This window comes from Bubalus kerabau, chromosome 21 (genome assembly GCF_029407905.1).
Source record: "Bubalus kerabau isolate K-KA32 ecotype Philippines breed swamp buffalo chromosome 21, PCC_UOA_SB_1v2, whole genome shotgun sequence".
Taxonomy (NCBI): domain Eukaryota; kingdom Metazoa; phylum Chordata; class Mammalia; order Artiodactyla; family Bovidae; genus Bubalus; species Bubalus kerabau.
This window is the reverse complement of record NC_073644.1, coordinates 19,877,717-20,021,895: the sequence shown is the minus strand read 5'-3', so window position 1 is coordinate 20,021,895 and position 144,179 is coordinate 19,877,717. Positions and strand designations below refer to the sequence as shown.

At 37.9% G+C, this 144,179-nt stretch overlaps 1 long non-coding RNA gene across 1 annotated transcript; it reads right to left on the bottom strand.

The window, feature by feature from the left end:
* Positions 1 to 22,960: 22,960 nt before the first annotated feature.
* LOC129636023 (uncharacterized) lies at positions 22,961 to 62,556 on the bottom strand. Its single transcript, XR_008706598.1, has 3 exons — positions 62,475 to 62,556; positions 61,511 to 61,712; positions 22,961 to 23,076 (listed from the first exon to the last, which is right to left on the bottom strand). It is a non-coding gene; the product is annotated as an uncharacterized LOC129636023 (long non-coding RNA).
* Positions 62,557 to 144,179: the final 81,623 nt, after the last annotated feature.

Below are 144,179 nucleotides of genomic sequence, written 5' to 3'. Positions count from 1 at the left end.
GGATTGAACCCAGGTCTCCTGCATTGCAGGCAGATGCTTTACCATCTGAGCCACCAGGGAATCTCCCTGCGTGCATACTAAGGTACTTCTGTTGCTGCTGCTGCTGCTAAGTCGCTTCAGTCCTGTCCAACTCTGTGCGACCCCATAGACAGCAGCCCACCAGGCTCCCCCATCCCTGGGATTCTCCAGGCAAGAACACTGGAGTGGGTTGCCATTTCCTTATCCAGTGCATGAAAGTGAAAAGTGAAAGGGAAGTTGCTCAGTTGTATCCGACTCTTCGCGACCCCATGGACTGCAGCCTACCAGGCTCCTCTGTCCATGGGATTTTCCAGGCAAGAGTACTGGAGTGGGATGCCATTGCTTTCTCATAAGGTGCTTCAATTGTGTCCAACTCTTTGGGACCCTATGGACTGTAGCCCACCTGGCTCCTCTGTCCATGGGTATTCTCCAGGCAAGAATACTGGAGTGGGTTGCCATGCCCTCCTCCAGGAGATCTTCCTGACCCAGGGATTGAACATTTGTCTCTTATGTCTCCTGCATTGGCAAGTGAGTTCTTTACAACCAGTGCTACCTGGGAAGTCCATCCCATTAAGTCAACACTCCAGAATCACCACCTATGTTGGAATCTTACACTCTGGGGTACTGCATATCCAACCTATTCATCCCAGGGCCAACTATTAGACAAACAGGGATAGCACTTATGCCCGGAGCTTACTGAAATCATAAAAAAATTGCCAGTCCCCCTTAGATAGATATGCTTAGCCTGTCTACCCATTCCTTTCCACATAAACCACAATGAAGGTGCTTACGCACAGTTCCCTTTTCCCCCTGCCTATCACCAACTGCAATGCTTCCTCTGAGTGGCCCTGGGTACGCACAGTCTCCCCAGGGAACTCTGAGTAACAAAGTTGTATAGCAATTTTTGTCTCTCTAGGTGTGCATCTAGCTTCACCATCCCTCACTCAAGGCAATATAGTTAAAACAGGTTCTCAGGTACATTCACATTCACAACCAGAGCCCATGTGCATCTGAGGTTGGGAAGTGGGGTCAGTGGCTTTTTTTGTTGGGTCATGGTATGGCTTCCAAATGATGGTATCTTCTCATTAAAAAGCCCTTCTTTTCTGATGCTCTTGCCATTAGAATTGACCACCCTCCATCCTACCTTAGTGTAGACACTGTAGCCAGGTTATGTTCTTGGTTCACTTCTTCACCCCAAGTCTTGCCATTATCCTGGGTGAATTCAAAACCTATTTGTCCATTTATTCCACACTCCAGTATGTTATTTCATTTATGTTGTTTGACTTATTCTTTCAACTGACCTTCATCTTCTTTTATCTTCAACCTCCCGGTCCCACAGTCACACTCTGAAATTGTTTCTGGTCAAAAGCCCAAAATTAATCTCATCAGGCTAAAATCAATGTCACAGGGTTGGTTCATTCTAGGAGTTCTAGAAAAAAAATCTCTGTTTCCTTGCTTTTGCCAGATTTTAGTGACCAACTAATTCCTTGGTCATGAAATCCTTCGTCTTCAAAGCTAACATAGTATTGTCACATTCTGCCACTGACTCTACTTCTGTTACCGCATTGCCTTCTCTCTGATTTACCTTTAAAATCATTTAATTTGAGGGTTTTAATTCTGGGAAAATTGGAGTAAACAAACCCCCACATGCTGTCTCTCTGGGGAAGAAAATGGTAATCTACTCCAGTATTCCAGCCAGGGTAATCCCATGGACAGAAGGGGCCTGGTGGGCTATAGTCCATTATGTCACAGAGTTGGACATGATTGAGAGACTGAGCACACACTGTCTTTCCTAATGAATGCAACCATGAATCCTAAATCAATTTCATGAAGCAGCTCTCTGAGGACTTACAAAGTAAATGATAATAGTACAGATGGGGAAGGAAACTGAAATTCAAATTTCTCCTGAACTGTTAGTGTCTGATATCACTCTACCTGATCTCTAAAACAGCCTGAAACCCAGAAGTGTGCAATAGGTGTGTCCTGAGAGAATTTCAAAATAAGCACTTACTTTTGAGCTGAGGAGTTGGAAAACAGTTCCTAAAGGTAAAGAAAGTGAAAAAGGGTATGGGGGAAGAGGAGAAAAATCACCAGTTTAGCACTATTTCATTGTTTTTATTGTTGTTGCTGCCGTTTTCATTACTAATGACAAGTAGATAGTGAGGCATCTCAACCTCAGAGGAAAGAGAAATGCTCTTTCTAATGAGAGGAATTGTGCTCCTCCAGAGCATAGAGCAAATTTCCCATTTTGCTCTCTCCATCTGCAAAGTTACCAAGTGGAACAGGATTCAGATACACTCTCTAGAAATACATTGCACAATAAGGAAGGTAAGTCCCTGATTTCTGGCTGGAAATCCCTTGCAGTTCAGTCAGTAAAGAATCTGCCTGTAATGCAGGAGACCAAGGTCTGACTTCAGGATGGGAAAGATCCTGTGGAGAAGGAAATGACATTCCACTCCAGTATTCTTGTCTGGAGAATCCCATGGACAGAGGACCCTGGCAGGCTACAGTCCATGGGGTCGCAAGAGTCAGACACAACTTAGTGACTAAACCACCATCAAGCCCCTGATTTCTGCCTGGAAAACAGGTAAGAAAATACAGGAAGCCAGAAAATTTCAGAAAGAGTACAGTGAAGAAGAAAGTTAAAAAAAAAAAAATCACATAAAGTTGCATATGAACTCCTGGATTAACCTCTCAGTTGTTTATGAAAGAATTTGATTGCAAACAGCCTACCACATGTATTAAAAATTGAAGTACACAACAATCTCCGCCCATACGCATAGTTGAGTTTGATTAGACTAACAATGCAAATGCTTAAAAAACTGAAATGACATGTCATTTATGAATGACATAAAAGTTACATCAGAATTTGCATCTTGAGAGTAATATGGCCAAATGCGTGCTACTGCTGCTGCTGCTAAGTTGCTTCAGTCGTGTCCGACTCTGTGTGACCCCATAGACAGAAGCCCATCAGGCTCCCCCGACCCTGGGATTCTCCAGGCTAAAACAAATCAAAAGGCCAGCATTCATCATAAGATTAAGATTAGACATAGGCATTTACAATATAATTGTCAAAATGTTTAGCAAGCAATTATTATTACTTGACATAAAAAGGATGGGGAAAATCTAAACTCAAAAAAATAAAGACAAATGCAGATACCAATCTAGCAATGACTCTGGACTGTCAGTATAGAGATTATTGGAAAAAAAATTTTAAGCAGATTTTATAACCTTACTCCAGTAAATAAGGACAAACATTTTTTAAATAAACACAAGGTAGGCTTAACAAAGAAATAGATGATATAAAGAAGAATCAAACTGAAATTCTAAAGCTGAAAAATAAAACAAAGAAAATTCCATAGATGAGCTCAGTAACACAGTGGGAATGACAGAATAAAGAATCAATTAGCTTTAAGATACAAGATACATCATTAAAAAAAAAAAAAAAATCAAGCAAAAAACAGAAAAAAACAATTGAAAAAGTTACACAGAGCCTTAGTGACCTGTAGGGCAATACCGAAAGATCTAATACTTAGGACACTGAAGTCCCAGAAGAAATGGGAAAAGTGTATAAAGAATAAAACACATTTAAAGACATAATGACAAAGAATTTTCCAAATTTGATGACAGGAATAAACAGACTGAAAATGCTCATCAAAGGCAAGCAGGATAAACTCTAAGAAATCCATTCCTAAACACATCACAATCACATTTCTGAAAGCTAAAGAGAAATAAAAGTCCTAAAGAGAAATAAAAGAAAAATAACATTTTATGTAGAGAAGCGATGATTCAAAGAACTGTGGATTGTTCATCAAAAACCACAGATGCCACAAGAATTGGAATAAAATATATAAAGTACAGAAATAAAAGAATAATCAACTAGTATTATAGATCCAGGAGAAATAAGTATTTTTGAAATGAAAGTAGAATAAAAATACTTTGAGACAAAACTAAGAAAATTAATATCTAGCAGATACACTCTAAAAGATATGCTAAAGGCTTTTTGTACAAAAAGTAAATGATCTAGAGGGAAACTTGGAACATTAGGAATGAAGGAAGCATAGTATTGAATTAGAGCTACTTGGATAAATATATTAAAGTATTCATAACCTCTCAAGTTCTTTAAAATAATGACTGAAAGAAAAATAGATAACATAGTCAAGAAGTTATCAATGCAAATAGATGCAATATAAACATTAATTACAATATGAAAGGTGGGGGTGGGGATAAAGAGGAATAGATAGTGGTAAGTTTTCTACATTTTACTTGAAATGGTTAAATGTTAATCTTAAGTAGATTGCAAACATTAGGTATACATATTTTAATTCTGAGCAATCACTAAATATTATGTAGAAATGTGAGAAGAAATCAGTAAGTTCATTTAAAAACCATATCAAAATATGCAAATTATCTAAATATGCAAGAAAAGGGAAATAAAATAATTAACATGAAAGGGGGTAGAACAGAAAACACATAAGGAAATGATAGTCATGAATTCAAACAAATCAATAATAATTTTAATATAAATTGATCTAGGCCCATAAATTTAAAAATTGGAGTCATCAAAATACACTTTTAAAAGACCCAAGTATCTGCTGTATACATTTAACCACTTCAAATTAAATTATATAAGTAGATTAAAAGTAAAAGGATGGACATTAACATAACATGTAAGCTATCATCAAGAGAAAATTTGTGTAACTCTATTAATAGAGAACATATTAGTCTTCAGAGAAAAGGAAATTACAAAGATAAAGAGGGGTAATGTGTAAAATAAATCTAGCAATAGGTTTCCGCAATCCCAAATAGGCATGAACCACACAAAAGGACTTCAAAATGCATAAAGGAAAAACTGGTGGAACTGAAAGGAGAAATAGAATAATCCACAATTATATTTTGAGATTTCAGTACACTTCTCTCAACAATTATTATAACCACTACAGAAGAAAATCAGCAAGGGCTAGAAGAACTAATCATCAATAAATTGTATCCAATTGACATTTATAGGAAATCTTGCACAACAGCATAATATATGCCCTAAGTACTGCAGAACATTAACCAAAATACACAATATTTAGTGTCATAAAATAAACTGCAACAAAATTAAAATAATTGAAACCATACAGTGTATTTTCTGATTATAATAGAATTAAATTAGACATTAATAATATAAAGATAATTGGAAAATCCTCAAACATTTGGAAACTAAACAACAAACTTCAAAATAAATCCTCCTTTGAAAGAGAAATCTCAAGATAAATTAGAAAATATTTCTAATTGATTGAAAATGAAAATATAGAATAAAAAATGTATAGGGTGGAGTCAATAGTATTTTGAGAAAAAATTTATAGTATTAAATACTTACATTAGCAAAGAAGAAATATTTCCAGTAAACAATTTAAACTTCCAGTTAAAGAAACAAACAAATAAAAAGGCATAATAAACCTAGAAAAGATAGAAGGAATGAAATAATAAAGAGCTGAAGTCAGCAGAATTGAAATAAAATAAACCAAAGATCACTTTTCAGAAGATTAATAAAATTAATAAGCAGTTAGTCACACTAAAAATAGAAAAGAGAAAAGATACAAATCATTACTATCAAAAACTAAACAGAAATATCACTAGAGATTGCACAGACATTAAAACGATAGTATAGGAAAATGGTATATGACTCTGCAAATAAATACAATTGGTATAGTACATCTAAAATTGCCAAAATTCAACCAAGAAGAAATACATAACATGAATGATTCTATCTAACTAAAATAATTGAACTAATTATTAAAAGACTTTGGAAAAAGAAATCTCCAGACCCAGAAATTTTCACTGGTTAATTCTACCAAACTTCTACAGAGTAAATAACAATAAGCTCATGACATTTCTTCTAAGAAATATAAAGGGAAACACTCCTCAAATCATTTTACGAGATTAGAATTACTCTAACACCAAGACCGGATACAAACAGCACAAAAACAGTAATAATAAAAAAATATATAGATCAATTTCTCTCATGAACATAGACACAAAAGTTTTTAATAAAATTCTAGTAACTAAAACCCAGCAATATATAAATGCATTATACATCATAGCCAAATGTCATTTATCCTGAGAATGCAAAGCTCGTTCAAAATTTAAAAATTAATCTATGTAATCTACTATATTATATACTAAAGTTGAAAAAACATAGTCATGACAATTGATGGTAAAAAAAAAAAAATTTGACAAAATTCATCCTACACATGATAAAAAACACTCAGCAAATGAGGAATTGAAGCAACCTTCACATGAGGGACTTCCAGGTGGTTCAGAGGTAAAGAATCCACCTCCTAATGCAGGAGACATGGGTTCGATTCTTAGATCAGGAAGATCCCCTGGAGGGGGAAATGGCAACCCACTCCGGAATTTTTGCCTGCAAAATCCCACGGACAGAGGAGCCTGGTGGGCTACAGTCCATGGGTTTGCAGAGAGTTGGACACGACTGATTATAGCACGGCACAGTATCCTTCACATGATAGAGATCATCTACAGGAAAACTACAGTTCACAATATTTCAAATGATAAAAAGAAAAATAGTTATTCTCCCAAAGTTCAGGAATAAGATAAGGATCTTTGTTACCACTCCCATGCATCACACTGAATTCCCTAGTCAGTGTAGTAAGTCAAGAAAAATTAATCTCTGACAGAAACAGTTTGCAAAGGAAAAATAAAACTATTTATAAATTATCCGGTTGTCTGTATAGAAAATTTCATTAGATCTACTAAAAAGGAAATTGGAAGCCCAAATTAGAAAGCAATACCATTTGCAAAACTTGAAAAGAATGAAATAAAGCAACAGGTACAGGTTTTGTATTTTAAATATTGTAAACATTGAGTAAGACCTTGAAGAAGCCTTAAATAAATGGAGATACATAATATGTTTAATATTTGGAAGATTTCACATTGTTGTTAATGGGGGCTTCCCTGATGAAAGGGAAATGTGGGGCTCCAGGGCACAAAAACTTTTCTGTGTTTCCTGTTTCTCATTTTTTATGAAGTAAGCTTCATTCATGGAGAAAGAAATGGAAACCCACTTCAGTACTCTTGCCTGGAGAATCTCATGGACAGATGAGCTTGGCAGGCTACACAGACCACAGGGTGGCAAAGAGTTGGACACGACTGAGGTGACTTAGCATGCATGCACACAGGCTTCATTCAGCCTGCATGACCTTCCCTTAAAAGGGCAGCTTCAAACAGTTGCTAATCAGGGAAGGAAGGGGATGCAGGGACAAATAGTGCAGCCATGGGGCAGGGTTCTAATTCCTTCTCAAGGGATATCTGCAGCTCTTCTGCAGAAGTAATGCTATGCTAAGTCACTTCAGTGGTGTCCGACTCTGTGCGACCCCATAGATGGCAGCCCACCAGGCTCCTCCGTCCCTGGGATTCTCCAGGCAAGAACACTGGAGTGGGTTGCTATTTCCCTCTTCAATGCATGAAAGTGAAAAGTGAAAGTGAAGTCGCTCAGTCATGTCCGACTCTTAGCGACCCCATGGATTGCAGCCCACCAGGCTCCTCCGTCCATGGGATTTTCCAAGCAAGAGTACTGGAGTGGGGTGCCATTGCCTTCTTCTGCAGAAGTAAAGTCGCCACCAACTGGAAAATGTTAAGTGCTTGAAACATTTTTCATCTTAGAAAGAAAGTCACAGTTCAACAGCCTTAAGAACCACCAGATTCCTGACATCAGAGGATGTTTGGATTGAAGGAATGCAGGCCCTGCAAGCACCATGGTCCATGTCAGCTACCCTACATTTGACTATAAGACCCTCCACAAACCCCTGGGTTAGGACACATAGTTTTGAGAGTAATAGCCTGCTATGACCCCCTTTACCTGGAAAAGCAATAAAATCTATGATTTTCTGCTTTACCCAAACTCTCTCTCTGGGATGCAATGCAGTAACAGTGAACAGAGGCTGAATTTTGGCTAAAAGATATGAAATTATAAAGCCTCTAGAAGAAAATTTTCTAGAAGAAAAGTTGTGTGGATTAGGTTCTCAGATAAGACACTAAAAAAGTCTATAAAATTTAAAAATCATTGCTTTATTTTATCAAAGTTTTTTAAATCTCCCTGTAAAAAACTTCATCAGAAGAATGAAAATACATGTAACAGACAGGGAGAACATATTTATAAAGATGCATTTGACAAACAACATGTATCCAGAATAAATAAAAAAATTTACATATAGCTAAACTTTGTGTAGTAGTATATTGGATAGAAATACAGAAAAATATTAACAATAATGACAAAATGATCAAATTTCAATAGCAAAGAAACAAACAACCTTGTTAAAAATTAACAAAACACTTAAACAGAAGCTTGCAAAGAAGACATACAGAAGACAAACAAGCATGTGAAAAGTTGTGCAGTATTCTTAGGCATTAGGAAAATGCAAATTATAGCCATGGTAAGATAACTGCTACACATCTATGATGACAGTTATGAACAAAACAAAACAAAAAACTGGCAATAGTACTAGTCCTGGCTAGAATGAGAAATCGATAATTCTCATATGCTTATGATGAGATTTAATTATTTAATTATTATAACTATTCTGAAAAGCTGACAGTTAATCATAAAATGAAACATATGCATGTTATATGCCACCGTGATTTCCAAACTAAGTATTTACTCTAGGTAAAAACTTATTTTTGTGCAAAAATCTGTGTGGATAAATGTGTGTACACACATATACATAAATATGTATATCAATTCATAATTGATCCAGACTGAAAACACACCAAGGAGTCTTTGAGAAATGAGTAGAAAAACTAACTAGTGGTGAATCTGTACAATGGAATATTACTAATGCTGGAACCAATGAAGAGAAACAAACTACGGATACAAGCAGCTGTATCGGTGTGTCTCAAAAGAGCTACGCTGAGAAAATAAGCTAGTCTCCTAAGTTTATATAGTGCATACTGCAAGATTCTATTTATATGATACTCTGGAAAAAATAAAATTAGAGTGATGGAGAAGAAGAGAATGGTAGCCATGCTTTATACAGAGTATACGGGAGGTTTTTAGAGATGCTGAAATTGTTTTATATCCTGATTGTGGTGGTGGATAACTGAATCTGTGTGTATGTGTGTGAAAACTTAGAGCTACACACCATAAAAAGCCAATTTTACTGTATATTAATTCAACAAATAAATTTTTGAAAATCTCTAAGTCTACAGAGGAGGAAAAAAATCATTTCATTTTTCTCCCAGCCTTTCACTTATATTCCAGACACATCTGAAATATTTTTAATATTATTTTCTTCATATCCTATATCGTGTGAAAGGAAGAGTGTGTGCAGCAGTTATATTAGGATCAAGGCTCAAGGGCTAGGTCAAGGCTTGTGTATCAATATTTCAAGGGCATTGTGAATAGAGCTACATTGTGGCTCATCTCCAGGGATGCCATTCACATTAAAACCACACAATGTTGCCCCTTGGAGAGGGTCTTAACTATGAAAGCTTTGCCATCACAAAACAATATTTCCTACTTCCACCCTTTTCATACAAATTTCTTGTGATAATTTAAGTTTTACTAGTAATGGAATTTCACTTATGTATCTTAAGCTTTTAGTGCCTATTTGAAATGCCAATTTTGGGAGAGGTCATACACTAAGCTACTGTATTAGTATGTGTATCAAGTACTGATTGTTCCTTAATAAAATTATTTTTTCCATTTTATTTTTTAATGTGAGAGAAAAGACAGTATATATATGGAGAGAGTCAAGTGGATTATTTTCACTATAATTATAGTGTCTTATGAGGTTTCCTAGGTGGTAAGGGTAAAGAAGCTACCTGAGGATGCAGGAGGTTCCATAGACTCGAATTTGGTCCATGGGTTGGGAAGATCTCCTGGAGTAGGAAATGGCAATTTGCATTAGTTCCTGAAAAGTCCCATGGACAAAGGAGCCTGGCAGGCCACAATTCATGGGATTGCAAAGAGTCAGACATGACTGAGCTCATAGTGTCTTCTAGAAATTAGAAACTTATAGTAGTTCAAAATCTAAGATCACAGCCAGACCAAAAAAAAAAAAAAAAATCTATACTACCTTTCATTTTCTTATCAGTAAAATGCTGATGATAACAAAGTCTACCTTATAGGGATGTTAAGAGTTAAATTAGTAGAAAAAAGTGTCTTGTATGCTGTGTTTTCAACAAATGGAAACTAATTTATTGGAAAGGAAGAGGCACAGGAACACTGTAGGAATTGATCATTTTAACTCTACTAACCCAACTGTAAGGAATGATCTATCGTCCATGGCCTCAGGTAATGATTTTCAGACCGACTTCCTGGTCTCTTTAGTGGGCTGGTGGCTATTTGTAAAGCTAGCTAAGTATTATTGGGTCCTAAAGAATTTTTTTTTAAATAAACAAAAACTATCTCTTCCTGTCTTTTAATCCTTCAAGTTGTGAAATTCTATGCAGTCTAATCCTGAAAGGGATTCCCATGGTGTGGTACACACTAGAGCAATTAACTGATTATTGCTGTTCAGAAAATGTAGTCTTTGGCCTGGTAATAGCCGTCTCCTCCCAGCAAGACACAGTCTTGTTTATCATTATTGGTTTGGACTCTTCTGAGAGTCTTTGACGCATATGACAAGGCTCATATCCAAGCCAATTTGAATTAATTTCATCCATAAGATTACATGAAAACTGGCAAATGCTTTCCAAAAATCAGAATCCCTTATATTTTCCTCTATTTCCTTCCTTCTTTTTCATTTACATTACCTAGGATTAAGTAACCTTATTGACCTGAAAACAGCTTCTTTCTTTTATACAGTTATGGATGGTTTACCTACTGAAACATTATTGGGTAAAATAACAGAGTCAGAGTTTTAAAGTTGGAAGTGATAAAGCCAATTATGGTTTTATTCATGGGTTGGAAATAACAATTATTTTCTCAAGTTTATTTTCTAATAAAGATCACATGCACTTTCTTCTACCTTTAGGCAAGACACATTATTTAATTTACTTTACCTTTTTTTCTCCCCAATACAATATTTTAGCAATAATACCTACATCTCTAGTCACTTCTGTGTTTCCTTGAGCAATTACGCATGTGCTTTTGACCACCACCTCCTAACCTTTGAAAAAAGTTAAACTTCTTTGATCCACCCAGATTTAGAGTAGCTTGTCCCACCTGTGGTCTTCTGTCAACATCACCCAGCTGACCCACTTTTTTCATGTATACACCTCTCCACTCTTCAGAGAGATAAGATCTTCAAGGCAGGCAGCATGATGATGTAAAATGACACTTTTATTGGGAGAATATTTATTTTGTAATTGATTCATTGCTCCGCCCCTCTCTTAGAGAATAAATTTAGAGAAGCTGCAAAATCTCTTAGAGCCTTTACTTGCTGCTAAGTCACTTCAGTCGTTTCCGACTCTGTGCGACCCCGTAGATGGCAGCCCAGCAGGCTCCTCCGTCCCTGGGATTCTCCAGGCAAGAACACTGGAGTGGGTTGCCATTTCCTTCTCCAAGAGCCCTTACTTACTCACTTATAAAATGAGAAGAAACTGCAGATTGACAGCAGGAGATGTGTACAGTCATATTTGCTTCTTTCTGCTAACTTAATATCCTCTCAAGCAAGAATTTTACCACCCATTACTATTGGCAGACTCTTTATTAAATACTGTGTTTCAATGCTCTTGAGATATGCCTCTTAAGTTTTTCTCTGTCCCTACCACTCACCACAGTATATACGCAGCTACCAAATAGTTATGCTACCTGCCTACTCCTTGAAGCCATTTGCATTTGATAGAATTCTTAGATCAAGTGTTTTACATCTAAATACAAAGTTCAATACATAAATGAATAATTGGTGAAGAGGAATCCCACTTTCTCCAATGATGCATGTTTCTGCCGGTATGTAGGGGCCACATTCTTTAACTACTGAAACGAGAGCTATTCCAGGACAGTCACTGATTTCATTTGTCACTTTATTGTCAGAGTCAGAAGAGTGAATTAAAGCTAGAGCTGTCATTGTCATTTTTTGAGAACATTTCTTTCCAAGCCCAGTTTACAGTTTGCTGTTTCACAGGATAGAAAAGCATTTCTTAAGAGAAAATGTGGTCTTTGCCTTTCCTCATGACCTTCCCTTTTCCTGAAACATCAAAACAACTTTTTCACAAATGGTTCTCTCCCAGAGTCAGAACTCTAGGGCCAGACCATGTACACTGGGCAAGGTATAAAATTATTTTCTTTCACACATGACACCTAAGCTCAGTTAGAGGAGAGAATGGATCAAATATCAAAGGAGTCTGCTGTGTCACAAAGCTCCCAGGAATGGAGCGCTTCTCTCAACTTTCAGGAATTCCTGATAATAAGGACATATGTGTAGTAAGACCACTATTTATTCAACATGACTTCATATGAATTAGAAAGACATCCTTTGCATACACAGCATGCTTGACAAAAGGTAGTCTGGCTAGATTTTAGTCCATTTTAGTCCTCTTGGACATAAGTGATCAGGTCACAGTGAACAATCCACAGAAATATACATGGTGATACTAGTGATGAAATTTCTTATTTTCAAATTCATTTTTTCTTTATGACATTATATTTTTTCCCCCGAAGAGTTAGCTGTTTTCTGTGTTCAGGGAAGAAGGTACAAAGAACTGTGTAAGGAAGAAAAATTTCCCACCTCAAATTATTTCTCTTTGGCATGAGAGTTGTTTTAAGCTGATTATTTTTAAGAAACATAAGACTCAGGAAGTTTATTCTTTTTATCTTCCTCTACATCTCAAAGAACTTAGAGAACCTGATCCAGAAAGGAAGCCATCACCATAGATAACTACAGTCTAATATAAACTAGGTATGTAGACAGGGAGCAAAGTAGTCAAGTCTGGTAAAACCTTTCTGTGTTCCATCATTTCTGTATTGTCTAGCAACATCTGTTCACCAAGCATTTGCTCTTTCTGTGAATTGCCTTCCTCCTCTTTGAAGTCCCAGAACTTTACCTCTTATCCATAGCTCAGAATACAACAGAAACCTCAATTTTCTGACTCCCCTTTGGGTCTCATATTTCTATAGAACTCCTGCATATACATAATTAAATTTGTTTTTCCTGTTAAACTGTCTTGTGCCAATTTAATTATTAGGCCAGCCAGAAGAACCTCTACTAGAAGGGTAGGAGAAGATACTTTCTTACCAACAGCTACTAAAATAAAAGAAAATGCATTTCCATGCCAATGTCATCAATATAAAGGCTTGAGAAAGGATCTCCCTTTGTGAATGAATTATAAAGAGAAAGATAGATAGTGGACAAGATAGTGGTAAGGGGCCTGAGTGAAGGTGTGATTGGGCTCCAGTGAGAAGGTCTTTGAGATTTCTGGGCATTGCCCTCGGAAGACAAAGATGTATCAAAGAAAGCATAACTGTAAATAGAGCAGAAAATCCACTTATAGCCTTTCATACATGCTGCAACCTTGTTGGTTCAGTGCCAGCAGCTCTTCCTGAACCCCTAAATGAGACCTAGAAACCACAGCTAGTAGTTTTGCAGGCAAAAATAAGTATCTAAGAACCAATACCTGCCCTCAATCAAAATATGTTCTTCAGTACTAGTGAAAGTCACTCAGTTGTGTCCGACTCTTTGCAACCTCATGGAGTATACAGTCCATGGAATTCTCCAGGCCACAGTACTGGAGTGGGTAGCCTTTCCCTTCTCCAGGGAATCTTCCCAACCTAGGGATCGAACCTAGGTCTCCCACATTGCAGGCGGATTCTTTACCAGCTAAGTCACAAGGGATGCCCTCTTCCGTACTAAGACCCACTGAAATCTGGTTCAGCCCTAGAAAGCAATGGTCATGGGAGGTGGAACCCAAAAGACAGTAGCTAATGTTTATACCAGTTCACTGGGATGGTACATAAAATAGAGTAGAACTTGAGTTATTTGAAAAAGCGATGTTCAGGCCCACCTCCATCCTTAGATGACAATTATTACCATCACCGGTGTCCGTTAAGTGAGGACAGCACCTGACATACTTCTCACACAATCATAGCAGGGACTTTCTTAAACTGTAGGCTCTTAGTTCCCAGACAGGATGAATTCTAAAAAAGGTGTAATGATCCCTGTCTTTTGACCTTTTTCATAGTGATATGGGTTCTGAATTACTTATTCAAATCAAATGGAAGATTCCCTAAATATAGGCAGTGGGTCTTCAGCTAGCCTGTGAAAGAGAAATGTTTGTGATAGAGGATGTTTTAGGTACTATTGACACCTCATGTCTTTCTTTCCTTCACTTTTGTCTCTTTACTTAATTGTGGCAAGAACACGTAACTTGAGATCCATCATCAACAAAAGTTTTACACTTGCAATACAGTATGACTAATTATAGGTACAATGTTATACAGCAGATCTCTGGAGCTTCTTCATCTTGCATGATTGAGATTTTATGCCAGTTGACTACCAACTCCCCATTTGTCTGTCCTCAAGCTGTGGTTTCTTAAGACACTTCCTCCTGGTCTGGCTTTAGCTGTAGAGGTAAAAACCTACTTCAGTTGTCCTCGGTCTCATCCTCTGCCACCACGCCTTGGCACAGGAACATTTTCAGGACAGAAAAGATCTAACCTGACTTGACATGGCTGCTAGTCACAATGTTAACATCACAGAACTTGAAATTCTGAGAAAGCAAACCACAACCATAATATATGTTCATATCCAAATATCCTACAGGGAGAGAAAAGTTTTGATCACCTCCCCAAATGACAGTCATTTCAGGGAACCTCAGCAACCAAGCCATGAAGAGTCATGGGCCTAGAGGGGAGAAGGAATATATTAAGTGGTGTATTCTCTGTACAGAACGGCAGAGGACCTTGGGATGACAATTAGAAATACTGGGCTAAATATTTACCTGGAAAATTTCTACCTTTCTCATTGACTTCTTCATTCTACTCCTCTACATACCCTAGTAGCATCAGGAAAAAATATTATAGGGAAAATAAGGTAGAATTTTACCATTTCGGTCTGTATGTAACCAAGCTAGTTTGAGGAATTATATTCACTCACAGTACAAAAGTGTTCTTTCTGGACCAAAGTAATTTAATTTCATCTACATTTCAGTGAGGGTTTTTGTGTGATGAAGCTTCAGCCTCTGTCAAAGAGGGAAGTGACAGCTGGGGGAGGTGATCAGGTACACAGCTGAATCACCACATTTCTACAAGAATGCATGTGGCCTCCTGATTTAAGGAACACCAGAACTTCACCTTAAAGATCCCAGAAATAAATGCACATGTAACAAAAACCTTATAAATGGAGAAAGGAAGACCCCCCCATCCCTGCCACAGCCCTACCTGTGCATGGGGAGAGACCAGTGGCATGCGTGTGGCATGATAGGATAGTCTGCATGCTCAGTTCTGTTTGCCCCACACGAAGAGGCAGACAGGGCCAAGTAGCTGAAGACAACAGGCACATTTTCCTAAGTCTGTGAAACCTATCATTGTTCATAGTGTCACACCATGGACAACTGGAAAAGCAGAACAAATGCAGACTTTGCTAGAGAAATATCTACTGCCTCCAAAAAGCAATTGAATAGCTTAGGGTGTCTTGTTTCAAAGAAATAGAAAAACTCACAGAAAAGCTTAGACCTCTTAGAGAATGTTCAGGAGTTCTCAATATTTGCAGGCAAACTGAATGTCTTTTGATTAATTTAGCACTCTCCTATCTTTCTCCTTCTTCCTTTATCTCTGTCTCTCTGTATCTCTTTTGCTCACTCACTCTCGCTGTCTCTGTTCTTCTTAAAGTCGTATCTTATGATTTGCTGAAATAGTGGTTTATATTCTTCAGAAACACTGTGGGTGGCACTTTCACTTTGAGAAGAATGAGGGGCGAGGGGAAACAAATCTTTTGTTGTCATGGAAGTATGTGTGTTTCAAAGGGCCATTTTAGAGTCACAATGCAGAGCCTAATAAATATTGATCAAAGTCTATTGATATCTCCAACATACTATGAGGCAAAAATGTATTTCCCTTGTGCTCTAAAAGTTGCAAAACCCACAAACGTCTGTGTTAGAAGAATTATGTGTAAAAGATAAAGCCTTTGTGGTCAAACCCTTGTGTCCCACTCCACTATAAACAGATTCTGTTTGTAAAAGCACTGATTTCTGGCAACTCTCATCCTCCTGTCTCTCTGGAGATGTGGGTCAAATATGGAAACCACCAACTGGAAAAATATTTGGTAAAAGTGTTACATGTACTTGGAAGTCTAGACTGTTTTTCATTTGCACAAAATTCTAAGTTGACTCCATAGGAGTCACAGGAATTTGGAAGAAATACTTTAAATGTGTAGAAGGTGGGACATTAGGGTTACCACAGTTATCCTTTCGAGGAAGACATCTATCATTGTGTTTACATGATAAATAATTCCCCTCTAATTATTTAGTTGGGTTCCTTAGTTTCTTGATAATTTTGATGAAGACAGTCATTGTGTGTGTGTATATATATATATATATATATATATATATATTTAAGTTATGAACTATGGACTATGGAGGTGGTAATGGCAACCCACTCCAAAATTCTTGCCTGGAAAATCCCATGGACAGAGGAATCTGGTGGGCTACTGTCCATATGGTCACAAAGAATCAGACACGACTGAGTGACTGAGCACTGAGCACACGTGGACTTCAGAGGCTAAATAATTACATCTTAATTTTTTCACTCTCTTTCTTGTTTTTATTGAAATTATATTTCTTTTAAAAATAAACCATCCTTTGTTCCCAAATAGTAAGTATTTATAATATCTGTGTTGTTCTTAGTCACTTAATCATGTCCAACTCTTTGTGACCCCATGGACTGTAGCCCTCCAGGCTCCACTGTCCATGGGGATTCTCCAGGCAAGAATACTGGAGTGGGTTGCCATGCCTTCCACCAGGGGATCTTCCTAACTCAGGGATCAAATCCATGTCTCCCGTATTGCAGGTGGATTCTTTACCCTCTGAGCCACCAGGGAAGCCCTTGAATACTGGAGTGGGTAGCCTATCCCTTCTCCAGGGGAATTTCCTGACCCAGGAATGGAATCGGGGTCTCTTGCATTGCAGGAACAGTCCTTACAGGCTGAGCTACCAGAGAAAACATATTAAGCTAAAAAAACAAAAAACAACAAATGTAATCGCTTTTGGTAGTGAATTACTGAAGGCTTGAAATTCCTAAAGTATGTAGGGAAAATAGCCCACACAGTCCTATCATCTGGCTTTAAGAACTGTCTAATCCCAGGCAGCAATAGTCATTGTGGTCCAGTGGGAATGGGTCTCCCTGGAGCTATGCTTTGTGGTGACCCTGACCATCATTTCGGGGGGAATGCTGCATGGCATGTGGGATATCAGTTCCCCAACCAGGAACTGAACCTGTACCCGCTGTGGTAGAAGAGCAGAGTCTTAACCACTGAACCTCCAGGTAAGTCCCAACCTTGAGCAATCTTACATATGGGTTAGCAAATTATTGTAGACACCATGACCAAGGCTTCAAGAGTTGTTTAAGTAAGTAGCACAGGGTTACTAAGGATGGAGAACCACCCCACTACCTGCTATCTCTTCCTGCTCATTGATTTTGCTTCAAGGTCAGTATCCTGAACTACCCAGAGGAGTTTAAAGAAAGCCTTTACCTTCAAGCTGTACCTCTGGATCTTCTGGGACCTCTTAGGTTGAAACTCTTAGGAAGAGGAAAATCTTGCTCAGAGAAGAGATGGGTGAGCAACTCAGGGTTAATTTACCCAGGCACGTTTGAATTTCCAGGGAGGGTTCGAGTCCGGACGCTGTCTCTCTTGGGAGATGGATGAGAAAGCATTTAGCATGGGATTCTGCATGTCTGCCAAGTTCTGGTGTAGAGAAAGAGGTCACCACTCAGAGAAGCTTCAAATTACTTAAAGTCATTAACTTCTGGCCTAGTCAGAATTGAGCCTTATTTGAATGTTGCATTCTCATTGTTGCTAAGATATCACGGCTACAAGGGCGCACTGAAGACACGAAAGTCACTGACTCCAGTCAAGTCAGCTAAGCTCTTCCAGAATTAGTCACCTGGACAGGCCCCTTTCAGTATCTGACATCTTATGGCTAAAGGAAGCCCTTTATCCCACAGCGTTCAGGATATCAAAGTCAGAGGGGAGGCCATGACCCACACATTCTTTCTTGGGACTTTCTAAACCTCAGTACAGCTTATTAATTAGGATTTTAGCAACAGCAATGATTTAATGTGGTTGAATAATCTGATAGCAGATAGTTTAACAATTTCTCTATTTTTCTTACCTTTATAATCTTTTATAGTTATTTTTAAGATGTAAAAAGCAGCAATGTGAATGCAATTAGGAGTAACCACCATCTCTTAGATATTAAGCAGCTTTGAAAAGACAAACTTTAAGTGAATGCAACTGCAGTGTTATTTTTACTAGCACATGTGCATGATTTTTATTTATTTATTTATTCATGTACATTATTTTACATTGTGACCCAGAAGGTATGAGCCCAAGAAAGTGGTTGCTTCTGAAGAGCCTCTGGAGATATTGCAATGATTATTTCACTAACCATAATTTTTGCAGGACATTGATCTTTTCATTGCCAGTATAACCCAGAGAAGCAAAGAGTAACTGTCTATGATTTTTTATAAAGTTATAAGAAATTCAATGAATTAAATTCTCTATGTTGCTAAGGTTCATGCTTTTCAATTTCAAAATCTGCTGTTGAAAATCTTATTATGATGTATAAGTTTACTTCCATGTTAACTATGGAGAGTCTTATAAACATCATTGATTTTCTTTTTTCTTCCTTTCTTTCCCTGACTTGTCACGTCTTGCCTTTTCCCTTCTTCCTCTTTTCTTCATTTTCTTTCATCCTTCATTCTTCCTGTTTCATTATTTCTTTTCTTTTTTATTTTTAACTATTTGGCCAATATAAAAGCTGGTAGGACCTCTACATATAACTCTGAATCTGATTTTACAAGGAACTCAGGAAAAATATGAAAAGCCGAGAGCCTAGAGATAATTTTTACTCTTCAGTCTAAATTCATTAATCACCAGACCTCACTTTGCCTCCTTATCCCTCTTACCTTTATTTTTTTTCTTTTTTTTTTAATCAAAATTCAACTCTTAAATAAAAATAAATGTAGTCAATTGTTGGTTTTAACTTTTTCAAATGGTTGAAATTCTATAATAAAACACACTTTAATAAACCAGAGTTCCTCCTTTTTTGTACACATGATTTTAGGCATAGAATAAATCAAGATGTAAGCCAAATTCTCCAATCCTTGCCCATCTGCCTCTGACCATCAGAGGGGTGGCATCTAGAGACAGGGAAGGAGAAGATCTCAGATCAGCATGGCCCCACCTAAAACAGCATCACATTTGTGGGGTGATTTGAGATATGCTTGGAGAAACTCCTCACTTTCAAAGTCCCTCTTGAGAAGATTTCATGATTAGAAACAGACTGGTTTATTATAAAATTTGTGCCTTTTTAATTAAAAATGTGCATAGAAAGGAGCATAGGTTGGGTTATATGTAATTCAATATTAACCACTGTACTAACATTCTTTCCTGACTGTTGGTCTTTAAAGTTGGAAAAGAAATATGAAGACATATGTTTTCAAAGTCTGAACAAGATTGGACAAAAGAGTAGCTTATTGATAAGGAGAAAGTCACATATTTCACATACACATTTATGGAAATTCATAGCATGGCCCTAATCAGAAAAGTGAGGGAAATTTGTGTCCAACACCTTTCTCCTCCCTTGAAGACCTTTTTTCTACCAGGAACTTCCAGATGAAAAAATGGCCCCAGGGAAATCCCACAGCCTCTTTGATGTTCAAGTGTCTCTCCTACTGCAGCTTGATCTTGTCAACCAGCACAGATCCTCCACTTCCATCTTTAACTGGATCATAGGCTAAAAGGCTAAAAGGATCTAATAACAAAATTTCCAACAAGTACAAAACAAAACAAAAATCCCTTCCCAAGTGTATTTTCACTTGCCTTAACAAATGAGGTCATCTCTCCAGTGAGAGGTTGAAGCTGGGCTAGTTTGGGGCAGGTAGAATCCCCTTGTAATTCCTCAAAACACACTCAGTGCTGCAGGGACCATTTCTTTTGACAGCCTTCAAAGTTCATTGTTGCCCATACACCCTAAACCATAAAATAGGGCCACACATTAGCTAATGGAGGCAGAGGCTGGAATGCCAGCACACTCACTGGTGATTTACTCAGCTCAAACTGCCCTTTAAAAGTTTGATCTAGTTTTATTAAAGTAGTCTTCCAGTTTTTAAAAGTTTGTAAATGTTCAATTAAAAAAGCCCGCTGTGAATTTAGGATCCTATTGCATTTTTTTTTTTTTTTTCCTTTTCATTAACAGTGGCCTTGAGCATATCAACCAACTCCTCAGTCAGCAAATTCTATAGGGGGCTTTAGAAGTCTATTTTCCCCACTGCAGTTTCCTTTAAAGTTAAAAATGCCTCTGCTTATTACCATTCCAGGCCCTTCTCATATTCTCTCAGCTAGATCCAAATGAAATGTGCTCTTTCATGGAAAGAGTTCTGCTTTCCATGTTCTGCTTTCTATGGCTGTGAGAGCAATGGCTCATAAGCAGGTACTCTACAGCCACTGCATCCAGATACCAGTCCATTCCAAGCAGTCAACCTCTTAGAAATGATTCTTGCCATTCGCAAGCGCTTCTATTGCTGTTCTGCCTCTCCTGTCCTCTTTCTTGAACCCAACACTCCAGTTAAACAGATAATCTGACATGATGGCACACTTGTCATCCAATATGGCAAGGCCACTTCAAGAGCCTAGTCCCTGATTGCAGACAAGAAACTTGGGTTGTTTAACAAATGGCATAGGAGCTTTGTAGGAGGCAACATCTCTAGACTTATTGCTTAAAATGGGCTTGCAGGAATGAAGATATGATTGTCATTCATTTTCCTAAATTATTATAGTATTTATTTAAATTGTTGGGCTACTTGCCTTATCTTCTTACTAGTCAGTAATATCCTTGGGTAATATTCCAATACTCCGGGCCTCAAACAGAATCTTTCAGATAGACCAGGCCCAATAAACACTGAGGGAACTCAATTTAATAAATTGAGAGAGCCACTCATTTGGGTTTCTAATACAAAATGGCCTTGGCTATTCTGTTTTAAAATATTTAGCAGTTCAGTTAAAAACGCCCCTGTGAATCTTTTATGACATCATTTATCTTTCTATTTCTTTTCAGTTTTAAATTGTGCTGCCAGATTTATTTGCTGTGGTATTAGGTTTCCGTGTCTGCCCAGTTCTAGCCCAGCTCTTCTAATGCAATTCAGTCTTTTTACTGCAAGACTCAGACTCGAATATTAAATCAACATTTGCCATTAAGACTCCACATTTATCTATGGGATGATGATTGGATTCATCTTTTGGAAAGGAATCTATATAAATACATCTTCTCTAGTAATTTCCAAAGATAATCCACCCACTTCATGTTTCTTAAAAACGTGGACTCCAGGACTTTGTGAGTGGCTTTCCTTTTCCACCATAGCATCCGCTGTCATTTCATTACCCCTACCTTGTGATTTTCTGATGTTTGCAGCCAAATAAGTTGCTTCAAGCAATGCTGCATGGTTTGCCATTTTTATAAAAAGCAGAGTCTGATCAATGATGTTCCAATTATAAAGGTAAAAAAAAAAAACGGAAAAGATAATCAGACTTTGAATTAAATCACATCTGGACTGGCCCATAGTTGAAGGCACTAATAATATATTGCATATGTATTTGTGCAGAGTGTGCCAGAAGTGAATTCCACATCATTAACAAAGTTCTCTATCGATCGCTCATGATCTGGCAGCTGTAACCAGCAAGGTGCAGAATCAAGTCCTCTTGCTGCTGAATATGTATCATCATGGCCCATGCCAGTCCCTTCTCTGCCTGCAGGGTCTGCCAGCCTCACAGCTGCTTGGAGAGCAGAACAGGGGGGTTGCATTGAAGCCCTTCAAGTCATTTCTCTCCGAGAAAGGGATCTTGCATTTTAAACACCACTGCACAAAGAACTTGGAATGCCTTCCCTGAGTCAGTTCTCCTGACTCACTCCAGAGAACAGAGAGAAATATGTCAGCCCTGAAAACAGCCACAGACAATCCTCAGGAAGAAATGGGCTGAATGAGGCATGTGCGCTTGCCACCAACGCTCTTTGCTAATGGTGAGGGAAAATCTGGGATTCTCAGCTAGTGGCCAAGTAGGATCAGAGGAAAGAAAGGGAAAGGGAAAGGGTTAGTTGCTCAGTCATGTCCGACTCTTTGTGACGCCATGGACTGTAGCCCTCCAGGCCTCTCCATCTGTGAGATTTTCCAGGGAAGAATACTGGACTGGGTTGCCATTTCCTTCTCTAGGGGATCTTCCTGACTCAGGGATTGAGCCCGGGTCTCCCCTATTACGAGCAGACTCTTTACCCTATAGCCACCAGGGAAGTCCCAGGATCAGAGAAAATGAGTGAAAGTTGTTCAGTAGTGTCCGACTCTTTGTGACCCCATGGACTATACAGTCCATGGAATTCTCTAGGCCAGAATACTGGAGTGGATAGCCTTTCCCTTCTCCAGGGGATCTTCCCAACCCAGGGATTGAACCAGGTCTCCCACATTGCAGGCACATTCTTTACCAGCTAAGCCACAAGGGAAGCCCAAGAATACTGGAGTCGGTAGCCTATCCCTTCTCCAGTGAATCTTCCTGACCCAGGAATCAAACCGGGGTCTCCTGCATTGCAGGTGGATTCTTTACCAACTGAGCTATGAGGGAAGCCCCCAGGATCAGAGAAGTGGGAGTTTAATATGGCCCAGCTTGGTGAGCCCTTTCGTTTTATAAAGTACCCTCAAAATTCAGCAAACCATTTTTAAAAGTAAAATATATTGCAGCAATTCTTCTTTTATTACTTATTTTGATCCTCGAAACAATCAAAAAGAGATGGTACTGTGTATAGATTAACCAGGACTCCAGAGCCTCCTTTCTTCCCTAAATTCCATCTGAATTTTATCAGCTTTGTGATCTGGGCCAAGCTGTGTAACTTCCCATGCTTCATTTGTTGTATCTGTAAAATGGGAAAATAATAGTGTCAATCACATAGGGTTCTTATAAGAAATAAATACATGTAGAGCACTTTGGGATATGCCTGTCATAGAGTAAGCCTCAACAGTAGACATTATTAGATTTCCGGAGAGCTAGGGTTACTCTCATCTGAGCTAAATGGTGATTGAAGTTGGACTCTCATTTTCCCATGATCTCACAGAGGCAGAGAGGGAACAGGATTGACATTTGCAGCTGAAAGGTTGTCCCATGTTCCTCTGAAGTGTTGGGTGGTAAGTAATCTTTGCAGCTGATGCGAAGCCTTTAACAGATTTTTTGGGGGTGTTACGAGGAGTTGAAGCTTATTAGCAAACACACATTTCCATCTTTTTGGATTATCTAATCTGAAAGTCTTTCTTGATAAACAAAATTATTACCAAAGACATATTGAGCACCTGCTATGTTCACAGATTTGATCAAAACTCTGAAATGAGAAACTGAAGTATTATAACCGGTTCCTGTCCATCTATCAACAGTTCTGTATTTGAACTGATGGCACTGACAACAGGTGCTAGAGAGTGTGAAGGTCCATCAGGGATGGGGACGGCCTTCATGTAATCCATGTATTTTCTTGGATGAAGTGGAATCAGAAATGTTGATCTTAAACTCTTAGGGAACTGAACACTGTGAGGCCAGAACAGTGCTAAACACTGCTGTCTTTGATCCCCATGGGAATGACAGTAGGTGGTCACAACTTCCCTAGAGAAAAAAATCAAAGTAATTTGCTCCTTTCTGTATATAATATGTATCTGTTATATGGTCAACAATCCAAATATTGCTGAAGCGTCATGGGATATGGAAGCAATGAAAGACTCATTTTTCTATACTTGACAACCTATTGTCTAACTAGAGAGCTACACAACTTATGAATTTCAAGATTTCAAGGATAATACAGAAAAATGTACCTAAGAAACACCATCAATTAAAACAAACATCAAAAATATATCACTATGTTAGCTAAGAAATAAGAGGAACACATATATCCCAAATCAACAGAAATTCTCCCCCATCTCAGCCCTGTTTTTTCAGAGAGGTAGGAAACATGGGGATAAATGAACACTTGTTTTTCAAGATGCAGGAGTTCCCTTAGATAAAATTAGGAAAAAAATAAAAATAAAAAGAGCCAGACAAGCTTAACACTTCCTTCTGCTGCTTCATTTCTTTTCTGCCCCATTTTCTGTAGAGACCAACTCACTTCTTGTCCCTCTAAGTTCAAGCTCTTCACTATTAACCACCGCACCCCCCAGATGTTTATTTACTCTTAACCTTAGAGAAAAATGAGTTTGGATGTAAAGGACTTGTTGATCAGCAGTTCCCTTTTTGCAGCATATTCTACAGATTACCAACCCTGTACCAACTGCCTGAGAGACTTGAAAAAAGGGGAGGAGGGAGGAAAGGAAAAATAAAGGGGAGGAGAAAAGTGTTTTAAAACTTAATTTAATATACTACACTAAAGATGCTGAAAAATGCATTTAGTTCAGAGCCTCTACCGCTGAACACTGTGAAGTAGCATTTAGCTCTAATAGAGGTTCTGCTTCATCAGCTACAATAATTATTTTCCTTAATTTGCCTTGGCCATTCTGTATAATGATCTCCACGTTTGGGGGGCTCTTTTTGTAAGCACAAACAAAAAGCAAGTGTGTGATTTACTTCACCTCCTATGTCTGGTTTGTCTGCATTTTCCCAGGCCCCAAATGTGTCTTCACCCCTCTCTCTGTCATCGGCATGAATTCCTTGACACCAAGACCATCCATTTCCACCCTCCCATCACCATCACCACCTGCAATCTAATTGGCTATTTGCCACCTTTACCCTTTTCTTTAAAACTAGATCAGCTTCCCTGCAACTTGCAAGAATATTCTGTCCCCTGCAAGAAACCCCAGAGAGGCTGATCTTGAAAATGTGCAAATGTATTATTTAAAAAATGATATTGAAATCAAACTGCGATGTGTGTTTATATCTTTTTGATCTCTATTTTTGTCCTTTATTAACTATCCCCATGCCCTGTTTCTCCAAGTGTTAGCTACAGATTTTCAGTCACACCCACAGGCCAAGCCAACCCGCAGGGAAGCTCTCAGCAGTGCCCTTCCACAACCAACCCAGCAGACGAAAGGCAGATGGAAAATTCCAGGGGTTCCGATCTGAACATTTAAATGATCATTTAGCGTAACACAAATCTGCGAGATATGTATTTTTAGTTTCCTATGCAGAGCAATAGAATTGAGACAATGCAAAGGACCCTGGTGAGTATGTTGCACAGAAAATGCTTTAGAAGAACTACAGCAGAGGATGAATTTGGGGAGACCCTACGAGGGACTCAAGACAACAGAAATGCTATTTATAATAATCCCTTCCCCTGTCTGGCATTCTGTATTTTTTTTTCGCAAATTACATTCACAACTGCTATTTTGTTTTACTGTATTTTTTAAATTCTCATTCAAGTATAGAAGTGATAATAAGGCCACATGGTTTTGCATCTATTTTACAATCTAAATAAATCAGGGCCATCGGAGAAAATTGGTGGCAATGTTGAAGCCAGCTCTCTCACCTGTAAGGAAGGTTCTCTTTGTACTGCTTTGTGTTCCAAAATATGCTAACATATTACCTTGCAAATAAGGCTACTTTTGAGAATAGGTTTATGTTTCTATATACAGATAACATTCAGAAACAAAATTTCAAAAATATGTGCGTATAGCTGTCAGTAATCTTGATGCTAGACAACAAATGACTGCATATATCATAATAGATGATTTCTACTTTTAAAAATTCTTTGAGGTGTACGTTCCACATCCTAAGATGAATAAGATACACTGAAATTCCTTTAGATGACTGTTGGCTAACCAGCAAGTCCAGTCCTGGGGGGCTAATCTCTGCCACACTAAGCAGTCAATGAGAAGTTAAAACAGCTTTTTCTCTAGTCAGGACTCCTGGCTGGGAGTAAGAACAACTTTACAGATGCAGAATACCAGAAGGACATTTAAAACAGAAAACAGAGAAGATGTTACCTATTAAATCTCATCTCCATCTTCACAATGAGAACACTGACCAAAAGAAAGCCAGATCCTACAAACAATGAATAACAGTGGGCATTTGAATCAGTTTGTCAATTATAGAATATTTGAAGGAGTGTTTGCACGCTTAGAGTATGGAATGTGTACTTTCTCCTTGCTGCATACATGTCTTCATGTTTTATGATTTCGCTGGCTGTATTTTTGGCTCCTGGATTCTGAGAGATGACTGAGAAATATGAAGATATCAATGAGTAAAAGTGTTTGCTTAAAGAGAGGGACAAGTCAACCTCCTATCTCTTTTCCTATTTCCAACCTTTCTTTTCTTCCATCCAACTGTGCCTTCAGATATTTTACAGCTACTTTTACTACTATGAAACTATTTCAGAGATAGCATATGAGTAACATATAATGAGCAATCCTATGTGGCAATCATGGGCATTGTTTTTACATGTATGATTTCAATCATGATCCACAATAATCACCTGGGGTGAGTGCTGTGGTCTGTGTTTTCTGATAGCAATAATACCCACTTCCCTCTTGACGTCTCACATGGATAACCAAGAAAGAACACATAGTATCATTTAAAATTATTTTTCCCATCTTCTCTATTTCGGTAAATGACACGCCACCAAAAATCTAGGTATTACCCTTGATATCTCTCTTTTTCTCCTGCCTCACACTCAATCTATCAGCAGTCCAATTGATTCTATCTCCAAAGTGTACACTAAATAATTTCACTTTCTCCAGCTATTTGTTTATCCTGGTTCAGTCCACTGTCATTGCTTGCCTAGACCTGTGCAATAGCTGTTCCCTTCTCCAGGGTATCTTTACAATCCAAGGATCAAACCCAGGTCTCCCATATTGGAGGTGGATTCTTTACCAGCTGAGCCACGAGGGAATCCCAAGAATACTGGAGTGGGTAGCCTATCCCTTCTCCAGCAGATCTTCTTACTGATAGGCCTGCTCTATTTGTGTCTCACTATAATTGCAAAGAGTGATCTTTTAAAATATAAATCAAATTTAACATCCTTACCATAAACCTTATAATGGCTTCCTATCACATTTAGAATAAAATGCAAACCCCTTATCCTGGGCTTAATGATCTGGTCCAGGTTAATCTTTAGACTTAATCATTCTCTACTTTGTGCTTACTTTCTCAAGAACAGTGTTTCTTAAACCATCTAATTTCATTCCTGCCTTATCATCTTAGCACTTGTTGCTTCTACTACCTGAAATGTCCTTCACCATTTCAGATGGCAAGTTTTAGCATTCAAATCTCAGCTTTAAATGTAAGCTCTTAGAGGCTTTCCTTGCCCACCAAAGTTAAATTGTCACCTAGGCATTCACAGGCCTTATTACTGACATTTTCTTCATGTCCTAATTTGCTTGTTTATGTCCTATCTTATCATGACAGCAGGGACTGTATTTATCTTATTCAGTATCAGGACTGGCTACATCATTTTCAGAGTCTTGTACAAGATAAAAATGTGGGCCCCTTGCTCAAAAATGATTAAGAATTTCAAGATGACAGCACAGTATGAAGCCAAGGACAGACTCCTTCCCAGCTCTGGGCTCTGTGTGAAAACACGGGTCCCAGGCTCCTAAAGTCTATACACCAGGGCACTCCCAAAATGTATAGTTGTTTCAATTATGTTTTTGAATAAATTTCAAAAAAGGCATTTGTTGAATAAATGAAAAAGTAAATTAATGGATGAAATTAAGGAAGCTTTGTTAAGCTCAGAGAATAAAATGTAGAGTTGGAATGGAAGCCAGGTGGTCTGGTGCCGCATTTCCCTTCAGCCCCCGTGGCACCCTGCATCCCAAGACAAATAAAACCCAGTCTCTGGGAAAAAAAAAAAAAATCCATCCCCTGCCTTCTGTGAAATTTAATATCATACAAAAATGAAGAATGGCATCGAACAGCTACTGCTCAAAAGAAGTGTGTGCTAAGTATTCTACAAGGGGTATGAAAAAAAGTTATAGAAAGAGAAACATGACTGAAGTGAGGCAGCCAGAAGTTGAATTTGAAGTGAACTTTGAAGGTTGAGAAGAGTTTTCTATGTGGGCAAAGAGAAAATTTCATCCCAGAAAACCTAAGAGGAAGCAGGCAGAAAGTTTGGAAACGTTCTGAGAAATCCAAGGTGACTGAGAAAAGACTATGTGGAGTAAGAAGGAATAAAGCTGACGCATCTGACAGATCTCAAATGTGCTGCAAGGTTATCGTTTAAGGCTTTCGCTTTCGTCAGTAGGAAATCGCAGCCGGAGACGTGCCATTCTGAGAGCAAAATTTGAGGGACGCACTTTCCTGGTGGCCCAGTGGTTAAGAATGTGCCTTCCAATGCAGGAGATACGGTTGGGGAACTATAATCCCACACACTGGGGAGCAACTAACCCTGCACACCCACAACTACTGACCCCAGCTGCTCTCCGGCCCTTGCACCACAACAAGAGTCACCCACGTGCTGCAACAAAGACGAGCGCAGCCAAAATTAACAAAAAGAAACTTGAGGGAGATGAATCTGGCTGTGGTGGGTAGAGTAGGCAATGGAAAGCAACCACAGTTCACTTGCCTGTGCCTAACTAAGGTGCTGACAGCAGAGGTTCCCAGGAGGCAAAAGACAAAGGGAGTCACAATTGTTTCACACGGTTCTATAAAGTCCTTTGGTTTTGAACCTGTGTTTTTCCTTATCCCTTTCCAGAAAATAGCATGAGACTAGTCTTAATAAACATTCTATAAATTTCTTGTAAGTATTATGCAAAGTTGCAACACATAGTTGGGACTGAAAAATACCTGAATTTCAACAGAATGAGATCTAATTAATTTGGTAAAATGAAATCCAGTGTTGAGTAAGAAATGAAAAAAAAAAAAGTCATTTTGGTAGATTTGTGATTGAAAATAAGAGACTTCTCTCTAACCTATTATTTAGTCTATTATCCAAATCCGCTCCCCCACCCCCCGCCCCAGACCTATTATTTAGTCTCAGGGTGGGTATAGATGCTTGATAAAGAAATAGTCAAACAAAAACCATCAATATTTACTGTGGTAACACTCTTTTCAGGGGACATCATAGTCAACAACCTGCCACAAACACACTCTGATCTTTGGAAAGGTTTTAACAACATTGCTCATTAGACCAGTACTTCAGTTCACTTTCTCCCCCATGTCTCATGAGAAACAGTTCCAATTTATTCAAAAGTTACTTGCTTTGGAGTAAGCCATCATCCTATCAGAATCTGAAGTATGTCTTCCCTTGGGGACCATATGACCATTTCATTTAATTTAACTTAGGGAAAAAACTGAATCAAATCTTGTGTTACTCCCCTGGGGGAAAACATGCTTCATAAATGAAGAATTCCCATCCGAAGAAGCTTTAAGTCCTACATCTTGTCTAGAAGTTCATTTACATATATCTTCTTTATTTCTATTGACATGTGAAACTGGGTTTATATTTATTTTCCACCTAAACACTCCTCACGAAATACCAACAGTACAGAGTGAGAAGTAAGAAGCATTTCCTGTTCTTACTTCCTATGAGCCACTTTGGATACTTTCCTTTGAGAAGGAAAAAAGAAGTCACACGCAATGAAGTCACCAGCTGGTGATGCCCAGTTAACCCTTGGGGTAGGATCAGTAAATCAGTAAAACTGTTTTGAGCACCTTCTAAATGTAGGACTATATTCTAGGTGCTGGGGAGGGAAAGAGGGCAACACAGGAATATTCTGACATACGAGATGACTGTTATCTATTTGGGAAGCTGGCACAGCCATTAGAAATAGTCATCGTTCAAAACAAGAGGCACAAATATTGTGTACGCAAAGAAATAACATTTTAATTACTTGTACACCCCAACTACAAAGCTGATTCCACCATGTGTCACTTTGGATGTGAGGAAACAGTGCAGAACGAATGTAAGATTGTATAATACTTCTAGAAGGCAAGTGAGCAATAATTATCATAAATACAAATGTGTTTATTCTTTGGCTCAGAAATTTCTTCTCAAGATACATATTCTACAGACATACAAGCAAATGTGCAAGAACTATGTGTAGGCAAGAAAATTTTATACACTGCTTTTTATATTTGAGAAATCAAAAATAACCTATATACCTATCAGTTGGTGACTACTAATACATTAGCAAGGAGATCCAACCAGTCCATTCTGAAGGAGATCAGCCCTGGGATTTCTTTGGAAGGAATGATGCTAAAGCTGAAACTCCAGTCCTTTGGCCACCTCATGCGAAGAGTTGACTCATTGGAAAAGACTCTGATGCTGGGAGGGATTGGGGGCAGGAGGAGAAGGGGACGACAGAGGATGAGATGGTTGGATGGCATCACCGATTCGATGGACGTGAGTCTGAGTGAACTCCGGGAGTTGGTGATGGACAGGGAGGCCTGGCGTGCTGCGATTCATGGGGTCTCAAAGAGTCGGACATGACTGAGCGACTGAACTGAACTGAACTGAACTGACGGAATACATTAGGGGTATATCACCTGATGGATTTTTGTAGCTATTAGTTGATTAATAAAAAAGACAACACATAGAACAGACAGTGTAGTGTGATATATAGTGTTTTCTTGCAAAATGCATAAAATATATATATATATGGGAACAGAGAGCTAAATATATAATGGTATATATATAATATATGCATAACATTTCTCTCACTCTCTCCTTTCTCTCTCTCTCTCTCAAACACACACACACATGCACATCACATAAATGTGTAAAACATTTAATATGTTCAGCGACTATGTTTGTTTCTGTGTAGCAAGTTCTAGGGGTCAGGAAAGAAAGAGAAACAATTCTAACCATAATGCCTACTTTCCTATATCTACACTTTTGTATTTAGTGTGTATGCATACTACTGTTTTAAAATTAATTAAATACTGTAAACAAGGAACATAAAACAGAAGATGATGAAGTTGACTGGATAAGTATAACGTACTCTGCTATTGGAGTTCGGTGACTGTGCACACCCCTCAAGGAGAACTACTGAGACCTCAGTCAGGGAAGGAGGCTGCCCTCAGGGCTGAAGTTGGAGCAGTGGTTGAGTGTGCTGTGAAACTCATTGACTTTACCCACCTTTTCCAGAAAAAAGGGAACTTTCAGTTCCTATTAAGTCCACTTTCTAGATTGGTTGTCACTGCCCAACATTAACCCTGGAGGACCTATCAGGGGAAGGTGAATGGACACCATATTAGACCTTAGAGTCATCCATTTGGAGAACGTTCTCCCATTCCATGTATCACTGTTTTGTGGTAGCTCAGGGCTCAGGTGAAATTTGATATTGTCATCTGTTTCCATCTCTTGGCAGTTTCTCCACACAATTCTTCTAGTATAACATAATTCAACCCTATCTTTATCTTTTTCACCTTTATTTCTTCAGTTGCTAACCCCAATTCTCCTTTGATTTTTCTCTGTATGGCCTGCTTACACAGATAACATATTCCTTGTCTAATTCTCATCTTTCTTCCTTTCTATTTCATCTAACTGATTATTCTGATTGATTATATCTTCTCTTAATATCCTTAATGACTCTCTTGTCATTAAGGAACCATTTCAATACTTAAGTAACTTGATAATCTTTCACCTAAATGTTCTTTAATAACATACACCATTGAGCCTTGCTTGCCTTCTCACTGTGAAAAAACTTCCTCAGCTCTGGAAAAATACTAGCTGGACTTCTTTGCCACAAGGTCTATCCTGAGTTGGGAAGAACTCTGACAAAAAATTATTAGTTACAAAGGAAAATGGTGAACTTAACTGTCCTCAAGTTTCACCAAAGACAGATCAGGAGATGATCAAGACCGAGCAATAACTAGATAGCTGAGAGGTTATTATTAAGTATTAAGACAATCATTCTCAAGGATGGTTATGAAAAGAAGAAATTTCCTGGCCACAGAAATCTATCACCTCAAGCAAACATAATGTGTACTGATATTTTGTTAATAAAATATATGGAGAGAGGAACATGTTGTTATATAAAATCCCAGGGACGGGGGAGCCTGGTTGGCTGCCGTCTATGGGGTCGCACCGAGTCAGACACGACTGAAGTGACTTAGCAGCAGCAGCAGCAGCAGCAGCAACCATGCCAAAGTAATTTTCTACATCCCTCATTGTAGTGACATGATCACACTTTCCAGTTGTGTCAGCATGTCTCTTGCTTCCATCCCTAGATGCTTAGGAGCAGAAGGCACTGAATTAGGGGCAGTACTCTAGCCATAGGCTTAAGATCTTAGTTCACTCTCTCTCTCTCTCTCTTTTTTAATTCTGTAAAGACATTTAGAGTAGGTCTGAACATTGTTACCTTGTTAAAGAACAGGTTATTTTATTGGATAAATATTTGTTATTATATTGGTGCTATTATTGGGAGGGGCAGCTTTTCTCTATTTATTTATTTTTTTAATGAATTCAGTGCTAACACACAATATTTTTTAAAAAGTGTGCTGATCTCTGAAGGTGCACCTGCGGCCAAAGGTCTTTTATCTGTCTTAAACCTGCATTTCTGAACTTTTGGATCTCTATGCAAACAAAATGCAGCTACAAGGAGGCACACATCTACATACACAGCTAATTACACTCCTAAGGATTCTTCATTGTCTTCAATTTATGCATAATTAAATCTCCCTGCTCTTTATCTGCTCACGTAAGTAAGTTTTAACATAGAAATTCAGAGATGAGAAAAACAATGAATGCCACCCTACTCTACCACACACAAGCCCGACTTGCTGGATTTAAAGGAAAAACCCTTATTTGCTCTGATTGTGTATGCCAAGCATTTTGCAGTGAAACACCCCTACAGTGTGTTCCAATGGGTTTCCATTTGGGGAAAGAGAATGTTACAGAGGGGCAATGGCTCTTCCCATGCCTGTTCCTGAGCCATTTTAAAAGGAGTAAAACATGCAGGAAAATGTTCAATGGGTTTTATAGCAAAACATCATGGTGCTCGTATCAGCTTCCTTGTGGGAAATGGTAATGTGTATTCATATAAACACAATGGGGTTGAACATCACCTCATATTCATTCAGCTGCCTCCCAGTACCCAGGCAACTCACACACAAATGTCTGTTTGCTCCCCTATAGCTCTCAGCAACTGAGGTTCCCAGACCCTTACAGACCCTGCTGCTGCCCAGCAGCTCAAAAGTAATTGAATCTTTCTTTTACAAACACATCCTCACTACTATCATTGACAGAAATTCACTTGGTTTTCATGCTTACCTTTCTAGTTAAGAATCAGCTTAGGGTTATATAATGGTTATATATAAATGTATAATTTTCTTCAATTTTTAACCCCATAAACACATAAGAATAACAGCCATTTTCTTATTGCTTCCACAAACTTTTAGAAAAGAATAGCAAATAGAAAATTAAAGCAAAAAACAAACTAAATCAAAGAATAGTAAGAACTAATGGCATGAGTGCAATAGTCCAGGAGGGAAAACACAGATGTCCAACAGCTACCCTACCTGCATTTTGCAATGTGTGGGTTTTGTGGATATTAATTTTTTTTAAAAAAGACCCTTTAACTGCTAACCATCTTAGCGTGTTTGGATAACTGGAATGAGTATTCAGCTATGGATATATGAAGGCAGCTGGCTATGGTGGCCTGCTTTTCAGATCATGATTCCAGTGGCTGACAGGCTAGTCCTCGGTCTCCTGCCACCAAGTTAGTCTGAACAACAAACAGTAATTGAGTATAGAGACTAATCATGACACACTAACTTTTCCTAAACAAAATGTCATGGTCTGTGGTCTGTAAAATGAGCATAGCTATATATGACCTAATATCCATCAAGACTTTGGAGAAAATCATATGAAGTTAAATCAGCTGCAGTATATATCCCTCTCAGATGGTAAAGAACCCGCCTGCAATGTGGGAGACCTGGGTTCAATCCCTGGGTTGGAAAAATCCCTTGGAGGAGGGCATGGAAACCTCCTCTAGTATTTTTTTTCCTGGAGAATTCCCATGGACAGAGGAGCCTGGTGGGCTACAGTTCATAGGGTCACAAAGAGTCAGACATGACTGAGCGACTAAGTGCACACACACACACATACATATGTTCAACCACACTCTTCCTAGAATCTTGCAAGGAGAAATTAAAAATATTGATATTACAACTCTGACAGCATATGGGGTGATATATGGTCAATTAGGAAAGAAACAGAGTAAAATGGGTTTGAGCTTAAAATAAATACCCAAATTCTCATAATAGCTGATTTCTGAATCACACCTCCGGCCTTAGTTGGTCATTGTTTTATATGTGTTAATTTTGGATCATCATATATACTTAAGTTCATGAAAGCAGGTACGTTAAGTGTCTTCTATGATAATTAATTTATTAATCAATCATTTATTAAATAGTTATAATTTTCTTCAGCATTCAATATACAAAGATGAAAAAGTTACCACTTTCACCTTTAAGAAACTCAGACATCTTTAAGAGAAAGAAGGATACAAGTAAATTGTTTGATCATGGATGAGAGCTATTTCAATAGACCTGCATAAAATTTGCAGTGATAGCCTAAAGGAAGAGATGAACACTTCTCAGGGCAAAGGATACAGAGAGGATTCAGGAAGGATCCACAACCAGATGAGCAACTAAGACAGATGTTGAAGCATAAAATTTTGTCATGTTGAAAGAGAGGACGAATACAGAAAGAGGCAAGAAATATATCATCATGTTCAGATAACTATTAACAATTTTTAAAGGCAAACACATGGGGGTAAAAAGGGGGAAAGAAGATGGGAAATAAAGGTATATAGGTAGAGTATATTGAAGAACATAGAAAGAAAAGTTTAGATTGAATCTTCAATGAGAAGAAAACATTAAATGAAGGTATTCCAATCCTGTTCTCCAAGGAGAAGCTTTCTTAGTGCATATGTTTACCCATCCCATTCCAAGAAAGACATGGAATTCTAAGAGGCAAAGTCATGACCTCAGCAACCCACATCTTTTCATTTTCTTTACAAATGTGAAGTCAAATTAATTTTCACACCAAAAGAAATGCTTCAGGCAAAAACCCACAAACAGAACACTTTGAACATTTTACTAGAAGAAGGGAAAAGCAATTTTCTTGGTGCTGGCATAACGAGGCTAGTGATAAAAGGAAGATGAGTGCCAGTTTGAGGTCTTCAGAACCACTCTGGTTGACCAGTTGATGGTCTATATTATTGTTATCCAAAGACTTCTTTCTAATTGCCCAACTGAGGGAGCACCTTTGCACATAGCTTGTTTCTATTTCTACTCTCAGAAATAGTCATATTTTTGGATATCGGGTTGATTGCCAAATGCAATCCAATATGCCTAACAAATAACCCTGATGATCCTCTTGAATTAAAAAAAATAAAGAACTCAAAAGATCATGTAAAATTCTTAAAACTCTTTTTTCCTCCAAATATAGGGAAGGCTAGAAACCAGGGAGGTAACTGGGCAAAAAATACTGTTTTAATTGTGAGTATTTCAGCCTAAATCACAGAATAAGAGGTGAAGCATAGGTTAATTCAAGGTGGAGAGTCTAAAAAAGGATCACCATATATAAGGTTATGAACCTAAAAGGGCTTCACCTAATGCACAAAAGGAGAATTTAAGAAAACTTGCCTGTGTTGACCTTGGCATTCAGTTCAGTTCAGTCACTCAGTCGTGTCCAACTCTTTGCAACCCCATGAATTGCAGCATGCCAGGCCTCCCTGTCCATCACCAACTCCCGGAGTTCACTCAAACTCATGTTCATCGAGTAGGTTATGCCATCCAACCATCTCATCCTCTGTCGTCCACTTTTCCTCCTGCCCCCAATCCCTCCTAGCATCAGAGTCTTTTCCAATGAGTCAACTCTTCACAAGAGGTGGCCAAAGTACTGGAGCTTCAGCTTTAGCATCATTCCTTCCAAAGAACATCCAGGACCGATCTCCTTCAGAATGGACTGGTTGGATATCCTTGCAGTCCAAGGGACTGTCAAGAGTCTTCTCCAACACCACAGTTCAAAAATATCAATTCTTCGGCACCCAGCATTCTTCACAGTTCAACTCTCACATCCATACATGACCACAGGAAAAACCATAGCCTTGACCAGATGGACCTTTATTGGCAAAGTAATGTCTTTGCTTTTGAATATGCTGTCTAGGTTGGTCATAGCTTTCCTGTCAAGGAGTAAGTGTCTTTTAATTTCATGGCTGCAATCACCATCTGCAGTTATTTTGGAACCCCCAAAAATAAAGTCTGACGCTGTTTCCACTGTTTCCCCATCTATTTCCCATGAAGTGATGGGACCAGATACCATGATCTTGGTTTTCTGAATGTTGAGCTTTAAGTCAACTTTTTCACTCTCCTCTTTCCTTCCATCAAGAGACTTTTTAGTTCCTCTTCACTTTCTGCCATAAGGGTGGTGTCATCTGCATATCTGAGGTAATTGATATTTCTCCCGGAAATCTTGACTGCAGCTTGTGCTTCTTCCAGCCTAGCATTTCTCATGATGTACTCTGCATATAAGTTAAATAAGCAGGGTGAAAATATGCAGCCTTGACATACTCCTTTTTCTATTTGGAGCCAGTCTGTTGTTCCATGTCCAGTTCTAACTGTTGCTTCCTGAACTGCATATAGATTTCTCCAGAGGCAAGTCCGGTGGTCTGGTATTCCCATCTCTTTCAGAATTTTCCACAGTTTATTGTGATCCACACACTCAAAGGCTTTGGCATAGTCAATAAAGCAGAAATAGATATTTTTATGGAACTCTCTTGCTTTTTCCATGACCCAGTGAGTGTTGGCAATTTGATCTCTGGTTCCTCTGCCTTTTCTAAAACCAGCTTGAACATCTGGAATTTCATGGTTCATGTATTGCTGAAGCCTGGCTTGGAGAATTTTGAGCATTACTTTACTAGCATGTGAGATGAGTGCAACTGTCTAACTTGTCTAACAATGAAACTTGTCTAACTCAATGAAACTAAGTCATGCCATGTGGGGCCACCCAAGATGGGTGGGTCATGGTGGAGAGGTTTGACAGAATGTGGTCCACTGGAGAAGGGAATGGTAAACCACTTCAGTATTCTTGCCTTGAGAACCCCATGAACAGTATGAAAGGGCAAAATGATAGGATACTCAAAGAGGAACTCCCCAGGTCGGTTGGTACCCAATATGCTACTGGAGATCAGTGGAGAAATAACTCCAGAAAGAATGAAGGAATGGAGTCAAAGCAAAAACAATACCCAGCTGTGGATGTGACTGGTGATAGAGACAAGGTCAGATGCTGTAAAGAGCAATATTGCATAGGAACCTGGAATGTTAGGTCCATGAATCAAGGCAAATTGCAAGTGGTCAAACAGGAGATGGCAAGAGTGAACGTCTACATTCTAGAAATCAGCAAACTAAAATGGACTGGAATGGGTGAATTTAACTCAGATGACCATTATATCTACTACTGAGGGCAGGAATCCTGTAGAAGAAATGGGGTAGCCATCATGATCAACAAGAATCTGAAATGCAGTACTTGGATGCAGTCTCAAAAACGACAGAATGATCTCTGTTCGTTTCCAAGGCAAACCATTCAATATCACAGTAATCCAAGTTTATGCCCCAATCAGTAACACTGAAGAAGCTGAAATTGAATGGTTCTCTGAAGACCTACAAGACCTTTTAAAACTAACAACCAAAACAGATGTCCTTTTCATTATAGGGGAATGGAATGCAAAAGTAGGAAGTCAAGAAACATCTGGAGTAACAGGCAAATTTGGCCTTGGAATACGGAATGAAGCAGGGCAAAGGCTAATAGAGTTTTGCCAAGAGAACACACTGGCCATAGGAAACACCCTCTTCCAACAACACAAGAGAAGACTCTACACATGGACATCACCAGATGGTCAACACCGAAATCAGATTGATTATCTTCTCTGCAGCCAAAGATGGAGAAGCTCTATACAGTCAGCAAAAACAAGACCGGGAGCTGACTGTGGCTCAGATCATGAACTCCTTATTGCCAAATTCAGACTGAAATTTAAGAAAGTAGGGAAAACCACAAGACCATTCAGGTATGACCTAAATCAAATCCCTTATGATTATACAGTGGAAATGAGAAATAGATTCAAGGGACTAGATCTGATAGAGTGCCTGATGAACTATGGATGGAGGTTCGTGATATCGTACAGGAGACAGGGATCAGGACCATCCCCATGGAAAAGAAATGCAAAAAAACCCAAAATGGCTGTCTGGGGAGGCCTTACAAATAGCTGTGAAAAGAAGAGAAGCAAAAAGCAAAGAAGCAAAAAGCAAGAAGCAAAAAGGAGCAAAGGAAAGATATAAGCATCTGAATGCAGAGTTCCAAAGAAGAGCAAGAAGAGATAAGAAAGCCTTCCTCAGTGATCAATGCAAAGAAATAGAGGAAAACAACAGAATGGGAAAGACTAGAGATTGCTTCAAGAAAATTAGAGATACCAAGGGAACATTTCATGCAAAGATGGGCTCGATAAAGGACAGAAATGGTATGGACCTAACAGAAGCAGAAGATATTAAGAACAGGTGGCAAGAATACACAGAAGAACTGTACAAAAAAAAAAAAAAAAAAAAAAAAGACCTTGGCATTAGGTAGATAGAAAAATAAATAAAATATCCATTAAGAATGTATAATCACAAGCCAGCCTTCATATAGATCTGTGATTTTATTTTATTTTTCTTGTGCGATCTTAAAAATTTCAAGTAGAAAATTGAATTTTAAATCTTCCTGAGCTGGCAGTTGCCTTCTACCCCCACCTAATAAACACTCCATTGACTATAAGCAATTGTAATCCACCTGTGGAAGATACTACTTTCCCTAAAGCCTCAAGAATTCCCTCAGATAATACGTCAATAAGAATGGGAAGCTCAAAGTAAAAAGCAATACAAATATATACTATACATATTATATCTATATATTAAGTATTTTGTGATGTTAAAAACAGAACAACAAATAGTAGGATCAGACTTATAAGTCCTGAGATATAATTATCAGACACAAAATATAAAATAACTGTGTTTAATATACTAACAATGGGCGTTTAACAATAAGAGCAAGGAACAAGAAGTTTTACATTATTAATTAAATTCGGACTAAATCGACCTAGGGTATATGAAATACATAAGATATTTGAAAATATAAGATTGGTTGATGCATTAAGAAAATGTTAGACACTACTAACTGAGATTCATGACATTGTACAGGAGACAGGGATCAAGACCATCCCCATGGAAAAGAAATGCAAAAAAGCAAAATGGCTGTCTGAGGAGGCCTTACAAATAGCTGTGAAAAGAAGAGAAGTGAAAAGCAAAGGAAAAAAGGAAAGATATAAGCATCTCAATGCAGAGTTCCAAAGAATAGCAAGAAGAGATAAGAATACATAGAACTGTACAAAAAAGATCTTCATGACCAAGATAATCACGATGGTGTGATCACTCACCTAGAGCCAGAAATCCTGGAATGTGAAGTCAAGTGGGCCTTAGAAAGCATCACTATGAACAAAGCTAGTGGAGGTGATGAAATTGCAGTTGAGCTATTTCAAAGCCTGAAAGATGATGCTGTGAAAATGCTGCACTCTGTGCCAGCAAATTTGGAAAACTCCACAGGACTGGAAAAGGTCAATCTTCAATTCAATCCCAAATAAAGGCAATGCCAAAGAATGCTCAAAATATGGCACAATTGCACTCATCTCACATGCTAGTAAAGTAATGCTCAAATTCTCCAAGACGAGCTTCAGCAATACGTGAACCATGAACTTCCAGATGTTCAAGCTGGTTTTAGAAAAGGCAGAGGAACCAGAGGTCAAATTGCCAACATCCACTGGATCATGGAAAAAGCAAGAGAGTTCCAGAAAAAACATCTTTTTCTGCTTTATTGACTATGCCAAAGCCTTTGAGTGTGTGGATCACAATAAACTGTGGAAAATTCTGAAAGAGATGGGAATACCAGACCACCTGACCTGCCTCTTGAGAAATCTGTATGCAGGTCAGGAAGCAACAGTTAGAACTGGACATGGAACAACAGATTGTTTCCAAATATGAAAAGGAGTATGTCAAGGCTGTATATTGTCACCCTGCTTATTTAACTTATATGCAGAGTACATCATGAGAAATGCTGGGCTGGAAGAAGCACAAGCTAGAATCAAGATTGCCAGGAGAAATATCAATTACCTCAGATATGCAGATGACACCACCCTTATGGCAGAAAGTGAAGAGGAACTGAAAAGCTTCTTGATGAAAGTTAAAGAGGAGACTGTAGAAGTTGACCTAAAGCTCAACATTCAGAAAACTAAGATCATGGCATCTGGCCCCATCACTTCTTGCAAATAGTTGGGGAAACAGTGGAAACAGTGTCAGATTTATTTTTTGGGGCTCCAAAATCACTACAGATGGTGATTGCAGCCATGAAATTAAAAGATGCTTACTCCTTGGAAGGAAAGTTAGGACCAACCTAGACTGTATATTCAGAACCAGAAACTTTACTTTGCCAACAAAGGTCCTACAAGGCTATGGTTTTTTCAGTGGTCATGTATGGATGTGAGAGTTGGACTGTGAAGAAAGCTGAGCGCCGAAGAATTGATGCTTTTGAACTATGGTGTTGGAGAAGACTCTTGAGAGTCCCATGGACTGCAAAGAGATCCAACCAGTCCATTCTAAAAGAGAGCAGTCCTGGGATTTCTTTGGAAGGAATGATACTAAAGCTGAAACTCCAATACTTTGGCCACCTCATGCAAAGATTTGACTCATTGGAAAAGACTCTGATGCTGGGAGGGATTGGGGGCTGGAAGAAAAGGGGATGACAGAGGATGAGATGGCTGGATGGCATCACTGACTCAATGGACGTGAGTTTGAGTGAACTGCAGGAGTTTGTTATGGACAGGGAGGCCTGGCGTGCTGCAATTCATGGGGTCACAAAGAGTTGGACACAACCGAGAGACTGAACTAACTGCTGCTGTATCACTTCAGTCGTGTCCGACTCTGTGCAACCCCATAGACGGCAGCCCACTGGGCCTCCCCGTCCCTGGGTTTCTCCAGGCAAGAACACTGGAGTGGGTTGCCATTTCCTTCTCCATTGCATGAAAGTGAAAAGTGAAAGTGAAGTCCCTCAGTTGTGTCCGACTCCAGCGACCCCATGGACTGCAGCCCACCAGGCTCCTCCGTCCATGGGATTTTCCAGGCAAGAGTACTGGAGTGGGGTGCCATAAATAAAAATGACTGAAAATATGCATATGATTTGTTGAAAGACAGGAATCCTTGGATCAAGAAAGCCCAGTGAACCTCAACCAAGTAAATGTTCAGATGGCATCTGGGACTTAGAAAAATGTCTTCACAGTCACATAACTTAAATGGCATTCTCATGCACTCAGAATTCTGAAATATCCATTTTCTTTTTCCTAGCTAAAATGTATCCTTCACATTTAACTTGTTTATCCAATGGTAATAGAGTGATCTTTGAAACTATTGTTTCAAAAAAAGAGCTTAAATTTTCAGAGTTCATAAGACCAGAAGTTGGATAACAAAAGTCAGATCCATGCTATTTGTAAAATGTTTTGAAAGAGGAAAATAGAGGTATTTGAACATATTTCCTCTCATCCTTGAGAAGAGCACATTTTCTGTTGCCGGTCTGCTTGTTCTTTCCTTCCTACTTTGCTTTGCTGGCCAAAATGGAAATGACTAGAGGTTGTCCTAAACAGGTTTACAACACTGGTCAGGCAAGACTAATACAGACCTTGATCCCTAATCATTCATCATTATGTACAACTGAAGCAAGAAAAGAAAAAAAAAAAATGATGTACGTGTTTTCTGTGTCCCAAGCAAATGAGGACTTGATAATGGGTGACAGAGGGAACTAATTTTTTGCTGAGGCTGGATCACTCTTCAGAGGCAAAAACCTGATATTGGTGATCTTTTGTTACTCCAGAAAATCTTAATCTTATATCTTAGCCATTCTAAAGTGATTAGATATTTGCTATAGAGAAAAAGTTAACTTTTTTTTTTTTTTTTTAGTTTTGGAGATGAGGAGGAAGGAAGAGATAAAACAATTGACTGGAATTTCTGATGCAGTATTTTTATAAAGTGATTTAAAAATGTATATATTTGGGGATGCCCAAGACAAATAAAGTAAAATCCATATCCTAATGATTCAAGTTCATTCAGGACCTTTGATTATGAAACATGCCTTATTTTTAGCAGAGTGCAGGTTAAATGAAAAAAAAAAAAGTGTTCATATGCATTTGTTTTCCTTTATATTCTATCTTAAACTTTTTGCCAGCAATTCCACAACACTCTTCTTGACTTTTTCAGCCCACATTGATTTATTGTTCTGAACTCCTACCATGCACATTTTTGTCCTAGTCATTCCTACCTTATATCTTATTCTTATGTCCTGTTTATTTTGAGTACATTTCACATGGACATGTTTCAAGTTCTTTAAGATCAGAAACCATGTCCAGCTACTTTAGACACCCAAAGTAACAAGAAAAATTATACTTCAGGAAGTACTCCATGCAACCCTGTCTCAGAAAGCATTGCAATGCTTTATTGAATAAATTTATTTTTAGAATGAATGCATGTTATAAATAACAGATCCAATTTTATAAATGCATCATATTCCCTAAACTTGAAATTACTACTAATTGGCGTCACACATCCAAATATTTTTAAGAGAATTGTGACTTTCTGTGTAAAAAGAATAATCAGTCTCCACCATCAAGTCTTAGACAATTTAATTAAGCAATTTTATTAGTAACATAGCTATGGGCTATTGGGCTTCCCTTGTGGTTCAGCTGGTAAAGAATCTGCCTGCAATGCAGGAGACCTAGGTTCAATCCTTGGGTTGGCAAGATACACTGGAGAAGGGAAAGGCTACCCACTCCAGTATTCTGGCCTGGAGAATTCCATGGACTGTATAGTCCATGGGGTCGCAAAGAGTCAGACATGACTGAGTGACTTTCACTTTTCACTTTATGGAGTATTTGGGCAGTCTACTTTAGCTTTGATAGATAATTCAAAAAGAGTTATTTAAAATTAAAACCACGTTTAAAAGTTTTTTTTTCTTTTATTAATTTCACATTTGACAAATACGAAGTAGTGTCACCCAATGTTGCTCATAATTAAAGTAAATGAGAGAGCAAAAGCAATTATTTGGTTCACCAAATGATTAATGGCACCAGTTTGAAGTCACAAGTACAGGATTAAATATTCTCTGGAATTATCAGAGTTGTATAATGAGGGAGTGGAGAAGTGAAGGATGGATGAACCAAATCCTCTTTAAAGTTTAATAAATGTATTAAAATCCAATTTTCATTAAATATTATTTATTTGATTTGGGATAAGTTGGTTGAATTATTTGAGTTTCAATTTCCTCATCTCTAAAATGGGAACAAAAATGACTTTTTAAAATTGTTTTTGAGATCAAATAACCTAAAAAAAAAAAAACAACACAGTCTCATTACAATCTGAAGCACAGTAGGAAAAAAAGTCATTCCCACATAAGTGAGCCGTCTCTCTTGAAATGGATGACAAAATAAACATGGCCCTTACCTTTCGTATTAGATGTGTCAGTCATTGTGATTTGCATTACCATGGCCTATGCAAAGAAATCAGCCCTGTCCACAGATCTCTTTGAGACAGGAGTCCCAGCCAGGCTTTTTCTGTACCACTCCCTGGATATGCCTTTTTAAAATCTTTATTTTATATTGGACTATAGTTGATTTACTCTGTTGTGTTAGTTTCAAATGTACAACAAAGTGATTCAGTTATGAATATACATATATCTATTCTTTATTCAAACTGTTTTCTCATTTAGATTACCATAGAATATTGAGTAGAGTTCCTGGTGCTATACAGTAAGTCCTTATTGGTTATCTATTTTAAATATAGCAGTGTGTATATGCCAAACTCCCAACTTATCCCCTCCTTGAACATTTGCTAACAATAGCTTTATTTTCTGTTAGTCTGTTTCTCTTTTGCAAATTTTGTATCATTTTTTAAAGATTCTGCATATAAACAATACCATATTTGTCTTTCTCTGTCTTATTTCACTTAACATGATGATCTCCAGCTCCATCCATGTTCCTGCAAATAGCATTATTTCACTGTTATTAATGACTGAATAAAATTCCATTGTATATATGTACCACATCTTCTTTAACCATTTATCTGTTGATGGACTTGCATAGAGACACAAAAGATCCCAAGTAGCCAAAATAACCTTGATTAAAAAAAAAAAAATGGAGTTGGAGGAATCAGTTTTCTTGACATCAGACTATACTACAAAGCTAGTGATCAAAACAGTACAATACTGGCACAAAAACAGAAATATGGATCAATGAAACAGGATAGAAAGCTCAGAAAAAAAAAATTCACACACCTATGGTCAACTGATCTAGGAAAAAGAAGGCAAGTCTGTACCATGGAGAAAGACATTCTCTTCAATAATAGGTACTGAGAAAACTGGACAGCTGCATATAAAGGAGTGAAATCTGAGCATTCTCTAATGTACATAGAAATAAACTCCAAATGGGATAAAGACTTAAATGCAAGACCAGCTACTATAAAACTCCTTGAGGAAAACATAAGCAGAACACTCTTTAACCTAAATCAGAGCAATCTTTTTCAAAATTCCTCTCCTGGAATAATGAAAATGAAAGCAAAAGTAAATAAATGGGAATTAAACTCAAAATCTTTTGCACAGCAAAGAAAAGCATAAACAAAATGAAAGACAACTCATGGAAGCGAGAAAATGTTTGAAAATGAGGCAACTAATAAGGGATTAAGCTCTAAAATTTCCAAGCAGCTCACTTATATATATTTATATATATAAAGCAACCAAAAAATGGGCAAATCTAAATAGACATTTCTCCAGAGTAAACATATAGATGGCAAATAGGCACATGAAAAGTTGCTCAGCTAATTATTAGAGAAATGTAAATCAAAACTATAATGAGATATCACTTCACATTTGTCAGAATGGCCACCATCAAAATGACAACAAACACTAAATTCTGGATAGAGTATGGAGGTAAAGGGAAACTTCCTATACTCTTCTGGTGGCAATGTAAATTGGTACTGCCACTATGGAGAACAGTATAGAGGTTCCTTAAAAAACTAAAAATAGAGTTACCATATGATACAGCAATCTCATTTCTGGACATGCTGCTGCTGCTAAGTCGCTTCAGTCATGGTCCAACTCTGTGCGACCCCATAGACACCAGCCCACCAGGCTCCTCTACCCACAGGATTCTCTAGGCAAGAATATTGGAGTGGGTTGCCATTTCCTTCTCTGCTTCTGGACATATGTCTGGATTAAAACCATGGTTCAAAAGGATACATACACCCCAATGGTCATTGCAGCACTGTTTACAACAGTCAAGACATAGATAAAACTTATATGCAGAGTACACTGTGTATAAATGCTGGTCTGGATGAAACACAAGAATAATCAAGATTGCCAGGAGAAATAGCAACAATTTCAGATATACAGATGATACCACCCAATGGTGGAAAGCAGAGAGGAATGAAAGATCCTCCTGATGAAGGTTTTCACAAGCTGGCTTAAAACTCAACATTCAGAAAACAAGATCATGGTGTCCAGTCCTACCACTTCATGGGAAATATATGGGGAAACAATGGAAACAGTGAGAGACTTTTATTTTCTTGGGCTCCAAAATCACTATGGATGGTGACTGCAGCCAAGAAATTAAAAGATGCTTGCTTTTTGGAAAAAAAGCTATGACAAACCTAGTTAGTATACTGAAAAGCAGAGACATCACTTTGCTGACAAAAGTACATCTAGTCAAAACTATGGTCTTTCTAGTAGTCATGTATGGATGTGAAAGTTGGACCATAAAGAAGGCTGAGCATTGAAGAACTGATGCTTTCAAACTGTGGTGCTAGAGAAGATTCCTGAGAGCCCCTTGGACAGCAAGGAAAGGAAAGGAAAGGAAAGTTAGTCTCATGGTAGTGTCCAACTCTTTGCGATCCCATGGACTATAGCCTGCCAAGTCCTCTGTCCATGGAATCCTCCAGGCAATTCCCTTCTCCAGGGCTTCTCAACTCAGGGCTCAAACCCGGGTCTCCTGAATTGCAGGCAGATTCTTTACCAACTGAGCTACTGAGGAAGCCCTGGACAACAAGGAGATCAATCAATCCTAAAGGAAATTAACCCTGGATATTCATTGGAAAGACTGATGTTGAAGCTGAAGTTCCAATTTTTTTGCCACCTGATGTGAAGAGCTGACTCATTAAAAAAGACTGATGCTGTGAAAGATTGAGGGTAGGAGGAGAAAGGGGCAACAGAAAATGAGATAGTTGAATGGCATCACTGGCTCATTGACATCATTTTGAGCAGACTCTGGGACTTGCTGAAGGACAGGAAAGCCTGTTGTGCTTCAGCCCATGGGGTCGCAAAGAGTCAGACATGACTTAGCAACTGAACAACAACAACAATATATACCTTTATGGATGAGCGTTGCTCCAAACACAAAAGCAGTCATTCTTTAGACAAACAACAATTGGTGAGCAGCTTGATATGAACATTTGTCCTATGGGAAGAGTTGGGGCAACTGGATTTTTGCTTTCAGAAAATTGAATGGATAATTGGTAGTTTAGTTGCTAAGTCTGGTCTGACTCTTTGCAACCCCACGGACTATAGCCCACCAGGCTCCTCTGTCCATGGGATTCTCCAGGCAAGAATTACTGGAGTGGGTTGCCATTTCCTTCTCCAGGGGATCTTCCCCACCCAGGGATTGAACCTGAGTCTCCTGCATTGCAGGCAGGATTCTTTACCAACTGAGCCACCAGGGAAGCCCAGGAAATAGTATGGATAATATAGGAAGTTAAAATCAGTCAGTTATGAGGAGTTTGCCCTTAATACAGTTCATTAGTTAGAGTCGGGCGTGAGGAGCTGTGAACAAGTCTATATGAAGAGAAAGCCAGAGACAGAGTAGAAACCATAAGTTTCTACACACAGACAGATAGAGAATGAAAACTAAGAGGACAAGGTAAATATGCAAGGAATAGAGAGATAAGTCAGAAGACCAAACATAAAAAGAAGCAAAGATTGAGGGAAAAGCCAAATGGAAAACTGGAAAGAAGACTTACTACAAATTTCGGCCATTGCAGCTCAGAAAAACGCTATGACTGGAGTTCCCCCACCTGAGAATTAGGGCTGCAATTTGTTCTTTCTCCTGGAGTTCTAGGAATGATTATGTTAAATTCTTCCATCCCAGCCTCCCAGCTCCCCCAGCCTAGTATTCCCTGAGCTAGCATAAATAAGCTTCCTGTAATAAAGTGATACTTTCAGTCTAACTAAAATGCCTTTGAAACATCTTAGGAGATACAAGAACTATGTAGAAAATAAATGAATTAAACAGACACAGAAACAGTTAATTCCCTTCTACTCCCATGCACCAGTTTAACCACCCCCCTCCCCCCTGCAGTGGCTTTTGTCATCTGTCCATGTGGAAAAGGCCTTTTTCACTTCCTCCTAACTATTTTCATCCTATTTATAAAATGCCCAGTTGAAGTTTCCCACCTTCCTGAACACTCTGCCTATACAAATATCATTTAACCAAATTCCTAGACCTTTTTTTTTATACTTCATAATGCAATGTGTTATCCCTTATGCCTAAATATTGCTTGCTAGTTAATTCATTGAATCGTTTTTTCTTCTTCTTTCTTTTTTATTTGTTTCCTCTGAATCTATGTATATATATCTAATCCATCTTCAAAAAAAAATACGTTTTCTGATTATGGGAACTGAGGCAACTGCATTTTTTGAAATGCCTTTATTTTTATCACATGATATCACTGAATAGCAGTACAGGAAAAATAACAACCAAAAAAAGAGTGAATAAACCAAAAAAAATCAAATGTTAAAAAATAAGAGTGAATAAATTTAGAAGGGTCAAAAATCTCTACATAAGATTGCTTTATAGGAACTCACAGCAACATTTCTTATTTTTTAGTAAGAAAAGAAATAGGTAACATTCTTGCACTTTTTTCTTTTGGGATTGGGTTCCTGTTTAATCCTATAGATGCTGCTACTATTGTCTTTATTGCCATAAAAAAATGCACAAAAATCTATTTTAAGCATTTTATTGTAATAATTGCAGCCCATCAAGCCAATGCAAGATTCTTTAAAAAATTCCAAAGTATCTGATTGTGTTAAAGAGAATATAACAAAGGACTGACTTCCTGGAGCAGGTCAACTGACTAGATGGGGCAGAAGAGGTCTTAAGCACAAACTGAGGTATTCAGTTAGAATTGTTTGTTTTCAGTACTTTCTAATTTCAGGAGGGAAAGAATCTTTTATCTCTTCCTCACACTTGAACGGCAAGGGGGCAGACAATGACATTTTTTAGGAGAGTGAGTGTGTGGTTAAGTCACTTGGAAGAAGTTCAAACGTCATGTATATTACTGATGTTGGCAACTCTAACTGCTTGACAGAGGGGAAGCAATCCTAGCTGGGGCAGAGCTGGCATTTTGAGGGTATTTTTAAAAATATAAATGCTCTGACACTGATGTAAAACCCTAGTTCCTGAGGGCTTTAGTGTGTAACCGTGATGTGTGAGGCCAGGCATATACAAAGGCTGGAATGGAAGATTTTGCTCGAATAAAATTGGAAGCAACTTATATGTTCTGCCACTTCTCAAATCAACTGCAGCTTCTTGAGTTGGAAAACAGTAGATTTGCTATTCATTGTTTTTTCTTTTTCTTTTTTTTTGTTTCCCTGAATGCCTTTGACTTTCCAGGGTCTAGACAAACTGAAACGTGTTTCAGGAACATAACCAGTCGTTTTGAAAGAATTTGAGTTTAATGTTGCCGTCTTAAGTTTCTTGTAGCATGTGCTGCCTACATGTGAGCCTGTATGTTTGGGTGAATCCAACTCATTTGCAGATGGCTGCATTTATTTTTAAATAGACATATCAGCCCAGTCCAAAAGTAATTGTTAAGACCATTCAGTGCAAACATAGGAGTTAAAATTGTAGAAAACAAGCAATGAAGGTCTGAAGCTAACTGAACGTGTTGTAAGGGCTTTGGGACTTACAGATAAGAACACCTGACATTATTTTTGAAGGATGGCTGCCTCTTCTTTTTAAGTTCTTCATACACATTTATTTTAATATCTTAGTTTTCTTACAAATGCCATTTAAATGATTATAGAAGATAATTTATATACTTTTTCTAATACTACTGTGAAGAGAGTAAACAAGTTTTGAAGACTGCTGCTGCTGCTGCTGAGTCACTTCAGTCGTGTCCGACTCTGTGCGACCCTATAGACAGCAGCCCGCCAGGCTCCCCCGTCCCTGGGATTCTCCAGGCAAGAACACTGGAGTGGGTTGCCATTGCCTTCTCCAATGCATGAAAGTGAAAAGTGAAAGTGAAGTCACTCAGTCATATCCGGCCCTCAGCGACCCCATGGACTGCAGCCTTCCAGGCTCCTCCATCCATGGGATTTTCCAGGCAAGAGTACTGGAGTGGGGTGCCATTGCCTTCTCCAAAATATCCCAATAATTCTGACTAAATATGGAACCTGATGGATTCTGCAGACTTAAAACAAATATACCAACTAGGACAAAATTGCAGAATTTCTCACGACCAAAGTCATGGTCATTGTACATTTTTTCTAAAATTTTTTACCTTATTTTTTCCCGAAATTGTGACACTCTGTCTTATGCATTCCATTTCAGCGCTCACCTTTCTTATTTGTGGTTCTGTGTTTATTTATGCCTCAGATTAACTTTATAGGTGTTTCTTATAAAAAGAAGAGCCCAGTATATTTTAATTTTCTCTCAAAATTCTGGCTGTAAGTCTGTGGATACTGATGCTTAGTTCTTCTCTGCTGTAGAGATGTAAGTTGTCCTGAAATGAGTTCTGTGTGGAATACTGAAGAGGTAATGGTGCAAGAAGAAACAAGAAAGGGAGAAAATGAAATGATGTATATTTTAGCCTGGGTTGCAGAGTTCAAGCCCTTGTTAGGAAAAGTTAAAAAAAAAATGTATTATATATTCAACGCCTGACTCCTTACATGATCATACTTGTCATGAAGGAGGTCAATATGATGTATAGAAAAATAATTATGGGGAAAGAAAGGTACACTTGTACCTTTTCTGTCCCCATGAAACTATGACTCTGGTGGAACTGACTTTCCCTACCACCCGCTTTCCCAGATATTCGCCTCCATTTTTTTCTCTCCCTGCTGGTAGTTTCCTTAGAGTCTGCATTCCTCAGTCCAACCATTCTTTTTACGTAAGCAACTCAATAAAGTGAATTCACTGTCCTGCCAAAGGGTAAAAAGAAATTCAGCTTCTGTTGTAGCCCTGATAGGCCAGAGTTACTCATGGCAACTCTGAGGTCAGAGCCCAGACTCCTCCAGATTGCAGCTGTTCTAGAACAAGAAGGCTGCAAGAGGCCCACAGTTCTATTCAATCTCACTTCACTTTCAAAGTGGATTAGCTTTTAGATTGTGAATCCCTTTCAGCCTCCCAAAGGAGCAGAGATGTGCACAGTTTATTTCATGAACTGGAAGTTGTGAAGTTAAGGGAGGAGCTTGGATCCCAGTTCTTCCCTCTTTTAAGAGTGTGACCTCAAGCAAGTATGGGTATTTCATTTATTCATTCAACAAACTATATGAATATCAGGCACTGCTCTTATCCCTGGACATGTTAGAGGTAAGCGACATTGACAATGGAGCTTCTATTTAGTGGAGGAGCACAGCTCATACAAATATATACTGATAGACAAGAGAAAGCCTGGAAACAGTGCTTTAAAGAAAAACATAGGAGAGGGATGCGCTAGGTTACAGCATCTCAGACTTTAATGTGCACACAATCAGCTTGTAACACACAATCTTGTTACCAAGTAGATTCTGATTCAGCTATCCTGGTGCAGAGCTCAATGCTCTTCATTTCCAACAAGCTACCTGGTGATGCCAGGGCCCCTTAGACCATGCTATGAGTAGGGGCTTTCCAAGTGTCTCAGTGGTAAAGAATTTGCCTGTCAATGCAGAAGATGCGGGTTCACCCCCTGAGTGGGGAAGATCCCTTGGAGAAGCAAATGGCAAACCACTCCAGTATTCTTGCTTGGGAAATCCTATGGACAGAAGAGTCTGGTGGACAAGGAATCACAAATGAGTTGGATACAATTTAGCAACTGAACAACAGCAATAACAACAAAACTATATATTATCAGCAGTTTTAGATGGTGCAGTCATGGTAGGCCCTTCCGATGAGACTATGATTAGTTGGAGAAATCAGTCCTTGAAGATCCACTGGGAGGACTTCAAGGCAGAAGAAGGGATTATTTATTTCAAAAGCCTTTAGAGAGAGGAGAAATGGGCAGGTGAAAGAAAAGGAAAGAAGGCTTTTGTGACTTAAGCATAGTGAGCTGAGGGGAATGAGGGAGTCAGAAGTCATGTCATGAAATCCAGGGTAAATAACAGGATTTTATTCTCAACATTAAGTAAAACCATTGAGGAGATTAAGCAATAATCTCCTTTACATTCTTTGAGATCATTCTGTATATCTGGGGTGGGGAAATGGAATATAAAGTAAAAGCAAAGAGGCCAAATTCTATTGCTGCTATCCAGACTAGAAATGATGGTGGGTAAGATCAGAATGATAGCAATGGCCATAGAAGAAATAGATTAAAGAAAGTTTTGCTGTAGTTCCTACTTGTTGATGGATTGGCCTTAATAAGAAAAGAAAGGAAATAAACATTTCTCTCAGTTTGTTTGCTGAAGTTGCTGGGTAGATGGTTGTGCCACCTACTTACCCTCTACGATGCAGATTTTTGAGGGTCCATCAAGAATTTCACTTAAGCCATGATATTGATATAAAAGTCATGATATTGGGCTTCCCTTGTGTCTCAGATAATAAAGAATCTGCCTGCAATGAGGGAGACCTGGGTTCAATTCCTGGGTTGGGAAGAGCCCCTGGAGAAGGACATGGCTACCCACTCCAGTTTTCTTGCTTGCAGAATCTCCATGGACAGAAGAGCCTGGAGGGCTGCAGTCCATGAGATCACAAAGAGCTGGACATGACTGAGAGACTAAGCACCGCACCCATAATATAAAAGACATGTCCAGGGCCACCTTAAGCCCTGAATAGGTGGGAGGTAGAAATATGTGTTTGGAAATTGTCAGTGTATAAGTGGAACTGGAAAGAAATACTTAGGGATAAAGTATAGATAACAAAATGAGGCCCCCTAGGCCTTAACTTTCATACCCTCTACCACTTAATGTTTGAAACTAGAGTGGAAAAATCCAGCTTGTATAGTCATGGAGTTCAGATAAAAGTCAGGAGTTTGTCATGTAGAAACTAAGAAAAAATAAATAGGTTTTAAAACAGAGTGTATACAATGCAGATGGATAGTTCTGTGTGACCATGGGGCTTGGAAATATGAAGATGCATTGCTGATGATTGTACATGTATATTTATATATGCTGTGCAGGTTTGACATGAAAGCTGAAGATAATGGATATTAAAGAGAAGACATACAAAGGCACAGAACTGTTCAGTGTCCTGAGCAAAGTCACAACAAAATAGAAATGGGGGCAAGACTTCTGACCAAGTCTTTCTGACTCTAGACTGTCTGCTCTTGACACTCTGCTGCTTAGCTTCTTGATCACACCAGCAGACTTCCCTAATGGATGAGGGAGTGAGTTTCAGCCAACAAACCCTGCATGCAAATGGGTAGTTTTCTTTTAGCTACATCTTGAAAAGTAAAAGAAAGAGGGAAGGAGAGAAAAAGGAAGAGAGGGAGGGAGGCAGGAAGGGAGGAAAAGCATGATAATGAAGTTCTAGAATCCTAGGTCCAGGTTGCACTAATGTTTTAATTCTACACATTTAATCATTTAATCCTAAATCCATCCCTCTTCAGGTAAAATTTAAGTGCTCCTATTTGTCAAGCAGAGGAGCCTCCTTTAACTCTAATGGATCCAGCTTACCTGAAGAATGACTCCAAATCACCACCACCAGCCCCTACCCCCTTTCCTTTCATTATACATTCCATTGTGTGCTCAGGCTCTCAGTCATGTCCAACTCTTTGTGACCCTTTGGACTGTAGCCCTCAAGGTTCCTCTGTCCATGGGATTCTCCAGGCAAGAATAGTGGAGTGGGTTGCCATACTCTCCTCCAGGGGATCTTGCCGACCCAGGGATTGAACCTATGTCTCCTGCATTTGCAGATGGATTTTTTTTTTTACCAGTGTGCCACCTGGGAAGTTATACACATTTCATTATATGTTCTCAAAAATTTGAACAATTACTCTCTGCATTTAGAGAAAAATCAAGAAAAATTGTCTGGAACGCAGTTATTTTTAGAAATGATGTTTTCTTATCACCAATATACGCTCAACTTTAGACAATTTTCACCTCATTTTCTTTCATATTGTTATGATCAGAATGATTCCCTATCAGAAATCTCCCCAATCCCTATTTAGATATTCCAGTTACACTTTTATAAAATTGCCCACTTGAATTCCCCTTTCACAGGAAGCTTTATCTAACCAAATGTGGCCAAAGTATTGTTTTATTTCCTGTATTTAACATAACACACAATTCCTCTGTCATTTTGCAAGCTAACTGCTGCTGCTGCTGCTGCTAAGTCACTTCAGTCATGTCCGACTCTGTGCGACCCCATAGATGGCAGCCCACCAGGCTCCCCTGTCCCTGGGATTCTCCAGGCAAGAACACTGGAGTGGGTTGCCATTTCCTTCTCCAATGCATGAAAGTGAAGAGTGAAAGTGAAGTCACCCAGTCGTGTCCAACTCTTAGTGACCCCGTGGACTGCAGCCCACCAGGCTCCTCCGTCCATGGGATTTTCCAGGCAAGAGTACTGGAGTGGGTTGCCATTGCCTTCTCCGGATGCAAGCTAACAGCCTTATTTTTTTTTTTTTTTTTTTTTTGGTTAATTCCACCAAAAGGGATAGATATTCAACAAGCATCATTTGGGACCCATTTAAAACCCAGTACCATGTAAGGCCAGAGGGGTCATGAAGACTCATTTGCAACCTCTGAAGTACTATGGAATTTCTGCCTCTGTAGACAGTGAGAGTAATAAAATAATATTCATTCTAAATGTATAAGGGTTGATGTGATCAACTGTGCCTAGGTACAGGATAGAGAGGAAATGCACAGTTCAACTAGGGAGGGTGAAATCAGAAACCTTCTTTCCTAGGGCTTCCCTGGGTATCCAGCATTGTTTGCCTGCTGATTAGTGAGGTGTCTGTAGGTACATTAATGTGGATGGTTGGATGTGTTTGACAATAAGTCAATGATTCTTTTTGACATGACTTTAATAGTACTGAAGAAGTGATTGTAAAATGATGACTTTTAATGGGATATAGATATAAGTGACCTGCTTTTTATGACAAAGGTCAATGGTATTGATGGTAGTGTAGAGAAGATAATTTCCTTGGCGTGGTAGGAGACAACTTGCATGATTCATGAAGGTATCTCTCTGTCTCTCTCTCTCCTTTTTTTTAACCTCTCCCACAAGGAAGAAAGAAGAACTCTCCTGCCAAACCCCTCCAGCTGCCACTTTATTTGAAATAAGCAAAAGGTGATATCCCACAATGAAGTGAGTCACTGCTCAACAATTGATGGTAACTTCTAGCTGGCTGAGGCCTTCAGAATTTGACAATCATATATGAAATGAGTTTTCTTTCATTATGAAGGAAATGAATATGTGCCATACCAATGGGACATACACACAATCAAGGAGCAAAGGCTGAGTGACAGAGACCAGAGGAGGACCGATGGTACAAATGAACATGAGAGGATATCCATACGTGTCTTCATGTGAATTCCAGGTCGAGTGTTAAAAGACCAGGATCAGCTCTGTGGAATTACACTTTGTGGAAAGGTCATGGATAAGCAGGATAAAGGGTGTCCTATGGGCAAAAGGCTCCTTCTGGAAGCACAGTCAGCTGGCCTTGGGCTGAATTGGAACTGCTGGTTAATTGTGGGTTAGGCCGAGAAAACTGTGGATCCTTCAAGATGGTACCCACAGCAGGACAGAGAAAGTGTCAGCAGCGATTCCTCAGCTACAGCTGTAGATCTTGCACTTTATTGAATCTTACCTTTTCAGTTGCTGGGGGGAAAGACAGTAAATAGAGAGAAGAGTGTGGAGACGATAGAACAAAGCCAGAGAAGGGAGGGCAGAGTGATAAGAAATATGAGAGAAGGAGGGGTGTTAGAGGGAAAGAAATTAGATAAAAGGAAGAGAGAAGAGAATTTATACAACTAAGTGTTCTGGAAACTAGATACAGTTATCTTGCAGTCTGCCTGTCCTATCTGAGCAGGGTTTGTCCCAAACCTCAATATGGTATATTCTCAATGACTCACTCTAGAGAGGATGTGTGTCCATCTCTGCTCTTGGCCCTCTCTTCATTCATTGGGACTTTGCAGGGATTGTTTACTTTGAAAAGATTTGACAAGTGGATCTTACCCACCAGTTTCCCAGTCCCAAAGCTAAGTGCCTCCAATCATCTGTACTTTCCTGGATTTTTATTCCGAACTGGGCTATATTTTCTTAGATGATCTAGCATGCCTGCCTCTCCAAACTTTCCTCAGCATGCTGTGGACATCTCACAGTCAATAGTGCAGGGACAAGAACAAAGTGGTAAATGACAGAAGAGTGCTGTTGTGCAGGATGTTCAGATGTTATGAGCCTTCAGACACAGTGGATGTGGTCAGTTGTCTTAAGTTCACTGTGAGGACTTTGGGAAGGATAGAGCTTTGCTACTGTCTTCCAGCTCAGTCATTCTTTGGTACCATAACACTTTCATCTCAGCGAATAACTGCATTCATTTCAGCTACCCACTCCCAAGGCCAAAATTTAGGTTTTCTATAAAATCGAGACCAAACCAACCCATCTAATCTGCTCTACTTCTGAGATATGAAATATCACACCTTAATCTGTTATTTTTCAGCTCTCTTACTTGTTTATCATAAATATAGCTAAACTCCAATCTCTTTGAAACTCCAGTGTGTTCAGCTGTTTATTTTTATTTTTCACCATCTATTATCCTATTCATTCTCCTTGTTCCTTGTCGTCACACAGCCTTGTCTCTTTTGTCAAACATATCAACAGTGTTGTCCAACTACGAGGCCTCCTTCCCTTGTAGCTAGTTGCTTTTTAAATATTGTGAGAAAAATCATTCAATAGCATTTTAGTATAAATTCAGCACAGTCACACACAACTAAGCCCTTTGCACTGCTAGATGATGTTGCTATTTCCAGCACTGTTTCAAAACATCTCTTCTTAAAACATCCTATGCCCTGCACTGCAGCCATGCATCCATGTGCTACACCACAGAGAAAGGAAAGACATCAAATAGGGACATCATCAGATTTTAATTCCTACCAACAGGACAGCCTTTTAATACAATTTTTCTGTTTGAAGAAGTCTCCTTTCCCCAACTAAACTAATACTTCACTGTATTCATTGGACCCTATAATATCAACCCTCATTTGGTCCAACACGCCTTCTCTTGAACTGCTATACGGCATTTGATCCTAATTCTTTCCCATTTGTATTTACAGAGGCTCAGGCACTTGTATCATTAAACATACACACATAAAACCAAAACATAAAACATGAACAGACCTTTCCCTTTTTCTACACTACTATGTCTTTTCTCTATATAACCACACTTTATAAAATATCTGTCACCTGTCTACACCTCAGAGCCACTCTTTAGCTCTTTGCCTTTTGGAATCTATTCCTATCATTTCATGAACTAACCCTTCCAAAAAGACTAATGACATTGTTGTTGAATCCATCATCTGTTTTCTGATCATTTTCTTTTCTAACCTCTCTACAGGCTTCAACTTTGACAACCTTACTGTTGTAGAAATGCTCTGTGACCTTGACTTCCATAAAATCATGCTGCCTGCATCTTCCATCACCCTTCTGGATGTTTTTGTTCAGGCTGCTTGCACTTCACTTCCCCCACCCACATAGCCTGAAAATGTTGATTCTCCTCAGAACCGCAAAATTCCCTCTCTAACTCTACCTTCTTCTATAAACCTACCTTGGAAAACACACCCTCAGGTGTTTGTAGGACTTCTAAGTCCTACAAATTGGATTGTATCCCTTCCAAGGCACCTTTCCAAAGTTTATTTTCAACTGGAATGTATCACAAAATTTGTCATAGCTAATTTAGAGGGTGGCATCCTTATTGTATAATGAACTTCTTAGAAACAAGGTTTGACTTACTTTTGCTTTGGTAACTTCAATGCTTAATTCGATACCTGGACAAATATAATCACATTACAATTATTTGTTGAGAGAAGGAAACTGCTTATTTTAACTGTAACTGAAGAGACTGCTGTTGTAAAAATGTCTAGGCTATCTGGCATAACATTCAAACACTTGAAAATCAGTATACTATGGTTTCAATAGGGTTGGTAAGTCTATATGGCCGTGTAAGTGTATGACTCTCTAAACTACCAAATTTTATTCTCATCTCATCTTTGTGCTTGCATTGTGCTTGCCATGTGATTCTGAATAAACAACTCATATCTAATTTAAATCTTCCTTTTTCATTCAAATCTTCAAATAATTAAGCTACTTGACTCAATTCTTCTTAAGAAATTTTGAAAAAGTTCTTGTGATAAAATGACATATCTAGACATTTTGGGCTTTTACAATAATTGCATATCTAACAACACAAAGTGTGTATCTAGAGGTATGTGTCTATGTCTAATTACGTATATGATGATTGACTTTCTGGTTGTTGGAAGTGTAGCAATTACTAATGATGATGAGGTGTAAACAGCTCCCAGGAAGTTTTAATGTGGAACACAGAAACGAGCAAATTGATAAATTATAAATATTCCCAAAGTTAGATATTATTGGCCCAGTTTTAACATGTATAAAAAACAATAATGACTTATGTCCACTTGAATTTTCAGCATTGTATTTCTACTAAAATATTTTGCCTTCATTTCAGGAAACTATTTATAGATTCACCTATCAACCGTTTCAACACAGGAGACACATGAACATCAGCAGATGGTCAACAGCAAAATCAGATTGATTATATTATTTTTAGCTGAAGATAGAGAAGCTTTATATAGTCAGCAAAAACAAGACCAGGAGCTGACTGTGGCTCAGATCATGAACTCCTAATTGCCAAATTCAGACTCAGATTGAAGAACATAGGGAAATCAAATCCCTTATGATTATGCAGTGGAAGTGACAAATAGATTTAAGGGAATAGATCTGATAGACAGCGTACCTGAAGAACTATGGATGGAGGTGCATAACATTGTACAGGTGGCAGAGATCAAAGCAATCCCAAAGAAGCAAAAATGCCAAAAGACAAAATGGTTGTCTGAGGATGCCTTACAAATAGCTGAGAAAAGAAAAGTGAAAGGGAAAGGAGAAAAGCAAAGATATACCCATCTCAATGCAGAGTTCCAGAGAATAGCAAGGAGAGATAAGAAAGCCTTCCTCAGAGATCAATGCAAAGAAAAAGAGGAAAACAATAGTATGGGAAAGACTAGAGATCTCTTCAAGAAAATTTGAGATACCAAGGAAACATTTTATGCAAAGATAGGTACAGTAAAAGACAGGAACAGTATGGGCCTAACAGAAGTAGAAGATGATAAGAAAAGGTGGCATGGATACCCAGAAGAACTATACAAAAAAGATTTAAAAGACCCAGATAACCACGATGGTGTGATCACTCACCTAGAACCAGACATCCTAGAGTATGAAATCAAGTGGGCCATCAGTACGGACAAAGCAAGTGAAGGTGATGGAATTCCAGCTGAGCATTTTAAATCCTAAAATGGGAAACTGCTGCACTCAATATGCCAGCAAATTTGGAAAACTCAGCAGTGGCCACAAGACTGCAAAAGGTCAGTTTTCATATTATTTCCAAACAAAGGCGATGTCAAAGAATGTTCAAACTGCCACACAATTGTACTCATTTCACGTGCTAGCAAAGTAATGCTCAAAATCCTTCAAGCTAGGCTTCAACAGTACAGAGGAACCGGAGATCAAACATTTGATGGATCATAGAAAAAGCTAGAGAATTCTGGAAAAGCATCTATTTCTTCTTCATTGACTATTCTAAAGCCTTTGACTGTATGGGTCACAAAAGAAAAAGAAAAAAAAAAAAAACAGTAGGAAATTATTCAAGAGATGGGAATACCAGACCACCTTACCTGCCTCCTGAGAAACCTGTATGCAGGTCAAGAAGCAACAGTTAGAACTGCACATGGAACAATGGACTGGTTCAAAATGGGGAAAGGAGTACGTCAAGGCTATATATTGTCACTCTGCTTATTTAACTTACATACAGAATGCATCATGTGAAACACCAGGCTGGATGAAGCACAAGTTGGAATCCAGATTGCCAGACGAAATATCAATAACTTCAGACATGAAGATAACACTACCCTTGTGGCAGAAAGCAAAAAAGTACTAAAGAGCCTCTTGATGAATGTGAAAGAAGAGAGTGAAAATGCTGGTTTTAAACTCAACATTCAGAGAACTAAGTTTATGCCATCTGGTCACATCACTTCTTGGCAAATAGAGGGGAAACAATGGAAACAGTGACAGAGTTCATTTTCTTGGGCTCCAAAATCACTGTGGACAGTGACTGCAGCCATGAAATTAAAAAACTCTTGTTTCTTGGAGAAAAGCAAACCTAGGCAGTACAGTAAAAAGTAGAGATATTACTTTGCCTACAAAGGTCCATATAGTCAAGGCTAAGGTTTTTCCAGTAGTCATGTATGCATGTGAGAGTTGGACAATAAAAAAGACTGAATACCCATGAATCAATGCCTTCAAACTGTGGTGCTTGAGAAGACTCTTGAGAGTCCCTTTGTCAGCCAGATCAAACCAATCAATCTTAAAGGAAATCAACAGTGAATATTCATTGAAAGGACTGATGTTGAGGCTGAAGCTCCTTTGGCCACCTGATGCAAACAGTTAAGTCATTGGAAAAGACCCTGATGCTGGGAAAGATTGAAGGCAGGAGGTGAAGGTGATAACAGAGGATGAGATGGTTGGATGGCATCACTACCTCGATGGACATGAGTTTGAGCAAACTCTGGGAGAAGGTGAAGGACAGGTAAAACTGGTGTTTTTCAGTCCATAGGGTTCCAAGAGCTACACATGACTGAGCGACTGAATAACAACAGATTGATTGTTTCAACTAATAGTTTAGTTTGCTAGGAAACTTTAAGCACAAGTTGAGGGATTTTCACATTTTCTTGAACAATGAAACTGTAAACAACAATAAATATTTGTAATTATTTTTTCTCTTTATGCTAACAATAGATACTATTTTAACAGTTAAAGAATGTGATTGTGCATGACACATGTATAATACCATAGCAATTTTCTAAATATCAATCTTGGATAATGAAATTGTTTTTTTTACTACAGGAGAGAATATTGATTCATGTGTTCATGAATATTTTCATTTTTTTTTGCAAGACACCTAAAATTCATAGAATCACAGAATCTTAAAGATGGAAAGGGATTTGGTGATTGTAGAGTCTGGCTTCCTCATTTTACACATGAGAAAACTTAAAACTGATTTCCCTGTACCCACAAAGAGATCTAAGAAAGTGCTTTCTAGTCTCTTCTGCCACAGATAAATCTATTCCATCCACCAAAGCCAGCATCTTTCACCTTTTCTAATATCCCATTTTCTGCTTCACCCCAATGCAAATGCTGGGCTCCGGGCGATTACAACAAAGTGGAGTTTCCTGGCATGATCTCTCCTTCTTCACTGTGACTTTAAACACATCCTTCCTTCTGTTTACTCCTCTTCTTCACTTACATATTTCCTACTTTAAGATGTGCAACAAAAGGGTTGCTTCCTCCAGGAACATATCCCTGACTGAAAGGCTGAAACAAGTGTTTTTTCATTATGTTTCTGATACACTGTATTCTCATTTTTGCCAAAGTATGTACATTATCACATTGTAATCGTGGATTTTCACCCATTCTCCAGGACCCAGCACATTGCTGTCTCATAAATGGAGCTCGAGGAATATTCACTGTATAGATGATCACATTCATGAACAGAAGCCAGATACTCTTTCTTATCTGTTGAAACCAGAGTTCAAACAGAAAGGGTATTATACAGGGCAAGAAATAAGAACTGGATTCAGTTGTTCATTTCTCCAGATAGAATTGAAAATAAATTCTTTGTTAAACTTTATTTCACCTAACTACATAAAGAAATACACGCATGCACTTGGACACAAACACATACATGAGATCTGGCAGAAAAGAAACAATTTCAACTAAAGATTACGTCTAAGTAACTTCAATTAAAAAGTCTACACAAGTGACTAACCCTCAATCCCTGGGCAATCTTTCCTATTGAGGTCCTCAGGGCAGATGCAATAAAAGAAGGCCTCAACTCACCTTATCCTTTCAATGATCCTGAAGCTGAGTGGACCAAACACCAACTGTCAGGGCAGGGTGTGGTGAGAATCACTGCTTCTCCAGATGGCCTTTTCCAACAGAGATTCATTCTGGAAGAGTCTTAAGCCCTGACCTTGTCTGCGTCTTTAAAAAGCACTCACTGTTCTTGCCAGTTTTCAAACCAATACCTCCACCAATTTCTCTGAGAAAAAAAGCTACATGATTCAGCTGACAAAATGATGTAAATTATGAATAATAAATTTCTCAAGGGCTTCAGTCCACATTATTTACTAGACAACTATAATTTGTAATGTTTACTTAAACACTGGCTCTCAACAAAACACTTAGCGGCACTTAGTGTCTTGTCCCTGAGCAGTCTGCTTCTAAAATTTGGACTGCTTGATTTTATTGGGTAGAAAGAATTTTAATGTCTGCAACACCATCCACCACCAAGACCACCAACATCAGGCAGATCTGTGGTCGTAACTGGACTGCAAGGTCTGGAAAAACATATCTTTTTTTTTTTTTTTTTCCTGACGCATGCAGCAACGTCACTGCTGTTGGAACAAAGCAGTGTTTGCCAAGAACCACTGCCTGGTGGAAGACGAGTCCTCACCATGAATCCAAGAGAAAACACAACACATTTTATATATTAGCAAGGAAGTCCCTGCTGGAATACTTCTTTTAACCTCTAGAGTCTTATTTTTTTCATCATCTGATACACTTTATTGGTTGCTTAAGCATTTAAAATGAATAAGTGCTATTAAACCTCATTTTTTAGGTAGTTTCATCAGTACAGCCTAAGGGGATATAAAGCAAGAAGCTTTCTCTGGCAGAAATCCAAATACTAATGGTGTTAAAATGCCTTCTTATTGCGTTTAAGTCAGTAGTTAGGTCAAGTAGACAAACATATTTTAGAATACGTTTAAATAAACACTTCATTTAGTGTTTCTTTTCAACTTACACTTTTTCTCTTCCTTTTTCTCCTTCCCGGCTAATACAGAAAGTGACATAGTCACAGGCTTCTGTGCGTGAACAAATTGAATTTCTCAGTTAAACTCAGAAGATCTGCGTCTAATGGCAATGACGATGATTATATTATGATGAGGATGTCAAGGGAGCCAGTAGAGCACTGCAGAGGACAAAAGGGATGAGAAGGGCAGCAAATCGTCACCATGTGGACAGGCATCAAGGGAACGTGTCTCCCGACATGTGACTGCATCTTGTTTGCAGAAGTAAGAAAATTGGCCACCAATTGTGCACATAAATTTTGATTTTTGTTTGGTCTGTAAAGAAAATGAGACTCGAATCTCATTTACAGCTATCATGGCTTTGGCAGAGAAAGATATCAGTAAAGCAACTTAACAAGGACAGTGGCATTTTAATTGTAAGCATCTAACTATAAATGGATTGGGGTATATATTTCTCCAGAGAGTGAAAAGAGGCAAACAAAAATTAAAAAAAAAAAAAAAAAAAGCAGAAGCAGGAAGTGAAGGCCTTAAGGAGAGATTTTTGTTGCTTAAATAATGTGTACAGAGTGGTACTTCTAGACAAAAATGAGAGATTAGGCAATCCTAAATTATGATGCAAGTAAGCAAGGTGATAAGTAGATGGAATGAAACTAAGAAAACTTTTAGAGCAATTATACCCAGAAAAATTAATCATCATCATGTGCTTGAAAATAGAATGGAAAAAAAAAAGGAAAATGAGAACTTGATATGAATATTTTAATAAGGTGTATTTTTTAATAATGTGATGAAGTCATTATAAGATGAAGGACATTTTTGAATACTTCTTTAACATGTTTTTATGAACCTAGCATGGTGTTCGGAGAAGGCAATGGCAACCCACTCCAGTACGACTGAAGCGACTTAACAGCAGCAGTAGCAGCATGGTGTTAGGCAAAAAGTGGGTGCTCAGTAAAAGACTGTACAGAATAATGGATGGATGGAGGAATGGATGAAAAGGACATAGTCTAAACAATAGTCAGTGCAAAATCAGGGATGAATTCTAGGATTTGGGAAGGAGCAGAAGTTAACATTCTAAGGTAGGAAGTTCTTGGTCATACTGTGTCTCATACAAATGTTTGATTAACATAGTCTCCATCAACAAGGGGAAATTATCATATGAATGTTGCCCTTTGACAGGTCTTGGACCTGTCTCCCAGTAATGTCTTTGTGGCTCTAGTGGTAAAGAACCTGCCTGCCAATGCAGGAAATGTAAGAGACATGGGTTCTATCCCTGGGTCGGAAAGATCCCCTGAAGGAGGGCACAGCAACCCACTCCAGTATTCTTGCCTAGAGAATCCCATGGACAGAGGAGCCTGGTGGGCTACAGTCCATGGAACACAAAGAGGTGGACAAGACTGAAGCAATTTTGCACACACGCACACATGTAGATACTAATAATTCAGCAATTTTTGATGGAAATGCTTTGAGGGACAAATAAAGGGTGCAGTTCAGAAGGAATTACATCATTTAGAAACAAATGTGTTGGTTGACTTTTGTTTCCTGGGTTATATAACTATCTAAGATGTGAATTTTGGAGGGGTATCTGGAATTTTTCTCTCTCTTTTCTCAAAATATAAAAAATAACCCTCTGACTGTGAATGAACTAAGAAAATTCAATCTTAGATTAAATATTATTCTCTATAATTTGTTCTTCCCCTTTATCAGATTTTCCCTTAAAAACTTTAGTTCTATTATTCTTCTGGACTTATCTCAAGTCCTACCCACTCTCCTCCCAGCCTTCTCACCCTTGTCTCCCTACCATGTGAATTGTGAATACGAAATTTTCCTTTTAATTTAATTTCTGTGGCCTGAACTTTCTGGTACTTTAGTGAATGGTGATCATGTTTAAAGTTTTCTCCTATTTTATGTGCTACCTCAAGATAGATAACCTTCTGTGCTCATAGTTTCTTGTCCAGCATCTGTAAGAGTAGTAAATAATGTGTATATGTTTACTTGATCATGAGATAAACATTCAATAGTTTTTTTTTTCCCCCCACATATTTTCTACATGTGCTTTTTGGACATAAGATATGTCCATAAAATTATAAAACTTAGTATTCACTACACAGAAGGAAAGTTAAGAATTATTTACATAGATTCTCACTGGCTTAATAAGTCAGCATTGCATGGACTTTAGTTGCATGTCAGTAAAATGGAAAATTCTGTAGCATCCTTGGAAACATAAAGCTAAATGAAGAAAACAATGGTATGTATTCTAATATAGTTCATTTGTAAAATTAAACTAGTTCTTCAAAGCTATTCAGATAATACAAACTTTTAAGAACAGGGGAAAAATGGGTAGTTCCAGTTGGGAGAACTATTCTAGAAAGACTTGACCTTCACATTCACACAGCAGGCTAAGGTATATTTGAGATACTTTCAGTAGGGAACATGGGCATTCAGCAGTTTAATTCTCCTGCAGAAGCAGAAATTTCAATGTGCACAGAATTCATTTTCCCCCCATTACTGTAATATTCAATTGGACTAAATTATCCTGTAACAGCATTTGATCGTGCAGCCACTGGATCTGGCTTCATTTACTTTAAGGTTAGTAAAGTCACAGCTTAAATTGTTTAAGAGTTGGCAGCATCAAAGTTCCCTCTTTTTCCTTTATTAACTTCTTTACTTGTAAGGCGTTGAAAACTGGCACAGGAAGTCAGATATCAATATGGAAAAAGTACTAGAAGCCATCACCTCTACTTTGGAAAGGTCAAAAAGAAAAGAATGTAAAAAGAATTTTTAAAAAATGAGATGCTTAAGACATATCTTGTTTTAAGCCAGTTAATCCTCAAAGGAAAAACCTAAATCATATTTAAAAATATGAAACTGGTAAGAATAGTAAAATGAAAACATCCATTTAGATAATTATTTTACTGAATGTAATAGAAAACCAGGCATGGCATTAGTATTTGTTCTTTAGAGAAATACTGTCATGGACCTTTTCATTTTCATTCAAAGTGAATTGAGGTGAATGTTCCAAAGGACATGAAGATAATTATTCTCCTCTCTGTAGGACTTTGACTTTCTGGAGTCAGACATAAAACTGGGTTTACCTTCAGGAGATAGGAGAACCATGAAACTAAGTTAATTCAAAGAATCCAGGTATAGTATGGAAGCTAAAGATGAAGGAAGTGGATGTCACTGAGTTTGAAAAGCTTCAGGGATATTCCAGACCCGAGGAGCCAGGTGATAGCAAAAATGTCCTCAGATAGTAGAAGTCAGTCTCAAAGCAGGTTGAGAATAAAGGCAGGGAAGATAATGGAAAGCATGCAGGTATTAAAAACTAGAACAGGAAGCCAATCTGGAGGGAATTCTGAGGGGGCTGGAAAGTTTCTTCCATTTACTCAGAACCAAATTTATAATCCAGGAAGGTGATTTTAGTAAATCCTGTTAGGGTCAGAATGAAGCTTTGGGGTTGAACAGAAGAAAAGCCAGAAGTAAGACAAGTGTGTGGATTTGTGAAAAGTCAGAAAGGGGAGCTGGCTGAGCGTGGGAGGATGAGGGGCATGAGGGCCACAAATCTGGCTAGAAATTGATACAGCTTGGTTTTCCACTCTCACAGCCTCTCCTGTGCAATCATGGGAATGTTTATTATTTATGCAGTGTTTTAGATAATTAAAAAATTAGCAACCAGTCCCTTTACCAGCAATCATAAACCACATCTGTGATTCAATCACTTTATATATCTCATCACATAAAACAGGCCGGCCACTTCATGAAAGAAGTAGTCCCTTCTTCCTGTAAAGGTGATAAGTGATCGTGAATCCTGACGTATACAGACAGAGAGGAACTGAAAAGATGTTATTCAAGAGCCTCAGGCCAAAAGCCTGCTCATGAAAAGTTCTCTAGGACTTTTATTTCCTACACAGAACACTGAAGATGGTAATTCTGAAGACCCCTTACTGAGCCATACTGCCTTGGTCTATTTTAGGACAATAAAGGTTTGAACTCTCTTTCAGGGGATTTAAAAGTTAGGTTTCACTGAGCGCAGCTATTTCAAACCTGCAGCTGGCAGGCCTTGGAATTGATACAGTATAATAACCCTGTGCTTCGGAACTGGGAGTTAGGATGGAAATGGCTTCATCGTACTCTTCAATGAGAAGCTTAAAGAAGATTTGAGTAATACTGAACTGCAATTGCTGAGTGACAAAGGTACTCCCTAGCTGTACTTTTGACAGCATTTAAACTCATGAGTGTACAGTTCATAGAACATAATGCCTCCTTCTGAGTTTGGAACGATATTATAGCATGCACAATCACAATCTATTATTAGCAAAGGCTGAATGACAGGTGATATCCAAAGATAGAAATGCTATCAAGTTCAAAGCAACAATCAAACAAATTGTATAACAGTGTGTATTCTTATATTCCTTTATTAAACTTACTTATAGCTTATATATTTGGCCTTTGGGGGCATGGTAATTAGGGAAGATTTCAAGGGAAAATAATTGCTTTGCTTTGACTTAACTACTCTAAAAGAGAAAACTTCTGAAATTAAATCTACTAGTTAAATAGAAAGACATATATTTAAAGAAAAATGCTACTCTCAAAATTTTGAAGTCCTTAGGGCTCATTCCTGGGATCTTTATCTCCTCTCCATAGGTAATCTCATCTACTCCCAATGGCCTCAAATTCATCTATATGATAATGACTCCCAAACTGTATCTCTAGCCTTGACCTCTTCCCCCATCACCAGGAGAATCTCTCTAAGGGATTTCTAATATGCATCTCAAATTTACCATCTTCAAAACAGAGCTCAATATCTTCCCCATCCCTGATACTCCTCCTATTTGTCTGTCTCATCTCCACTAGCTAACTATCCCAACACCAAACCAACCCTACTATTACGTTCAATCCCCACAGCACCCCCGCCCCCCAAAACATAATCCTTGTTTCTTCTTCCCTTTCCTTCTCTTTAGGCATAAAATTCACAAGCAGGACTTGTTGACTCTGCTATCAAATTCTATATGAGACCTGCCCAGGTTTCTTCACTCCTGTTTCTGCTGTTCCTACCTACTGATCCACTATCATCCATCCCCTAGATGTCACAGAGCCTCCTGTATTGCCTTCCTGCTCCAGTCTGTCCATTCTCTCACACAATACCCCACATAGTCTGGATATATTGTAAACAGAGTCATGTTTTCTCTACTTTAAAACATTTAAAGTGTCTTGATGCATTGAGAATAAAATGTAAATTAATTTCTGACTCTGGCCTATGAAAACTCAGGTAATCTGGCTTTAGTCCACCTCTAACCTTGTTTAATTGCTGTCTCCTTTAGACCAACACACTCAAGACATAAAACATTCTTTCTGTTCTCGAGACATGCCAATTTGCTCTCACCTAAAGGCTCATTATGCATGAGGTGTTATCTGCCAGGAATGTTTTTTCGCCTAATTTGTATGTGGCATATTTCTTTTATATACTTTCAGATTCCTTCATGTTAATTCCCTGCACTCATCAGTAAACTACAATTTCTAGTTGAGCAGTGCTATTGCCTTTATTATTCACCATTGTAGGGCCAGTGCCTAGAAAAGTGTCTGCCACATGCTTTTCAGAGTTCTCGTGTGATTTTATAATGGCTGGTGTCACTGTGTTCAAGGTATTTATCTTCTCTGAGCATTACCTTCTTAACTTGTAAATTCAGGAGTTTGGACTAAAACTTGATTATTTAGATACATTTCAGATTTAATGCCATAAGATTTATAGCCAATAATAACACTATAACTTGCCTCTGATACAAATAACCAGGTTGGGGAGGAAGTGAAAATAAAAAAAATATGAATTTGCTGAATATATTTTTTCTGTCTTGTACTTTGATTAGCAATTAGATCATTCTGCTACTAGGCTATAAGCTATGCTTTGGTAGTGGTTTTATACTCCAAAGCATTAATTTTTTAATATTCTGTTAATTCAGAAACAAAAATTAGTTGATTACTTTTGTAACAGTTGAAATTTATATTACAACTGTGCATAGTTGTTAAAATATTGAAATAATAGTTTATTTTAATAATATGTGGTAAGAGCATCATGAGCAAGTCTTTGCTTAAATTTTACCTCTGGTCCTCAGTAGTGGCATGACTTTGGGGCAAATTTTAACCTCTCTGAACTTCAATTTCCTCTTATTATAAATGATAAGGTGATACTTAAGTCATAAGGATGTTCTAAAGATAAAGTTCCTAAATGGCTTCTCACACAAAATAGCTCAACTATGATCAATGATCTTCCCCTTTTCTTTCTTCTTGTTTGTTTAATGCATTTTATTCAAATATCAAGTCATTTTTTTTTTTTTTTCCTGTGATCCATGACTTATCTGTGGTTCAGTAACCAGCCTGGAGGAGAATCACAGTGAGAAGACCTGTGGATTAAATCTTTTTGGCACTTTATTAATGTTCTCAGGAATCCTCTAATACAAGAACCTCCCCTCCATGTTCCCGCACAACCACCACCTATGTTCCAGCAAGAAAATTTTAAGCTCATTTAAAACGCTAAGGAAGGAGAGGACTCCCCTGCTCATATTTAGTTTCTACTAGGCAAGAGAATAGATACAAATTACATACAACCACAGAACTCCTTATCTGTAAGAAGTCCTATTGTCTTTTGCCCACTGAGAAAGATATTTTTCTCAAAACTGATTGCTTCCCTTGTTTCATAATTTCTGTTATTAAGGCACTCTACTCCCTCCAAACTAATCTATGTATTTCATTTGCATAAATTTGTCCCCATACCAATCCCCCAGTCCTAGGATTCATTTTCTGGCTCTTTAGATTCACATTTAAAATGACTCTAAAATTTAAAACATTCATTTCTATCAGAGAATCATGCTTTAAGGAGAAAAACAGACTAGCAAACCTAAAATAGGTAACAGAAATAAAATAGACAAAATATTAATAAATAACTCTTATTTTCCAATTATACAAACAATCCATGAGGCTAAGTGTCATAATTACCTAACGACAAACTGTCACTAAAATCAAGTTCCATCCACTCCTGTTTAATTTTTTAATCACCACATCATGGGTCAATTACTATTTGTGAAATACACAATTTCTTCTTGTGCAAGTGTGAGTGACTGGAAAGGGTTTATAGGTCCTTTCTCAGTGCAACTAAACAACAGCAAAAAATGTCAGTTAGCATTGTTGCTGTTCCTTCTCTGCATCCCTTGTTATACATAACAGTGCTTTATAAAACATTTTTTATCAGTCAGTTCTCTCAGCAATTCATAGGATTATCATTACTAGTGTTGCTATTATTACTATTATTATCATTATGTTTATTTTATAAGTGAGAAAACAAAGCAAGGCATAAATCCCACTCTGCCACGCTGAATCAATAAGGGTTAGAAGTCACCTGTTTGTATCTTTCACGCAGTTCAGTTCTTCTGTTTATAACTTTTAGGCAGAAGGTCATATAGTCCCCATAAGAATCCTTAGTTCAAGGATTCCAAAACATAACAGTAGAATACTTTTTTTTGTATTTTACTCACTATAATCTTCGGAGAAATCTTAACATATTGAACCCAATTCTGCCTCCCAGTAATTTCTACCCATTGGCCTTATTTTAAACTCTGTCTGAGGTTTCAAAAAATGATTTTAATCTCTCTCCTATATGGGTAGAATGATAGAGAACTGTGATCACATGTCTCCCTCTTTTTCAGGCTAAGCATTCAGTTACTTCAACAATGTCATGTCTGATATATTTGTGCTCCACTATCTGGTTGCTCTTCTTTCTGTACACTCCTCCTTATCAATGTCCATTTTTGAAAGTGTCAGTCAGAACTCTATAAAATACTTGAACATGGGCTAGATAATACAAAGCATAGTAGGACTATTAGTTTCCTCAATATTTGGTCTATAAAAACCCTACACAACTTTCAAGTTTCAGCTCAATGTTACACTTTGATACAAACATCATCTTTCTTCAGCCAGAGAGTAGATATTATAATTTTTATAAATACATTCATATAGCAAATGTGTCCTCTACAGAGATCTGGCCTCATTATTGGTCATGATGTGAAAAACAAAACAAGCTTATTTTCTGCTTTCTTTGATCGTACAGAAGCCATACATAAAATAAATATATACAAGTACATGTGTTAAAAAATATCAGGTATAATGATAAATTCTATGAAGACAAAGGGCAGGGTATTAGGATAGTAAATAGTAGAAATAAATGACGTGGTATTTTCTGTAAGCTCTAGAAAATGTCTAGAATAGATCTAAAGCATGTATGTGAACATGTGGTCACTTGAGTGTGTTTTGGTAGGGCTGGTATGCACTAAGGGCTTGGATGAGTATAATGAGTACTTTGAGGAAACAAAATATCTGGTCCAAAACTTTTGAGGTGGGAAAATGCTTGGCAATTTTGAAAAAAAAGAGGTGGAATCCAATATCTCTGGGGTGGTAAGAAAGAGAAAATGGCAAATGTGGAGGCAAGAAAAAGGACACTTCACAACCTGGCACGTTTTGCCTCACATACATTTCTTTATCTTCTAAGAAATATATTAGCATCAAGGTTAATGATCATACCTCATCTTCATAGCCAGCAAAATATCTGACAAGGTACCTAACAAACCTGAGAGTCAACACGGATGTGCTTACTTGAAATAAATATATATTTCTTCATAGTTATATACAACTACAGTTTCAATAAGCAATCTTTAGTTAGTTAACATACTCATAAGAATATTGACAGAAAGTGACAACATGTAAAACTCCATATCCCAACAAAATGACATCTCTCCAGATTGATATTGATTAATGGATGGACACTTTTTAGATATGGTTGTTTAACCATCTTCACTCAAGCCCCAATTTCTTCATCTTACACACTAAATAAATCTCAATGACAATTGGGGTTGCAAAGAATTGGACACAACTTAGTGACCAACACAACAAAAACAACAAAATTTATTTTTATTTGCATTGCTAAAAAGTCACTGAGGATTTGTTCAGGTTTATAAAGCACATAATTACAAAATCTACAGCTAATATTATATTAAATGGTGAGGAACTCAAAAATATGCAACTAAGATCAAATTTAGGGCAAGAATTTCCCTCTTACAACTCCTTTTCAACATCATACTGGAAATTTTAGTTAGTGAAATAAGACAAGAAAAAGAAATAAAAATATACAGATTAGAAAGGAAAAAATAAAATTATTTCTGTTCAGGGATGATATCTATAGAAAATTTGAAAGAACTGACAAACAGTATGTTCAAAATAATAATAGATTGTACCAAGTTTGTAGGCCACAAAGTTAATGTACAAGAATCAATCTTTCATATAAACTAGTAATGAACAGATGGAATGTGAAATCAAATACATAATACCAATCATATTAGCATCCGGAAAAGAAATAGTTATACATCCAATAAAACATGTGCAAGATCTATATGAGTAAAACCACAAAATCCTAATAAAATCTTGGTCTATAGATTCAAAGCAGTTCCAATTAAAGTTGAAGCAAGTTATCATATGGATATCAACAAACAAATTCTAAAGTTTACATGAAGAGACAGAAGACTCAGAAGAGCCAATACAATATTAATGGAGAAGAATAAAGTTGAAGGACTGACTCCACCAGACTTAAGAGAGGTATTGTAAAGCTATAGTACTCAAGGCAGTATCGTAAATGAAAAGCTAAATAGACTAATGGCATGGAATAAAGAGCCTACAGAAATCAGCCTATATAAATATATAGAGTCAAATGATCTTTAAAAAAGAAGCAAAAGGTTCGATGCACGATACTGGATGCTTGGGGCTGGTGCACTGGGACGACCCAGAAGGATGGAATGGGGAGGGAGGAGGGAGGAGGGTTCAGGATGGGGAACACATGTATACCTGTGGCAGATTCATTTTGATATTTGGCAAATCTAATACAGTTATGTAAAGTTTAAAAATAAAATAAAATTAAAAAAAAAAATAAAAAAATAAATTGAAACATACACACACACACACACACAAAAAAAAATAAACCTGTTTACACTGCTAAAAAAAAAAATAAAAATAAAAATAAAAATAAAATTAAAAAAAAAAAAAAAAAAAAAAAAAGAAGCAAAAGAACAATGGGGCAAAGTGAGTGTTCTCAACAGCTGGTGCTCTAACAGCTAAACATCTGCAAGAAAAAAGGAGTCAAAACACAGATCTTGCACTCTTCACAAAAATTAATTCAAAATGGATCACAGACCTAAAGGTAGAATATAAAAGTTTAAAATTCCTATAAGATAACATATGAGAAAACCTAGATGATTTGGGGTGTGTCAATGCCTTTGCAGGTATAATACCAAAAGCATGAGCCATGAAAGAGATAATTAGCTGGATTTCATTAAAATTAAAAATTTTAGTACTCTTTGAAAATCAATGTCAACAGAATGAGAGCAGGAAACACAGACTTGGAGAAAACATTTGCAAAACACATACCTGATAAAGAATTATTATTCAAAATATACATAGAACACTTAAAAACTCAGTAAGGAAACAAATGACTTGATTAAAAAGTAGGCTAAAGACTTTAACAGATACCTCACCAAAGAACATATTTAAAAGGAAAATAGGTGAAAAGATGGCCCAAGTCATATACTGTCAGGAAAATGCAAATTAAACAACAGGAAGACACCACTACACATTTATTAGAATAGTCAAAATGTGGAGCATTGACAGTATCAAATGCTGGAGGGGATGTAGAACAAAAAGGACTCTTATTCACTGCTGCTGGAACTACCAAATGGTATAGCACTTTGGAGAACAGTTTGCCAGTTTCTTACAAAACTAAACATCCACTTGCCATATAATCCAGCAATCTCAGTCCTTCATATTGTTCATACAAAAGCCTGCATAGGGATGTTTAGAGTACCAATTCATAATCGCCAGAACTTGGAAGATATCACGATATACTTCATAAATGAATTGTGGTATATTGACACAATGGAATATTATTCACTGCTAAAAGCAAATGAGCTATTGTAAGCCATGAAGAAACATGGGGAAGCTTAAATGCATATTATTAAAGCAAAAGAATCCAATCTGTAAGGTTGCAAACTGTGATTCTAAATACCTGACATTCTGGGAAAAGCAAAACTATGGAGACAATAAAAAAGATCAATGGTTGCCAGGGGCTTATGGGGATGGGGAGGAAGAATAAATAGAGAGCAGAGGATTTTTAGTGAAAGATTCTTAATTTAGTAAAAGTACTCTTTATGGTGGCATAATGATGGATACAAGTCATTATATCTTTATCCAAACTCGTAGAAAATACAAAACCAAGAGTGAACCACAATGCAAAATATGGACTTTGGGTGATAATGATGTGAAAGTTTAGGTTCATTAAATGTAACAAATGTTTCACTCTTGTGGGGGATGTTGATAATGCTGAGGCTGTACATGTGTGCTGACAAAGTATATACAGAAAATCTCTGTACTTCCTCTCTATTTTATTGAATCTAAACTACTCTTAAAGAGAAAAGTCTTTAAATTATAACTGAGTTGTATTGTTGTGTGGCAGAAATCAACACAACATTGTAAAGTAAGTTTTCTCCAATTTTTAAACAAATAAAGAAAAAGCAAAATTTTAATAAAACTAATTTTAAGCCAAAAATTATTTTAAGGTGAGCTTCATTTTCTTTTTTAGTTAGTGGTTATTATTTTTTCTTTGTTTCCAGGGGAAAGGAAGGTTAAATTTTTGAATTCATAAGTACTATTAAGGTAATAACCAATTTTCTAATAGAGCTTGTCAAAATCTTTAAAAAAGCATACCTCTTTACTTTTTTCTTATAGAATGGTCTAAGTTCCCTATAGAATCATAGTGATTTTTTAAACAAAATTTGACAAACACTGCACTAGGTAGACTTTTCAAAGAACTTTACATTGTCTTGAGAATATAAGATTCCCTGTGTATGCAATCAAACCATAGGGTAAGACAAAATATTAAAAAAAAAAAAGGAGTAAGATGAATGAATATTGCAGATAGCAAGTGTTAAAGAAGTAAGAAGAGGAAAATGTTTCAAGACTGATGAAATATTAAATTTGGGGCAAGTTTCATGGAGGAAAAAATAGATTAATTTAAAAATATTTGATTTTAAAATACAAAGCTTACCTAAGGGTTCAGTGGAAGAGTCTGAGTCAGATATAATCAACACCATTTGTAGATAAAGAACCTAAAAACATTTTTCTCAGCCATTGTAAGATGTAACCTTTTCAAATAGAAAAACAAGTATTTTTCAAATGATCATGAGAATAAACACTGATAAATACTCAGTGCTGCTGATTGACCAGTATGTGGTTCAAAGGCAGTAATTAATACAGACACCATTGTTGTATTCAGTCGCTAAGTTGTGTCGGACTCTTTGCGATCCCATAGACTGCAGCCCACCTCTGTCCTTCACTATCTCCTGGAATTTGTTCAAATTCATGTCCAACAGACACCACAGGGCTTTGGAAATGAGCAGTGGACTGATTTTCTCTGTGATGGGATTTGATATCCTCTGTCCACAAGTCCTTTTCCCAACAACTCCTTTTTCTCATCCATTTGGATATAAGGATATTTGAGTCATCAAGAGATCCCCATAATTTCAATACATGATCAAAATCTACACATTCAGAGCAAGTACACTCTTCAATATTTTATTATCTTCACTTACTCAAACAACCCTCCTCAGTCTCCTTAAGGACAAGTATTTTTTGGCAATCACTTGCACTCTGAACTCTGGAATTTCTTAAGGATGTGAGAATTTATCAGACTCAGCATTTCAGCTCTCTTCCAAATGGCCAGGGGGGAACAGATGAGTTGCTTTGTTTGTGGTTTTGTTTTTCTTTGGTTTTTGCTCTCCAGATATTACTCTGTAAAAACAAACATCCTAATTTAGTGAAATGTTTCTCATTGTTCACAGGATGCTCTTGTAGCCAAGGTCTTGCCCACTCTGTGGAAGTTTCTTCCTTTCTCTCTCTCTAACTTCCTTCCTTCTTTCTTTATTTCCCCTTCCTTTCCTCTTACCATATCATTTCATGTTTGGTTATGGAGTCCCAGCAGGAAAATCAGATCTCAAGAATTTTAGTCTCTTGTCCTGGGGTTCAGTCATCCACCTAGGCTTTCTTTCCTCGCAGTAATTTTATTTTGGGAGATCAGTTTGACTTTCTGTGTCACTAGGTGGAGAAAAGGATCAGCCAGCTCTTTATTTCCAGAAACCACTGGCTTATGATTCAAATTAATCCACTCCTTTCCCTCTACCAATAGAAAGTCAAATTTCCTAAGCTTCTCAGCAAAACAAAAACTATTACTCAGCAACATTCTCTTAAAAGATCTGAGTGGTGCCTTATATTTACTGTACTATGAAGGGACATGCCAAGGATTCTTCTCTGACCACTGTATTTAGGCTTTGGGATTCTTTGTCTTGACTCCTTCAAATAGGAAGAGACACTATGATTTTACTTTCTTCTCAAAAAGCCCTTTTTAATTTTGGATTTAAGAGGTAACTGATGCAAAAATATTACTAAAAGAATACCTGTATTGTCTAAGCAAAAAAAAAAAAAAAATTGGACAACTTTGGGAACTTTAAGAAGTAGGAATGACAAAGTACAACTAAAGGAGTCACAGGAAGATTCTAAAGGCAGAATTCCCTATTTCAAGTGATGCTGAAGGTCCACATTATACTGGGAGCTACAGGATTTTTCTGATTTTTTTAAAAATCATGATTATTCTCCTAAGGAACACCTGAAACATTTATGTGGTAATAAAAACAACCTCAATTCAGTTTAGTTCAGTCACTTAGTCATATTCGACTCTTTGCGACTCCATGGACTGCAGCACGCCAGGCCTCCCTGCCCATCATCAACTCCCAGAGTTTACCCAAACACATGTCCATGGAGTTGGTGATGCCATCCAACCATCTCATCCTCTGTCATCCCCTTCTCCCACCTTCAATCTTTCCCAACATCAGGGTCTTTTCCAATGAGTCAGTTCTTCATATCAGGTGGCCAAAGTATTGGAGTTTCAGCTTCAACATCAGTCCTATATGAAGATAATTAACCAGTCACACTGGTTATAGCCTACACACAGTAACAGCCTACTCTTTCGGCAGTGTTCAGCTTGAAAAACAGAGAAATTATACAGTTTGGAGTAAAAGAGCAGTCATGGCTTTGATGTCAGCCAGAACAGGGTCTTATTAGCTGCTGCCATGAAATATTACACAACCAATCCCTTGTGCTCCTCATTTATAAAATTAGGAATTACAAGGCAATGGCACCCCACTCCAGTCTTGTTGCCTGGAAAATCCCATGGATGGAGGAGCCTCATAGGCTGCAGTCCATGGGGTCGCTAAGAGTCTGACACGACTGAGCAACTTCACTTTCACTTTTCACTTTCATGCCTTGGAGGAGGAAATGGCAACCCACTCCAGTGTTCTTGCCTGGAGAATCCCAGGGACGGGGGAGCCTTGTAGGCTGCAGTCCATGGGGTCGCACAGAGTCGGACACGACTGAAGTGACTTTTAGCAGCATCAGCAGCAACAACTTTTTAAAAATTGATGTGAAAATTAAATGACATGATACATGTGCCTATATGTACCTCCAGTGGACTTCTTGGTTATGTGATTTAATCAATTTACATAACCTCTGTAATTCAATCACCTCACAGAATTGTTAGGAAGGTTACAGGTATCTTATACATGTAAAACCCTTTGAATCATGTCTCATAAATGTGCATAGGGATGATAATGATATTGCGATTGTCTGACTTACAATAAATGTCAATCAATTGTGATCATTTACATCCTCAATGAATAACTCTTTAACTTAAAATCAACTTTTGATCATTTGGACCAAAAATGGACTAATAAACCATGAGACTCCTATCTTTGTGTCTTCAGACTACATACAAGGAGGAGCAAAACAGACAAGTTGGACCAGAAAGCACATTTGTCTTAATATAAAGAGAACCATGTTCTAGTCCAAACTTTGATACTTCTTATGATAACTTGAGATAAATTATTATTTTAAATCAGATCAAGTATCTGTTTACTATTTCTGTTTTAAAAACTCAGCTCACTGAGGGACCACTACAGCTATTCTTGTCTCCTACCCTCCAACTGTCTCCTGACTTTAAAGTTTCTGCTTCTGCTACTACTTCTTCCCTCTCTCTATAGTATCTACTTCAAATGTGAAATGACTCATGGAATGTATCATACTTGTTTTGGAATAACTTTCTCTACCGGATGATCTCATAGACCTCTCATAAGCTATACCAACTGTCTTTTGCACTAACATTCAGCACAGTGCAGACAGCTAAAATGAGGAGAGGGGTCAGATGATACAGAATAAAATTTCAAGGGTGCTCTGTTCTGCAGCACTAATGTGAGCAAAAATTTTTCTTAAAACAGATACAGAAGGCAATATGACTGGTATATCTAAAACTAAGTTTCACAATATGTGCCTGCTCTCACGTTTGGCACTAAACAATTAAAGATGGATAAGACACTTGAAGTTGTGCCCTCGAGAAGCTTATATCCCAGCGTGTTAATCAGAAATTTCACAAAAAGTAAGAAAAAAGTTAGTGTGTAACTTCTATGATAAAGATTTATGTTCTCTGGTAGAGCAAAATAAAGAAAAAAGACTTAGCTTGTTTAGATAGTGAACAAAGTTTGCTTCATAAGTTGGGGTCCCAAAGCCTGAATCTAAAAGGATTAGCAAGAGAAAGAGAAAATAAAAGTGAAAGAAAGCTATTCTGTAGCACAGAAAGGTCCAAGAACAAAGGCAAACAGGCTTGGTTGAGCAGAGAACTGGGGAGTGTGTGTGTGTGTGTGTGTGTGTGTGTCCCTACAAACAGTTCATTAAAACCAGGCATGTAAAGAGTATGGCAGTATGATGCATGTATGAGAATGAAACATGAAGAGAAAAGAAAAAGAAAATTTTTGGACTCAGTAGTTGTAGTAAAAGACTGAGAAGGAGGAGGAAGAGAGAAAGACAGAAGAGAAAGAGAGATGGATCTAGGAAATAAGTGAAGATGAGTGTAAGAGAAATTCTGTGTGGGGTCCTTACTTCAGATAAAGGGCCTCTCTCCCTTGAGATCAGAGTTAAAGAGAGATCACAGGTAGATTACCATTTATATTGGGAGCAGGATTTTGAGTTCCATACTGTGAGATTTGGGAGAGGCTCATCTAATATAAGGAAGGGTAGGGTACTTGGTGGTAAAATCCTTGAGTAGAAGGCCAAAGTTTTGACATACTCACTAGAGACACTAGGAAAGCATTAAGTAAAGACAAATAAATAAAACAATCAGTGATTAATAAATAACCAAGTGTACCTATAAGGGAAAAGAATCTGAAAAAATACATGCACACACACACACATATATACATAAACATGCACATTTGTATAACTGAATTACTTTGCTGTAGAGCTGAAACTAGCACAATATTGAAAATAAACTATACCAATTTAAAAAAAAAAAAGGCTAAAAGAATAACCAGGAATAAATGAACTATTAGGCAGCATAAAGGGTTTATCTAAGATTGGGTGCTATGACTTCAGTCAGTTCAGTTCAGTCATTCAGTCGTGTCCAACTCTTTGCCACCCCATGGACTGCAGCATGCCAGGCTTCCCAGTCCCTCACAACACCCAAAGCTTCCTCAAACTCACGTCCATCAAGTCAGTGATGTCATCCAAACATCTCATCCTCTGTCGTCCCTTCTCCTCCCACCTTCAATCTTTCCCAGCATCAGGGTCTTTTCAGATAAGTTAGTTCTTCTCATCAGGTGGCCAAAGTATTGAAGTTTCAGCTTCAGCATCAGTCCTTTCAATGAATATTCAGAACTGATTTTGTCTAGGATGGACTGGTTAGATCTCCTTGCAGTCCAAGGGACTCTCAAAAGTCTTCTCCAACACCACAGTTTAAAAGCATCAACTCTTCGGTGCTCAGCTTTCTTTATAGTCCAACTCTCACATCCATACATGACTACTGGAAAAACCATAACTTTTACTAAATGAACCCTTTGTTGGCAAAATAATGTCTCTGCTTTTTAATATGTTGTCTAGGTCTAGCATAGCTTTTCTTCCAAGCAGCAAGCGTCTTTTAATTTCATGGCTGCAGTCACCATCTGCAGTGATTTTGGAGCCCAAGAAAATAAAGTTTCTCACTGTTTCCATTGTTTCCCCATCTTTTTGCCATGAAGTGATGGGACCAGGTGCCATGGTCTTAGTTTTCTGAATGTTGAGCTTTAAGCCAACTTTTTCACTCTCTTCTTTAAGCTTCATCAAGAGGCTCTTTAATTCTTCTTCGCTTTTTGCCATAAGGTGACAACAATAAGAAAAGCTGAATCCTTTTCATCAACAATGTCTCCTTTTCTCAACAATGTTTTCTCCTTCTCTGGCTGAAAGGAGAGAATACCCATGTAGTATTAATCTTTTTTTCCCATCTGTCCATGAGAAGTCCTCAGTGTTAGGCTTTGTCCAGAAGAGAAGGTGGAGGGTCTGAAAAAGAAAGACTCAGGGATCAATCCTGGGGTTCAATTTGGCAATTTTTACGGAAAAAGCTGGGTGGAAGAATAGACAGTGGGAAGCTGATTTCAAGCTTAGAGAGGGAGATCTCTGAAGGGGAGGACTTTATGAGGCTGAAGAACTGGCCCAACAAGAATGACTCTTAGGAAGCTATAAGGATGAGGTTATGTGACAGATGCATATTGTAGCATGAGATTGTTGGAATTACAGATCTTACAATGTTGCTGCAGCTGTTGCTACAAGAGTCTAGTAATAACACGGAATAGGTTTACTATTCAAACAGAACAGGAGCAAACACAACAGAAATTCTTTGACTCTGCCTCCTGTCCTGTGACCTGGCAGGATCTTTAAAGGAAGGAAAACTGGCAATGGCTAGAATTGTATTCAACATCTTTGTTGTTCCCCACCTTCCTACTTCAACATCATATTGAAACCGCTTTGCTTTGGAGCCCATAAAAGTCCTGGTAAGCAGAGTTGTAGACTGTGAAGCTATTCTCTATTTGGTGTAAATAACCAAGGTTAGTGAAGGTTTTACACATATTACCTAATTCCTGGAAGGGGAGGTTGGGAGAGGTATATTTGTAGAAGTTGTGGATTGGGAGGGGCAGAGGAAACAAGACCCCAGACAAAATAAAGAGAATGTGTCAGAAACCTCTATCTTCCTGCCCTTTTGTTACAAAGGTTGCCATGGTACTAGAAAAAGACAGAACTCATAGCAAACATAAGAATGCATTATACTATGGGAGATTAAAAACAACAACAACAAAAAAAAACTTTGCATATGTTTTTTTCTCTCTGAGTCAGATTTGGTGAGCCTATTTCCTGACTCACATGGTGTGTTGTATGCCGTGTTAACAGTAATATCTTCCAAAACGACACTCAGCAGGGCAGCCTCTACCTTTCTCACTGAATTCTGGGACCCACCAGTGACATAGCTACTGGGCTTCTGCTTGTAGCCAGTGATAAGGATTGCTGACATACAGAATTTCCAGGTGATGACAAAGTCAACAATGGGGCCGGGGTGTAGATAATCGAAGCTTAGAGGTAAAAGTCTCTGGTTTTTAAATTGTACAACCACCTCTGCCCTTCGTTTTCAAATAAGCAATTTCAAGCTGATCACAATAATACTGTAGCACCATTGGGATGTATCCTCTGAAGGAGAATTTCTGTTCTGGGCCGAATGCTGCAGCAAAGAGACCATTCCTGCCAAAGTGAATTTTCCCTTCCTTTGTTCCTTTTGATAATCCTGACAATTTTTTGTATGTACACAGAGCTAAAAGCTCTAATAGCTTCAGTTTTATAGATGAGGTAACAGGCTCAGGGACAGAAAGAGCTTCTCCCAAGCTGCACAGGACTCCAGCCTGGCTGAAGTCTCCGTCTTCACATCCTGCTGCCTTCCTGCCTAGGCAGCTTGGTCCCCAGGATGAAGACAAGTGCTTCCTCATGGCTTGGATGAGTGTGTGTCCTCTGTGTATTCAGGCCTTGAGACTTTTGTCACCGTCCAGAATCACTGGTCTTTAACAAGATACAGTCTCCAAGTGGCTAAACTCCCTTTTTCTTTCTTTTTTTTTTAATTTAACACACTAGCACATCTGTGTGCCGGGAGGATGGGGTGTTCAGAGCTGTAGCATCCGACCTCAGAGGCCCTGCCAGATGCGTCTGTCCGGCTTGCTCCTCTGCTTGACCTGCACTCCAGGGAGGCGCCGAGCTATTTAGCCGCTGTATCCCCTGGCAATCTGTTCAGCAACACAGACCAGAAGGGCTGCCGTGGGCTGCACCAGCTTCAGAATCCTGCTGCCATCTAGGGATGAGATGCAGTCTCGACGCGTGCAAGCGCGGGACCTGATGCGCAGCCTGGCCAGGGCGCACTCCGCGCCTCCAGGGACCCATGCCTCCCGCCCAGTGTGTCGGGGTAGGGGAAGCCGGCGAACCAGAGGGAACGTAGATTAAAAAACATCGAAAGGGAAGAAGGATAGCCAGAGAAAAAGGCTGGGAGAGAAGGGCAGACACCTACAAGGACAGGACCGGAGAGGAGACGGAAGGCAGATGCAAAGGGTCGGTAGGCAAAAACACTGCGCCTTAATAATGATTGGAGTGTGTGTTTCGGCAGCCTGTCCGCTGTCCCCACGCGGCTGTCCAAGGAGGTCACAGCGTCCAGCTACTTTATTCCCATGTGTAATTGTCAAGGTTTCCTCTTCCAAAGGGGAGGGGGGCGAATACCGCCTTCGGAGACGATTGTACAGAAAATCTGGAGAGGAGATTTACGGAGTTAACTTTACGCATCATATCACCATGTAAGAGTCTCTTTCTTCTCCAAACAGAACAATAGGGCTTTCAAAGACGCCAAGGGGAGAGGACTGACTAGAGGGGAAAGGAGGAGGGGCGCACAGATTGGGGAAGGGGTCCTGCTGTTGCCGGGGAGGCCCTGCTGGGAGACTTCAAATCAAATTCTTTCTGAAAGGAAGTGTTATTAAAAGTAACTTTAATCCTTCCAGCCAGACGGCTCATAAAAGCATACAATTAAGTCAAACAAATGACGAGAGCGTTTTCTCCCCTACCTGTTTCCTCCTTCTGAGAGTAATTACCACAGGCTAGTCCTGTCTCATTCTGTGCAAACAGAAGGAGGGCTTCGGAGGTGCCAGGTTCTCTCTCCCTCTCCTGTCTTCTCCGCTGCCCCACCCCAAACCCGTATCAGCTCTTGGTACCAACCAGCCTGTCTGCAGATCCAGCCAAGAACAAAGGGGCGAATTTCAATATTTCCTCTTTGTGCAAGGTTAATTGAAAATCAAAAAGTCACTTTTCAAATGTCATATTAAACCCGCCACTGCATCAATTTCCTTTTGGTTCCCATCTCCATCGGGGAGAGAAAGTGTTTGCGGGGATCGGGAGGAGGCGGGGAAAATAGGGACACAATGAGGAAAAAGAAGAAGAAAGAAGTGAAAGGATTCAAAAAAATCACAGATACACACAGACTTTGATTGCAGATATGCTAACGGTGCAGTGGAAAATTGTTTCCCAGACTGTCCTCAGTCAAAGGCGGTCTTTGCATTCCATACTGTTGCTTGATATTCCAGAGACAGAATTGCATCCTAAACCAGGGGAGATTAGGCCTCCATGTTTTTATGTTTTAGTAGATAGATCACAATATGATTGTCATAAATGCCACGTTTTAAAATCTTAAAGGGTAATGTAATAACCTGACCATCTTCATCCCCCTTCCAACTTTTATTCCCCTCTGGAAGAGGTATGCGGGTGAGTGTGCGCATGTGTACACACACACACACACACACACACACACATGCTTTGTGCACAGAAACACATCTTTAAGGCAGAAACACAGCTCCACAGGCTTCAGTTTTGTGTCACAGGGTATTTTGAAAGCTTTGGGCTTTGTGCTAAAATGTAATGACCCAGCACCATGAGCTTTGCTGCTGATACAGTAACTGTTGTTTCTCTTTTTAGCTTTCTGGAGACACGGTTTCATCATCTGCAAAATGGAGTGCACATCTGCCTCCTACAGTCACCTGCAAAGATTATGTGAGGTGCCACTTGGACAGAACCAGCACATATGGGTTCCTAACTGAGTCTCCGGTTCCCTAGATCTGATCTTGTTCCTACAGGTTCCCCGGGTCTGGAGACTGGCCTCTGATTCCAGCTTCAAGGAATCTAGATTGTGTGTCTGCTTCATGCCCTGCTCTAAGCACTTACCAGTCCTCCCTGAAGACATAATGCCTGTCGCCTTATTTTCTGGAAAATACTCAGTATTTCCTTCTTGTAATGAACAAATAGATTGCTTCCCTAAGGATCATACTAATCATAATAGACTTTTCTAGTGGGCATCATTTGATTTGGCCTAGATTGAACTTTGTAGTATACCTGCAAATAACATTTTAGCTAAACAGGTAGAATTGTGGACTGAATTCCTCCTGTATAAGCCACGGTCATAAGCCATCTTTCCATTTCAATGATATTGTATTATTGTGATTATACTAGATATGTCCCCCAACCCCAAATGAAGGGAAGGTGAGAAGGTATCAGCTGTCTAAATTCAGCAGATTGTATATACAGAGGGAAGCACTCTACAACATCAACCATCTAGCTTGTGTCAAAATTCTAGTAGCGTTTTCTTCATTGGAAAGATTAACTAAACAAACCTTTTTTTTTTTTTACCTTTAATTCATCCCTGGATAAATGTACCCTGTGTCCTGTTGGACCCTTTCTTAATTATGGGTCTTAAATACATTATTTCATCTAATATGTGACTTTTCTTAATATGCCCACAGTGGGCATGTGGACCATTTCCATGGGTAGAACTCATTCTCCTATAAATTTTTATGAGTGTATCTGTAGCAATTTGTTGCATATACTTTTTAAAATATATGTGCCTTCTCCTGACTCTCTAAACTTTTTGAAAACCATGATCATATCCCTCCTCTTTCTAACCCAGGAAATTAGAAGTAGATGCTTAATAAACACTTGTGGGAATTTGAAGAATTAAGGAAAAGAGAATGAATCTTGAGCTTTATCAGCATTGTATTTAGACAATTTCCAAAACTATTTTTGTGACGAAAACCAACTTAATGATTGCATTGGATCAGCAGAAAAGCAATCAGATGATTGGATGAATTTATACCTTTAAGAATTTGTAGATATAGTCTAAGTTGACAAAACATACACGTGCACCCCAAAATGTTCTTTTATCAGGTGAGGTTGTTTATTTAACACAGAATTGCACTGAAAGTTCATTGGCAAGACCTACTGATTTCTTTTTTTATTTTTATTATTTTATTTATTTTAATTGGAGGTGAATTACTTCACAATATTGTAGTGGTTTTGTCATACATTGACATGAATCAGCCATGGGTGTACATGTGTTCTCCATCTTGAACCCCCCTCCCAATTCCCTCCCCATCCCATGTCTCAGAGTCATCCCAGTGCACCAGCCCTGAGCACCTTGTCTGGTTTCTTAATTCATTTGGGTTTCTTAATCTTATGCAGAGCTTCCCTCATGTAACACCAGTCTCCAAAAGAGACAGCAAAAGTGAGAGAGGAGGGAGAGATGAAAGAAAAGAAGGTAAGTAATCAGCTATACTTAACTGATAAATGTGCTCTGGATTTGGAGTGGAATTCTGACACACTTGTAGGACATCTTTTAAATCCCTACCTTTAGAACATAGGTATGCTTAGGATCAGAGAAGGCAATGGCAACCCACTCCAGTACTCCTGCCTGGAAAATCCCATGGATGAGGGAGCCTGGTGGGCTGCAGTCCATGGGGTTGAGGAGTAAGACACAACTGAGTGACTTCCCTTTCACTTTTCACTTTCATGCATTGGAGAAGGAAATGGCAACCCACTCCAGTGTTCTTGCCTGGAGACTCCCAGGGACGGAGGAGCCTGGTGGGCTGCCGTCTATGGGGTCGCACACAGTCGGACACGACTGAAGTGACTTAGCAGCAGCATGCTTAGGATACTATATCATTTTTCCTCATTACTGCTGTGTTACACTTCCAGAAAGAGATTCTTTAGAATCTTTATTAAGGCCTTTAGGAATAAGAATTGAAAACTAAACACATGAAAAAAATTTATTCACTGTAGTAATAGTAGGTAATAGAATCTATGGCTATGCATAGTAAGAGAAAACTCTGAGAACTTGGTTTTAGTAAAACTGGAATCTTGTCCTGACATTTCCTATAATTTTCTATATAACCATGGGCAGGAGCTAAATCTCTCAGATATACTTTTGCTTTTTTTATTTTTCTCCCCTGGACAACTCCATGATAATCCTGATCTAACATGTGGATTATGGTGAGAATCAAATGAGTCAATATCTGTGCAACTGTTGTGAAAGTTATAAGCACAGTAGAACTAGAGGGTGACATTTATCTATACTCTATTTTAGTAACCTGTGTTGAGTATACTGAATGCTTACTGTCTGGTGACTTTTTTTTTTTTTTTTTTGCTATTCTGGGCTGGGAGCTGACTTGCAGTTGGCTTTAATCTCTTAAACAATAAAAGATGCTAGATTACAGTTTGTCATTATTACAAATATTTTTGATTGTGGTCTAGTGGTGTTCCCATAGGTTGAAATCTCACAGAACCATTCTTTTGGGAAAAATGGATGTAAATGTTGCAGCATCTGAAGGAAAAGGAGTCTCAGAGACGGCAGGACAGCTAGGATTTGCAGGGCCCAAGTCTCTGTTCATTTGCATTGCACTCTTTTTATTTCCCTCTTGCACTCTCTTTTTAAAAACCTCTGTATCCTCCTTACTGCTAGTATTTTGTGAGATATTCAAAATGTGTATTTAATCCATCCAAGTTTGTAGTCTCCAGTGTCAAAGCTTCTGCTTAATGCTGAGTTAATGCTCGGTCGTGCCAAAGCTTGAAGCTTTCAACGCAGCTCGAAAACCAGCTGCGACACATCACTAACGCGGAGGCTTCGGCTCCAGAGACTGCTGCCTGCATGGAGTAAATGCATCATTTTTTAAAGCTTTGTCAGTGAAATCTAAGAGCTGTGTAGAGTGTAATTGGGGATCTTTGAAAAAAAATGTATATTTGAAATCATTTTACAAGAATCATCTGGGAGATTTCCTTGAAATTTTGTCTTCTAAACATCTCACTGCCCCAGAAACAGCTCTGGCATTTTGGGCATTTTCTGTTTTTGATCGGATAGTGTTTCTTCCCTTCCCTCAGCCATCTTTTCCCTTTTTGGTGAGCTGAGGAAAATGAATTTGATGAAGCAGACATTTTTCTCTGTCTGTATTTTAGAATTACCGATCTTGAAAGGAAGATGACCCTGGATTACACATTGCTACTCCAAGTGTGGTCCATGGACCAATAACATCTGCATGTACTGGAAGTTTATTAGAAATGGAAATTATATGTTGAATCAGAATTTCTGTGGTTATGGCCAGGAATCTGTGTTCTTACCAGTCCTCTGAGTAATTTTTCTCAGTGCAAAGGTTAGAGAACCATCATTCTAAATTACCTGGATTCAGAACATCTTGATGCTGTACCCTTGGGAGATGGGCATACACTCTCACTCAGAACATTTTAAGGATCGGTGACTCCCTACAGTTAAAACAACCTTTTCAACTAAGAATAACTGTTAAAAGTCCTTTTCAAAATGTATTGAGCAGATGTCTGCTTCTTTAGTATTTTTTTATTCAATACATGGTATATGATAGGCAGTCAATATACTTGCATTAAAAGGAAGAAAATATTGATCTTAGTTTTGCCTTCTAGGTATGCACATGTAATCCAATTAATCCGTCTGATATTTGGTCCCATCACCTGAAGCCCATAACACATGTGAAAACTGTGAAGACATCCTAGTCCTCTCCTCTATAGGTTAACCACGCCTGGAGTTCTCACTTTCTCTGAAGAAGATACTGCCCTGGGCTCATCCATTTCCTGCTGACTCTCCTCTGGATCTGAGTTATTTCATTGTTTAGAACAATGAAAACCTAAGGACCTTTATGTATTATCTGAAAATAAACCAGCTTTCCATGTTTCATCCTGCTGCTGCAGCTGCTAAGTGTCTTCAGTCGTCTGACTCTGTGCGACCCCATAGACAGCAGCCCACCAGGGTCCCCTGTCCCTGGAATTCTCCAGGAAAGAATACTAGAATGAGTTGCCATTTCCTTCTCCAATGCATGAAAGTGAAATACAAGTGCAAACAATTTTAAGAAACTTAGAATTTTAAATTTAAATCTGTTAAAATTAGTATTATTAATTCTGCTATGTTGAGCTTCTGCTGTTTTATCATATCTTTGTTGACAGTATTCCCCTGTAGAGATCTAAAAATAATAAATGCTTATTAAAGAAAATACCATAAGAATGCCTAAAAGAGAATCCTAAATACCCATGTTTATACAATTCAGACAAAACAGCAGACAGTAATTCCCTCTTTCAACCTTACCTACCCTATATATACAAATGTGAGTTGTTAGGTTTATGGGAGCAGATGGAGCAAGAATTAGGTTAATTTAAAATATGTGTCTTAATATATATTTTGATATATGCATGCTTTTATAAATTTAAGATTATTTTCTAAATAATGTATTATTCATTTTTAAAATTAACTCTTTAACATGAAAACTCTCTTAACACCCAAGAATATTAACAAAATATTGTAACTTTAAGTGACTGAAGAGTATAATTACATGTACCATAATAATTTTAATGGCTTTTCTATTATGGGACTGCTATGGGCTGAGTTGCTGCCCCTCTAAATTCATATGTTGAAGTCCTAACCAATATCTCAGACTGTGACTATATTTTGAGATAGGATCTTTAGAGAAGTAGTTTCCCTGATGGCTCAGACAGTAAAGAGTTTACCTGCAATGTAGGAAACCTGGGTTTGATTCCTGGGTCTGGAAGATCCTCTGGAGAAGGAAATGGCAACCCACTCCAGTATTCTTGCCTGGAGAATCCCATGGACAGAGGAGCCTAGTGGGCTACAGCCCATGGGATCACAAAGAGTCAGACACGACTGAGTAAGTAATACTTAAGTCATAATGAGGTCATCAGAGTGGGATCTAAGGCAATATGACTGGCATCCTTGAAAAAGATAAGGACACAGAGGCACACAGAAGGACCATATGAAGACACAGAGAGAAGATAGTCATTTACTAACTTACAAGTTAGTATTAATACTTAGATTATAAAGACTAACTTGCTTGCAAGATAAGTTTAGTTTCAATAAACTTGACCTGATTATTTACATAAATACAACAAGAATGGTGATTGACTATATAGATCTTTTAATCTGCTTTGCTTGGAGAAGTAAATGGCAACCCACTCCAGTACTCTTGCCCGAAAAATCCCATGGACAGAAGAGCCTGGTAGGCTACAGTCCACAGTCTCAAAGAGTTGGACACAACTGAATGACTAAACTTTACTTTACTTTGCTGTAACTTTTCATAAAGAATCTCAAGATTGAACATTTGGCCTCTTTAGGCTAAGAAGTCAAACAAAAGATTTGCCATTGGATAAAATTTTGTAATTTTGGCGAATTCCTCTTTTCTCAAGGTTTCCAAGATATCCTGAGAAATTCTTTGCCTGCCAGGATGTGACCTTCCTAACTACTCACCTAGTAAGGCTTCCAGAAATCCTATAAGCAATATATCAGGCTGTTCCCTCCCTACCCACCCAAGGGGCTTTATGACTCCATAAAGGTAATCTTAGTTCCTATTTGAGTCTACGTAACTAGTATTTTCAACTGTGCTGTTACAAGGAGAACAAATATTTAGTTACCGTAAGTAAACAACTATACTGTCATAAAAATAATAATAGTCACTGAGAGTCCAAATCCTGGAGGGAATAGGTGGAGAGAAAGAGATAAATGTTTTCATTTTGCTTGTGTGTGAGTGTTTGTATGTTAGTCCCTCAGCTGTGTCCAACTCTGTAACCCCATGGACTCCTCTGTTCCTGGGGTTTTTCAGGCAAGTGTACTGGAGTGTGTGACCATTCCCTTTTCCAGGGGATATTCCTAACCCAGGGATCAAACCTGGGTCTTCTGCTTTGCAGGCAGATTCTTTACCCTTTGAGTCACCAGGGAATTTACCAAATTGTTGTAAATCATAATTAGCTTAAGAGAAAAGAGAAAAAAAAATTTCCTTAAGTCTGGGAAAATGAAGATTAAAAAGCCAGGAATATTTCAGACAAGAAGTCATGAAAATTATAATCATTTTCACCAGGTCACTGAGTCCTATGTAAATAATTATTTTTGATCTTGATCATTTGTTAGCAGTTTTACAAAGCAATCAGTTTTTCCATTAGTTCTATAATTTCTTACTCAGTTCAGTAGTTTGGTCTATAAGTTATCAGAAACATGCATTTGTCAAAAGTCCTGTAAATCTTCTTGAAGAAAAAGCATTTCTGCAAAAGCATCAAAAAAAAACAAAAAAAAAACACTGTTTAAAAATAAAAAGACTTAAACTGTTATGATTAAATATCTTATTATCATGCAATTGACAAAGACATTTAGTTATTTCTATGTTACAACACCTAAAATAACTAGAATTATGACTTATCAGAATTTTGGAAATTGGATATAATTTTATATAACACATATTAATAACATTCATCCACATAATAAAACCTAGGGAGTTTTATTATCACCTATTTGACAATGCTTCTCATGCAATTTAGCATGTCAAATAAGACTAATTAGTTTAGTATCTCTCTTTGAGATTTTTAAGTGGTCCTCTGAAAAAGCAAAAAGATAGCTAGAGAGCAAAATAATTTATTTAGCATTTAATTTGGGAAAGTTTGTCAAAGATATCAAAAGACTTTAAAATACTTGGTCAAATAAGGTCATAAGTTACTGTGAAACAGTACTTGTTCACTTAACCAAAGCAATAATAAAATATTTCAAAGACAAATACAAAAAGTTACAACAGATTAATTAAAAGGTAAAAAGACATTCATAATATGTACTCAAAAGCAGGTCAATAGTCAATGAAAACTTTGTTCTCTTTACACAGAGATAAAACTAAATTTTAGAGTTGTACTAGCTTACTTTTAATATTAATATTCATTTACTCAACTAAATTCATTCTATCTTAGCCAGGCCTGACCATGTAAAAAAGTCTTCTCTCAAGGCTTTTTTTTCCCACATACCTTATGCAACTTTCTTTTTTACATTAAAATTGTGTCATATTCTTTCCCTTTATTTTTTAAAATTAATTCTTCTTTAGAACAGAATTACTTTCTTTTCACTAAACAAAATATATTTCCATTTCTTATATCTTTTAAGAAATTTCCTTGCATAAAATGTTTTTCTTACTAAAGTATTTTAATTTTATCTATTTAATAGATTTATTAATTCTAGAAACCTTAATTTCTAATGAACACTAGGAAATAAGCATTGTGTACTGTTTGTTATACCAATACTCTTTTTGTTTAACAAGCATAGTTATATTTCATAATTTCTAGAAACATACATTTCCTCATAAAGTAGGTAAACTTAGCCTTGTTTAGTAATTAATATTTAGTCTTCCCAGGTGGCTCAGTGGTAAAGAATCCACCTGCAGAGCATGAGAGGTGGGTATGATCTGTGGGTCAGGAAGATCCCCTGGAGAAGGAAATGGCAACCCACTCAAATATTCTTGCCTGGGAAATCCCATGGACAGAGGAGCTTGGCAGTCTACAGTCCAGGGGGTCACAGAGTTGGACATGACTTAATGATTAAACAACAATAATAACATTGTATCTTACTTGGAAATAACCAAGACTAATTCAAAGAATTCTCATTATTTAACTTAGCAAAACTTTAAGTTTTAAGTTATTAAAAGATTTTGGAAACTATTTTTAAGTTTTATCCCACTTACATCTATCTAAATCACTTGTTTCTAACAATTATGTTTCGATTACCTACAAAAACTCCATGACACAGTAAGCAAAATCAGCCATCGTCCCAAGCAATTTTTCTTTCTGACAAATTTTGTACAAGAGATAGCATAAACTTATTTATTTGACTTTTGGTAAACTTATGTAGAATGAAGTTTTATATTTAATGATGACAACTCTAAAGATACCTGGTTCTAATTAAACAAAGTGTTGAATTTTCATTTTTTTATTTACTAAAGACTAATACTAAATCATGTGAATTAAAAAAAAATTAGATTTGTTTTTATTATATATTTGAAAAATTGTATATAAGCTCTTGTTTATTTTAGCTAATTGGAGCTATTCTTATAAATTAATTTTGGCAATACTACCCAAGGGTAGGATAATACCATATTTATACTATTCATACATAGACATGCATACATACAGATAGACATTGACAGATATTGTATAGTTTTCATCTTAAAACTTTAGTCATGAGTCAGGTACACTACAAAACTTACTAATTTATAAATAACAGTTGAAGTGAGTTAAGTTTATCTGCTCAGATGGCTAAGCCTTTGTACCATTTGTGGAAAAGACAAGACTTGAGTTTGTCCTTGACCAATAATCTTTAAAGTGAAACTGAAAGTGAAGTTGCTCAGTCATGTCTGGCTCTTTGAGACCCTGTGGACTGTTGCCTACCAGGCTCCTCCGTCCATAGGATTTTTCAAGCCATTTCCTTTAGGAGGCAGCTTTTCCAACAGTTTGTACTTTAAAAAGCCTTTCTCCACCTTTATTTCTTTTGGTTTCAGGTTCTAGCTGATTGAATTAACTGGGCACAGTTTCAGGTGATTATGGACTGTATTTATACTTCTGATTTTGTAGAGATTTGCAAAACAAAGACAGTTGTTTTCAGTTCCACAAATAACTGGTTTGAATATCAAAAGGCTGCCCATCCAACTATACTTACACTTTCTTTAATTTTATGCTTTATATCAGGGAGGCAATTTCCAATAAAAATGGAAATCAAAAGATTTCTGTGTTCTAGAAATTCAGAGTTCAATGTAGCACGTCTTCCAAAAGTTTGTACAAGGTATTCAATAAAGACCCTCTTTTTTGAGCAAGTAAGCCTGAGACCAGTTCCTCTTTGGAGCAAACAGCATCCACCATGGCTCCTATGAGCCCCTCTGTATCAGCCTCTTCTTTCCACCTCACACTGTGTGAGCTCAGGCAATCCTGCTGCTGCTGCTGCTGCTAAGTTGCTTCAGTTGTGTCCGACTCTGTGCGACCCCAGAGACAGCAGCCCACCAGGCTCCGCCATCCCTGGAATTCTCCAGGCAAGAACACTGGAGTGGGTTGTCATTTCCTTCTCCAATGCAGGAAAGTGAAAAGTGAAAGTGAAGTTGCTCAGTAGTGTCTGACTCTTTGCGACCCCATGGACGGCAGCCTACCAGGCTCCTCCGTCCCTGGGATTTTCCAGGCAGGAGTACTGGAGTGGGTTGCCAGTGCCTTCTCTGGTCCCCGCAATACAATTAGGCAAAAGAAACCCAACCATCTTATATAAAGCCTGTTCAAATACACCAATTTTCTTACAAAATTTTACCTCACTTCTATCAACGCTTATACCTCTAAATGTAGCCTCACTAGGACTACATAAGCAAGTCTGAATCTTATAAGACGGTAGAAGTGTTCTGCCAGGCATAACACCCATTTCAATAAAACACTCAGGCAACATTGACATAGACTCTTTTTGTAACACGGGCTCAAACATTCCAACATTTATAATCCCTTCAACCCTTACACTTTTATGTTTACTTAACCTAATTGTGGAGGCTTCCCTTGTGGCTCAGTGGTCAAGAACTCACCTGCCAATGTAGTAGATGTGGATTCAATCCCTGGGTCGGGCAGATCTCCTTGAGAAGGAAACGGCAACCCACTTCAGTATTCTTCCCTGGAAAATCCCATGGACAGAGGAGCCTGGCGGGCTCCAGTCCATGGGGTCGCAAAAAAGTCAGGCATGACTTAGTGCCTAAACAACAACAACAAACTAGTTATAGCATGAGTCAGTGTTCCACCAGTGAGTTTGGTATCACAGCTTGTGGGGCTTCCATATTGAGCCCTGGAAACTTCTCTGAATCCCTTAGCCATTTTACCTATTCCCATGTGTAGGGAAAGAGCAAATTAGCCAAGATGGTGGTGGTCAGGCTCTCTCACCCAATGTCTTCTCTCTCTTGCCCCACGTTTTATAAATAATGATTATATAACAGCACTGTGCATGTGCATCAGGAGGTACTCACTTGGTTGTGAGCTACTTTGTGCAGTATGCCTATATGAGTACTGGTGATGATGTCCCAGTGCATCATCTGGGAAGGCTTTGCTGCTGTGGCTTTGGGGCTACATTGCAGCGGCATCATGGTTATGTTATGTGAGGTTATGCTATGGCTCTGTTATGGTTATGTTGCGGCTGCTGCTACGGCTGCTGTATCAGCCAGGAAAGAGGCTGTGTTATGGCCGCCCTGCCAGCCAGGAGAGAATAAACGTGTCTGCAGTTCCTATGGCTCTTTGCATCTTCTTCCAGCCTCTTAGCTTGAGCCTTGCCTTCCCTGGGTTCAGCAAACAATGAAAATAGTGTGAACAGCAAGACAATTGGCGTCATGAACAGGATCAGCAATACAGCATGTAAGAGGCCTTGGATTCCCAGTGAGGGGTTGAGCCAAGGGACCAAGGACTTTGAGTAAATCTTTAACTTTAATTGTCCTAACTGCTATCTCCAAATAATTGCTAATCAGTGTAATTTTTATCTTCCATTAAAAAAAAAATTCTCCAAATTATAGTGGACTTCTTAGGGGCCTTTAATGCTAGAGAGCCGTGGCGGGGGGTGGGGGGTGCGGCAGTCCCTTTTGCCCATGAACTTTAATACAGAACTAAAACTTTAGTTTTTCTCACACTTATGTCCATTTTATTCATCTCATTTCTTATTAACCATCTAAAGGTTTTCCTTCTGATGGATGGGTTCCATGACTCTTTCTTTTCCAATTCCTCTTTGTTCCATCTCTTTCAATATTTGCTTTATTTACCTTATGTCTTAATAATTCATTAAAAATAACCTCCTTATTGGGAAGAGTCCCTTGACTTTCTCCTTGGCTTCCTCTCATTCTCTTGTTAATTAATCTAATGTTTTTATTAACATCTGTAAGACCCATGAGGGGAAGTTGAGACTGCAAATTCAATAACACTTCCAAAACCATGTTTTTTTAATTAAGGGGTTCTTAGTTTTAGTTGTTATATTTCTTTGTATTCATCTTTTAATTTAATATTTCCATAGGTACCCATAAACCTGTTGCAAGAAGAGGGACCCCTTCCAGAGTCCAAGAATAGGCTTTTATCTATCACTCAGGAATGAATTTTCAAGGGAGACAGACATGCTGACAAAGCAAAAGACTTTATTGGAAATGGGTACTTGGGAGGGAAGCAGAGGGGTAAGAGAACCCAGGAGAATTACTCTGCTACATGGCTTGCAGTCATGGGTTTTATGGTATTAGGGTTAGTTTTAGGGTTATTGCTGGTCAATCACTCTGACTCAAGTTCCTTACTGGTGACGTGAGCATTGCTCAGCCAAGATGGATTCCAGCAAGAATGATTCTGAGGAGGTTGGTAAGACATATGAACTGGTGTCTCCTCTCTGCTTTTGACCTTTCCCAAATTCTTCTGGTTCATGGTAGCTTATTACTTTTTCATTCCTTACCAGACTCTCCTGTTGTAAGATAACTCATGCAAATGGTTACTATAGATTCTGGCTGGAGTAGGCTATTTTGATCAGTGGTTCCCTCAGCAAAACAGCTTTTTTATGATGTGGTGGTTTAGTTGCTAAGTCATGTCTAACTCTTGCGACCCCAGGGACTGAAGCCCACCAGGCTCCTCTGTCCATGGGATTTCCCAGGCAAAAAATACTGTAGTGGGTTGCCATTTCCTTCTCCAAGGGATCTTCCCTGACCCAGGAAATGAACCTAGGTCTCCTGCATTACAGGCAGATACTTTACTGATTGATCTATCTCTTTACTGATGAGAGTTATCTAAAAACTCACCAATTTAAAAGTTTTTCCAATTTAAAAGATCCAACATCTGGCCATTAATGAGTATAATCTTAATAGCAATTACATCCAATAAGCCATTTTATGGATTAACTATGGATGAAAGGGATTTACCATGAAAGAGCATAAAACTGAGTAACTCACCAAAACAGCTAAAGCCCTCACATTAACTACTATACTATCTTTAGTTAAAAACAGAAAGAGATACTAGGTATAGTGACTTGGGACTTCCAAGGGGAGGAAGACAATTCACATGGAGATAGAAAAGCAAAGGTTTGGTAATCAAATGTCTTCTGGGCCATACAGAGATAATGGGACATTATCTGACTGAATTCTGATCTCTAGGCTCTGCTGAGTTTCTCCCACCATACCTATCTCATATTCTTTTTTTTTTTAATTTTATTTTATTTTTAAACTTTACATAATTGTATTAGTTTGATGTTTTTGGTGACAGCACTATTCCAGAAATAGGCCTTTTAAAATCTAAGTACTTTAGGTAGCTAGAAGTGAAGTGAAGTGAAGTGAAAATCTCTGTCATGTCCGACTCTTTGCGACCCCATGAACTATACAGTCCATGGAATTCTCCAGGCCAGAATACTGGAGTGGGTTGCCTTTCCCTTCTCCAGGGGATCTTCCCAACCCAGAGATTGAACCCAGGTCTCCCACATTGCAGGTGGATTCTTTTTTTTTTTTTAATTTTATTTTATTTTTAGACTTTACATAATTGTATTAGTTTTGCCAAATATCAAAATGAATCCACCACAGGTATACATGTGTTCCCCATCCTGAACCCTCCTCCCTCCTCCCTCCCCATTCCATCCCTCTGGGTCGTCCCAGTGCACCAGCCCCAAGCATCCAGTATCATGCATCGAACCTGGACTGGCAGGTGGATTCTTTACCAGCTTAGCCACAAGGGAAGCCCTTAGGTAGCTAAGGAAAAGGTAAATACAAAGACTCCCAGAGTCTTGTTTCTTAAGCCTTGCTATGTTTCTACAGATTTGAATGTTGCGCTGAGAACAGCTGCTCGAAGATAGTTCCTTCTGTAAATCTCCACAGTTTTCCAGAATCAAGTTACCTGTGAACCCATTTGAATCCTCACTCTTTAAAAGCATGCTATGTAAACCAGCAGAAAGTAGTGGGCAGAGACTGTTTCCTAGGACATGTAATCCATGGATGTATTAAAATGATTGTTTTATGTCATCAAAAAAAAAATCAGTCTAAATTAAGGCTATGCCAAAGAGACACATTTAGGGGTGGCATATTTTGCTTCTCTATAAATGTATAGAAGATGCTTTCTAGAATCATAGATTCCTCTTGTGGAAATAAAGATTAGAGAACTATCTCTACAGATCCCTTCTAACATCATCTACCTGTCATCTGCACAGGGAAATATTATACTTGCAAGAGCTCTTCAGCTTATTAACAGCATAGCGTGTTTGTGTTACTGTTTGTTGTTTCAAAACAGTTGACCAAGTCATCTTTATCCAGGAAGGAACAAGATGTTTCTCTACTTTACCTCAGGATAGAGGCACCACTATTTTTTAAGTGATTCCACCATTGGATCCTTTCAGAAACAGAAGATCTAGTGATATCAGTTGGTGTCTACACTCTTTAGAAGCTGCCTAGAGGTGGCAGTCCTACAGGAAAATGTTATTTGATATCTACCTTGGCCATCAAGTTCTACATAACTTGCACACATAGCAAAGAGAAGGCAGGGGGAATCTTTGGGTAATTCCTCATAACCTTGACCAAGCTGATTTGGGAACACATGTATAAAATATTGCAAAGACTCCCAGGAAGAAAAAGAGAGAGAGATTTTTATGGGACTAATGGCCTCTAAAAGCAGGTAGTGATGAACAAGCATCATAACGATAGTCACCAATTTAAATTTGGCTCAGAGCTGTGAAAAGCACAATTGCATCTTCAAGTAAAGCAGAGGAGCAGATGAGCCCACACCTAGAGACTTCCGGGAGACTTTATAAGCAAGTAAATCTAGCCAGGATCAGTGGCCTCACTCACAAAATGTTGACATGATCACATTGTGAAATTGGGGTACCTCACTACATAAAGTGTGTCACCTTACCACATAAAGGAGCAACATGATACCTGAGGTAAGGTACAGAGAGAGAAGAAAGTACAGTGGTTGACAACCTGGTCTTTGCTATAAGCATGCCTTGGTCTGAATCTTCACCCTACCATGATCCCCTATATAACTCAGCAAATGATTTAGTTTCTTTAAGCTTCAATTTCCTCATCAAGATCATAGTAACAGAAACTATCTCATTGATGGGTTGCAGAGATTAAAAGAAATAATGCATACAAAGTGCTTTATACAACACCAGCCATATTAGCTACACAGAACTGCTATTATTATTGTTCTTAAACTTGGATTTGGCACCTCCAATATGTCTTATTCATGCTGTGTTACTATGATGTTTAAGTTATGATAAGTGTCTGATGAATGTTTGTCAAATGGAAATTATCTGAAATTTAGGTAGCTTAGATACGGAATCCAGAGGTTCCATGGTGGTCTGCATGATGGCCTTGTAAATTTAATTTTACAAACACTGTAAGTGGGGGATTAGGGAGGAGAGTCTGTGAAGCTCACTGGGTGTAATGACTCTTTCAAATCTCCAGGTAGTGGTGTGGTCAGTGGCAAATGAGGGAAAATGTGTTAAGATGTCAGAGGAGGGAATAACTGTGGTTGTTCAGTGAAATTTCTATAGCTCAGATGTCTCCAGCCACTAGGTCAGGTGTGTGTGTGTGTGTGAGAGAGAGAAAGAGAGAGACAGAGAGAGAAAGAAGAGAGGAGGGAGGGAAAAAGTGAGAACTCTGTTCTATTTTGGGGCCAATCAGATAATCTTGAGGTCTTGACTTCATTAGGTTTAGTGAACAATATTGTTGCCACACTTTGGATACATTCTACTGAAACCGATTCTAATTCTCACAAGACTTTTCATTAATTTTTTTACCCCCCTTGGGCATGACAGTTAAGATGCCAAAAGTCTGTGTCCAGCTGCCAGAAAGTGAATTTCTTATTACTGCCTCCTAAGATGTTGGCAAATAAAACCACATATGACACTTTTTCAGTAATAACCTTTGCATCTATTTCATTGATGTGAAATTAAAAAAAAAGATAAGAAGAAACAACAAACCTCTGAGATTAAATAATGATTTTCTCATTTTTATATCCCATACTTCTTATTTTTGTAGTATCAATATAGGTTGGATGAAATAACTCTCTAGAAAATTTCTCTAGGGGAATAAAATTTTCTGACCATCCAGGAAAATAATTATCAGGAACACAACTACTAATCAACAATTATACAGAATATTGATCATGCTATTCTCATCTTTCATCTTGGCCAAAATATATAACCAATGGTGGATAAATCATCTTATCCTGTTCTGTTTACTTGACATAAAACTTTGCAGTCAAGACTCTCACTCTAGTCCTGCCAACGCAGATGCCCATGTTTCAATCTTAACTAGTTAGGTAACAAAGCAGAAGACAATTTAAGACAAGAAGTCTCTGGCTGCAGAACATCCAGATTTAGCTCTTCCCTTGTAATTACATTGCCCCCTTTAATTACTCCCTCAAACAGACCCGGAAGAGGAACAGTTTTCATTTGTGAAGGCAGATGTAAAAATGAGGACCAGTGAGGTCTAAAGTCGGAAAAGGCAATGGCAACCCACTCCAGTACTCTTGCCTGGAAAATCCCATGGGCGGAGAAGACTGGTAGGCTGCAGTCCATGGGGTCGCTAAGAGTTAGACATGACTGAGCGACTTCACTTTCACTTTTCACTTTCATGCATTGGATAAGGAAATGGCAACCCACTCCAGTGTCCTTGCCTGGAGAATCCCAGGGACAGGGAAGCCTGGTGGGCTGCCATCTATGGGGTCGCACAGAGTTGGACACGACTAAAATGACTTAGCAGCAGCAGCAGCGGCAGAAGTCTAAAGTGTATCTGAGATAGAGTGAGCAGACTTCAAAGGGGAGTTACAAGTGAATTTTTCTATGTAATGACAGAAGTACCAGGGAATTCATGGGTCTAATCAGTAACACTTTAGATCTACAGATGTCCTGCCTATTTTGGAGTGTATGTGAACTTTGTAAGATACTTGATTTTTATCACTACCACCATTGGTATAGTCACTACTCATCTTTCATGAAATTTATCAAATTATGGCTATTTGTGTTTTTATTTTATTTCCACATTGGTTTCTGTGACAAAGATGATGTTCCTCACATCCATTCTTCCAAGGAACACAGATATTTTACAATAAACCATAATTGAGTAAATAATAATGTCATACTTGGTCCTGAAAACATTATACAAATTTAAATTTTTAGCAGGCATTTTACAAATGATGTAAGCAAAAATTTAAAACTGACCTAGCTATTTAAGGCATTAATTTCTAATAAGTGACATTGGAATTTGGAATGAGTGAATAACAAATGCCCAACTCTGAGCAGGAAGGAAGGATGCTTTTGGAAACCTGATGCAACATACAAGGCCCAGAAATTTGTTGGATTGTGGCTCCACCTGGCCATAGGACTGATGGAAAGTTAAGTTCAGTGACTAGTGTCATTGTATGAAATTTTCTCAAAGTTGATATCTAAATCATAGCTGACTTTGGAAAACCAAATAAGAACTAAGAGGGTAACTGACTGGAAGAAATCTGTGGGGACATAAATTAGATCCATAAGATCTTTTTGGGGAAAAATATACACAGGGTCATTTTTGGTACTCAATAAGAGTGAGCAAAGTTCTGTTTGGAACATTTGGGAAATAAGTGGAGTTATCAGAGGTGTGGATAAAACCCTTTTACAAGAGTGATGCTTTGTATAAGCCATAAGTGATCCGTTGTGACCACTTTGCTTCTTTGTTCTTGTTGTAGACTATCCTTGTCCCAACTGGTGTTGTCTGGAAATGCCACAGAGGTTTAGTGGCTTCATAAGACATCTGATTTTTCCATCTTTATCAAGATGGACAAAGATGTTTGATTTCCTTAGATAAACTTAGACAAACACATCCTTAAATATCTTTACCTAATCATCTTATTGTACTCTAAAATCAACCATGAGGCTGCTCTCTGTGAAGCCATAATTGTTTAATTCTTGAGATGTTCTATCATGAATTCCCCTTTGATCTGCTTTTTCTACTGTGCTTTTCAGAAACAAAAAAAAAAACACCTATTCAACTAGACCTTTAACAAATTTTGCAAATTCATAAAAATGCAAACACACAGACACACATACACACACAAACGTGCATGTGTGATTTACCATGTCTTCCCTCTCTAAGTCTTCTAAGTTTCCCAGTAAATTTAGGTTTGTTCAGATCTGACAATTTTGTCAACTTGCCTGAGGTGGGCCCTGTCCCCTCGCTGTAGTGGTCCAGATCTTGAAGGGTCCATCTCTGTTTATAATACAGAGAGTTCAAATACAGAGTGTTACCAGGCCACGGCACCCCCTGGAACCCACATTTCACATATTACCTCTCTTTAGAATTCCAGATGCTGTGCCCAGACCTATGCTTTGACATCACTCTTCTGTGTGGGCACCCACTCTGAGTCCTCATACCAGGCCAGTTTCTCCAGCAACATATCCTCTTGCTGCTGTCAGACTCCTTGGGGCCAAATTCAATCAATTTGCAACTGTTCCCTCACCTTAAATGTTGTTTTGAGAATGGTGAACTTACACTTTATTCAGTCCTTTAAAAATTAGACCTGTAATAGATTTCCCTCTTGACCATCAACATAGAGAACTCTTTTTTCTCTAAAGCCAATCCTCCTTCTTTTCTTTCCCTCAGTTTTCTGATAATGCTTGATCTTCACTGCAGTTCCTCCCTGGGACAGTCATCAGTGCAATGCTCTAAATGTTTTCCTCCCTCCAGGCCACTGGTAAGACTGTACTTCCATGGCCCCTTTGAAGCTGAACATGTTCATTTGACATTTTGACCAATACGATTTGGAGAGTCAGTGCACATTCGCTTTGCTCCTCACTCCTGTGTTGGTAATTATGACAACACAGAAATGGAATATCCTCCAAACTAATTCTCTCTTTGGGTATATTAAGAGTAAAGTCACTCAGTTGACACATGATGGACAAATAACAAGTAAGAAATAAATTCTGTGTTTCTGAGATTTTGGGGTGATTTGTTATCTTTGCATAACCAAGTTCAACCTGGCTGATACATTCTCTAAGTCCTTCATGTCCTAGCTTACATTGTTAAGAAACTTATCCTCATGCTCAGTCATGTTTGACTCGTTGTGACCCCATCGACTATAGCCCACCAGGCTCCTCTCTCCATGGGATTCTCCAGGCAAGACTACTGGAGTGGGTCCTTCTCCAGAGGATCTTCCCAACCCAGCAATCAAACCAGCATCTCCTGCATCTTCTGTGTAGGCAGATGGATTCTTTACCACTCAGCCATCTGGACAATTCAGAGAAAAAAACTCCTGTATTTTTTTAAAACCTTTTATATATCTGAAAGAGGGCTCAGGTCAGTTCAGTTCAGTCACTCAGTCATGTCCAGATCTTTGCGATCCCATGAATTGCAGCACGCCAGGCCTCCCTATCCAACACCAACTCCCGGAGTTCACCCAAACTCATGTCCATCAAGTTGGTGATGCCATCCAGCCATCTCATCCTCTGTTGTCCCCTTCTCCTCTTGCCCCCAATCCCTCCCAGCATCAGAGTTTAGAAACATGCAGATGATAAGTCATTTATTCAAAATAAATTGATTGAAAACACAGCCTTTTTTTATCTCTAAAATTATTCTGGAGGGAAAGATCATGTGAAACTTTTTGGAATTATTGAGACTGAATATGAGCATTAATAATTATATAGACAGGAGACATAAGAAAGTCTACGTTGCCATGATAAGACCCTGAATAAAATATATTAGAGAGATCATGGGGACATCATAAAAGCACCTAGTATATTAACGGATCATCATGTGTGTAATAATTCATTACACACATATTGATCAAAACTTTCTACATATTGACCTTGATGGAAATGTAGTGGTAAGTAAGATTTCTAGAATCCCTATTATCATTGAGCTTTATAGTCTAGCTCAGAAAAACAGTAAAGAAATGATATCCACCTTAGAATTCTGCTGAGTGCTATAAGGAAGTTTTAGTATGATTAGAGGTATAGCACAAAATGGTTTAGCCTGGCCTGGGATAGCAAGGTGAGGAAGACTCTTTATGGAATAGATTGGGAAGCATTAGTAATAGTAGAACTAGAACATAGGGTAACAACCTAAATGGATTTGAAATGAGGTTAGTCAGGAAGGTGAAGGCTCTGTAAGAAACTTTGTTCTTCATTCCACAGAAAGGGGATTTTTGAGGAAAGTAAATACAAGGCCAAATTTACATTGCTTTGCTTCCTTGTCAGCATTCCTCAGAACAAATTGTTCTGACTTGATCTTGGCTCATTTAGGGGATGCTATCATAGGTCATTTAAAGTTATGTGTTGAAAAACCAGAGTTAAAATAGCAGTTTCTAACTTCTTAAGGCCATTGTTGTGGCCTCAAAATCTATAAACCGTGGTGATATCTGAATTAAATCTTTTATATACACCTGAATTTTCAAACAAGTGAGGGTGATTTCCTTGAAGACTAAGAGGTAGGAACTTATTTTACCTCCTGAGATGTTTAAATCTTGAGTTGCCTGTGAGTATGGATGCATATGTATGTATGTATATTATATGTGTGTGCACATGTGAATGTATCATTTAAATTATATATGTGCGGGAAAATGTTATCATTGCTGTTAGGAAATTTTCAAGCTAAGCAAAAGAGAACTGTTGGTATTCATTCATTTGGAAATAAATCTACACAGAATGTCTTTTTAAAATAATTGTTTTCAAAATGTCATTGGTGTTGCTTTTTTATCCATTTAGACCCTACCATGGCATACGCCAGTTTTCTTTTCTGGGACTCAGCCCATCTTACCTTCTCCTTAGAGGCTGTCACTCAAGGTAAGTGGAGCCATGTGTGACCGAGAACTGGGGATGGTTGAAAGTCTGGCATCAGTGCTTCACCACATTGGAACTTCTGCAAATGAGAGATTTGATATATTGAAATCTTTCTGAAATGAAAAGACAACCTCTGTGGGAAGAACTGGAGTGGCCCCCAAAGTGTCTCAAAGTCATCCTGAGAAAAGATTGGCATGATGGGCGCCATGTGGCTGCATACCAGTTCTGTAGGGCCAGACTTGTGATGCCCTCAAATGACAGCAGAGGTGGGCTCTGCCAGCAGCTGTTGAGGGAAATGATGGAAAGTGGGAAGACTGCAGAGTGAGAAATAAGGAGAAGCACTCTAAGGAGACGCAGAGATTTAAACAGTGTGACTCAGCCAGATGGCTGGCCAAACTTACTGGCAGATGGACCAGCAGAGAAACAAAAATGAGGAATAATATGGGTACTTGGAATCATGGCTTAAAACTATCTTTTCCTTGGTAAAATCTGAGAAAAATTAAGGCTTGGCTCCTGATTACTTGGAGCCAATATATATTCATATACCCAAGTTTTATATATATATATATATATATATATATATATATATACACATACATACATATACATACATATGGGGGGGAAATGTCCTAGGCTGGGAGGTCTGTGTTCCAGTTTCACGATGAAGTGAAGTGAAGTGAAATGAAAGTCGCTCAGTAGTGTCTTTGTCTCTGCAACCCCATGGACTACTCTTTGCGACCCCATGGACTATACAGTTCATTGAATTCTCCAGCCCAGATTACTGTAGTGGTTAGCCTTTCCCTTCTCCAGAGGATCTTCCTGGCCCAGGGATCGAACCCAGGTCTCCCACATTGAAGGTGGATTCTTTACCAGCTGAGCCACAAGGGAAGCTTCCCTATGAACACCTAGGAAAGTGATGTGTGGTTTAGGAAAATTACCAGAATTTACTGAGCACTTCTTTTTCAGTTGCTAAATCATGTCCAGCTCTACAAGCCCATGGACTACAGAATGCCACGCTTCCTGTCCTTTACTATCTCCTGGAGTTTGCTCAAAGTCATGTCCATTGATTTGGTGAGGCCATCCAATTGTCTCATTCTCTGTTGCCCCCTTCTCCTCCTGCCCTCAGTCTTTCCCAGAATTAGGGTCTTTTTCAGTGAGTTGGCTCTTCACATCAAGTGACCAAAGTATTGGAGCTTGAGCTTCAGCATCAGTCCTTCCAATGGATATTCAGGGTTGATTTCCTTTAGAATTGACTGGTTTGGATTTGATCTTTTTGCTGTCCAATAGACTCTCAAGAATCTTCTTCAGCACCACAGTTTGAAAGCATCATTTCTTCAGCCTTCTCTATGGCCCAGCTCTCACATCCATACACAGCTACTGGAAAACAAAAACAAAAACATAGCTTTGACTATACGTATATTTGTTGGCAAAGTGATGTCTCTTAATTTTAATATACTGTCTAGGTTTGTGATAGCTTTTCTCCCAAGGAGAAAGTTTTTTTTTTTTTTACTAAGCACTTATTATATATCAAATATTAGATGAGGCACTGGTTAATGACTGGTAAACAAGATAGTCTATGCATTCTGACTTACAGAACTGATGGTTTGTTGAAAAAAGCAAACACAACAATAGGCAATCATAATGAAATTTCATCAGTGACACAAACAGGTAACTATAATGTACATTGGAAGCATCAAGGAGAGAGATTTTGGTGAACAGGAGGGACTCAAGGGACTGTTTCAGGAGAAGGTAGGCACCAAGCTGAACCTTGATATCTGAGAAGTCAGCTAGATAGAGAGAGAAATTGAGTAAATGAGAGAAAGAGGGCAAGCTTTAGGGAGTGGGTTCTAATCAAAAGGAAAAGAGAGAGTATTTGCAAAAGTCCGATGGTAAGAAAGCTTGTTGCAATCACCAATATGCAAACTCCATCACAGCATTTTCATCATAGCTCAGCTTAGCCTACCTTAAACATGCTCAGAACACTTACATTAGCCTACAGTTGGGCAAAATCATCCCACACAGATCATAGCTGATACTAAAATGTTGAATATCTCATGTAATTTACTGAACACTGTCCTGAAAGTGAAAAATGGAATAGTTGTCTAAGAACAAAATGGTTTTCTAAGTGGATGAATTGTTTACCCTTGTGATCTCACAAGTTGACTGGAACTGGCTGCCCCTGCCCAGCATCACAGAGAGTGTCATACTGCTAAGTCACTTCAGTCGTGTCCGACTCTGTGTGATCCCATAGACGGCAGCCCACCAGATTCCTCCGTCCCTGAGATTCTCCAGGCCAGAACACTGGAGTGGATTGCCATTTCCTTCTCCAATGCATGAAAGTGAAAAGTGAAAGTGAAGTCGCTTAGTCGTGTCTGACCCTCAGCGACCCCATGGACTGCAGCCATCCAGCCTCCTCCATCCATAGGATTTTCCAGGCAAGAGTACTGGAGTGGGGTGCCATTGCCTTCTCTGAGTGTCATACTACTAGCCCAGTAAAAGAGTATAATTCAAAATCTGAAGTACAATTTCTACTGAATATGTATCACTTTTACACCATTATAAAATTGAAAAATCATAAGTTGAACCATTGAAAGTTGAAGACAGTCTGGATTTTTTCATCTCATTCAAACAGTTATCAATCTTCAATTCACAGAGTACTTTAATCTTCTTCACAATTTTTTTAAAATGCTAGAACATTAAATAGATTGAGAAACTTGTGTTATTTTAAAAAAGCCACCCAAATATACTATTGGTTCCTGCAATTAGTTTTACGTATGAAGACACAATTATCTCAAATAATGTAGCAAGAGTCAGATATCCACACATTATCAAAGATGAATGAATTCTCATATTTATAATTGTCAATGGAAATGCATTGCTTTAAACTTTCTGTTCACTGTGATAGTACCTTTTATTTTTCATTTTTGTTCATCCTGAAAGTGTTTCTCCCCCTTCTCATTGGCAAGAGGTAGCAGAAGAGGATATTGGATGGAGATGACCGAAGAACTCCAAACTTTAGCACCAGCATGAACTGGTGTTCATTTTGGTGGTTTTCCTAGTTCTGAACATTGGGACTTGAATACAGATAGAGGCCACTCTGGATGTGGATTTACAGGACTTGGAGAAGTTTTGACTGAAAACTAGTCTATACACAGGACACACACAGATCTCTTTGTGGTGGTAGGGAAGTTGGGGTCAGCTCACAGGGGAGTCCTGTTGTGGAAGACCCAGGAGCACAGTAGATTTTTACTTTTTAAGCAGTAACCCATTAAAAATGAAAACGAGAAAAGGCCTTTGATGTGTGCTTGGAGCCCTAGAGAATCAAACTGAAAATGGAATTAGATTTCCATAGTTTGTAGGTTTGTAACCAAATTCATAATCCATGGCCACATTTTTCTTTTCCTCATTCAGCCCAGCACTTTTAATATCTGAAATCACTTTCCTTTTTGTCATGACAAGCTTCACATTGGAATATTTGTCTCCAAAATTATAATATTAAATCATAAGCATTAAAAACAAAGACCTAATTTATTGACATGAACCCTTTGTATAACTTATGAAAAAAGGAAAGAACTAAAGGTTGAATAACCCTCACATTTACAACCAGGTTAGGAAACGTTAGACAGTTTTTCCTTCACTATTTTTATATTTTAATTTAAGAATTAAAATGGACTGTGTAAGATTTCCACACATTTAAACACCAGAAAGTGAAAGTCTGTCACTCGTGTCTGACTCTTTGCAACCCTGTGGACTATACAGTCCATGGCATTCTCCAGGCCAGAATACTGGAGTGGGTAGCCTTTCCCTTCTCCAGGGAATCTTCCTAACCCAGGGATTGAATGAAGGTCTCCTGCATTGCAGACAGATACTTAATCAGCTGAACCATAAGGGAAGCCCAAGAATACTGGAATGGGTGGCCTATCCCTTCTCCAGTAGATCTTTCTGACCTAGGAATTGAACTGGGGTCTCCTGCATTGCAGGCAGATTCTTTAACAACTGAGCTGCTGCTGCTGCTAAATCGCTTCAGTCGTGTCCGACTCTGTGCGACCCCATAGAGGGCAGCCCACCAGACTCCCTCGTCCCTGGGATTCTCCAGGCAAGAACACTGGAGTGGGGTGCTATTGCCTTCTCAAATGCATGAAAGTGAAAAGTGAAAGTGAAGTCGCTCAGTCATGTCTGACTGTTCGCGATCCCATGGACTGCAGCCTACCAGACTCCTCCATCCATGGGGTTTTCTAGGCAAGAGTACTGGAGTGGGGTGCCATTATCAACTGAGCTATCAGGGTGTAAACATAAGACTTCCCCTAAATAAAGGAATCTTTCTTTTCTCTCTCTCAGAAAGGCTTTTCCATGATGGGTTTGTGCTCATCAATAAACTATATTTTGCTTTAAAACATGCAGACATGGAGGGCTGCTTCTAGCATCTCAGCAGGCTCTTCGAGTGGATTTCATGGCAGCTGATAAGAAAGGGAGGAGTAGGGGAGGAAATACATGCTGCAGTGTTCCTATAGCTGCGTGGCCTCTAGTGAGTTACCTGTCCTCATCCCTGTTCTTTCAGCATACTCGGCTGAAAAATGGGGTGGGGAGACACAAACTAGGGTTAGTTATCACTAAATGAGACTATGTTGGCCAAACATTTTAAACCCAGCCTGGCATTTAACAGGTGATTAATAAATCCATTGCTGCTGCTCTGTATATTGTTGCTGTTGATATTACACAGCAACTTCTCTCAGTTAAGTTGATAGCTTTCTACTCTTGGAATAATTGGGAGAATATAACATCTGAAATAGATACTAGGTATCTACTAGTAAGCAAGAGTGGAAGAGAGGAATGAATGTCACATCAAAAAGGGTAACCTGAGCACTAGTGTGAAAAAATGCCTACTGAGATATGGGAAGGCAGTGAGACTGTGTTGCTTAGATTTGTAAGGCTCATTGTGAATACATCTAGTATCAGATCAGATTAGTCACACAGTCGTGTCCGACTCTTTGCGACCCCATGAATCGCAGCATGCCAGGCCTCCCTGTCCCTCACCAACTCCCGGAGTTCACTCAGACTCACGTCCATCGAGTCAGTGATGACATAATTCCAGTTGAGCTATTCCAAATCCTGAAAGATGATGCTGTGAAAGTGCTGCACTCAATATGCCAGCAAATTTGGAAAACTCAGCAGTGGCTACAGGACTGGAAAAGGTCAGTTTTCATTCCAATCCCAAAGAAAGGCAATGCCAAAGAATGCTCAAACATCTAGATTGGTCTCCCTATAGTTGCAGAATGGTGTGTCCTTATGGAGAGAGAAAGTTGTATCCTTTAGCCTAGGATTGAGGCCAGTGGACTAATTTTAAAAATAAGGCAATACAAAACAATAACAGACCAAAATACACACCCACAGCCATGGTGATAAAATGATATTTGTGTTTCAACCAAAAATAAGTTATGAGACAGCACATGTGTTCTGAAGGAAAGCACCATTTCTGTTTCCATCCATCCTCTGGTAGGTAGCTCAAGTCTCAAAGAGGCAGCCCCGAATAAGGTTACGCTCTTCCTGACAATATTCTGGGTTTCATATTCTGATCAAAAATCACAACTGCTTCAGCTTCTTGGCAGTGGAAATTATGTATCTCAAAGCCACCAGTGAGCAGGGTTTGTATTTGTGTTCATTTTTAAAAATTAAAAATAAAAAAACAAAACCTGAGCAAACCTTTCCCTGTGCATTAAGCCTTCTGACCTTTATTGAAATAACAAAACAGTTATTCAAAGGACACAGGGATGAATTAGAGGTAACTTTCTATTTGCCAACATTCAAGGGGAGGGGGTGATAATGTGTTTCTGCCTTTCTCAGAGGGCTGTTCTGAGAGAATGTTTGCAAAGCACTCAGCTCTCTCAGGAGGGTGTTGAGCTATGTTTTTTTTTTTTTTTTTTAATTTAAATGTCTGGATATAGAAAAAGAGTTTGATATGTTAACAATGAAAATCTGCATTAGCAGACTTTAATCTGGTCTTGAAAAAACAATACTAAAACGGGTATGAGGAAAACCATTTCAAACCTTCAGTTCTAGGCCTGAGTTCCTCTAAGTACCAGTGTTGACTTGGACAAGCCAGCAAAGGGAATCATCACATTTTGTTGCTGGTGTTGGTTGTGGTGGTTTGTTTTATTTATCTTTTTCATTCTAGGATTATACACAAAATATACATAGTTCTGGGGTAAAGGGACTTGACAAACCTTATAAAGTCCTTAAAATGGCTATCATATTTATCCCTATATTTTCCATTCCCACTGCTATCACCTAGGTCAGGTGTAACAATTGTAATAATCTCTGAACTGATTTTCCTGCTCTAGCCAATCTCCCTTCAATCTATCTAGTATATTTATTCCAGATTTTTTATCATTTCATTTATGAACTATGAATGATTCACCACTGCTACAAAATCAAGTACAAAACCTTGTTCAACATTCAAGGGTCATAAAGTATGGTGCCACCCTCGCTTTCTATGTGACCTTTTATTTTTCTTCTACGTATAACTTATTTCCCAGGAAGAAATGCTTGGCTCATTTCCACCCTTTAAGTACTTCTCACATTTTCTTACTTCTACACCTTTGATGGCATGGGTCTTTCTTTACTGGAGCCTGTACCATGCCTCCCTCACAAAATCTTGCTCCCACCACACACACACACACACACACACACACACACACACACTCACTCACAATCCAATTGAGTCAACTTTGGGAAGGTGTCTAAGTTTAGAACTCACTGAGTTTGTTTGAGAGGCAGTTTTTCTTCTTGGTGCTAAGAGGTATTCTGGAAGCTTTGCCAAAATATGGAGGTAATTCTATTTCTGTTCATTTAATATTCTCTTAAGAATCTGTTAAACACATGTTTGTGACATGAAACATTTGGCATGATATTATCTTATTTTTCAACCTTAGAGCTATAATCAATAAATTTCATAGTGAATGAACACTCTCTCTGTAAGACTATTTGTTGTCACAGACCTTAGGAGAAAAACCTATTGAGGCTTAGGACTGAATGTGAGATAAAAACTTCACTAAACTATTTCTAGAGACGTGTTGAAGTTATCCATCTAAGAATCGAGTTATCCAGGCTTTTAGTAAAATAGCACAGAGCAGAGGAGAAGCCTTGAGCCTTAGCTTCTCATTTCTAAAGAGCAGATTTAAACTTTGCTCCCAGAGTCTTCCTAACAGGATCAGTCTCTGATACTAGAAGCAGAGATCAGATATTGGTTGCCAGTCATAAGAAATATGATTCATATATTGCAGAGATTTTATTTCTGTAATACAAAAATATTATTATTTGATTACACATTGTCATAGTGATTACTCCCATATAAATACATACCTTGTTTCCCAAATAAGCTACAAATATTTTGGTGTATAGCCACATCATATTTCTGTTCCATATTCCAGAACATCTATATGGTGCTATGTATATAGTAGTCAATTTTAATAATTATTATTTAAATTAAATAGATTGTTTTGCATGGTTAAGTATGTGTTTAGTTCAATCAAAAATAGTTTAACAGTTTTTATTTTTTTCTGATTTATCTTTTTGAACTTACAGATGAGTCAAATTTATTCTGATCAATTGAATCAATCATTCACAAGTTTTAACCCTTTCCAATTATAATTATCTTTTCAGTGACTCCTCCGTCTGTATATAAAGGGTAAAAGGGAGATAGGGATTTAATGTAGCTGCAGGAAAGAGATTGACAGCAGGAAGGAATCGGTTGAAGTAGTTACCCAAATGATATGACATTCAAACCTCAAAGGAGAAGAATACAAGTAAAGGCAGAATCAACCAACAAATGAACTATCACATTACTTTTGTTTTACTTGTTTAAAACACAGATAGATTACTGAAAAATATCAACCAAGGTATTCGGTTAAGATTTTCCCAAACCAAAATTTTCTAACTAAAATAGTAGAGTATAAGTATCTTATAAAAAAGTAATGTCTCAGCTTTTTAATATGCTGTCTAGGTTGGTCATAACTTTCCTTCCAAGGAGTAAGTATCTTTTAATTTCATGGCTGCAGTCACCATCTGCAGTGATTTTGGAGCCCAGAAAAATAAAGTCTGACACTGTTTCCACTGTTTCCCAATCTATTTCCCATGAAGTGATGGGACCAGATGCTATGATCTTAGTTTTCTGAATGTTGAGCTTTAAGCCAACTGTTTCACTCTCCTCTTTCACTTTCATCAAGAGGCTCTCTGGTTCTTCTTCACTTTCTGCCATAAGGGTGGTGTCATCTGCATATCTGAGGTTATTGATATTTCTCCCGGCTATCTTAATTCCTGCTTGTGCTTCCTCCACCCCAGCATTTCTCATGATGTACTCTGCATATAAGTTAAATAAACAGGGTGACAATATACAGCCATGATGTACTCCTTTTCCTATTTGAAACCAGTCTGTTGTTCCAAGTCCAGTTCTATTACTTCCTGACCTGCATACAGATTTCTCAAGAGGCAGGTCAGGTGGTCTGGTATACCCATCTCTTTCAGAATTTTCCACAGCTTATTGTTATTCACACACTAAAGGCTTTGGCATAGTCAATAAAGCAGAAATTGATGTTTTTCTGGAACTCTCTTGCTTTTTTGATGACCAAGCAGATGTTGGCAATTTGATCTCTGGTTTCTCTGAATTTTCTAAAACCAGGTTGAACATCTGGTAGTTCACAGTTCATGTACTGTCGAAGCCTGGCTTGGAGAATTTTGAGCATTACTTTACTAGCGTGTGAGATGAATGCAATTGTGCAGTAGTTGGAGCATTCTTTGGCATTGCCTTTCTTTGAGATTGGAATGAAAACTGACCTTTTCCAGTCCTGCGGCCACTGCTGAGTTTTCCAAATTTTCTGGCATATTGAGTGCAGCACTTTCACATTATCATCTTTTAGGTTTTGAAATAGTTCAACTGGAATCCCATCACCTCCATTAGCTTTGTTCATAGTGATGCTTTCTAAGGCCCACTTGACTTCACATTCCAGGATGTCTGGCTCTAGGTGAGTGATCACACCATCATGATTATCTGGGTCATGAAGATCTTTATTGTACAGTTCTTATTGTGTATTCTTGCCACCTCTTCTTAATATCTTTCTGCTTCTGTTAGGTCCATACCATTTCTGTCCTTTATTGAGCTCATCTTCACATGAATGTTCCCTTGGTATCTCTACCTTTCTTGACGAGACCTCTAGTCTTTCCCATTCTCTTGTTTTCCTTTATTTCTTTGCAGTGATCACTAAGGAAGGCTTTTTATCTCTACTTGCTATTCTTTGGAACTCTGCATTCAAATGGATATATCTTTCCTCTTCTCCTTTGCTTTTCACTTGTCTTCTTTTCACAGCTATTTGTAAGTCCTCCTCAGCCATTTTGCTTTTTTGCATTTCTTTTCTTTGGGAATGGTCTTGATCCCTGTCTCCTGTACAATGTCACAAACCTCCATCCATAGTTCATCAGGCATTCTGTCTTTTAGATCTGGTCCCTTAAATCTATTTGTCACTTTCACTGTATAATCTTAAGGGATTTGATTTGGGTCATACCTGAATGGTCTAGTGATTTTCCCTTCTTTCTTCAATTTAAGTCTGAATTTTCCAGTAGTCATGTATGGGTGTGAAAGTTGGACTATAAAGAAAGCTGAGTGCTGAAAAATTGATGCTTTTGAACTGTGGTGTTGAGAAGACTCTTGAGAGTACCTTGGGCTGCAAGGAGATACAACTAGTTCATTCTAAAGGAAATCAGTCCTGAATAGTCAATGGAAGGACTGATGTTGATGCTGAAACTCCAATACTTTGGCCACCTGATGCAAAGGGGATGCTGGGAAAGATTGAAGGCAGGAGGAGAAGGGGATGACAGAGGATGAGATGGTTGGATGGCATCACCGACTCAATGGAAATGAGTTTGAGTAAACTCCCGGAGTTGATGATGGGCAGGGAGGCCTTGCGTGCTGCAGTCCATGGGGTCACAGAAAGTCGGACATGACTGAGCAACTGAACTGAACTGATTTTATAAAAAATTATCTCCATTAATTAACATGGTGGCTAAAATATGCACATTTTTAGTTAAAAATTTTAGAACTGCTTGCATAGCAACATTTTATTGACTTACCTCAACAATCAGTATACTTTGTTTCACTCAAAATCATTTATAGACATTTCCACTTATTACTTTTAGGAACTATGTTTCTTTTGCAGAAAGAAACATTAAAGTTATTACTTTTGATATTAGCATTAGGATCAGTATTACTGCTGATTACAATCATTTTAATGTCATCTTTTTAAGGAAATCTTAGAATACTAGCCTGATAATAACCACTTTATAAAATGTTATCTCCTATAAAACATTCCATGTCTGTTTTATGAGTTACCACCTGTTGCTATGCATTTGATATTTAAAGAAATATGTGCTTCTGATTTATTTACTTACTTCCAATATACTACTTTTACAATTTAATTTTCTCTCCATTCTCCAGGAGTAGTTTTTGATATGACTAATATGGGGATGGCAGTAAATGTATATTTTCTAAAGGATCAGACTGTTCTAGGAATTATTAAAATAGTATCTTTATTATAACAATACAATAAGTTGAAAAAGACTTGAGTTCTTAAGACGTTTTAGAAGTGTTTCTCCTACCAACTATCACCTTTTTTTTTAATAAATCATAGTTAATTTCCACTTATGAGATGGTTTTTATTGGCAAACATGAGCAGGAGTTGGGAACTCAGGTCTAACCTACTTAAATCAGAGGGAGCATTAGTGCAAATATTCTTAAGTAAGCATTCATTGTCTAATCAAACGAAACTGGCTTACTCAATGTTCAGGAGCATGTCTTTTCAAATCCTGGCTCAGGCTCTTGACTAATGTGGGCTGCTCACTCTGATCCCATTGGGACTGCAGAAATCTCCCATTTCCTTTCATTTTCGGGTATGCAGCTGCATTTCTAAGCCATGACTACATTGCTAAATGAATCATTGATTTGGAAAATCTGAAGTGACCTTCAACGTGTTCTCAAACTCTTCCTTAAGAGAAGAGAGACAGAATCAGCAAAATATTGAAAAGGGATAGTTTTTCTTAAATGTGTTTTTGGCAAGTAGAAGGTTGGAGACCACTCTCTGTGTGTGTGTGTGTGTGTGTGTGTGTGTGTGTGTGTGTGTATAAAGTGTATACGTTAGGGGAGATTATATTCTATATTCTGAAATAAAAGTCTTTAAAATAATTTGTTTGGGGTATAGCTTCAAAAGGCAAAATCTTTTTTTATAGTACAAAGGCAAATGCTGCTTTTGGCTTCTCAGCTGCCCTGGTAAACTATATGCCACTCAGAAAGCCTGAAACTCTTCACTGAAGTGGCTGGGACTAGTTCTGGGTACTTACCAGATGGTTTTCCAGACAACCAATACTGTGAAAAGTTGTATGATTAGAAATTCTACTTCATTGTCTCTTTAACTTCACCCTTCATTTTCAGTTATGTTTATAGAGGAGGTTTTGTCAACAATTCTAGATATACACCCAACCCTGGAGAGAAGTAAGGCATGCTTTCTGCATTGACTTGTTCCTCTTCATGATGAGTGACCTAGTTAGGCATATCAATATTCAATGAGACATATAGATTACCCTGATGGAGCTGCTCAATGAAGTTCATGTAAGGTCAATGGAAGACACAGATACCACATCCACTGAGTCACTAATTGGCTTCCTACCAGAAGTGCCCTCTCATCAAGACAGTTCAGTTAACCTCACTCTGCTTTCCCCTGAGTCCCTTTTCCGCTTTGGTGCTGAATGTTGTCAAAGGTTCTCTACCTAAAGCAGGTATTGGAAAAGAAATTGATAGGAACATCAACCCTTAGGCATAAATGACTGACAATTCTCAACTCTTAAAAGTGAAAAAAAAATCTGCAGTTTACTACGCTTGAAGGTTTCTACTACATCACTGGAGCCATAATTTAAGTTTTCTATGAGTTTACCTAAGATGAGCGAATAAGCTACCAAGACAACCTCATAGGTTCTTTCTCACTCTGACAATACACAGACCTTTTATGGATTTCCTAAGAAGTGTGGTATATTTATTATTAACTCTGCTTTAGAGCTATGGAAGCAGGGGCTCCAAAAGGTCTAGTAGCAGAGCAGAGGGCAACTTTCTAACTTGTGGATTTAGCCACATTCGTGCTCCAGAAGCTTCCTAGTTATTCTTATCTGCTGTGAGGCTTGCATCAGCTTCTTTTCATAAACTTCCAAAACCAAATCATACTGACAAAGTTTTCTCCTGCCTCTGACATCTTTTAACCATTTTCATATGATGAGTCATTGTTTGCTCTCTCTCCTCTCATTCTTAATGTTCAGGTGGGTGAACGTGATGACTTGTAAAAGGCAAGCAATCAATATCTCATGTTAGATAAAGCTCTGTAAGCCAATCTGCAAGCCTGGCAAGGCTCCTTGTGTCCTTAACTGTAACCTTGGCCCATGAAAGCAACTTCCATTCCATTTTACCAACGGTTCGGTCAAAGATCAATTGCCATTGTAATTATATCATATATCACAGGACGGGGAATCACTGAGAGGGCAGGCCCTCTAAACTAATACATATCATTAGCATTTAAAGAACATGAAAAACAAATTGAACATTAGTCCTCATGTAACTCTTTTTTCTAGAGCAAATAATTTTCCAAATTAAAATGAATACATTAATGAAATTGCCACATTCCTGAGAATAAACTAGGTTGGTAATGTCATCAAGCCCTGAGCAAGGTTTAGCTCATTGTACTTCTCTGTCTGATCATTATAACATCTAATCAAGAGGAGCTTAAATACTTCAGTGAGCTCTCAAAATAAATTTGATCTGAGCAGCTCAGGTCTCATGGATTCCTGGGGTTACTGACTAGGTGAAACATGTTTTTGTTTTAATCCCTGTCTCAGCTCAAAGAGGATTAATGCCCATAATTCTCCTATCCCCATTTAATTGAGAAATGAAGTTTGAAGAGGCACCTCTGGAACACTCCACTTTGAAGTATGACCTATCTACTGTCTATACAATAAATCTTCCTCTGCTCACACACACACATTTATTTTCCTGACCCACAGAAGAAAGGAAGAAAGGTATGTACATGTGCCTATGTGTGTGTATTTGCATGTCTCTATTCCAAGACACACATCCTTGTGGTTTTTCCTTTCCCATCATAGAATTACCTTAATGAAGGTATTCTCTTGGAAGTTCAAACTGTGTCTCAAACAGCTGTGACCTCCTCTTTCTCTGACATTCTAATGGCCCCTTTGGGACAAATAGCCCTTTTATTAAAAGCAACACAATTCTTGCATTTCTGTTATAATATTAGGACTTTTATTTTTGCCTTTTACACATCATTAGAGTGAAAATTGAGAAAAGTACAAGGCAACACCCTGGAATGACTTCCTCAGCTGGACAGGCACTAACTAGCAGAAAAGGGCCAAAATTCTGAAATACAGACCCCTTCTCATGTCCTTTAATTGACCCAGTGCTAGGATCTAATTTGAAAAGGGCACAGAGATACACAGGAAGACTTCATGCCAATCTCACTTTTTCCATAAAAGTTGATGTGCGAGTTTAATGAGGTAATATCTATGAAGTGCTTAGCATAGGACTGGGTACACAGTCAGTCCCCAGCCAAGTGGTGGTTGCTAGGATTTATATAAGGAAATTTGACATACTGCACCCAAGCCATAAAGTATCAGAAAGACTATATCTGAAATTCAACTATCTTTGTAACCTAATTGCAAAAGTGACATGCTATCACTTCAACCATAACTATGGAGACAAACTCATAGCTCAGTGAGGACAGCACCGCATAAGGTTATGGATACTTGAATTCAGGGACCATAGGAGGCTGTCTGGCCCACCACAGCTACCTAAGATATGCTGAAACCTTTACCAAACTACTCTCCCTTACACCTTAACCTTCAAGAGCCAGATTTGTGTGTTATTGCTGCGAATGAGATTTCGATAGATGATATACCCAGAAATAACAATATTTAAAGATTGACTATCCGTTATCAATTTACAGATGATTTTATGTGATGTCTTGCTTGAATTTCAAAATGACCTATTAAAGTAGGCAACAGAGTAGATACTACTATAACAGTGTTATAGATAAGGAAATCAGAATATCAGACAGACTTAATGATTAACCCAAGATCTCAATGAGATACCCTCCTAGCATTCTCATGGCATTTTTTCTGCCAGGTTAAGCTGTCTTGTTTGTTTGTTAAATGCTTTTCTGCTTGTGTCCTGGGGAGAGAGTTTGCAGGAAATCACAAGTGTGTGATTTTTGTCTTAAAGTTATTTTCCCTACTTTAAAAAAGTCACTTGATTCCAGCAACTGACACATCTGCTTCTTTTTGTGTCCAGCTGCTTGTACCCCGCCCCACACACATGTATATATTTATAGACACACATGTACATACATCCATCTTTCCAGTCTCTGTTATTAAGAGCAGACTAAATTTCTTTCAGAAAATACTTGTGGCCATTGTGTCACAGAGAAATCGCTCTTCCATGCAAGTTAATATATATATATATATATATATATATAAACTTTGTAGCTTTCCTCCCTTTATTCTAAAATAAATTATGAAAGGTTGTATGTATGTTCAAGCTTCAGGCAGAATTTTTCCTGTTTGGGAGAACTTTTTCAACTACTTCTATTTGAATTGGTAACCATTTGTATGAGAAGAAAATGAATGCTAATGGAAAAGCCCAGAGTGGATCTGGAAAATCATTATAACCATTCTGTCATAGGTTTGGGCCTTTGACAAAACACCTATTCAAGGATGGAAAATCCACTACTGCTCTTCTGCATTTATTTTTCTGAATAGAGCTAGATTGAATAACCAGGGTTGATAAAGGATTCAGAGCAATTGCCTTACTAAGTAATAGTGAGCCATTTTCTCACCAATGAGACAGAAACTGGTCTTCATCTGAATATATAACTATACTGCCTACCATGTACTGGAGGGACTGGGGGAGCAGATGGGTAAAAAATGAGTGAAGGAAATCCCCTATAATTTTCACTACTCCTACAACATGCTCTTTCTAAGTACCAGTTAGGACTAAGTTCTACATATTGGCAGATTTATTTGCACCTCTAGATTTTTTCTTACCTTTGTATACCCTTTGTGTTTCCAAAACATGTCAATCATGTGTGCATGCTAAGTCACTTCAGTCCTATCCAACTCTTTGTATCGCTATGGACTGTATGTAGCCTGCCAGGCTCCTCTGTCCATGGGATTCTCTAGGCAAGAATACTGGAGCAGGTGGCCATGCCCTCCTCCAGGGAATAGTCCCCAACCCAGGGATTGAACCCATGTCTCCTGTGGTTTCTGCATTGCAGGCAGATTCTTTACCACTAAACCACCAGGGAAACCCCATATGTCTACCTTCTTTATGCATATTTAGATCCACTGACTGTCCTTGAAGCTTCCTAAATGAGTAATAATCACTTACATCCCTGCTAGTGCTATGATTTTCAAAATGCTTTAACAAAAGCTAACTCGTTGATCCTCACATAAAAGCAAATATTACCTTAGTGTTTTAATGGATAAGAAAAATAGGAATGGTTTGACTAGCATACAAGGCCATAGATTTAAAAAGAAACAACACTACCACTGATCCCTCCTTTAGTGAAATTTAAAGCTTCACCTAATTTACAGTTTGCCTGAGATTCCCTTCTTCTGAGTGCTTGCAGCTCCTAGAGTCTGTCACATTTTAAAGTAGCCTTTAGGGACCAACTGCCTGGTTGTTTCCATATGTGTATAACTCACTGATGACCTAGAACTAGATCTATCTTGCACATTCTGCGTGAATCATTCCTGATGCTAGCCTTCTTCCTACGTACAAACAAAGAGGGCAGAATGGGAACAATGAGGCCAACAGGGAGGAGTAAGTGAGACATTTTGTGTGCTTTTTCCTACTCCAGCAATTCTTGAAGTAGATAACACAGTCAATTGAGATCCAAATGTACTTCATTCATTCATTCATTTACTTAATTGCAGCACATGCCTATCATGTGATACTCTTTCTTGGGCCTGGGAATACAAGTTAAAGGTGGAAAATTTTAATTTTCAGGAGCTTAAAATTGAGTGTGGATACTTTGACCCACTTTTTAAAATGAAAACAAATGTAAGCACTGATGTGAAGAACTTGTTCATTTCTTCATCTATATCAGAAGTAAGCACATGTCTCTGAGAATAGATTCCTCCTCTTCTATAGGACTCTCTGAACTTAAGGATCAAAGTTTAATGACTGAATTATGCTTACCTTAAATTGAGCATTATATATCAGGTCTTGCATTTTCAGCCGGGAGATGGTAAATGCTAAACATTTTTTTTTTCTTTTATCTTCTAGACTCTAACCTAAACGGAAAACACAATATGAAGGTGATCAAGACAGTTGATCACCAGACAGTTTGTCTTCGGTGAAGATGATAGAAAATCATTCATTCTACTTATATCAAGATGACATGAAATACTTTTGACTGGCTTAGCTCTTTTTAGAATAGCTTTCTGCCTAGTCAACCATAGCACAGGTGGAAGGAAATACACCCTCTTTGGATCTGTTCAATGGCCAGGAAATATGTTTTGAATATTATATTGCCTTTTAAAATGTATGATAATATGATCAAAATTTCTGCTTCCAATCTCAGAGCTTCGTATCCCATCACTTATTGGACTTGAACTCTGTACTATCTCTGGCTCATTTTTCAATAGATGAAGAGTCATCAAACAATAACTATGCATAAAGTATTCTGGGGATTTCAGTGGTTAGCCTCCAACAGGGGAAATAGCAAGAAAACAATAGCAATCATGCAAAGCTCAATAAAGACAGTCTTCAAAGGAAATAATATGAATGGGGATAGGACACTAGGGGTGAGAGGTCAATTACCAGTTTTGGGGAGCTTCATCTCAGAGGGTGCTTCAATGAATCAAATCTCAAAGAATGTATAGAACTGGCACTACAGAAATTGGATGTGGCAAGTATAACAGGCTTACAGAACAGCCCGAGCAGGTAAGAATTCTAACCATGATTTTCTACAATTATGCATTGTTTAGAACAATATTAACGATGATTCTCTGGTCCATGTATTTAGTATATTTATTAGATCCCATGTTTGTTCCTAAATGCATTTTTTTAATACAAGAACCTTCTACACTATATAAGTCATTTGAAAATAGTTTATATCTTTCACAAAAGTACATTCTACACTCAAATTTCAGAGTTAAAATTGAAGCCAACTTCTTTTACCATGGCATAATACAATGTTGCTTTATTGGCAAATTTTTATTTTCCCTGAAAGCTCATCACTTCACAGTGACATTTCAAAATTGCCTTCATAAAATTAGGATGATTCTAGAAAGCTTGAAAACACAGTAGTTATTCCCATGATGTATGATCTTCCTGGACCTCTACCTTATAAACTCCTAACTTTCTTTCAAATAATATAGAAGGGCTGATTTTTCCTTTTTTGTACACAACATTCTTTTTTTTTTTCTCTCTCTCTGGGCTATTCTTTATTATTTAACTTGGTTACTGTATTATTTAAAAGAAAAAAGGAGTTTGCAATATTGCCTGTATGGGAGATGTTATATAGAGTAAAGCAATATTGATTGCATTGTAGCTATTAACTACCATTCTGAAAACAAGGAAGGAGTTTGAAACAATGGATCAGGGCAATAATCATCTTCACTCTCCTACAGGATAAAAAGGAAAGAAAATAGTAAATCATGTTCCACATAATTCAAAACTTTAGAATTCTCCTTCAAGGTCCATATAGCCAGCTTGAAAGTTTAAGGTAATAGGTGAACTTACAGGAATGGAAATAACCTTCAGAGAACAAAGAATTTACCATATTTTTAGAGCATACACAGAGAATGACCAAGCTTTTGTCATTTGGCTCCAGTCTACATTTTCAACATTGACTATTAAGTCCTTCACACAATTACATGCTCTAATTGGACTTCCACATAGAATTTTCAATATATATTATCCTGGTTCTTGCTGATGACATTTTCCTTCCTAAAAAGTTCAGACTTAATAAAAATATGAATTTCATAAATACTTCTTTATCTTCCTCTGTCAATCTATCTGGATCTCTCTGTTCTAGTTGTGAACAGGAGAATTTAATAGAATATTACCAGTGAGGGTTAACCAAGCAAATGGAGTTAACCTAATTCCATAGATTAGGTTTCACAAAGGGAAACATTCTTAAATGAGCCCGTAAGAAGACATGGGGTGCATGAAGACCACAGTGGATAAAATACAGTTAGTAAAGGAAGAAGCAGAAGAACGCTTTTTTTTTTTTTTTTAAATCAAACTGAGAAAGAAAAGAGTCAGATGTCAAAAGCTCAGTATGAAGTCAAGGCATAGGGACAATAGAATCCAGAGTAGAGAACAAAGGTCAAGAGATTAAGTGGGAGGTTATTTCTGGAAAAAAAATCAAGAAGAGGTGTAATTTATCACTGACATTTAATTGGCCTTCATGGTGAGAAGCACGGAAGTACCACCAGTATTTAAAAAGCTATAGACAGGAAGGCAGAATTAATCAATGGGGTTTCCAACTGGACTCATCTCTGTTAGGTGTTGTGGCAATAAAAGAGATATGCTTCTTTAAAGGAAGTTAGAAGAGCAATGTAGCACATAAATCAATTAGAAAATACTGTTTCAGAGCACAGGCTATTGGTTTCTATAGTTCCTCTAAAACACCTTGCTTATAGTTATTGATCAGTAAATACTTCTTAAGTGCACGTAAAAGCTATTTGTGTTTTTCAGATTCTATGTACTATAAAATAGGAGGATAAATTTAATGAGGGATAGATAATTAGGAAAGTCTAAAAGGAGGTGGAGCTTAATCTGTGCTTTTGAAATAAAATACAGAAGCAAATGAAAAAAAAATACCATGTTTGGGAAAAATGGAAAGAGATAAGTAAAATAATTTCTCCATTAATTAGACCATTGCTCAAGGGTTAAACAAAAATTCCAGAGTCAAAACCCCAGTTGATTAACTCATTCATAATTATTTATTTCAGAAAAGTACCTGATCGTTCTCTAATTAATACCATACCAAAATACATATCTTGTTTTCAATAAATAATATCACATAAATTATCCTTAGTTGTCCCAGTACATACATTCATATGTATGGGGAAAGTCTTATTCATGTGAAGTCATGTCAGACCTGCAGAACAGGTTGAACAAGCTCTTCTTTGGACTTTAAGCTTATTACCCTGCAAATAGTAAGGGCTGTAGTCCAAACTCTATGGTTTCTAAATCTGAAGCAAAATCTAACCCTATTGTTTCATTGTTTTCATTTAAATGACATCAATCTGAAGATATGGGTGCATTATGGTCAAAATGAATATATGATTTCTATACAAATTAAGGTTTTTGCTAATTTGCAGTGATGCAATTGAAACAATAAGCTCAATGATAACAATAAAGTAGCTAATTAGGTTGATGATCATTTAATTTTACTTTTGATAATGCATATGTTTTTATTTAGACTAATACAATATAAATTATAACCAGCTAGTTTTAACTATCCTCTCATTTGAAGCATCTGCTCAATGAAGGAGAACCACTGAATTGTGAACTCCTCACACTGCTGCTAATTGTGGGAAGAGGCTGACTTGAAGCCTGCAGTTGTCTGTGGCCTGATCTTTGCACAGATAACAAACCTGTGAAATGCGGGAGTGATGTTTGTTTATATCTCTCCATACAGAGACACAAAACAGTGTATTCTGTCAATTTAAGAGAAAAAACAAATACACTAAGCCTATTGAATTCATTCATTCATGCACTCATTCATTCATATGCATCCTTTCATTCATTCATACACAAAACTCTTATAAAAAAATAAAAAACATGTAACATCATCAAATACTCTATGTTATAACCTATATGTTGAATCTAAAAAATAAAACAAGGGAATGATTATATTAAAACAGAAATAGACTCACAGTTATAGAGAAAAATTAATGGTCACCAGTGGAGAGGAGGAAAAGTGAGGGACAAGTTTGAAATATGGGTTTAAAAGATACATATTACTATGTATAAAATAAATATTATGAACAAACTGTATAGCCATTGTTCTATAAAAATATTGAATCCCAATGTTGTACATATGAAAGTAATATAATACTGTAAATCAACAATACTTCAATCAAAAGCAAATATATAGTTTATCATCACAAGTCTCGCATCCTAGGACCACAAATAAACATCTAGGTGAGAAGTCAATAGAACTGAACTTTATCAAATATTAAGAGTAAAATGAAAGTGAAAGTGTTAGTTGCTCAGTTGTGTCCGACTCTTTGCAACTCCATGGATTGTAGCCTGCTGAGTGCCTCTGTCCATGGACTTCTCCAGGCAAGAAAACTGGAATGGGTAGCCATTTCCTTCTCCAGGGGATCTTCCTAACCCAGGGATCAAACCTGGGTCTCCCACATTGCAGGCAGATTCTTTACCATCTGAGCACCAGGGAAGCCCCATTAAGGGTAAACACTATGCTAAATGTTTTGTGTATAGCTTTGTACTTAATCTAAACCTGCTTTAAAAAACACACAGGCAAACTGAGAGTTAGATGTGACTTTTGGAATAAATCTTAGTAAGGAATGAGGTACAGGTCATTAGAACAAGGTGTAGGATTTGAATGTTATTCCTAGTGTGTTGGGGAAACACGGAATGTCCTATGTGTCTAAAGGATAATGCACACTTGGCATTATGATAAGAGATGAGAAAGCAAGCTGAATCACTTTAAGGTTTTGAAATTCGTCTTAAAACAGAAAATTCTCTCCTGTATGCAAAATAAAAAATAATTAAAATCAAAATGCCAAATAAGTTCTATATTTAAAAATAAAAATTTGATGTTACTGATATTAGAGGAAGGAGACTGTAGGTGGGAAATGGTTGAAATGCCCATGACCTGAACATCTATGAACTAAGGCAGTCAGAACAGAATTGTAGAGCAGGGTCTGAGTTATATTTCAGAGAAAAAATAAATAAGGAAAAGAATCTGTACACTAGAATGCTCTGTGGTAGAAGCTATGATTGTTCTCTAACAGACAAAGAATAAGATTATCAACTTCATTTCACAAAACTGATTGGCACACTTGGATTAGATGTGTGGCCACATTGGTTTCTTAATAAGTTATCTTCGTACTTTAACTACCCCATCCAGCAAGACAGAATTGATTAATGACAGATCTTAGCAGGAGCCTGCCTCAAAACATTGACATCATGGTGAAATACAGACTAGAAAATGTCCTTGGCACAAAGAGAGGAACCAAAAACACAGTCCAGAGTTGAGCCAAGCACTTTCAGATTTTTTTCCTACATTCTCAAATCAGACAATGCTTCTACTTCCTATAGCAAAAAATAAGTGATGGTTGTGGAGTATAATCACTAGTGTGTAAATTATCTGGGAATCTTGATGAGAATATAGATATGGATGAAGCAGGTCTTGTTTAAGACCTTGGATATTGCATTTCTAACAAGTTACCAGGCCATTCTTATGCTGCTGCTCCATGAATTAATTCAGAGAACAGAGCGCCTAGGATGGTTACTGCAGCAAAGCTTTCTTACGTTAAAGCATGGACTGTGACTCTGACTACATCTCGGTTGGACAGGGTGCTCCAGCTCTCTGATTTCCTGCAAAGTTCAGGATCAAAGACAGCTATTTTTTGCACATTACAACCGGCTAGGCTCACAATAACCAGTAATTGCAGAAATCTTGATAAATGTGCCCCAACATAGCCATAAGAGGATAATTCAATTAAACACTCATAAAACATCCAGACTTAAAAATGTTGATTCCAACTATTCCACACTTTTCATATATTCTCCCTTCTGGCTCTAGAGGGTTTAAATATTTTTAAATTAGCTCATTCTGCCCAGAGAGGTCTTCATTTCTTCATTTGTTTTATTTGATCACATTAACTTATAAGCTGCCTCATATATTTTGGGAATGTGTTTGGGGACAGAAATACAATAATGAAATTAGCATTTCCTCCCCTAAAAGTTGGGCTGCAGTGTGGACTCTGCCTCTCTGTCATACTTGCTTTCTTCAATACAGTGTTTTGCACATAATAAATCCTTAATAAATATGTCTTGATTGATGTATACATTTGAAATTTTTCATTATTTATGTGAGCCTGAAGTATTAGGTTTCCCAAAGCTATTTCTTTTTCTCCCTTTAGAAGTTGACTCCTTTCTTCTTCAAAGTGTTGGTAAGTATCTCAAGTTTATCCTTTCAGCTTGGAGGTAACAATTTCCCAATCTGGGAGAGATAGATGCTATGCCCCAACATTTGTGCACTTAATTAAAGCACAAGGAATGCTTCATTAGTGTAATAAATGCAATTTAAAATGTCTCTAATGGAGAAAATGTTATTCCATTTCTGAAGCCACAAAAGGGTATGGCCAGATGGGTCAATTAATCACTGTTAACTCTCATTTGATGATCACTTTGAGGTTATTTGATACAATGAGACTATAAAAAATTCTATACATTGTTATTATTTTGTCCAGATAGAATTATTAGTCAAGATATAATTATATTATTTGGGCCCTACTTTCTTAGACCTCTCATTTAAAAGTTTTCACTCTCAAAACTGACCTTTGCTCTCTCTAGTTATAATTCTCTTGTTTATATCTCCCAATAGTAAATTAAGATATACTACAATGGAAGAGGGTAAATGTCAATTTTCAAACTTTTAAAAGAAACTAGTTTATACATTCAGCAATATACTAATTGATTTCTTTCTGAGAGAAACATCTTTAACTGTTAAACCGCATGAGCCCTAACATCATTCTGAGTGGAAAAGATTACCATTCCCTACATTATGCCACTGAGTCAAATTTCCACCAACCAATGATTTTTGAGTACCTACCATAAATCTTCTGTGAAATAAGCTTGAAAAATTATGTGGACTTTTATTAATATACTTTATAAAAATATTTGAGCATTTCCCCCATACTTATTGTACCATATTTCTTGTTGGATCAAATTTCTGGTTGGAAAAAACATCAAATAGTTCCTGAGATTTAAATGATTAGAGGGGTTAATTCTGACTCCAGAGCTACAATCAGTGACTTTTGTGTGCACACGGATAATATCCCCGTGGAACTGAGTGGCAGGAGAAAACAAAGGTCTGTGGCCATTGTTGCTCACTGTCAAGACTTTACACAAAAGTACTGACTGTGCTATAATACGGAATCAGCTTGCCAAAACATTACACGAGGCTGAAGTTTCTAACTCACTGAAACTCTACTTAAGTTATTATATGCTTGGATGGCTGCAAGAACAACAGATAGCTATGCAATTAATGCAAACCATGCCAGCCTCCCTCACTTCCTTCTCATCTCCATGCAGACCAGTAATGAGGCGCCTCCTGACACACAATCACCACGCACTGACAAACCATCTTGCTGTGTGAAAAAGACACAGAAAAAATTCAAGAACTGTGACAGTGCTAGCAAGCACAACTCCTCTTCACCAGAGATTTCACATCCTAGATGTGTCCAAGACAGACTCCTGGCTGGGGAAGACTTCATCTGCCAGACTCCAGACCAACTTCGAGGTCTAAAGGGCTCTTATGTTATCATAAGAAAACACAAATTGCTATCTAAAAGAATGATTTTCTCCTTACTCCTTATGTTACTATTCCTGAGAAAATATTGACAAAGAAAATTTCTCTGAAACAATTACACATTTCACTGCTTATTTTCCTCATTTATATGAATATGTACCCACCAAGAAATTAGATAGCTTCTTTGGTGTAACCTCATTAAATAGATTACAAAAGATGATGTTACCCTTCATTATTAACAAAAAAGGTGAAATTTCACCTGAAGTACCATTAAATGTAATCCTTACCACGTGCTTTAGTGGGTCTGTCCCTCAGTGTCACCATTGACTGATATCTTAGTCCACTCAGTTCAGTTCAGTTCAGTCGCTCAGTCGTGTCCGACTCTTTGCGACCCCATGAATCGCAGCACGCCAGGACTCCCTGTCCATCACCATCTCCCAGAGTTCACTCAAACTCACGTCCATCCAGTCGGTGATGCCATCCAGCCATCTCATCCTCTGTTGTCCCCTTTTCCTCCTGCCCCCAATCCCTCCCAGCATCAGAGTCTTTTCCAATGAGTCAACTCTTCGCATGAGGTGGCCAAAGTACTGGAGTTTCAGCTTTAGCATCAAAAAAACTGATGAAATTGTTATTTTATATAGATTAATCAAGGGCAATGGTAATATACTTTGGTTTTTAGAGTCCAGGGAAGCTGTGGAAATTTAAAGCTCCATGTTCATGTAGTTCCATGTGCAAATTAAAATGTGTATTTACTAAATACTGACTATATTGTCAACATGTATATCCTTTAAATCTATATAAATGTGACTAATGCAGTGAAAGTAAATTTAATAAATGACATACTATTCTAATTTTCTCAACTAACAGGTGTGGTTATTATCTCATACTGGGAAATGTATGATTCCTTTAAAATACTGCCAACTTACATTTCCATTTGTCTTTCAGTTATCAAATATTAATAAAAGTCATATCAGATGCTTAACATATTGTTATTCCCTTTCCTTATTGATTATAATTTACTGAGTTCCTTAACCTAAATAACACCATTAAAATTGCTATATTTGTTTTCTTTTCTTCTTAAAGTGTTGGTAATTAGTTAAGAATCCATTTTTTATGTTTAAAGTTAAATGTATATTCCCTAATGGCTCCTAATGGACCTTCTTAGTCCATGTACTAAATAGAGTATCTGTTCTTTGTCAAAAAGTCTTTGTGGTATATTTTTTAAAGACCCATAAAAATAAAGATGAACTTAGAATTTAGCCAAGAGTGGCATATTTCAAAGCCAAATGAGCTTGTTTGACATACCTCACATTTTGGATTTTCATCACTTACAACGTGTCAACTCGCTAAGCATAAATGTTCTATTCTCCAAAAAGCACTAAATATTGAAAAAAAAAAAGATTCAATGAGATAAAGTAAGTAGGATATCAATGATATAACAGCTCAAATTTTCTAAAAATAGATTTACCACATACAAATAAGAAAAACATCAACTGGTTTCCTAACTTCGCTCCTCACCCCAAATGCACAGCTCTCTACTCCCATGAATTATTTCTGCAATAATGATAAACTTTTCTTTTTCAGGAAATGGACAATGCAGGTGAATATGCACTTGATGGTGGAATATGTAGTAACCTGGATGCTAAAATAAATATCTTAAATTGAAATTGCACTTTGATTTGTGACCTTTTCTTTCCAAGCTGTTCTGGCTGAAAAGGGTTAACTCAGTAGGATTACACTGCTCCAAACCCTAGCCATAGCAAAGAAAAGACTGTCTTCATTAACTGTCCCTTGGTCACCTCCTAGAAAATAATCTTTGGATTTCTTTGGAGGGAATGATGCTGAAGCTGAAACTCCAGTACTTTGGCCACCTCATGCGAAGAGTTGACTCATTGGAAAAGACTCTGATGCTGGGAGGGATTGGGGGCAGGAGGAGAAGGGGACGACAGAGGATGAGATGGCTGGATGGCATCACCGACTGGATGGACGTGAGTCTGAGTGAACCCCGGGAGTTGGTGATGGACAGGGAGGCCTGGCGTGCTGCGATTCATGGGGTCACAAAGAGTCTGACACGACTGAGCGATTGATCTGATCTAATCTGATCTGAGCCTGTGAAATATTCTGGCTAATAAGAACACTTTAACCATGTAAGTTAATTCTGACAATGTGCTATCTGGTAACTACTCACTATTCCTCTGGAAGTGGAGATCGAATTCTGGAACAGACACCTGGGAGATGTATGCCCATAGGACTATGACTAAAGCCCAGTGAAATCCCTGGACATCCAAGCATAGTTAGCTTTCCTGGTGGGCAACATTTCACATGTGTTATTACATTTTTCTGGGAGAATTAAGTGCATTCCCACTGGCAGGGGACGCCTAGAGGCTTTCTCCTGGTTGCTGCTGGACTTGGCCCATCTACCTTTCCTTTGCTGCTTTTCACCTGTGTCCTTTCATTGTCATAGACCATAATAATGAATACAACAGTTTTTTTAAAAATTATGTGAGTCCTTAGAGAATTGTCAAGTCTGAAAGTTTTCTTGGTGACCCTCAAAACACTTCTAATTCTCACTAAATGTTTTCCTAATTTGGTCCTCAATGCATTTCCTCTATTCTGAACTCTGAACACTTATCTTCAATGCCAAAGAATGTAACAGCTTTGCAGAACCCTTATTTGTATTGTTTATCATTGTTTCATATATTATTAATTTCTCAGTTAGATTAATTGCTTATTTTATCACAAAGGCTATGAATGCCATTTTTTTCTACCAAAAATGTGCAAAGCTTTTGTAACACTCAGCATTAACTCGACACTCAATCAATGTTTTTATATTAATGATCAGCCAAGAAACTGATGGAATTAACAGTGAATTAGGAACATCTGTTAAAAATGTATCTAATTATGCTTGACTGTTTATCAGAAGCAATCCAGAAATATTTTAGATTACTGTTACTGGACTGCCTAAGCACTGATATAGCCTATTCTGCCCCACTGTGTCTTACACATGGTAAACACCAAATGTGTATGACATGAATGTGTAAAAAGGAAACCTATTTGATTCTGTAAGAACATTGGTTGAATTTTCTATGAAAAGCTAAGAAGGACAAACTTGTGGACATTCTTAGTGTGAGTCAAATATTTTAGGTTGAAGGATTGTTTCATGTATCTGAAATAACCCCAGTGGTTGTCTCAATCCTTCACGTTTTGTGTGCTAATTAACATACAATTAAGTCAATACATTGCATGGAATAACAAAATTTCTGTACTATATTGGAAATAACTTTCAAGTATTTTTGACATTAAATAAAGGCTCTTTAATACCATATATTTTTTTAACAAAGCTTTCATTTTGTTCTGCAAACCTGTGCAGGTCATAAAATTTTACTTAATATGCCAGTAGAGAAAGGATGTAAAGAGGCAATAGTAGGTATTACCAGGCTAATATAGCTGGTAAAATGACAGATGATGAAGTTGAGAAGAATAAACTTTTCTAAGTTAAAGAATTATATAGATCATTGGTTTATTGTCTTAGGACATATTACTCAGAAACCAGAGGTAAGTGCAAAGTGGTCTTTTCAGAAATGTCTTCCCAGGAGAAACAGGTGATTAAGGCAAGGACACAAGCAAAAAAGTCACATCAGAGTATGGTTTTAGGCAAAGTCCTATAAAACATGATTCAGCCCAGTCCACATGGGAGATTAGAGTGTGTGAGTTACACCTGAGAGTTCTTTTCTCTACAGGTAAGGAAGCTGAGCCTTCATGCCATCAAGTCATCTGTTAAGGGTCGTCCCCAGGGATTTAAACTCCCAAGCATCCCCTATTCTTTGTGAGCGCAGGAAATCTGCTTCTTTCTTCTAGGGGAAATTCTTCTGGAAAGAGTCAGAGGTTCAGGTCATTCAAAACAAAATCAAACAAAAAGTCTAAGAGATCTAAGTAGATCCAAGTGGAACACTGTCAATAACCATAACTGGTTAATAAAAATATGTTGTTGTGCTATAAAATATAAACTGAATTATTTGAAATTATTTGGATTATTATGCCTTAAAGCATGTTATTTGAAAAACTGTTGAAAAGCCATTTGAAAAAAATTTGCAACAAATATACCAGCTTTCTAACAAGTTGTCTCATTAGTTGTTAGGAGGCAGAGATCAGTGTACATAAACCCAGTGGAAAACAGTAAATGGTAGAATGGAAGAGGAGCACCCAACCAGAACCAAGACGAAAAAATAGTTAAATCAACTGTCATTTGGAAGGTCTTTTGTCAGGAACATGTTTTCTTACAGGGCAAATACACAGGTCTAGAGTTTAACTCTGGGAAATGTAAATGCTTTCTTGAAGAAGGGAATTTGAGCATCCAATACATTTGTTCACTATTGTCCAAAGTAAATAGAATTTAAATAAAAGCTTGAATCATGTAAGTGTTAAATTTGAATAATCCAATGGCTATGTTAAGGAATATTTTATTTTGTTTTAGTCTCTGTTTTGTATGTTTTCCCTGGCAGAGTTTCCTCTCATATTGAGTTCTGTAAGAACCTGGGAAAAATTTTTCTGTGACGATCCCAGGGTGGCCATGGTTATGGAAAATGATAATCTCTGTGTTCATTAAATTGTAATAATTAATTTAAAAATTACATTTAGGTATGTGCCGCTTCTGTTTTCCAGAGGTGGTATGTATTCCTTCACCTTTTAGGTCTGGGAGGCCTTTGTAACTTAGTTAAACAAATGAAATCAATGAAAATAATGTTTTATAATTCCCAAGGTCAAGCAACCAAAACCTTGTAGATTTTCTCTCCTCTTGAGCCCTGGTGCTGTCATGTGAAGAAGCTTGGGCCAGCTTTCTTGAGGATGAAACCATGGAGAGCTGAGTCTTCTTAGGCCTGCAACCCAGTAATTGAGTTGCCAGCATACTGCAGTCACAAAAGTGACCCCAGGGAATACCAAAAAAAGAAACGCACAGCTGAGCCCAGACCAAATTGTTGACCCACAGACGTTTGACAAAATGAAATGATTGTTGTTAAAGTCATTTAGCTTGGGGATAATTTTTAAGGCAGCAAATAATAACCAATACACTGTGGCATCAGATCAGATCAGATCAGTTGCTCACTCGTGTCCGACTCATTGCGACCCCATGAATCGCAGCATGCCAGGCCTCCCTGTCCATCACCAACTCTCGGAGTTCACCCGGACTCACGTCCATTGAGTCAGTGATGCCATCCAGCCATCTCATCCTCTGTCGTCCCTTTCTCCTCCTGCCCCCAATCCCTCCCAGCATCAGAGTCTTTTCCAATGAGACAAATCTTTGCATGAGGTGGCCAAAGTACTGGAGTTTCATCTTTAGCAGCATTCCTTCCAAAGAAATCCCAGGGCTGATCTCCTTTAGAATGGACTGGTTGGATCTCCTTGCAGTCCAAGGGACTCTCAAGAGTCTTCTCCAACACCACAGTTCAAAAGCATCAATTCTTCGGCACCCAGCCTTCTTCACAGTCCAACTCTCACATCCATACATGACCACAGGAAAACCATAGCCTTGACTAGACGAACCTTTGTTGGCAAAGTAATGTCTCTGCTTTTGAACATGCTATCTAGGTTGGTCATAACTTTCCTTCCAAGGAGTAAGCGTCTTTTAATTTCATGTCTTCAGTCACCATCTGCAGTGATTTTGGAGCCCAGAAAAATAAAGTCTGACAGTCTTTCCACTGTTTCCCCATCCTTTTCCCATAAAGTGATAGGACTGGATGCCATGATCTTCATTTTCTGAATGTGGAGCTTTAAGCCAACTTTTTCACTCTCCACTTTCACCTTCATCAAGAGGCTTTTTAGTTCCTCTTCACTTTCTGCCATAAGGGTGGTGTCATTTGCATATCTGAGGTTATTGATATTTCTCCCAGCAATCTTGATTCCAGCTTGTGTTTCTTCCAGTCCAGCATTTCTCACAATGTATTCTGCATGTAAGTTAAATAAATAGTGTGACAATATACAGCCTTGACATACTCCTTTTCCTATTTGGAACCAGTCTGTTGTTCCATGTCCAGTTCTAACTGTTGCTTCCTGACCTGCATACAAATTTCTCAAGAGGCAGGTCAGGTGGTCTGGTATTCCCATCTCTTTCAGAATTTTCCACAGTTTATTGTGATCCACACACTCAAAGGCTTTGGCATAGTCAATAAAGCGGAAATAGATGTTTTTCTGGAACTCTCTTGCTTTTTCCATGATCCAGTGGATGTTGGCAATTTGATCTCTGGTTCCTCTGCCTTTGCTAAAACCAGCTTGAACATCAGGAATTTCATGGTTCACATATTGCTGAAGCCTGGCTTGGAGAATTTTAAGCATTACTTTACTAGCGTGTGAGATGAGTGCAATTGTGCGGTAGTTGGAGCATTCTTTGGCATTGCCTTTCTTTGGGATTGGAATGAAAACTGACCTTTTCCAGTCCTGTGACCACTGCTGAGTTTTCCAAATTTGCTGGAATATTGAGTGCAGCACTTTCACAGCATCATCTTTCAGGATTTGAAATAGCTCAACTGGAATTCTATCACCTCCACTAGCTTTGTTCATAGTGATGCTTTCTAAGGACCACTTGACTTCACATTCCAGGATGTCTGGCTCTAGGTCAGTGATCACACCAGATCACATCATCGTGATTATCTGGGTTGTGAAGATCTTTTTTGTACAGTTCTTCTGTGTATTCTTGCCATCTCTTCTTAATATCTTCTGCTTCTGTTAGGTCCATACCATTTCTGTCCTTTATTGAGCCCATATTTGCATGAAATGTTCCTTTGGCATCTCTGATTTTCTTGAAGAGATCTCTAGTCTTTCCCATTCTGTTGTTTTCCTCTATTTCTTTGCATTGATCGCTGAAGAAGGCTTTCTTATCTCTTCTTGCTATTCTTTGGAACTCTGCATTCAGATGTTTATACCTTTCCTTTTCTCCTTTGCTTTTCGCTTCTCTTCTTTTCACAGCTATTTGTAAGGCCTCCCCAGACAGCCATTTTGCTTTCTTGCATTTCTTTTCTAACACACACAAGTATGAGGCTTTCACTGAGTCTATTATAGACACCAGCTTATAGCAACAATGTCTCTTGGGAAGTTGCTTGAAAATTTCTGTTGGGAAAGTATTCAATCAAAATAAATGTATATATTCCTCTGCTTGTCCAGTCCATGGATAATCACATACATATATATTAAGTAACAAAGTCCAGGAGTTCCTCTGGAATATTTCCTTAGGGAAGTGCTCAATAAAAGCCTTTATAAGAAACTAAAACAACAAAACAAAACAAAAAACCTCTCATTATATTCATTATATGTATTTATTAATTGTCATTTCATTTATAATTTTCATCTATCTTCTGTTGAAAAAAAGTAGTCTCATAATTGGGTGATAACTTTATTTATCAAAAGTGGAACATCCATCCATCTAGTATGATAAACACATGTAGTAATGTGTCTTGATCAGACATAAGTAGTTGGCTATTATCTATGGAGCTGATGAAATAAATTGGGCTCAGCTACACCTGCACTTTCCCAGAGTACCTATAAATGCTTTGCTTAATAACAGAATTCTGAAATCTTTAGAACAGCTTGTTGCTATTGGGATTAAAGCCCTCCTCATCAGTCATGCTGTGATGTTATGGTTACAAACACTCTAATTAAGATTATGTACAGACTACACAATCACTTTCTGATTACCTTCTCATTAAAAAACATTTTTTAAGTTGTCCTCCTGGATGACATATTTTATGTTTGTTCCTCTGTTATGATCTCTACACAAGAAGGGGAGAACTTATAGGCAGAAGGAAAGACTTAGGGAGAAAAAATAGCAGATGTACACAAGTAATGTCAGTATATTCTGAACCATGCAGTCATTCTTTATGTCTTACTCTTTGAAAAATGCTGTAGGATATGTCTACCTGGCCAATAAATTCCAAATAACTCTTGAGACCCACATTGCTGAGTGTAGAGAAAAACACAAGGAAAAAGTATTGGACACTTTAGATGATTAAAATGTATCCCCTAAATGGGTTCTATGCCATATAAAGAAATAAAATGAGTTCTCAACAATTCTATGATCATAAGAACAACATATCCATTGTACTGACCAGTTATTTTGTTTATTTGATGTACTTAATGTATCAGTCTTCTTCCAATGTGGAAAAATAGCCCAAAGACTGACATAGATGAAATACTTTTTAATCCATATTCAGCTTTCTTTTCATTCACTTTTTACTCCCAAGCCTTTTTACTTTGTTTCTCATTTATGTTTTATCTTATTTGTCTAATTCTTTATTTTGTTAATCTTCCTCCTTCTCAATATTTTATTTTTATTTTTTTATTTAAATTTATTTATTTTAATTGGAGGCTAATTACTTTACAATATTGTATTGGTTTTGCCATACATCAACATGAATCCTCCGCGATATTTTATATCTTATATTTTCTTAAAGGAACATGTAACAGGACAGTTTATGGATGTATCACTAGTCTCAATAAACACTTTATGTACATTTGAAAAGAATGCATATTCAGGACTTGATGGGTGTACTATTCCATAGATATCAATTAGGTCAGGATGTTTCATATTATTCAGATCATATTTGCATTACTGATTATTTTTGCCTGACTTTTCTATTAATTACTTAAATTAATGAATTAAATATTTACTATTATTGCTGAATTGTCTGCTTTCTTTTAATGTTGTGCATTTTTGCTTCATGTATTTTGAAGTACTGCCACTTAGTGAACACACATATATAACTGCTACATCTTTCTGATTAGCTGGACTTTATCATTATGAAATGTTCCTCTCTATCTCTAATAGTATGATTTGCTTCAAAGTCTATTTTGTCTTATATTAATATAGCCATTTAAACCTTCTTGGATTTCTTGTTGCATGGCATATGCCATGCAATTACTGGTATGGTTGAATTGGGTCTACAGTTTCATTATTAGTTTTCCTACTGTCCTCTGTTTTTTTTATTTTATTTTGTTTTGCTTTTATTCACATGCAACTCATTTCCTGCCTTCTTTTGAAATAGATTTTTTTTCAGAACTGTATTTTAATTTGGCTGTGACTTTTAAAGATATAACTCTTTGGTGTACTTCTAATGGCTACATTAGATATTACAATATGCATTTTTAACTTTTTGTATTTTGACTTGTTAATATTGCACCACTTTAATGGACTTCTTAAAACAACATTTTAACACTTGTAGAGCAGGTCTACTTGAAATTAATCCTCTGAGTTTTGCTTTATCTGAAATCATCTTATTTTACCTTCATTCTTGAATGATATTTCCCCTAGAAATAAAATTCTGGATTGGCAATTTTTTTTTGTTTACTAATTATTATTATTATTTCTTTTTTTTTTTAACACTATCTAGAGTTTGTCTCATTCTGTTCTGGTGCACATTATCCCTGATGAAATCTTCAGTCATGTGAATTCGTATTTAATTGTACGTAATATGTAATAAATTGTCTATAGTTGCTTTTAAGATTTTCTTCTCTTTTTAATTTCTATCAGTTTTACTGTGATGAGCCTAAGTATGATTTTCTTCATATTTATTATTCTTGGGTTTATCCAGCTTTCAAGTATCTGTAAGTTTCTACTTTATCCCTAAGTTTAGAAGTTTTTAGCAATTATTTATGTTACTATTTTCTTCCTTTTGTATCTCTTCTTTCAGAGACACATGTGTACAGATTTTAATATATTTTGCATTGCCTTTGACTCTAAAATTTTGCTCTGTTTTTTATCATATCTTTATATTATATAATTTCTACTAATCCATCTTACAGCTTTCTCTTCTTTAATGTGTCATATTCATTTCACAAGCCCACATCATCAGTAATTTTTATATCATACATTATACTTTGAAGTTCTAAAATTTTCCTTTCCTAATATTTATTTTCCTATTGTGGTTTTCTACCTTTGCATTCATTACAAGCATCTTTTTTATACTTCAGTGAGTATAATTATGATATTAATAGTTCCTATAAAGTCCTGGTTTGATATTTCCAATACATGTATTATCTAAGATTTGGCTTTTGTTGATTGTCTTTTTATCTGAATTGGGCCACATTTTTTTTGTTTCTCTATCCTCATATGTTGAATAGTTTTGAATGATATCCTGGAAATTGTAAATATTAGGTTTCTGAGAACATAAATTCTGTTACATTCCTTCAATGGGTGTAGATATTTTCAGTTTTATGTTAGAAGACAATTAACTTAGTTAGTTTCAAATGCAATGTCTGTCTTGTGTGAAGATGATAACTGCTCAAATTTTAGTTCAGTAATTTTATCTCACTTTTTAATTACTTTCTATTGGAGTATAGTTTCTTTACAATGTTGGTGTTCAGTTCAGTTCAGTTCAGTTCAGTCGCTCAGTCGTGTCCGACTTTGCGACCCCATGAATTGCAGCACACAAGGCCTCCCTGTCCATCACCAACTCCCGGAGTTCACTCAGACTCACATCCATTAAGTCGGTGATGCCATCCAGCCATCTCATCCTCTGTCTTCCCCTTTTCCTCCTGCCCCCAACACCTCCCAGCATAAGGGTCTTTTCCAATGAGTCAACTCTTCACATGAGGTGGCCAAAGTACTGGAGTTTCAGCTTTAGCATCATTCCTTCAAAAGAAATCCCAGGGCCGATCTCCTTTAGAATGGACTGGTTGGATCTCCTTGCAGTCCGAGGGACTCTCAAGAGTCTTCTCCAACACCACAGTTCAAAAGCATCAATTCTTCAGCGCTCAGCTTTCCTCACAGTCCAACTCACATCCATACATGACCACTGGAAAAACCATAGCCTTGACTAGATGGACCTTTGTTGGCAAAGTAATGTCTCTGCTTTTCAATATGCTATCTAGGTTGGTCATAATTTTCCTTCCAAGGAGTAAGTGTCTTTTAATTTCATGGCTGCAGTCACCATCTGCAGTGATTTTGGAGCCCCCCAAAATAAACTCGGACACTGTTTCCACTGTTTCCCTACCTATTTCCCATGAAGTGATGGGACCAGATGCCAACTATACAGCAAAATCAATCAGATATATATATATATATATATATATATATATACACACACACATATATTTCCTGCCTTTTTGACTTTCTTCCCATTGAAGTAACCACAGTGCACTAAGTGCAGCTCCCTGTACTATATAGCATGTTCTCATTAGTTATCTATTTTATCATTGTGTCAATAGTGTATATGTATCAATCGCAATCTCCCACTTCCTCCCACCTCAATTGAAAGATGGTTTTATTCTGCTTCTATGCATGTGTTTTAAAATTCAGATAGTTATTTGACCAGGGTTTATATACAGACTTTTGAGTTATCCTTCTCTAACTCCTTCCTAGTATTTTTCACTATATTCTGGAGGCTGTCATTGCCCTGGGTTTCAACATCTGGCTCTTGCCAACACAATATGTCAGGGTTTTTTAAAAGGGGTTTCAGATATACAGTTCCAGTTCAGTTACTCAGTCATGTCAGACTCTTTGTGATCCCATGGACTGCAGCAGGTCAGGCCTCTCTATTCATCACCAACTCCCAGAGCTTACTCAGACTCATGTCCACCATGTCAGTGATGCCATCTGATGATCTCATCCTCTGTTGTTCCCTTCTCCTCCCACCTTCAATCTTTCCCAGCATCAGGGTCTTTTCCAATGAGCCAGTTATTTGCATCAGGTGGCCAAAGTATTGGAGTTTCAGCTTCAGCATCAGTCTATCCAATGAATATTCTGGAATGAATTCCATTAGGATAGACTGGTTGGATCACCAGGCAGTCCAAGAGACTCTCAAGAGTCTTCTTCAATACCACACTTCAAAAACATCCATTCTTCAGCACTCAGATTTCTTTATAGTCCAACTCACACATCCATACATGACTACTAGAAAAACTATAGCTTTGACTAGGTGAACCTGTGTTGGCAAAGTAATGTCCCTGCTTTTTAATATGCTGTCTAGGTTGGTCATAACTTTTCTTCCAAGGAGCAAGCATCTTTTAATTTCATGGCTTCAGTCACCATCTGCAGTGATTTTGGAACCCCCCAAAATAAAGTCTCTCCCTGTTTCCACCATTTCCCCATCTATTTGGCATGGAGCAATTGGACCAGATGCCATGATCTTAGTTTTCTGAATGTTGAGTTTTAAGCCAACTTTTCCACTTTGCTCTTTCACTTTCATGGACAGGCTCTTTAGTTCTTCATCACTTTCTGCCATCAGCGTGGTGTTATCTGCATATCTGAGGTTATATTTCTCCCAGCAGTCTTGATTCCAGCTTGTGCCTCATCCAGCCTGGCATTTCACATGATGTACTCTGCATATAAGTTAAATAAGCAGGGTGACAATGTGCAGCCTTGACATACTCCTTTTCCTATTTGGAAGCAGTCTGTTTTTCCATGTCCAGTTCTAATTGTTGCTTCTTGACGTGAATACAGATTTCTCAAGAAGAAAGCCAGGTGGTCTGGTATTCCCATCTCTTGAAGAATTTTCCACAGTTTGTTGTGATCCACACAGTCAAAGGCTTTGGCATAGTCAATAAAAGAGAAATAGATATTTTCCTGGAACTCTTTTGCTTTTTCAATGATCCAAAGATGTTGGCAATTTGATTTCTGATTCCTCTGCCTTTTCTAAATCCAGCTTGAATACAGTTCAAGTTCACAGTTTAGGTACTGTTGTTGCATGGCTTGGAGAATTTTGAGCATTACTTTGCTTGTGTGTAAGATGAGTGCAATAGTGAAGTAGTTAGAACATTCTTTGGCATTGCAGTTCTTTGGGATTGGAATGAAAACTGACATTTTCCAGTCCTGTGGCCACTGCTGAGTTTTCCAAATTTGATGGCTTATTAAGTGCCATATAAGCACTTTCACATCATCATCTTTTAGAATTTGAAATAAGTCAACTGAATTCCATCATCTCCACTAGCTTTGTTTGTAGTCATGTTTCCTAAGGCTCACTTGACTTCACATTCCAGGATATCTGACTCTAGGTGAGTGATCACACCATCATGGTTATTTGGGTCCATGAGATCTTTTTTTTTTTTTATAGTTCTTCTGTGTATTCTTACCACCTCCTCTTAATGTCCTCTGCTTCTGTTAGGTCCATACAATTTCAGTCCCTTATTTCAGCTATGTTGTGCCTTAAAATCAATGTTCCCTATTATTGAACCTCTATTAAATGCCTGGTTAATTCCTTCTTCTAAAGTTTAACTTTCTTTCAAAAAACTGTTATATCCCAGGGATTGTGTGTATATACATGTGTCCAAATTTTACAGTTCTTATGCCTGTGACCTTCACTCTATAAAGGATTAATCCACTATCCAGAAAGAGAAATTTATTTGTATCAAATTGGCAGAAAACATATCAAACATACGTAGTCAGTCAGTTTGTCAAAAAAATTTACTGAACTTTGGAAAAGTTGTTTGAGTTTATATCAGTTCAAATCAGTCCAGTCACTCGGTCATGTCCGAGTCTTTGCAACCCCATGGACTGTAGCATGCCAGGCTTCCCAGTTCATCTCCAGCTTGGGAGCTTGCTCAAACTCATGTCCATAGAGTTGGTGATGCCATCCAGCCATCTCATCCTCTGTTGTCCCCTTCTCCTCCTTCCTTCAATCATTTGCAGCATTATGGTCTTTTCAAGAAGTCAGTTCTTTGCACCCGGTGGCCAAAGTTTGGATAGTCATTTTGAGTTTATACAGTCATTTAGATTAGAAACAAATCTTTGCTAACATACTTACTTGCCAGGTAGCATAATAGTGGAAAGAAAAAAAAAATTAGCATCTTTTATCTAATTGAAAACTGATACTTAATAAATCACATTCAATGTAGATACTTTAACTTGAAAAGTATTTTAAATGCTATGCTATACCAAACACCTTCATTCAGTGTAAGAATATTTGCAAGCATAATATAATGATGTGTCCGTTGCCAGTAATGGCCCTTACTTGCTAATCTGTAAAGTAAAGGCAGTGAAATCAAGTATATTTCAATGTCTGCAATGATATGTACTTTATGTTAGCCTTTTACTGCAACTAACTTCAGTGGACAAAATTGAGTGAAGAAACTATGGTATTTCTTTCCTTTCTTCTTCCTGCCAGGCCTCCCTTCCTTCCTCTTTTTATTCTTTCCTGAACAAATATTGAGTACATATGTGCATGACGTTCTAAAACAATAAAGATGAAACAGAAAATAGATTAGGTAGGATACCAGCTAACTCAACTTATATTCTATTAGAAAGAGGAACAGAATAAAGGAAAATAATCATATGCTAATGAGTGCAATACAAACGTTTTTAAAAAGCAAACAAACATAATTTGGTAAAGAGTAATGTAGTAGTTTTCTTCTATTAGGTGGTTCAACAGATACTGAACCATACATAGGATAGAACCAGTAATGGTCAAAACTGAGAGTTCATTCAAAAGAGATGGCTCAGCAGTACAGTGACCTTGAGTGAACTAACCACTGACTGCAGGCCAGTGTGGCTCTGAATGGAGGGAAGCCAATAAGGAAAATGAAACATAAGATGATATGGAAAAAATATATATCAACTGATAATACACATCAGCTGATAATGTGTGTTCCAAGGTATGAATATACATTTTATTCTAATTGCAAGAAGATAACTATTGGAAGATTTTCAGTAAATACAAAGTACTGTCTACTCTATAATTCCAAAATAACTTAACTCGTTTGTGTGAAGTAATTTACAACAAGAGAAAAAGATGAGGAAAAACATCTAATGGGAAGTTCATAGAAATAGCCCAAGAGATAGTGATAGCTGGGACTAAGATTGTCATAGAGAAAAAAGATGAGAGGTGGAGATTTTAGTTTTGATCTGGAGCCCAAATCAACTGTGCTTGGAAATGAGTTCAATATGGGGAGTGAAAGAAATATAAAAGAGTGACATTTAGGTTTTGTTTTAAGCAGCTTTAGCCTTTTTTGGGGGAAGTCATTATATGGCTTAAAATAGCTTTGTTTTAGGCATACGTTTGAGGGGCCTAGTGCAAGTGCAAGTGTTAGCTGCTGGGTTGCATCCAACTCTTTGCGACCACAGGAACTATAGCCTTCCAGTCTTCTTTGTTCATGGAATTCTCCAGGCAGAAATACTGGAGTGGCTATACTAGTTTGCAATACCATAGTACAGTCACTATGGGGAACAGTGTGGAGATTCCTTAAAAAATTGGAAGTTGAACTTCCATACAACCCAGCAATTCCACTGCTGGGCATATACACCAAGAAAACAAGAATTGAAAGAGACATGTGTACCCCAATGTTCATCACAGCACTGTTTACAATAGCTAGGACATGGAAGCAACCTAGATGTCCATTGGCAGACAAATGGATAAGAAAGTTGTGGAACATATACACACTGGAATATTACTCAGCTATTTAAAAAAATCACATTTGAATCACTTCTAATGAAGTGGATGAAACTGGAGCCTATTATACAGAGTAAAGTAAGTCAGAAAGAAAAACACCAATACAGTATATTAATGCATATGTATGGAATTTAGAAAGATGGTAATGACAACTATGCACGAGACAGCAAAACAGACACAGATATAAAGAACAGACTTTTGGACTCTGTGGGAGAAGGCGAGAGTTTGAGACAATAGTATTGAAACATGCATATTACCATGTGTGAAATAGATGACTAGCCCAAGTTCGATGCATGAAACAGGGCACTAAAGACCAGTGCACTGGGACAACTCAGAGGGATATGGGGAGGGAAGTGGGAGGGGGTTTCAGGATTGGGGACACATGTACACCTGTGTGTACATGTATGGCATGAACATACACACCATATGTCATGCCAATGTATGGAAAAACCACCACAATATTGTAAAGTAATTAGCCCCAAATTAAAATTAATAAATGAATTAAAGAAAAAACAAACAAACAAACACTGGAGTGGGTTGTCATTACCTTCTTTAGGGAATCTTTCTGACCCAGGGATCAAACACAGGTTTTCTATATAGCAGGTAGATTCTTCACCTGCTGAGACACCAGGGAAGCACTTGAGGTGCCTAATAGACACCTGTGTGAGGTTTCAAGTAGATAAAAGAATAGCTTTGCAGTATAGAAGAATAGTGCAATCTAGACACAGAAATGTGAGTGCTAAAAGTGTGTAGTTCAGTTCAGTCACTCAGTCGTGTCCGACTCTTTGCGACCCCATGAATCGCAGCACGCCAGGCCTCCCTGTCCATCACCAACTCTCGGAGTTCACTCAGACTCACGTCCATTGAGTCAGTGATGCCATCCAGCCATCTCATCCTCTGTCGTCCCTTTCTCCTCCTGCCCCCAATCCCTCCCAGCATCAGAGTCTTTTCCATTGAGTCAACTCTTTGCATGAGGCGGCCAAAATACTGGAGTTTCAGCTTTAGCATCATTCCTTCAAAAGAAATCCCAGGGCCGATCTCCTTTAGAATGGACTGGTTGGATCTCCTTGCAGTCCAAGGGACTCTCAAGAGTCTTCTCCAACACCACAGTTCAAAAGCATCAATTCTTCAGCGCTCAGCCTTCTTCACAGTCCAACTCTCACATCCATACATGACCACCGGAAAAACCATAGCCTTGACTAGATGGACCTTTGTTGGCAAAGTAATGTCTCTGCTTTTCAATATGCTATCTAGGTTGGTCATAATTTTCCTTCTAAGGAGTAAGTGTCTTTTAATTTCATGGCTGCAGTCACCATCTGCAATGATTTTGGAGCCCCCCCAAAATAAAGCCTGACAGTTTCCACTGTTTCTCCATCTATTTCCCATGAAGTGATGGGACTGGATGCCATGATCTTTGTTTTCTGAATGTTGAGCTTTAAGCCAACTTTTTCACTCTCCACTTTCACTTTCATCAAGAGGCTTTTGAGTTCCTCTTCACTTTCTGCCATAAGGTTGATGTCATCTGCAAAGTGTGTAGAGGATATTTAAAGCCAGACAACTAGAAGAAGGTGAAAGAGAAAGTGGAAAAGCTGGCTTAAAATGCAACATTCAAAAAAAAACTAAGATGGTGGTATCTAGTTCCATCACTTCATGGCAAATAGATGGGGAAAAAACGGGGAAAGTGAGAGATTTTATTTTCTTGGGCTCCAAAATCACTGCAGATGCTGAATGCAGTCATGAATTTAAAAGATACTTGCTCCTTGGAAGAAAAAC